At 33.6% G+C, this 144179-nt stretch overlaps 1 protein-coding gene and 1 long non-coding RNA gene across 2 annotated transcripts; both read left to right on the plus strand.

Moving 5' to 3' along the window:
- Positions 1-12016: 12016 nt before the first annotated feature.
- LOC126761689 (uncharacterized) lies at positions 12017-12357 on the plus strand. The gene is made up of 2 exons (XR_007667386.1): positions 12017-12182; positions 12226-12357. It is a non-coding gene; the product is annotated as an uncharacterized LOC126761689 (long non-coding RNA).
- Positions 12358-38101: 25744 nt separating this feature from the next.
- On the plus strand, positions 38102-116186 carry LOC126761666 (protein embryonic gonad). The gene is made up of 3 exons (XM_050478021.1): positions 38102-38331; positions 93480-93557; positions 114449-116186. The coding sequence occupies exons 2-3, from the start codon at positions 93480-93482 to the stop codon at positions 115802-115804; spliced, it is 1434 nt and encodes a 477-aa protein (XP_050333978.1). The 5' UTR covers positions 38102-38331; the 3' UTR covers positions 115805-116186.
- The last annotated feature ends 27993 nt before the right edge of the window (positions 116187-144179 follow it).

Genomic DNA, 144179 nt, shown 5'->3' on the forward strand with positions numbered 1-144179 from the left:
TATGAAAAGATTTTGACCAAAAAAGTCAGTATCATATCTCGAAAAAAATAGTTACGGAACAGTGAATCATAACCAACATATTTAAAGTGACTTGAGTATTTGCCTATGTATTTTCTGCATATCTTTTTTCTAAGATGAAAAAAAGCATGGCTGTTCAATGTTTTTTTCTAGAAATATTACCAATTGAGTCTTACGATTTCAAAACTATTCCCGATGAGATATTAATCTCATTTCGTATCAACGAATTCCGCAACATGGGCTTCATTTCATTGAATTTCTAAAATATGGCAGCATACGAAAAAAGCACATGTTGTAAAAAGTTCCTATGGATTAGCTTTTATTATCCTTCAAAAAACATTTTCAAAATCTTTTTGTTGTATACTTAAATAAGTTTAACTTTGTTATACTCTTAGCATCTATTTTAAGCATCATTTTACGAAAAAGCTTTTCAAAAGCTTCCGAGGTCGAAATTTTTTTCTAAGGAATTCATACATGAACATGGACTACCATAACTTGACAAAGCCTAAAGTTTTAGTGGTCAATGTTATGTCTGGTGACAAATTTTTAACTTCTAGCAACTTTTGAAGGATTTTAAAAGCTTTCCAGCTTTAGACAGTGCTTTATATTTTGAACTTTCAGCTTATTAAAAGCTTTTTTAATCTTTATATTCGAATAATGTAACTAGCAAAGCTTTTGTTAAGCTTTAAGCCTTTTATTTAAATAGGCCATCATTTAAAAAATAGGAGTTTTGAAATCTTCTGCTTTATATTATTGCATTGGAAGAGAGCTTACTGATTAAAATTGTAAGCTTTCTTAAGTTCTGATAAAGCTTTTAAGTTTAGGTAAGGTATAGTATCTTGATTTTAACTTCATAAGCTTGAACCAAGCATAAAGAATTCAATAAAAGCTTGCGAATAACCATGTGTAGCTGCATACCACACAAGCTTTATAAAGCTTTATGCTTTTGATTTATTGCGCATTTTAAGGTTTTTGTTATAATATTTAACTTATAAGGTAATCAACTATTACATAAATTTAATTTTTGAAACTAAGATATGCTTTCAGCGTATACCACAAACGCTTGAAGAAGCTTTGAGCTTTTACTTTAAATTTATTCCGTCACAGCTTTTAACGTTTGTGGTATAACATTACACTAAAAGAGTAAAGCTCATATAAATCAAACTTTTGAAGCTTTGAAAAAGCTATATGTAGTAGCGTACCACAAAAGCTCTATAAAGCTTTTAGCTTTTGATTTTATTTCGTGCCTTAACGTTTCTGCTATATATAGTTTAGTTAACTATTATATAAATTACGTTTCTAATTCACTGATATGCTTTAGACGCTTACCTTAAAAGCTTGAAAAAGCTTTGAGCTTTTATTTTCGGTTCCTAAGTTTTTTCCGTCACATCTTTTAACGTTTCTTTTATAACGTTTCACTTAAAGAGTTATACTTATTTAAATCAATATTTTAAAGCTTTAATAAAGCAGTCATTACAGAATTTATATTATAACTCATTAAAGGCATTTGACAGCTTTTGTTAACAATTAAAATAAAGTTGCGATTAACGTAAAAAATTCCAATCGGGTACTTGAATTACAAACCTTTCTCACACGCCTTTTGATAACGATCACCGCCGCAACTTAACGCTGTGAGGCAAGCACACCTTCCCAGTAAATAAAAGCTCACACCCGACTGAGTGAGCGAATGAGTGAGTGATGCTATCAGCGTGAGCGAAAGCTATGCGAACTTAAAGCAGACTGCCACAACACACTGCTGCTGCCTTAATCGCTGACGGCAATGTTGTCAGGGTAAAATTATTGCGGCAATTTTCCAGCAGCGGCAATTATTATTGATATTGGCCGCATGTTGGCAGTAACAATTGCCAACAATTGTTGTCGCATTAAGTCGCAACAGCTTAAACAACCACAACGTTGACAATCAAAAGATGATCACGATTAACAGCGCGATCAGTGAAGCATGCCGAGAATTGTGGCAGCAATAGCGCCACTGATGCATGCAACAAATGTCAAATTTGACAGCGAGTAATGTGAGCATGTCGCTGGCAAGCAGCAGAATAATATTAATGAGAAATGGAAAAGAAAAAGTTGAAGAATAATTGCGACGATTAGACAAATATATACGAGAAAATCGAACAATTACACTGCGCTTGCAAAGTTAAACGCCACCAAGTGCTGAGGGAGCGCAGTGGCAGCTTTGTATCGCTGCTGTGCAACATGTCAGCAATAAAAGTTCATCAATTCGTCAGCTAGCCAGGTGGGGCAGTGTGACGCTGCAACACGCACACTTGGTGCACTGTGCACTCACTTCACGCTACCGTACAGTTAGCCAGCTAGTCGGTCAGTCAGTCATTCATCAATGGCAGCGCAAACAAATGGCAAATGACAAAACTATTTCAAATATGAAATTGTTGCAGTCCAATGTTGCTGGTTTGCAACTATGCGCGCGCCGCTGTTGCACTTGTCAAATGATGCTATTTTTGTTGTTGTTGCTGCTGCATAATTTGCAATTTTGAAATAATAAATAAATTCATTAAACATTTTTCCAGTCGCAAGTCGGCATAACTTTCTTTGACACAACTGCCATTGGATTGTTTATGTTGCGGCAACTTTACTGCCGTTTTGAGTTTTATTGCTCTTTTCGGTTTTATTTGTTTTATGCTTCGTTTTTATTCGCCACAACTGCCATTCATCAACATCAATTTGTTATTCTCTGCAAATGATGCAAAGACTTGACTACGACCTGGCAGCGATAACATTATGCTTACTTCACGCACATCAATATGTTGCTGGGCGTTTGTTGCTAAAGAAAAAATGCCAATAAACTCACTGAAGCGTAACTGTTTGACAAAATTTTGTTAGAATTTATTTAAGTTTATTTTATTACTATGTTTTCCACTTTGAAGGCTTAACCCTTCCTAAAAAATAAGTGCATATACTGTGTTTAGCCTATTTGAATAAAATGACGAGTTTTTAATACAAATCTGAAAACGAAAATGATGCTTAAAACAACTAGTAATAGCCACAGTAGTCGATGAATGGTTGCATATGTTTTGGACTGAGAATTTTCGATACAGAAAAATCTTAAAGTTAGACAAACAGTCTTGCTGTTTCCAATACAAATTTTTCTGAAAAGACCTAACAGCTCTCCCTAAATTATGTAACTCTCTAATAGTAATAACAAAAATTAACACAGATAACAGCTCTACCTAGATAAATATTAATCTAAAATATCTCAAAATACGTCTTCCAAAAAGATAGACTTAAGGATATACAGAAAGTAAAAAGAGGCGATAGACAATCGCTCTCATACTCTGAGAGCAGCAAAATAGAGAGCAGTTAGAGTAAGACCACATAATCGACGAGTAAGAAAAGTGATACAGGTATAGGAAAGAGAGAAACGGTGGAGACCACATGCATAAATATAGAACATATTACAAGATATGTAATCTTGTAATAGTGAGATGATGTTAAACATGTTACTATTAAATAAAATAATTCATCATGTCGATTGGAATACAGATATATCATTTCATCAAGATATACCATTGAATACAAAAAAAAAAAAAAAAACAACAAATACAAAATAGCCATGCAATTGCATTGTATCGGAATTAATTACGTGTCTTTATTCTATGCTGAACCCGGTTTTAAATAATCCAATTCCTCTGGTATAATTCTTTTTCATACTAATAAAACAAAATGTTCCAGGAAGTGACCATAAAACGAAAACCTTATCTCTGATTTTTATATAATTCATGTTTAGTCGTTACAATGACTAACAATCCTTTTGAAATATCAAGACAAAGAATGAGAGGGCAATAATTGTCTATTAGGTGGATATAAATAATATATACAGGGTTTGTAAGGAAAGTAATATGACTAATTTTCTTCCGCCGCGACTTCGGATGCGCGCACCGACTGTATTCGGATTTGGTAGAGGGCGTACCTAGCTTACGAACGAGCGGTTACTCTGTTTCTGTGAATGGTGCAAGCCGAAAATGCAGCATTCGTTAGACCAGAGGTGCGCGAATAAATTATGTGTGAAACTCGGTGAATCCATTTTTGAATTTTTGAATAACGTAATCACAGGTGATGAGTCATGGATCTTTGAGTATGATCCCGAGACAAAGAGGCAATCTTCCGAGTGGCACACGCCAGCGTCTCATCGCCCAAAAAGAATAAGCAAAACCAAAATGAAAACGATACTCCTTGACTTTTTGGTTATCAAAGGTATCGTCCACCATAAATTTGTTCCTCCTGGACAAACCACAAGACATCGCAGCCGATCGGAAGTTGCACTACGACAACGCCCCGGCTCATACCTCCTTTCTTGTGAACAGTTACCTAACCAAGGACAGCATCCCAACGCTTCCGCAGCCGCCTATATATGTGGCCCCCGTACTTTTTTTGTTTCCTTGCCTGAAAAGGCCGATGAAAGGCAAGCATTTTGAGACGACAGAGGGGATCCAAGCAGCATTCAGCGTTGCATCGACGCAGAAGGAGCATGTATTGAAAGTTTTTAAAGAATTGTAACGATTGGTTCAATATTTTTTTTTTTAAATCGACTCAGTCCTATTACTTTCCGGACGAACCCTGTAAGTAAGCAACTAAGTAATGCCAGGTTCCGACCGACATTTCATCATCAGACTTAGGCTGTTGAGTAGATTATTTCGCTAATCTATCAGATTGAATTTCAAAGAGAATTAATTCCGGATAATAGTATATCTGTATATAAAAAATGGGTTGAATCGGATCAATACTTCCCTTAGCCCTCATATACCTAATATACAGATAAATAATTGGAGAAATACCTCAAATCACAACCTGATCGATTTCGAGAAGGGTTTTGGGCTTGCATCCGTATAAAATTGTTTTCACTCACGAACTGAAGCAATTGGACCACCTACACGTGAATTTGCTGATCTTGTCTCGGAAGAACTTGAAAACGAAAACGATTTTTAAGAAAATCATTTTCTCGGTTGAGGCCTACTTTCAGATTAGTGGTGTGGTAAATAAGTAAAAGTGTCGATTCTGTTGCGATATTCATGAAGATCCTTACTTTCAACTAAATTGACAGTCTGGTGTGATTTTGGGTTTGGTGAAATCATCGGTCGTACTTCTTTCGAAATGAAGCTGGTGGCACCGTTACTATCAATGGAGAGATATATAAATCGATGATAACCTCATTTTTATAGCTGCAATTGGAAAATGTTGATCTTGACAATATCTAGTTTCAACAAGATGGGACTACGTGCCACACAGCACATGTAACAAACGATTTATTGCGAGAAAAGTTTGGAGATGCAATTATTTCAAGAAATTGTGGCATTGAATAGTCACCCAGAAGTTGTGATTTAGCAGAATTAGATGACTTCTTGTGAGGTTGTCAGTGGCCTTTAGCAACAAACCAGTCTCTCTTCTAGTTTAAGAAGTCAATGTTGAACGTTCTACTTATGATATACGACTTGATTTAGTAGAAAATACTTGAAAATTGGGTTCATCGAACTCGTTCTTTCAAAAGAAGTCGTGTAAGTAATTTAAATGGTGTTATATTCAGAACTTAATTGGTATCGATTATATATAAAATAATAAAATTTGAATTTCTTTAACAATGAGTGCTTTTTTTGTTTTCAAAATAAATCATATTGTTCACATTTCCTTCTTTCTCCGAAAAATTGATCGGTTGCAATATTGTCCAAGGCAAAACTGCAATCTGCAAAGAAGTCGTTCAGTGCGGAGTACTATATCGGAATCAAATTCTCTGAAGAAATCATGTATATTCTAGTTTTGTTGTAATCACTATTTACGTGTCTTTGCTTGTCTTCATTTTGTAATTTGTATACCCTACTTTTATATTTTGAAACATTTGCCTAATCAAATATTTTCTAGCGCTTCAAAATTCATACAGCTCAGCGCATTCATGGAATTTGAGAAGCCCATACCTAAAAATAACAAAATAAACAAAAACACTTTATTTAAGAGAAATTCCAAAAAAAAAAACTCGCGCATAAAAAATCCAACTAATTTGACACAAATCACTTGGGCATATCTGTGCTCACCCATCAACCAAAAGTTGCCACACCATATACATAATTGCTCTAATTTGTCATTTTGCCGTGATGCCGACCGAAAGCGTTGCCGCTATAATTCGCATTTCGCTCGCATTCAAGGTGGAACACTTGAAAGCGTCTTATGTGTAAACGCTAAGCGCATTTGATTGTATTCACTTAAATTTAATTTAATTTTTCGCGACGTCGCTGCGTGCGGCAAACATCACAGAGAGTTCGGGGCAAAGAAATATGTACAAATGAAATTTCGGAGCGAACCCAGTTCAACGGGTCTCGCGCATGCCGCCGCAGCAGATGCCGCGTACAAGTATGGAGGAGCGTGTGTTTGCGTGTGTGCGGTCGGTCGGCGCACAGGTGACGCAGGTGGGGTCCACAGCGCCATACATGCAAAGAGATAATTCAATTCAAGGAATCCACCAACGACAACGGCAGTGATGACATCACAGCGCAACAATGCTGCACAGGCTGCGCATTTGTTTGTGTGCCGCGCGCTTATGCTTGCTGTTGTTGCGCTGCCAAAAGAGAGTGCAAGAAATATGCGCCAAGTGGGTTTGTCAGGCCACCAAAGGTTTAAGCAGCTACAACAACGGAATCACAGCTAAGCTGCCTCGCGCGAAGCAAGTGAAGCCTGCGGAAGGCAGGGCAGTGCCGCGCATACTCGCAGTTATGTGCAAAGCAGCGGCACGCATGCGCGCGTGTCATTTTGGCGGCACGTACAAGGCGACGCATGGGCGCGACGTGCACAAACGAGCCGACGCTGGCGATGACGGCCAACACAACATCGTATATACATATGTATGCAGAGCGCAAAGGCATAAGCCGCCTGAAATAACTGGAGCGCCTGCGCATGCGCGCGCATTTACGGAAATAGCTGAGAATGTGCAACAATTTGAGGGAAAATTTTAAATAAAGTAAGAGTAAAATTTAGCAGCAAATTGAAATTTAAGTGCATTGTGTTGCACAGCGCATTTTGCTTGCTGCAAATATACTTACTTGGCTTTGCCATAGCCGCATGCAGCATATGCATTGACCTTTGTCTAATGTGACCACATGAATTATGTGTGTTTTGACAGGTTTTCATTTTCACTTGCGGAATTTTCACACCCGCCATGTTGCAAATGGAAAGTGTAGTTTTTAACGCTATTCACTTCTTTCTTAACACATGGTTACTCCTTCTTCGTGCGTCTTTGTGTGGTATATGTACTCTCGCTTCGCCAACATTTTTAGCTTGAAAGCTAACAAGCTAGTTGCGGATCACCGACACCCTCGCTATGTTTCAACATTGTCACATATATTTCGCACTTTTTCCACAGACTCTTCACCAAAGTGTAAAAATGCTTAATTATTCATACTTTGTGGACACTAATTGGGTCTTAAATACCTTCTGTATTGATTGAGGTAAAATAAAATTCATTGTTGTTCTTAAAAATGTCAAACTCACGCTTTAAAAATTATGTGGAATTTCTGATTGTTCTCTAAATAACTAAACTATCACTGTAGCTGAATTAACTATACTTTCCTTAGTACTACTTAGATGCAAATTATAATTGAAGTCAGTAACTTTACGCTCATTATTTACAGTGAATTCCTACACTATCAAAGACGAACTCTAATAAAAATATAAAATGGAAGCAGAAACAAATTTAATGCCAACTCCAGTTCTACTCGCAGCAAAACCAGTACTCAGAGCACTTATTCCGAGAATTTTCAAACAATAAAATACAAAGATTACTTCCTGTAAAATATACTAAAAATCACACGAAGCCAAATTTGGTGAACACGGTGGTTTATCGATGGTGTTCATTGCATTTTTGGCTTTTAACTTGGTCGCAATCGTGGCTCGATGCAATGGTGCTCTATCATCGTATAAAATCTATGAATTGTTCTTCCACAATTCTGGCAGTTTTTAGCGGGTGTTAAAACGGAACGGTCCTTATTGATCGTCTATCCTTCTGGAACAAATTCCTGATGCACAAAATCAAGAATACCGAAAAAAACAATGAGCATCACCTTGCTTTTTGAGCGGCTTTGGCGTAGTTTTTTGGTTTTCGGATCGTTTTTTTCCCTCCATTCCGATGATTGGTGACTTGTTTGCATATCAAACTCATGTCTCATCGACAGTTATAATGTTCTCCATGACTGTGGATCGGATTAACTATCCTTTTTGAACAAAATTTCTTATCGGGACGAGTCGAGTAAAACTCGTTTCATTCTCAAAATATACAACAAAACTATTCAAACGGGCTCATGAGATATGAAGTCGATAATTTCCAAGCACCATAACCGTCATTTTTCGAATTTTTTCATCAGTGAGCGGTCAAAATCGTCCATGACACTTGTCGAAGACTTGTATTTTTGAAAAAACTGAATCGCCATAAGCCTTTTCCAACATTCTGATTTCAAAAATATAAAATGGAAGCACCGAAACAAGCAAACTTAAGCAATTGAAGATGTATGTATGTCCAATCTTCTTTTCCAGCTTTTACGGCTCGCAGCGATAAAACCAGTACGAAGTGTATCAAACAGCAATTTATTCCGACAAAATTTATTATCAACTGAAAACAATAAAATGCAAAGATTACTTGCTGCAAAAATACTAAAAATCACACTAAGCCAAATTTGGTTGTCAAATTGAACACGGTGATTCGAAGATGAGGCCAACTGCTTATCCGCCTAAAATGGCGGAAATTGTGGAAAACCTTGAAAATCGATGGTATTGACGCGACCATTGCATTGTTGGCTTTAATTTCTGTTGCAATTGTGGCTGGATGCGATGGTGCTCTATCATCGTATAAAATCTATGAATTGTTCTTCCACAATTCTGGCTGTTTTTAGCGGATGTTAAAACGGAACGGTCCTTTTTTGAACAAGGTTATCAACTTCTGGAACGAAATTTCTCCCTATCCAAACAAAATCACTTGAATACCGAAAAAAACAATGAGCATCACCTTGCTTTTTGAGCGACTCTGGCGTGCAATTTTTTTTTGTTTTCGGCTCGTTTTTTTCATGACTTGTTTTGCATATCAAACTGTATCCATTCAGGACAGGGTAGGTATTCTGGAACATAACACATATCTCATCGGCAGTTATATTTGTTAATGGTACAGAAAAAAATTAAGAAAAAAATTAGTTTCACAAACCAAAAAAGAAACGATTATTAATCTAGAATAATTTTGGATCACTGGAAAAATCTGACTATTTTTTCTGGCTTTTTTTTAAAAATAATAAAAATAAAAATTTGGGGATGGGGCTAGTTCCAACCATAGACAAGCCTATAAAGAAGACTCTATAAAAATTTCAAGTAAATCGGTCCAGTAGAACCTGAGAAATCATGGGTATCGTTCCGAAAAAGTCAGTTTTCAGAAAAAGGCGTTTAAAGTTTCGCGTAAAGTCTTTTGTTCAATTTGTTCCGGCAGAACAAGTTTGGATGCCGGGTCAGAAAAATGCCTATATCTCCGAAAATTATTTGAATTCTTCACCAGTGATCACATTAACATCGTTATTTGCAGATTCGAAATTCATTATCGGTAACATGACTCAGAGCTCGATTCAGATCATTTGTAGTGTAAATACAGTTCACTCCCGTTTTTTTCTAAATCCATTGGTAACTGTAAAAAATATATAAATTTCTTGTGCCTCCATTCCGTACCAAATTGTAGCAACAATACATAAACATGGCTAAATAAAGATTTGAACGCCTGAAATGCTCAACGTCAGCAGCAATTTTCCATATCCGACTGTGTGAATGGCACTTTGACATTCGTCAACCGCAACCTAATGCCTGCCTTTGGTAGCTCCGTGTAGTACCAGCTACCAAACAAATCGAACTTTTTATAGCAAAAAACGCCTTGCTGATGTTTTCATAGCTTTTGTAGTTGTTGTTATTGTTATAGATGCCGGTTTGCCAATGCGATTGAGACAATTGTCACTGTGGCTGCCACTCCTACGGCAACGCGAAACGCTGACATTGTTACCAAATCTGACTAAATTCCGGCATTGCTGCTTGACATTGCCGCCGCCACCGCCGCCGCCGCACCATTGGCAACCAGCCCCTCCGCCACCCTTGGTGCTCGAATCGAACGCATAGTAATCGCGCATATCAGCCGCAGTGCCCATAAAACATTCAACGTATCGCTGTCAAATCGATCTGCGATACTTTAAATCACAATTTCATCGCTGCCACAAGCTAATCTGTAAGCATGCTGCTTCTTCTTCTTCCTTTTGCTATTTTTCTGTTGCGTTTGATTCCGCATTTGCTTCAGTGCTCCATTTTGCAAGCGCTTGCATAATCGCGCAGCGTTGGCAGTCAAGCGTAAAAGTGGCTCGGCAATGCCGACAACAGCAACAATAACAACAAGAAACAAACACTGCACCAACAACAACAACAAACACAATCACTACACCAACAACAACAACAAACAATCACTACACTAACAACAACAACAAAACAAAATCTTAATGCCACCGCGCACATGTCAGCGCAGCAACGGTGGCAACAGCGATTACAACAACAACATGCGCCTGCAACAGCAACAACGACAATCACAACAAATTTTATTGCCACCGCGCATATGTCAGTGCAGCACAACGTCAACAAGAACAACAATTACCCGCATGCGTGCTACTCTGCAACAACAATAACCACAACAACAGCGTTGTAGTTGTGCTGCCGCTCGCCAACTGCGATCACCGTTCACCGATTGCGCTGATCATCGCCGGCGCGCGCATTTATTTCAATTTCAATTGATTGTCGTACAATCGCATGAATAATTCAATTTCGTACGCAGCGGCAATGCCAGCCACGCAGCACCACACAGCAACAATAACAACTGTAATCACAAAACACTGGCAACGGCAATTGTTGCAGCCGCAGCGGCGATTGCTTGTTACAAGTCAGCGATTTGTAAACGCTGCAACACAGGTGCGCATTGGGCGGGGCGCGTGCAACATAGCTGCATTGTTGTTGTGTTTGCTATAGCATTTTGCTCCTTTTCTGCTGCTGCTAATGCGGAGACTTTTTTGTGGCAGTCTCGCGTTGCATGTGATTTTCTAGCAATTTTCCATTGCATGCATAAGACATCAGCGTCGAAGCGGCAGTCCGAGCAAATAAAATTTATGAGACTGTGCTGGTGGCATGAAAAGAAAAATTGCTCTGGAATTGACTGCATAATTTTTTTGCAGAATTGGCATAAGTTAAGTAAATAAATGCGTCGACTGGCGGATTAGAATTTCTTTTGTTTGCTTTGCCGATTGATTTTCGATATGAAGCGCTTATTTATTATTTTATTATATAAGCTTATGTTGAAAGCCTGTTGCTAAGTACTTTATTTAAATATTTGAGATAAATAGAAGCTGTTACGCTATCCTGGGTGTGTCATAGATATTTAGTTCTGAAGGAAGTGTTTACAGTGAACTCAAAATAATATTTTTCTGACGGCAATATAATTTTTTTTTTCATTTAAGTTGTTCAAAAAGATGGCAATCCTAGCAAAAGTATTTTCTCTTTACTCAATTACTAACAATTGAATTTTTCATTTATTTTATTAACTTAACGAAGTAAACAAAAATGATTGATGTGGCAACCATGCACAAAACAAATATATAGAATTTAAGAACTAGTAAATTTGTTTTTATAATTGATGAATTATTATCTAAAAAAAAGTTATTGGATGGCATCTCTTCCCCAAAATTTCAAAAGGATTTTTTTAAATTTATTATCCTTACTAAAATAAAGAGTTTAATTTATTAGATTAATTAATATAATAGGTTGTCAAAAAGTCTTGCGGTATTTTCGCTAGTTGGCGCTGAAAGCGCATAGTTCTAGTTTTATTCGTCGCATCGGGTCATGCTATAACTTTTTGGAAAGCTCATTTCACGCGCTAACACGTGTTTGATTGATTGTCGTTTCTTTTAAGTCGTTCGTAAGTTATAGCGTCGCAAACATGGAGCAAAATAAAGAGAAAATGCGGCATATTTTACAGTACTACTACGATAAAGGCAAAAATGCATCTCAAGCCGCCAATAAAATTTGTGCAGTTTATGGACCCGATACAATTTCCATTTCCACCGCACAACGATGGTTTCAACGTTTTCGTTCTGGTGTAGAGGTGGCCGAAGATGCGCCACGCTCCGGAAGGCCTGTCGTCGAAAATTGCGATAAAATCGCTGAATTGGTCGAAAGAGACCGGCATAGTAGCAGCCGTAGCATCGGTCAAGAGCTGGGCATGAGTCATCAAAAATTCATTTCAATTTCAATAAAAAAAAAATTCAATAAAAATACCGCAAGACTTTTTGACAAACCATTATGACAACCTCACTTAAAAAATGCTCCTCTGTAAGCTTTCTTAAAACTCTTTCATTTGAAACGCTTATTGCTATAATTCCTCTGTCGTATCTGTTGCAATGTAAGGGAAGAACCACGTTCATCCGAGCATTTTATATTCTTACAACATGTTGTTACAGAGTATAATAGGTTTGTTCACCTAACGTACTTTGTAAGTATCAGCTAAAACTAAACGAAATAGATATATGTATGAAAGCAGTAACTTGAGTAAAAACTGAAATATCTTAATGAAATTTGGCACACGCTTTATCACAAAAAATAAATTACGAGTTCGTAGATGGTCGTAATCGGACCACTGCCACACTCACATTACGCCATTAACCAAAGACCTATAAAGTGCCATAATCAAGCATTACATTAAAATATAAGACTTTAATTTGGCACACGGCGGCAGCAAGGGAAACCTGTAGGCAAAACATTTTGAAAAAGTGGCGCGGCCGCGCCCTCTAATATGTTTAATGCACATATCTCTTTAACTACTAAAGATACAACAACAAAATTTACTTAGTATAAATATAATAAGAACTCCTATCGATAGTGTGAAAATGTATGAAATCGGAAGATAACCCCGCTCACTCTACATATAACGGTACTATCAAAAACTACTAAAGCGCAATAAATCAATAACTAAATACGACGGAGACATTAAATTTTACCTCCAAGAGCATGGCACCTCGTACTTTTTGGAGAAATCCCATGTATCGACAGACCGATTTCGACTAAATTTAAGACGTAGAATTCTTCTCTTATGAATATGTCACAGTGTTGAAACCGGACTACAACCACGCATACTTACCATATAACACAATTTTAAATTCCATTTGATTCTTTCACTTTTCAGCGCGGAAATCAAGACCTTATGACCAAATTGTTCAAGCCCCCAGGTAACGCATATGTCTATATTTAGTTGACTTTTGACCGAAAATATTTTTCAATGTGTGAGTTGCGTATACAATTGAAATTCAGACAGAAGCCTTTCCTGACAGTAGTAACTCTGTGTACCAAAAATGTGTTGAAACTGGTCAATAATTTCCTGAGCCCCCATATACCTAATATAAAGATTTTCGAACTTTCAGGTGACTTTATACTGGATATATCGGCCAATAAGTGAGTTATCTTAATTAAACTTTCAAAGCGTGTTTTACCCATTCTATTATGTTATATTATGTTTGTTCTTATAATACTAATGTGATCAAATTGAAAGGTGAATTTCTCATTTCATCTCCTTCAAAGTAATCCTCTACAGCTGCAATACACTTATGCCAACGAGTTTTCCAGTCATCATAGCACTTGGAAAAATCCTCCGTCGTGATGGCCATCAGAACCTTCTTCCACTCAACTTTTATATCCTTAATTGAGTCAAAACGGTTTCCACGAAGTGCTCATGTGAATTTGCTGAATGAAAATGTGACGAAACGATCACGAATAACCACTGCAGTGTGAGATGGTGCATTAGCGCACTTCTTTGTTCAATAAATTCAGACAGTAAAAATTGTTCGATTCACATTTATAGCCTCACAAAACGACGCGTATCTCAAATGCTAATGAATATTTTGACGTGAAATTTAGCACAGTTATCACTAATAGTACTACCAACTTACAGAAAAAAACCCGATTTGAAAAACACGCGTAGTATATAATTTAAAAATTTGCCTTCAATTCGATCACAATAGTAGATAAAATTGGGTGAAAACTTGACCTACTAACCATATAACTAATATCAGGATTTTCGTATATTTGCCTAGGGTTGCAGAAAAAACATCAATGCATAGGAAACATCGATGTTTGCTATCCGATGCATCGAATATTACCGATGATTTGAATCTTCCGATATGTCGAGTTATTGAATATATATATAGTCAATTCAAGCTAGAATTTTAAAAGAGATGTACCACCCTCCTGTTTTCGTGTATGGCTATCAAGGGTTTGTATAATTGTGTGATATATTCGCAAAAGGTATTTATCTAACCAGAACCTGTTCCCACTCCCAACTACTGTTTTTATACTCTCGCAACAAAGTTGCTAAGGAGAGTATTATAGTTTTGTTCACATAACGGTTGTTTGTAAGTCCTAAAACTAAAAGAGTCAGATATAGGGTTATATATACCAAAGTGATCAGGGTGACGAGTAGAGTTGAAATCCGGATGTCTATCTGTCCGTCCGTCTGTCTGTCCATCCGTCCGTCCGTGCAAGCTGTAACTTGAGTAAAAATTGAGATATCATGATGAAACTTGGCACATGTATTTCTTGGCTCCATAAGAAGGTTAGGTTCGAAGATGGGCAAAATCGGCCAACTGCCACGCCCTCAAAATGGCGGAAACCGAAAACCTATAAAGTGTCATAACTAAGCCATAAATAAAGATATTAAAGTTTAGCACAAAGGATCGCATTAGGGAGGGGCATATTTGGACGTAATTATTTTGGAAAAGTGGGCGTGGCCCCGCCCCCTACTAAGTTTTTTGTACATATCTCGGAAACTACTATAGCTATGTCAACCAAATTCTACAGAGTCGTTTCCTTCAGGCATTTCCATATACAGTTCAAAAATGGAAGAAATCGGATAATAACCACGCCCACCTCCCATACAAAGGTTATGTTGAAAATCACTAAAAGTGCGTTGACCGACTAACAAAAAACGTCGGAAACACTAAGTTTTACGGAAGGAATGGCAGAAGGAAGCTGCACCCAGGCTTTTTTTAGAAATTGTAAATGGGCGTCGCCTCGCCCACTTATGGACCAAAAACCATATCTCAGGAACTACTAGACCGATTTCGATGAAATTCGGTATATAATATTTTCTTAACACCCTGATGACATGTACGAAATATGGGTGAAATCGGTTCACAACCACGCCTTCTTTCAATATAACGCTATTTTGAATTCCATCTGATGCCTTCTCTGTATAATATATAGTACATTAGGAACCAATGATGATAGCGGAATAAAACTTTACACAAATACGGTATTTGAAAAATATGTAAATGACTGATAATGAAATCTCGATTATCACTTTATCGTGCGAGAGTATAAAATGTTTGGTGACACCCGAACTTAACCCTTCCTTACTTGTTAACATTCGAATAATGCCTGCGAGTTTCATAGAAAGCCAGATATACAAATAACGTACATCCATGTCTTTAAGGATTGAAAAATATTTCTCATTAAAGCCTCTTCTTTCAGAAACTGCAAACAAATCTTCACATATTTGCATCAATCTGCCATTACTTACTTCACTTAAACGTACAGCTTTACAAGCACATATACAAATGAAAAAAAGTACTGAATATGTGTATAGCTGAAAAGCTGCACAAACAAGTCCTTGACACGAATTCGTCACGTCTCCGACATATTTCATCAACGCGCTCAATGGCACGAAAGGTGTTAAAGATGCGAGCAGATTAAGCCCGAACGTGAGTATCCCATGAAAAGTCAGTTAAATGGCACACAAAGAAGCGTGCGAGCGCAGGAAGAACAACAACAAGGAACGAAGCATGCGCGTAGATAGGGAGACAAACGCATTTGAAGCACTTAAACTAGTTCTCGAGTGTGCTTAAGTGTTGAATGTTTGATGGCATAACAAATTGTTTTGTCATTTTACGAGATCGACATGTAGAAGAACAACAAAAACAACAACAACTATAATGAAGTAGTGGAAACAAAGCGAAGATAAATTGAAGTTGCGTCAAAGTAAGCAGCAGCGCGGCGTACAATCATTAAGCGCGACGGAAATATCTGTGGCACAAAGGGTTGTTGCATGCGACAGATAAAATTTTATATCTGTGTGTGTGCGTGTGCGCGAAATATGCAAATTTGACATCTTTAAAAGGGTAACACATGTTTGTTGCAGGTATGCTTATGTGTGCGTGAGTTGATGATAAATGAGTTCAGCAAGCGGTCGGACAGCCAGTTGCGCGTTGATCCTTTGCGCATGCGCGCCTCAATGTCCTGCATGCTAAATTCGAAATCCTGTCGGCTGTGTTGGCGCATAAAAATTGACGCAAATTAAATTAACAACACTTTGTTGCACAATGGCACAATAACGGCGAGCGCAACAAATGATAAGTTTATGCAAATTTCACTCGAGTTCGAGTGTGAGGAGCAAAAATCGTAATAAATCGACTGCTGACGATTTTTATGATGTCGCCGTAGAGCATTTGGTGAGTTCATTAATTTTTGTAGTTGTTGAGATTTGCTGCCGTTTTTTGTTTAATTTTTAATAAATGGCATGCGATAACGATGCTCGAGTGTAAATTTGAAATTTTGAAAGCAACGTGGTGTGCTGAGAGCTGCTCTGGTAGAATTGCAGGGAGCAACACTTAAGGTCCCCTATTCTAGAGTACTACGGAGGACATTTGTTTCACTTCTTTTTATATGACAGCTGTTTTGCTATTGTTGTTTTTTTACTTTTTCTGTTTTCGCCTTTGTCACTTATGCATAATAAACTCATTTATTAAGTGTTGATCTTGTTTGCATTGGCGCCGCGTCAAAGTGGCATACATACCTGTGTGATAGTTACAAACTGATGAGGAGTAGGAGAGAGCAGAAGAGTAAAGAGGATAACGAAGAAGGAAAACAGATACCGAAGATGAGTTTTAATAATAATTAATCTTAAAATTGCTACTATAACTGCCGCTTATTGTTGTCATTATTTATTTTTTGTATTTTATGAATTCAACCCAAGGAAAGTACTTAGTACCCCCTCTCATGTGACATTTTACCACTTTTTAGGAAATTTTTTTTTATGCGACAACAAAGTTCAATCTTTTTAATTTTTTAATATATTTTTGTTTGTATTTTGAAACGTACAAACAAAAATTGTTTTTTTTTTTTTTTTTTTTACATTTTTAATATTTTTTTTAAATCAAAGTAGTTCCCAACAAAAAAAAGTAGTTCACTGGTCATGGTGATAGCGGCTGTTCATGTTGTCTGAAATAAAAAAAATTGAATGGATTATTATTCAGTAGTTCTGCGGCTATCGTCCCTACCAAATATAATCAATTTCATTAAAAAAAATGCCGAAAAAAGTCACGAAAGTCTTGTTTTTTTCCTTAAAAATCGTTTAAAAAATATGAAAATATTTTCGAAAATAAACAATTCTGGTAGGGACGATAACTATAAATGAGTAGAAGAACATATGTAAATTTTAAAGCAATCGGTTGAATACTTTTTTTAGGACCATGACAGTTTTAGAAAATGATGATTCCAGAAAAATGCGTCTAGAAACGTGCTGCAGACTTGTCATGGCGCCTGGTAGACAGTCGCTTACGACACGTCGGCGACTATGAGCTGTAACTTATCAAATACTATGAATTTCGGTCTGAATTTTTCACAGCATATTTTCAATAGGTTTTACTGTATCAAAATATAAAAAAAAATCGATTTTTCGAATTGATTACATGAGAATACCCCCCTAAGCATTATATATAACATTATCAAGAACCTACTTTCAAGTTGATCACACAAACTACTTATCAAAATTGACTTAAATTGACAGCATGCAAGCAACTTGATAATCAACAATAATTTCAAGTTGCCGTCGTCATGGAAACCAATTAAAATCCTTCAAAGATTTGCACGAAATTAATAACATAATGGGAAGTTGGTATGGGAGGAAAGAGCGGAGTTGGTAAAGGCAATATTTTTGTACGAAACCATTTAGAGAGTATATTCTTTTTTCAACTAATAACTAGAAAAGTGTGAATCTATTGTTACTTGAAATAAATTTCTTGTTCGTATGAAGCATAACACCAGGAAATGGTTGACCCGATTCCCCAATAGATGACCATGGAGCAGACATTCCATTGCCAGACCATAAAGAAGTTCAAATTGCAATTACCCGTCTGAAGAACAGCAAAGCGGCGCGAGCCGATGGATTGCCGGCCGAGCTATTCAAATACGGTGGCGAAGAGCTGATACGTAACTTATATCAGCATGTTTGTAGAATATGTTCGGTCAAAAGCATGCCCGGCGATTGAAAGTTAAGTATGCTCAGCCCAATCCATAAAAGTAAAAAAAGTGTTTAAAAAAAAAAAACTTTGAAATTCATAAAAAATAAAAAAAAAAAAAAAATTTAAAAATTAAAAAAATAAATTTAAACAGCACAATCTGCGCCAACTACCGTGGGTTAAGCCTTCTCGACATCTCGTTTAAGTTTCTATCGAACGTATTATGTGAAATATTAAATCCCATTCTCAACAAACTGATTAGACTTTATCAGTTTGGCTTTAGACCTGGAAAATCGACAACTAATATTCTGATATTCATTATTCGCCAAAGACCTGTGGAAATAATACCGAAACACACACCACCTCTTCGTCGATTTCAAAGCTGCTTTTGACAGCACGAAAAAGAGCTGCCTTTATGCCGTTATATCTCAATTTGGTATCCCAAAAGCTCTGACAGGATCGGTAGGGACCTCTTCTAGCCTTTCCATATCAAATGTGGTCTCAAACAAGGTAATTTCTTCAATCCACTTTTGGAGAAAATAATTCCAGCTGCAGAACTAAATATAGAAGATACCATCTTCTGTAGGAGTGTAAAACTGGTGGCGCACGAAGATGAAAACGATATCATTGGCCATAACAACCTCGCCGTTAGTTTTGCTTTCTCCAGATTGGGCAAAAATGCAAAGCAAATGGGTTTAGTGATGAACAAGAGCAAGACGAAAGATATTCTGTCATCAAACAAACAGTCATCGTACTGGCAACTTTACTCCCACGACAATCTGGTCAGTCATGACTTCAAAATCGTAAATAATTTCTACCGCAGAGTAGCGCTTGTCAACAGGTGCTACTTCTTACTGAATAGGCAATTGAGAATATTGAAAAGTAAAGTCCACTCTCGACGAACAAAGTCCAAACTCTAGAAGTCTCTCATTATTCCCTTCCTGCTATACGGTGCAGAGGCATGGATGATGACAATGATGATTTATGATACTTGGTGCATTGGTAACGGCAATGATGCAATAGCGGCAATACCGTAGCCGATGGAACGATGAGATGATAATTGACATTGTTCAGCGAATTAAAAGACAGCGGCTGGGTCATGTCGTACGAATGGATGAAAACACTTCAGTTTTCAAAGTATTCGACTCAGTACCCTCCGGGAAAGCAGACGAAGAGGAAGATCTCCACGCCGTTAGAGAGACGTATTAAAGAAGAACCTGCCTAAACTTGGAGTCTCTAATTGGCGGCAAACAGAAAGAATTAATATCTACTGGTGCGCTGTTGTAAACTCGATTATAAGCAGTGTTTACGCCAATAAAGAAGAAGAAGGAGAAGAAAAAGAAAAAGTAACATCCGGGTTAGATAAATGTCCGTATAGAGCTGGCAGTTTTCAAGAAAATTTATCTAAAACTAAGACTGTCTAATTTAGAAAGGTTTCAAAATTTATCTGGAGGCTATGCATAAAGAAAAAAAATAAGTATAAAAGCCTTTTGGACTCAGAAGAATAAAAACTTTTAAGGACGCTTTCACTTAAAGTGTTCTGAGAGTAAAATTACCTGCGGTCGAATAAATAATCGAAGAAAATATTTCAGTTATTTCTTCTATCAATTTAATTTAAAATGGTTATATCCGCTTGTAAGTTCGAAAAAATGTGTTTTTTGTTAATTTTTTATGAAAAGGCTTTTTTTGAATATATACATACAATATATGAACATTTAGCGAATTTAACGTATTCTAAGAATTCATATTTTATTAATAAAAATATTGGGTTCCTTTGTTCCTGTAGAAGATTTCCTGAAAGTCCTGCACAAAAAGGTCCAAAATATCTGAAATAAAAAAATCAAAAGGATTACTTTTATGAAAGATAAATACAGATAATGATCAATGCACGATAATTTACACTTTAAAGTGACTTAAAAAGTTGAAATTTTTATCAGAAACTTTACTGCTTCGATCATTACCTGACAAAAGTATATAAGAAGATCCTGTGAAAATTTCAAGTCAAACAGTCAAGCCTTTTCGGAGAAATATTCTTCGCCAACTTTGAAAACATCGTTTCCAGAAAAACGCATTTAAAGCGCAGCTGCTACTCCGAGTTACGGTTCCACCTACTTTCAAACGCTCGGAGACGTCTTTACAAATACGTTCATTACTCCAAAACTATTTATGTAAAAAACTACTTCTATTCCATCAAAAGCCTGGGAAATTGTATTTTTTATTTGAAGTGTGTAAACGATATTTGGCCATGTAAGCTGTGTTCTCCTTTCTAGTTGAAATCTAAGAAGTTTTAAAGGTTTAAGTTTTCTGTTGATTTTATTTTTATTAAAATTGGTAAAAATTTGTTTAGATTTATCACTAAATTATAAAATGTATGTGAAAAGTTTACTCTAAAAGTTCCTATTAGAGTCATACCAGGTCAATCAAATACATAATTAAATATAAAAAATAAATTCTAATATTTTTATAGTACTACTTATGTATGTATTTTTTAATTTTTCGAGTAAGTAACTTGAATATATTTATGTATGTAGAGGTATTTAAAAATCCAGATCCTCAGCTGCCCAATTTTGATGTAATTTTAACGATTTGATTTTGTTATCCATACTGAGTAAAGTTATTACACTTTCGTCTTATCTAACTTTTAATTAGAATTTAATTTTCCTACGCCGAAAAGTGGTTCAAATATCGCCGTGCACACAACCGCAGAGCTGGGCTGCGTTACTAAAGACTTAAGCGGCAAACCTGAAATGAGATGGCGTGGATATGAATTAAGTGCCAAATGAATAATAATATGTTAAGAAAAAAATTAAAACGCAAATTAGAATTATTAATTGACTTTTGTTGAGAAAATTGTGATAAGATGATTTTCGTGATAAAATTTGAGTATTTTATTGCAGCTAAGTCTAAACGAAAAATTTATTATATTTACAGCATCCCTACATATTTGACATCGTAAATATAAGGTTGCTTAGAAGAAACTTTTTCCATAGGCCCGAACATTATAAAACAGTAAAGATAGCGCTACACTTGCCGAGAAAAATTTACAAACAGATGCGCTAAGCTGTAACGATAATCAGAAAGTTACTATATAAAATAGTTAAGCATAAATCTGAGTGCGGATCAAATGAAAGTAATAACAATATAAGCAAAACTGCTCGAAAAATTATAGCATATTCATTTTTTTATTTATATTTTATTTATTTATTTTTTTTTTTTGTTTTTATTATTTTTTTTTGGTTTTTTTGTTTTTGTTATTATGTTTTTTGATTTTTATGCTTTTACATAATTTTAAACTTTATATATATTAAGTTGCAAATTTGTAACTCTCAGTAAGAAACATATTTTGTCTGCCCCTTAGTTTAAAAGAAAATTTTAATATTTTTCATACATTATTTATTTTGAAAAAACCCAAATGTACGTTCAAAGTAAATTTTTTACATTGCGTGTACAAACATCCAAAATAATTTCTTCTTAAGTTAAATATTTCCAACGAAAACAAAACACAAGGTACTCATTTATCGAATTAGTCAATGTTAATCACCTATAGCATATAGCATGCATAGAAACTGGACGATCAAAATTAGGACCTTATATGGAAAACTCTTTCATTTGGCAGCATCATGAGTATATCATCTGTAGGAGTGGAAACCTCTTTCATTTGGCAACATATCAACAAAAATTTAGTATTGATTATTGTCTAAGGCCTCGGTGCACTCTCCGGGCGAATTGTGCAGATCTCACCACTATAACATATAAATGACATACAAACTGAGCGAAAGCTAAATGTAGATAAAAGTGCTTACCATTTGTGATATCAGAAATTCCCATGTGAAACGTATTATAGAGTCGGTGCAGCCGAAGTTCAGAATACCATTTTTTTTTTTTAATTTAAATTTATTTTATATCAAAATTTTTGCAAAATTTAATTTTGCTTTTACTTTAATTATTTTTTTACTTTATTTCAGTTTTATATTTATTTTTTTTGTCATATTTTTTTATTTTATTCGTTTAATTTACTCTATTTTTTTAATTTGAATTTATTTTAGTTTAATGTTAATTTATTTCATGTTATTTTATTTTATTTTATTTTGTTTTATTTTATTTTATTTTATTTTATTTTATTTTATTTTATTTTATTTTATTTTATTTTATTTTATTTTATTTTATTTTATTTTATTTTTTTTTATTTTATTTTATTTTTTTATTTTATTTTATTTTATTTTATTTTATTTTATTTTATTTTATTTTATTTTATTTTATTTTATTTTATTTTATTTTATTTTATTTTATTTTATTTTATTTTATTTTATTTTATTTTATTTTATTTTATTTTATTTTATTTTATTTTATTTTATTTTATTTTATTTTATTTTTTTTTATTTTTTACTAAATTTAATTAAATGTTTTTCCTTTTTTTCTCAATTTATTAAAAAAAAAATATTTAACACAAAAATATAATTACTATTTGCGCTATTCCTAAAGCACAGCAAATTATCACAATATTAGAAACAGGAAAATAATATATTTCTGCTTAAACTCGCAGAACCAGCAGCATTAGTGCGTCACTTGGCTATTCGCTGTAATACCGTGCGCGCCTCTTCTGCATAACTTGCATGCATAAAGTGTAAGAAATTAATAAAATAAAGCACTCGACATTTAACCACACACACACGCACACGTACACAAATCTACAGTGGTGAGTTTAGAGATTTAACGCTTCCAGCTAAGCGGAATACGCAACTAAAGCTAAAAATGCGCTTGAAGATGATGATTTCATTTTAATAACACCCTGTCTGCATGCCACTGACGATCCGCAGACAAACACACACGCACGCATGTTCACGATACGAACTACTACTGCGCCGACGAGTAATAGGGAAGCGCAAAAAGTCGAAATGATCTGCCATATATCAGTTGGCTGCATGCTGCACTTGCCGCGCTGCCGCTTCTATTAAAGTATTATATTTGAATGTCTAAGCAACTGTCCGCTGGCTGTCACTTGTTGTTATAGTTATTATTTTTTTATTATTCATTCTGCTTTTGCTTCCAAGCAAGCCTTTTTTCAGCATTTGCATTTCGCATTTTTTCGTTATGATTTTAATTAAGTTTATGAGTTATGCCACATCTGTGTGATTTAATTCCTTCATATGCCTATCATAGATGCTTGCAGTCATCGCTATAAAAAAATGTGCAGATTTTTCTATTTTTGTACTCACACATATACACAATTACGATGTATGCGTGTGCATTAGCGCATTTGCCTTCATTTCATTTCGCTTGAAATCGCACAAATCGCACAAAAATAGTTGAACCAGTTTGATAATACGCATGCATTTGTGGCATTTTTTGTTATTAATGCCGTCTGTCGAGATTCAGCGCTGACGGTCACACTGCGACGACTGCTCCGGCTGCCGCTCTGGCTGCTGAAACATTCGTCTATGTCAGCTTGACTTGAGCTAGTCAAATCAGCCAGTCAGGTGGACGACCCAGCCTAGCGCTGGCTAACTGTCAGGCATGTAAAGAGTATATATCTAACTCTATATATATAATACATCTAAGCTTACACATATACACCCATATTCAGATGCGCGCGTGTGTGCGTTTATTTCAAACGAAAATCTTAGCCAAGTTAGCAGTTAAGCGGTGATGAGTTGCCGCATTAGCGTTGATGTAGCTCATAAAATCAAGTGTAGCAACAACAACCAGCATACTATTCTAACAACTCTTGCGCATTTACTTGTACTCTGTTCTGCTTTAAATCTCCACAAATGCCATTGTGTGTATGTATGTGTGACGCAAATAGCTGAGCACTGAATTTATTTCTTGTAAAATATGCAAATCCATTCGTTTGAAGGTTAATTTTAGCTTGACGCTTACAGAGGTTGACAAAGTGACAAATGTGGAATGCTATGAAAAAAAATATGACTAAGAAATTTTTTCGAAAAAAATATGATTTTTGAAATGGAAGGCGATGTATGGGTATTATTATATTGAGTAACATTGCAGCTGATAGAACTAAAAAAATCGAAAAGCTTCGAAGTTTATTTCAGTTCATCTATCATTGAATTGTTTGATCAAATAATTTTCATACTGATGAAATACAAACTTCATGGAAATAAGGTTCAAACTACTTACATACATTCAAAATAGTCCAACAGAATCTCCAGGCTACCTCTGTGATGCCGCCTAGGCGGTGAACAACACAACAGCAGAATGTGATAAGGAAATGATTAATTTTATTTAAGCGGGGGTTGGGGTTTTAAGGTAAAAAAATACTTTTTTGTGAATTTATTTCCTAAATATAGATTGAGTAATTTTATTCGGACATTATTGAGTGTTCTTTTCAAGATGTTCTGGGGGAAACTCTGTTACCGGCTTATGCTTCAATATTTCTGCAAGAAAAAATTACCTTCTATTGCCAAAAGTGTGCTCAATAATGTAAAAAACGTCCGAATAAAATTACCTAATCCATATATAAGAAATAAATTCGCAAAAATAAATTTTTTTTTACCATGAAACCCTAACCCCTCCCTTAATCCGAATCAAGTAGTAATGTTCTATCTGCACTAAACTACTAAATATGTAGCATAGCTGATGAATTTACCCTCCAATTGAAAAGATATAGTAGAATAAGGAACCACTCTGGCCCCTACTGTCAAAGTCAGTAATGCTTTCGATGCTTACACGACTGCTTCATATACAATCATCGGCCTTATAATCATAGTATACATTCACCTGCTGAGTTCTGACATACAGCCGCAGGATTTGCATAACGTAAATGCTTTTTTAACTTCAACCAGAGTTCATACTACATCCTCACTCCAACAAAGGGTGGCATCCAGTGTGAGGCTCAGGTATTTGACCTAGCTTATCATAACAATGGAATCCTTAAGAAACCTGGTATTTAAGCCGGCAGGAACCTTCTTCAAATAAAAGGTCGTTTTAGACGCGTTGATATTTAATCTAACCTTAAAGGCATGGTGCACTTTGCTAATCCTTAACCCCCTTTGGACAATGTCGCAGAGAGTAGTCTCATCGCTTGAGATGACCTATCGATATAACTAGATATAAGCTTACGCTTATAATGGTCTCAGCTATCCAAGTACGAACTTAGACTTCTTTCTATATATCTACATACTGCGGCTGCACGCTCCTCTTTCCTAGTGCAAGTAATAAACTTGCACGAGAAGCGTTACTTCTTCAATGACTAAGAAACTATAGATTATCATCTCTCTTTTATTAAGCGAACTTTTGGTTTCCGAGAATAACTGGAACAGAGCAGTATCAGCGCCTTCGAATATAAAGCAAGTGAGTCTAAGCAAACTAAATGATTTTGTCAGTGAATAGTCCTTCGGTCCTACTTTAGGTATGAAGATTACGCTGAAAATTCTCCACGATATACGCCAGCAAAAGGTTATGATACCAAGACCTACCTGCCCTGTTGCAAAAATGCTGAAAAGATATCATCCGGAGACTTGTATTTCTTGAAAGCAGCGCCAGGTTGATTGATTTTGTAGTGAATTAATGATTTTCAACTACTCAATCTGAGCGATCTGGCTACATGACTAACCATGAAGTTTCATCGTCTATCGTTCATGATTTCAAGAAGTGTGAAAGCAAGAGTTGCCTTACTGTGTTTGTTTTAATTTCTAACTAGTGAAGAACAGTCTCACCGCATTCGGAGTTGAGAAGACAATGTCACTAATACCGATGTGTGCGATATAGAAAAGAATGCTAGGACCAGACTATTAGGCATATATGTACATACTTCCCGTATATTTTAAATTTAATCTTAAAATTCTATAAGAAAACTGAAAGCGAGAGCTGTCGATAATGTACGCTGCGCGGCTACCACACTTTCAATTAGACATTTCATAGGTCCTAGTGTTAATCTGCCGTGTCTAAAGCCGTGTTGTCTAACGGAAAGTCTTCCAGCTTCATTGATAGAAGCTTGGAGTCTGGATTTAAGTACTCTTTCATAGAGCTTTCCTGCTGTGGGAAGTACGAATACGACAGTATGCTGACGGCAAGTTGGGATCTCTTTTTCCCTTACTGATTAGCATCAGCCGTTGCTTTTTCCCGGGTTCAGGGAATATTATGGCTTCGAAGCAGGCCTTGTACATATTCAATTGTACTGCCGGTCGCTCTGCAGCGATAATTTTCAGTATTTCTGCTGGGATTCCGTCCGGGTAGCGTGAATAGTTAGCCTTTAGCTTAGCAGTGGCTAGTTGCTTCTCTTCGAGGATGAGCTTAGGGATTTTCGGCTCTGGCTCCTCTTTATTTGTCAAAGATCTAGAGGGAGCAAAAAGATAAGTTGATGGTATCATAAACTTAACATAAGTTAGACGGTAGGTAAAGTTCTTTAGTGTCTCTATCTGAGGGAAGAATTCAGCAGATTTTATTACAAGACAAATTACAAAGCTAGTCTTCAAACATTTTTCTCACGCAAACTCGCTCACAATTCAACTGAATACCAGATGCTTCCATAGGGTTTTATCCAAAATATATAAAATTTAATTAATGAGCTCAAATATAAACATAATACGGTTTTCAAAAAGATATAAAAAGTGGAATTTTTAACGCTAACCGTCTCTTAAAGCTCCATTTTGGCAAAAATTAAGTGTTCAAGCATTTATCGATGGATAAACTAATAATTATGACTCACGCGACAGCTAAAAAATCACCTCAAATCGCTTAACCCAAAAAGCTTCGTCCAAATGGCAGCTTTAGTCGAAAATTTGCTGCCTTGAAATACACCTGCGAGGGAATCAATCACGCCAATCTGCGTAAATTGGGATCATATGTAAATAATTTTACAGTTTTTATGTATTTATAAAAGTGTGTGTGTCTGTATGTAACGTGAGCTCATCACATACTAATTAATCATAGCGCTTGTTCAAGCCACCAACGCGCTGAATGGAGCGACGACGCAAAAACTTTTGACAGCTATGAGTGGGCCTAGCGGTAAAAAACTTACAACAAACATACGATTGTAAATACAAAAACAAAACTGCAAACAAATACACTAGTCATAAATATTTAGTAGGCAGATGCACAACTGCTTCGAGGAATGATTGATTTTAAACGCAAATCTGCTAGTCATTATTCAGTTTGCTTGTTGTTTTTGCTTGTTTTATTTATTTTTTCATTTCTTTTTTTTTTGATGTCTGTCGAGGGTGTTGCCCGACATGGAGTGACCTAAAGCGAAAATATTATATAAAGCATTACCTGAAGCGCAAATTAATATAAATTTCAATAAGTATGAACGTTTGTAAGTCATTAGAAGCTTTTAGGTTCATAAAAAAATAGCGGAATCACTTTTTCATTCGAATTTGTTCGGGAATTACCCAGAGTTGCATGTGATTGGGGTGTGTCTATTGCGGGAATTTAAAGCAATTAATTATATATTTACATATTATATATGTATGTATTTATGAGGTGATTAAATATGATGAGCAAAATGTAATGAATGGACTTTTTAGCGAAAAATTAATATTTAAGTAATCAAAATTACAAAAATAATAAAAAAAAATTATTGACAAAAAAATTAATAAAAAAATAATAAAATATATTAATATAAAATATGACATATTAAAGTGTGATGAGGAAATTCTAGTTAATCGAATTTCAAAAAAAAAATAAACCAGAATCTAAAATAAACTTAAAGATAAACTACCAAGCCAAATACAAAAGTGTTTAGCAAAATAAATAAAATAAAAATTATAATAAAAAAATAACTTAAACTATTAAAAACGAATAAAATCAAAATTCAATGCTAAAAATTAAATACAAGTGAGACATAAGTTAATATAAACATCTGCGGAAATTTCAAATTAAATGAAAACAAATTTGGTTTAACTATAAAATTAAAAGAAAAAAATATTGTTCATAAAAAATAACATATATATTGCAAATTTAAATTTAATAATAAATTAAAATTTACAAATTTTTCAATAATAATACTTTTTAGTTAGAAACTAAAAATATATAATAATATACAAATTTAATTTTTTACTTTTTTTAATATTTAAAATAATTTGAGCAGCTAAATAAATTAATAAAATAAAATTGCATAATAATTTTTATTTGAATATTCAATCAATTTCAGTTTAATATAAGCATAAATGTATTAGCATGAGAAAACAACATATCACCTTTAAGTGACATTTAACACCGGCCGACAAGCGCTTTGTGATGTTGATGATGTTGATTCTGTTGATAGCGCACATTAATATGATAATTTCTCACTCGTAGGCCTATTAGCATACAAACGAAGGCGCACGTGTTTATACAATTGTAAATATGTATATATAAATATATATTAATGTATATGCTTATATGAACAATAATACAACCATTCATTCAGCGCCGCGGCGTCACTCTTTTGGGTGAGGCGCACCGCTGTCTGGAATGTTGATGCCGCCATTGATAGTGAAGAAACTAGATCAACCTTTGAGACAAAAAGACGGAAAAATATGATAATTTATTTTAGTAAATAAACTAGATTTTGTAAGCGGTAACTACTGAGACAGGTTAAGAATAAATGTTAACAGAGCAAAAAGAATTTGAATTCACAAATATTTTAAGTTTCTTCAAAGGCACTCCCTTTGATCTTTATTGGACTTCCACTGGATTTAGAATTTAAAAATTTAAGAGCTTTTATTAAGTTTTCTGCTAACGGATCGCATTCTTATAATTACATCAACAAGGTACTATTCATTGATATGTACAAAGAGCGTTCCAAAGTAAACAGGACTTAAAAAAAAAAACAACGGAACAAATCGTTTTTTCGGCAAAATCAATTTATTTTATTCAAAATAGTCTGCTTCTGCTTCAATACAGCTTTTTGAACTCTCCAAAAGCATGCCGAGCGAGTGTTTTAACTCGTTGGCCGGTATGGCCGCCAGTATGCCGGTGCAAGCCTTTTGAATGGCCTCTACGTCTGCATAACGCTTTCCTTTCATGGGCAAATGCATTTTTCCGAAAAGGAAGAAGAATACGGTGAATGATTAATGGTTAAAATATGATTTTTGGTCAAATAATCGTCCTTCGAATGTTGGATTCGGAGCAATTTTTGGTCGTCAGTGAATTTGTGCGAAACCTATCGTGCACACACCTTTCGTAAACCCAAATGTTCGGTCAAACTGCGATAAATCGATGTTTTGGAGATGTTCAATTCCATTTCCATGAATTTTAATGATGATTTCGGCTGATTTTGGATGAATTCACGCACAGTTTCGATGGAATGTCCGGTGATGACGGATTTTGATTGGCCCACATGTTGATCGTCATTTATGTCCTCACGACCACTTTGAAAACATTGAAACCACTAGTGCACTTTGCTACGAGATAGGCAATCATCGCCATAAACTTGTTTCATCAATTGAAACGTTTCGGTAAAAGTTTTACCAATTTTAAAACAAAATTTAATGTTGGCTCTTTGTTCGAAGCTCATTTTCGCACCGATAACGCAAACATACTGATACTTAAAACGCAATAACTTCACTTCCAATTAATAAAATGTCATGAAATTCTCACTGGATAATCGATAAAAACAGCAGATTCTAACGCATCAGTCGACATATAGATGGCGCCACCAGGGGGCGCTAGTTTCAAAAAGTCCTGTTTACTTTGGAATGCACCTTGTATGTATATTAAATTTTATTTTCAATGTAATAAAAACTATAATTTTCCTTAAACTTAATTGTCAAAATATGTATCTGTTAGTTTTTTGTTAAATTAAATTTTAGTTTAATGTTAAATAAATACTCAAAATATAACATTTCTCATTTTTAAAAAAGTTGATAGCGCTGCTTAAATACAAATTTGCTTGACTCAAAATTTCACAAACAAAATTTCCTTAAAAATTTTGGCGTAGTGTGCTCCCAAACTTTAAACAGGTTTTTCGTGAAACGCTGTTGTCATTGACGGTGAGAAAATTGCTCCGATCGGCTTGAGATTTTCTTCAACCTTCTAAGACACATACATACATTTGTTAGCTATTTATTGAGTGTATGAGACTATTCGATTTTAAAGCCACTCTGAGTAATAAGTTTTTCATAAATTACATGATATTTGACAAAACGATGGTTTCCCAAAAAATCTCGTCATTTTTGGTAAAAAAAATTGATTTTTGGGAAGCCACCATTTCGTCAAAAACTGAAACTCTGACTAGTCCTTCAATCTATCTGTATTCATCTGTAGTACTTTAATTATTATCTACATACAAGTATATTTATCTACAATGATAACAAATCTTTTTAAGTTTTTGATTTAAAAATTTTTTGCACAGAGCCAGACACCTGTTTTCGGAGGTCCTCTAAGGAGATCGGCTACTGGATCAGGAGTATCCGATGTTTTCCTAAATAAATAATCAATTTTTGAATAAATTCGAAACCCTTTATTGCTCATTAGAACATTTACACATATAGGAAACTCTCTTGCTTACAATATATGTACTCCTTTCGTAGCAATTATAAGAGTCCCATATAGCACATTGTAAAAAGCAAGCTTGGGTTCATTTTGAAATTAGTGCCGAACTAATTTATTAAATGCTTAAAAGCATAAAGCTTTAAATAGTTGATTAAGTGTTGACAAAAAGTTTGCCGTCAATCTTGTGCTTCGGAAAAAAATCATAAATTTTGTAATAGATGGTTTCAAGTATCTTTTTTTTTATTTTTTTTTTGTTTTTGTCTAGCACAGTTTACAAAAAATATTCAAACACACACAGAATAAGCACCAAACAGAAGCCGAGCTCAATAAATACAGCCAAGGACGCACAAATAACACACTTGGTCATCTAAAAAAAAAAAAATTATTTATTCCTTAAGTTTATCACTTTCCGATTTAAAGAGGCATTCGTTTTGTTTTAAAAATTAGTTAGTTTCATATTATTAAAAAGCTAAAGCAAAAAAACGAAAACATCGCTATCCTATATGGCAGCACAATCTGAAAAGGTTTTACAAAAAGACACAAAAATTTATGCAAATGTTTAAAAAAAGGAATAAAATTAGTATTTTGAGCTATATCCACCATTTTTAATCACCCCTTCACATCTTCGCTGCATGCTGTTCGCCAGTCTTTGACATCGTTCCTTTGGATTAAATACCAAGTCTCCTCAATTCCAGCCCATAAATCATCAACATTTTTGAATTTTTTGCGTGCTATTTTGGCCTTGACATCATTCCATAAATTTTCTATTGGATTCAGAGCCAGGCTTTGTGCAATCTAATATTATGATTCTTCCATTGTCGAGCTAATGCTTTACTAACTTTGCGGTGTGCTTCAGATCATTGTCTTACATAAATGTTCAGTTTATGGGCATGCATTCAAATACAAATAGCTCCATTTTATTTTTCTGTGTATGCTAACACTGAAAGCCGTAAATTTTTTCATTTATTCGAACTATAGGCCCAACGCCAGCCATGAAAACGCGCCCCAGACCATGCCACTTTGACCGCCGTACTTAATCTTTTTTTTTTTTGGTATACCTAGGGTTAAGAGCTTGACCTTGTGGACGACGTGCAATTGTTTTTCCATCTGAAGCCATCCTATTTATCTTGGTTTCATCGCTGCAAAGCACGTTTCTCCGAAATTTCGCTGGTTTGTCAAACTTGGAAACATTTCTTCTGTCAAATATTATACTTAGTAAGGAGTTAGAACTTCAAATAAACAAATTTTTTCATACTTGTACAAGTATAAACATCCTTCAAAAGTTTGCTACCTCACTACCCTCTGAAATATTCAGTTAGTAACCCCTGAATAGTTGCATGGAGGTTAAACTAGAAATTAAACTAAAAATAAATTAATTGAAATTTTCTTTTAAAATTTTTTCAAGTTATACTTTAAAAAAATTAATTAAAAAATAACATTCTAAGTTTGTTTATAAATGGATTTAGTCAAATAGTACTTGAGTTTTTATTAAAATACGAGTTTTTATTAATAATAGCGCAAATAGTTTCTTTTGAAGTTTTTTTTTGTCGTTTGTTATCCTATTAAACTAGCAAATATTTTCCGGTTCCAAAATAATACACTAACTTTAACTAAATTCCTAAAAAAAAAGTAATTATTTAAAATTGAATACTGAGTATTTAGCAAAGAAAAGATAAAATTTTTGGCAAGCAACAAGAACTAAATCACAAATAAATTAAAATTTATTTTAGAAAAAAAAATATTAAAAAACTATAAGTTTTCTTTATTTAAAAATAAATTAAACAATGTTTTTTTATAAAATTTAATTTTTAAATTAATGTAAAAATACAAGTATAATAACTCAAAAAAATTAATAATTTCACTTTCTTTTAATAATTATTCATATAGTTAATAATTTAATTTTGTTTAATTATAAATAATACTATTCGTAATTATAGTATGTTGACATAAAATTGTTTATAATAATTGATAAAGTAATTTTTTTATAGTTTCTTTATGGATACACACCCACATACTGAATATTTAACGCCACCAGCACAACAACAAATGCAATAAAAGTACCCAGCGCCTTCCAGACAATAACGAAAATCAACGAAAACTTCATAAAAACACAATATACTCTACACACTTTTATTTAAATCAAAGAAAAGGCAACAACAAATATATCCAGCGAAAACACTTCGCCACCTGTGAACAAAAGACTTAAGCGACAAACTCGCTGGCGCATTTGGGCAAAACTCAAAAAGCAAAAGTGACAACAACAAAGGCACAAAAAAACAACGAAATATACACTCATGTTTGTTGTGATTTCGCATTGCGTTTTCGCCTTCATTTAAGCGCATTTTCATTAATTTTAAGTACCTCCCCTCGAACACACAAAACACCGAAACAGCAGACAGTGAATGGACAACGGGTTCAGCCAGCCGCCAGCCAGCCATTGTGGTGGAGCGGTAAGGCAATACGTATACACACATGCAGCTAACGCTACAGTAAATAAATAACAGTACTGTGTGTAGACGTACGAGAAAATAAAAACACAAACAACAAAAGCAACAACCGCAATGAAAATGAGGCAACAAGAGCAAGAGCCATGCGCTCAGCCAGCCGATCAGGCGAGCCAGCCAACCAACGCTGAGCAGACCCAGTGGCGAACAACAACAATAGCAATAACAACAAAACAGTAAAACAACAACAATAGCGAGCAAGTCAACGAAGCATACAAAGACAATGAACGAGTGAAAAATGCAGAAATAATAGCAGCGAGAGTAAAAAGGAGGCAACAAAAATAGCAAATGAAATAGAAACAACAACACAACGGTTACAATAACAACAAAAACGCTGGTGTTGCATAGTTACTATAAAATCCGCTAGAGTTGCAGAAATCACCACCACCAGCAACGGCATTAGTTGTGTGACAGCAAATAATAACAACAACAAAGTAATGCAACAAATATACAACAAAAAACATATAAAAGTAAAAAAAGTAATTTATGCGGCAGAAAACCACCACCTTAACTGTTGTTACAATGTGCGCTCTCCAGTTGGCTGTTCGATCGCCGTAACACTGGCAACATGTTGCGCGCAACACTGACGTTGTATAATGTTGCAGGTACTAACATGTTGCAGTTTGATGTTAGCTTGATCTAAAGTTGTGTCTGAAGCTACTGTTGGTGCAGCGCAACAGTAATCTTCATTGATCTAACAAGCAAAGTGAAGCAGCGAGAATTCTGTGGATCTTTTTGTATAAAATCTAAATTTTTCAAAACTTGTCTGGCTCCTTTCTTGAAAAGTGCAGCTTGGAAATTGTTGAAAAGTTACATATTCAAGTCTCAAAGTAGTTACTAGGCATATCAAAGTTGGCTCGAGTTATTCTCTTCTCAGGCGTGGAAGAATGTAAATCGTTTAGATATTGTGGTCTAGGTTCGCTCAGATTCTGCAGTACAGGTTAACAGATTCATTATCAGCGAGGAGTTTTTGTTACAGTATAAATATCGACTTGTGAACACTAAACAATTTTTTTACATCGAATTTACATATTTTAGAGAATATTCTCTGAAAATATATAGTTTAACCAGCAAATAGGTTCAAGGATATTCCCAAAAGCTGGACCGATTAAGTTTATAACTATACTTCGATATAGTGCATTTGTCAGGCAATAGTCGTAGGTATCAGATTTTTAATAATAATTTCGATTTTTTTGAAACCGTCTAGAATGTAAATTTTTCTCAATAAACCTAATTTTTTTGAAGCATATTTTTTGTCAAAAATCAAGTCCTTAGATAAGTATCATCTAAAGCAATTCTAATATTATTTTTTATGGATTTAGCATAATTTTTAGAAAAACAAATCATTCTCACAGTTGGACATCTCTTTCCAGAGTTCCTAAAAGTGATTGGCTACAGTATTATTAAAGTGCATTAAATTCTGTAAAAAAATTATAATTTTTATATTAATTTGTTAAATAAAATGTCTCTTCAAAAAATTTAATAAAAATATTTTATAAATTATTTTTTAATAAAACAGTTAAAACCGATAAACAAAAACTATATTTTTAAAGTAATAGTTCATTATATGTAATATGACATTTGTAGAATAATTTTTTAAATTTTCAAGCAGAAATATTATTAAAAAACAACTACAATGATAGCAATTACTCTGAAGCGTTTCAGAAACAAGTGAACACCGCAGCTAATAACTTGGTGCTGTATAATGAGAAAGCAAAAGTTTATGGAATAATAAAAGTAAAATATAAACTCCACCCTTAAAAGATCTTTTAACGATACCCAGATATTTAAAATATTAGAAAATGCTATACACTCACAGTTGGAAGTTGAGTGGTACCAAAGTCTTCCGTAAAACGACTAAGAATCCCATAAGTATCGAGGGAGGCCTGCGCGCAACTAAGGTTATCATGTCTTTCTTCTTCTTCTTAATTGGCGTTGACACCACTTACGCGATTATAGCCGAGTTAACAACAGCGCGCCGGTCGTTTCTTCTTTTCGCTACGTGGCGCCAATTGGATATTCCAAGCGAAGCCAGGTCCTTCTAAACTCGGTTCTTCTAATGGAGTGGAGGTCTTCCTCTTCCTCTACTTCCCCTGGCGGGTACTGCGTCGAAGCTACTTTCAGAGCTGGAGTGTTTTCGTCCGTCTGGACAACATGACCTAGCCAGCGTAGTCGCTGTCTTTTAATTCGCTGAACTATGTCAATGTCGTCGTATATTTCATTCAGCTCATCGTTCTATCGACTGCAGTACTCCTCTGCACTATATAGCAGGACGGGAATTGTGAGCGACTTATAGAGTTTGGCTTTTTCGACGAGAGAGGACTTTATTTTTCAATTGCCTACTCAGTTCGACCTACTCATCAACCCTTTGGTGGCTTGAGTAACAGAGAAAACTTCGTAGCGCATTATATACCTCTACACTAACCAGCTTAGAACGTGTACTAAAAATTCGAGAATGGAAAAAGAAATTGAACGAATAGAGTGGTAGAAAGATAGAGAGTGAAAGAGAAAGGGAGTAAGACGCAGAAAAAACGGAACAGAAAATAGGATGTAAAGCTTTACAATGATTTCTGAAACTCAATAATTTGGAACTCATCGTGTGAAAAAGTTCTACCATTCCTATCAGCAACTTTACTTTCCCAAAACATGTTGCTTGAACTTTCGCTAAGATGCTCGAATATCCACCAAAGGAGAAGCAGTAGTTCCAAGCTCAAAGCAGCAAAACTCGTAGTGTTGCCTGGTATAGTTGGATAATGTGGTTATATAGGTTCAATTACAAAATCGCAAAACCTGTCGAGCATTTATCTGTCAAAAATTAGTCCTTAAAAGATCAAACACAAAATTTGTACACCTTTCGAGGCTAATCATGCTACCAACAAGTTAGCAGTTCCTTAATGTGCTAAATATTACTAAAGTAAAAAAATAAATATTGAAAATCCATACAAAAATAATAAGATAGTCCTTTTAAAACTGTTGGCTTACTCGCGCCTTGTGTTTTTCATTTGTGATTTAATTTTTTTAATAATCTCAAGAACTATTAGAATTCCTCTAACTGCAAAAATAGTTCACTTGTTGACCCCTCAAACCAAACCCTTAATTTTGAGCTGACTAAAGTGCTTACCAGCCGTTATAACAGTCGCACTCCAGCTACTGTTAGCGCACTGTTATCACCGACAAACGTTAGCAGCCAGCAATGCCAGCCAAATTTTCACCTTCGAAACCAACAAAGTCAATCAGCACCTTTAGTCGCACACAAACCGCTCACAATTTAAGATCGACACGTGCTGCCCGGTCTCGGCTGCTCCTATTAGCCAGTCAATATACCCAGCAAGCAAGCAGCAAACAAAAGCGAACCACCCCAGCATGCCAGCAACGAACAGCTGCTACTGTTTGGCTGCCACAAGCGTACTCGTCGCAACGATCGTTGGTCGTTGGCGCCCTGCACATACACGACCACCAACCGCCGAGCCGTGTGTTTTCATTCGTCGCGTGTTGGCTTCTGCCGCCGCGACTGCCACCACAGCTGCTCGCTGCTTTCGCTAACTCGGTTAGCTGTTCGCCGGTTGTGCCAACTGTTTTTCTTGTTATCGGCCCGTACGGCACACAGCGCATGCGCGACGCCACCTCATCAGCATTAACGCCAACAACAACAATAATAACAGCAACAGTGACGGCAAGCGAAAGAGCACTTCGTTGGCATAGAGTACGTACGCTGGTTGCTCGTTTGGCGGCGCGTTGACGCGTTCACTGTTTGTTCGCGCTTGTGCTCGCGTGCTCGTGCGAATCCACCGTGTACGCTGGCGAATGTTTAACGCGTTGCGCATACATTTTCGTCGCTCGCTCGTTCATCAACTAAGCGCAAATCACAGCCAATGCCGTCGCTGTTTTCTGCGTTCGATTTTATTGCAGTTTCGGTACGTCTGCGCCCCATACAATTGATTAATTGCTTGTGACTGTGTAGTATTTACCGTTCGGCCGGGTGAAAGTGAAATTCTAAATGTCATTTGCGCATGAATTCAGCGCAAAAGCTCGGCGCTCGCGGTAGTGTGTGTGACGTGCGCATATTCTGGCGCAAAGTGTTGGAGAATATATGTGCAATTAGAAGCATTGTGTACTTAAGAAATTAAGTTTAATTAAAAAAAAAATATTTAATGTAAAGAAATATTAAAAAAATATTTTTGCAAAATAAATAGTGAACTAAATATTTTACATATTTTAGAAAATAAACAAAAATAGCAAACGTGAATATTGAAAATAATTTTTTAAAACCAAAAACCGTTAAGAATAAAGATTGTATTTGTTATTTTGTGAAAAAAAAATATTTCTTATACTAAAGGAAAATAAAAAAATAAAAATAAAACAATATCGAAAAGAGTTTAAAACGCTCGAAAGGCACGCCATAAGTAAATTTAGTATAATTTTTAACAAAAACAAATATATTTGTAACAACAAAAGTGTTTGATAGCATGTGTATAATGTAATATAATGAAGCACTTAACTAAAACTTAATTAAATCTCAATTAGAAATTCAACAATATAAAATTTAGCACAGCCAGCGTCCCAACAAAGGAATTTTAAAGTTTCCTTAACAATCTTTCAAATATACAATTAATTACATATATTAAAAAAAATACTGAAATTTATTTTAAACTAAGTTGTAAACGTTGGAGGCTATCCTATGAAACATACAAATATGTATATAACAAAATTCTGTGACTTCAACCTTATTGAAAGAAATATGCTGTTAAGCCAATAAAAATTAAAATTAAAAAATAAATTAAAAATATAAATAAATTGTTTCACTTTAGTTTATTTAAAAACAAAATATTATTATAATATAATACATTAATACAGTTATTGATACAAAAAAAATAATAAGCTTGTTTCAAATTCGCGAACATTTCCACAAGTTTCTGAAGCGTATTGTGTTTTTGTTTTTCAAAAAAGTTTTGCTGAAATCTTTCATCATTTATGCGGCAGCCGTCAAGCAGCTTTAGTCAGTTCACAACAAAGAAAAGGTTAGTATAAATTAAATTTTTAAATTGAGCACTTGAGCAAAGACATTATTGCGAACCACGCAATCCAACAGAAAATTGTTTTATGGGTTAAGTATAATTTTTATTGTATTGGAAAGCAAAAGCAAACAATGAAATCATTTAAAATAATAAAATATAGCTTTCTTTAAGGGTGCTTTCTGCTTTTTCTGAGCCAGGATTATAACTTTTTTTCAGCTGAGCTTGAGAAAACTGACTTCCGCAACATCATTGTGACGTCACGGCAATGAGCTGTGCGATTTGCAAGTAACTAATAAACTCTCCCCTAGAAAACATTTTGTAATTGTCTAATTAGATGCATTAAATTTATGCTGATTTTGACCTCTTCATAGTCGATATACTATCTACTACTAATATCTTATAAACTATTACATCTGTGTTTACAAAACTTGGCGTATGTATTATTTAGTACTCTGAGGGGTTTGATGCCGCGGATGAACACAATCGAACTATTGTCGCAACCAAAAATACCCCTAATCATAAAACTCACAAAAAAAGCGTTCAAACAGACCTCACCGAAGCTAAGATACCCTTCACAGGCTCAAGTTTTCTTACAATAATTTTATTTTCACCGTTCAGCTTGTAAGACAGTTACATGCTATAGGTGCCCGATTTGAAATATTTCTTCAGATATTATACTGTTGCTTTGGATAATAATCCATAACAAATCTTGTGAAGCTGCTTTGACAAATAAAAAAGTTTTCAATACAAGAACTTGCGCTTGATCGGTCGGTTGTATGACAGCTATATACTTGTGATTCGCCATTGTCGTCGATTATAATTCTCTTGAAGATATCTCTCAAATGAAAAAGTTGTAACAAGCACCTCAGTTTTATTAGTAAGTTTATATGACAGCTATATGATTTAGTGGTCTGATACCTTGTTTAATAAAACAAGTTTTCCTTGTTAAATAATAAAGCTTTCTATATAATAACTTGATTTTAATTGCTCGGTTAATATAGCAGCTACAAGCTAGTTATAGTGGTCTGATATCGGCGGTTTCGCCAAATAAGCAGCTTCTTTGAATGAAAAAGATGTGTGCAATACTTTGGAACGATAATTCAAAAGCTGTGAGACTACTTCTCGTATACACAAATAGACGAACTCAGAGAAGGTCATGGCTTAATCAAATCAGCTCGACAGGCTGGTCACTCACATATACATTTTATAGGGTTTGTGACGTTTTCTGCCGCGTGTTGCAAATTTCGTGACAATACTTATACCTAGTTTAGGATGCAAAAAGTGCTATAGTTAGACAAAAGCTACGCTATGAAACTGCAATTTGATACAAAAGAAAGACTGGCAAGTTTAGTTCAAAAATATTTAAAAAGTGGTTACAGCCCTGTAGGTAAAAGCTCATGTCTCAACTATACGACCAATTTGACCCAAATTGATTAAATAACGTTCGCTTCACAGCCTTTCCTAGCGATTTGCATTTGTACGAAATCGAAGTATTACTGCAGCTTTTATAGATGTTGCCACTGAACTTTAAAGAATAGTCGAAATTATATCATTAATTTTCAAAACCTTTGATTTCGAATATGTTAGTGTATTTGTAAGGTGACTGCTACTGTCCTTAGGCACCTAATAGAGAATCTAAAAAGTTTCTAACTTTATACAGTATCATTTAATAAGTAAGATATTTTAACAAAACTTGATTTAAGTATTTTCTGGAGTTTCCTCTCCTCGAAAATGGGTAAAATCGGTATATGATTCCCCAGAGTCATATAATTCGGAAAATACATAAATATTCCCCGCTTATGACTTTTGCAAGTTAACAGAAAATATATTCATCGTATGCCGCGTTTTTCTTACTTTTTGTAAATAATTTTTTAATTAGAAATTAACTGAAACTTTTTTATTTGAAAAAAAAAATAACGTTAAATAAATATATTTGATGCTTTTTAATAAATTGTTTATCACAATTTATTCACCATAAAACTAAGGTTTATTTCTTTTTCAACTTGAAAGAAATAAAATTTTTAAGCCGTAGCTGAATTGCGCTTTGAAATTAATTTTGATTTTAAAATCTCTAAGAAAACTATTTTTTTGTGAAAACTCAATCTTATATATGCACACCCTTTCGAAAAACTTCTCTTTTATATTAAAAAATTCAAACTGTACAGCCAAAATTATAAAAGAATTAATGATATTTTTTAAAATTTTAACTTTAGATTTTTTTATGTTATATTTGAAAAGAATTTACATTAAAAAGTTTTTACAAATGTCTCTTAAAAATTTTTTTATAAAATATAATTTATAAAATGTTTAAAATTTTTTGATTTTGAAAATTTTTGAAGATCATTAAAAGATCTTTCTTTCACTAAAAAAAAATGATTTCTTGAAATATCAAACTATTTAAAATTATGATTTGTTATCAGCAAAATTACTAGTTACCTAAATTAAATTTTTTATTTAAAATAAACCAAAAACAATAGGATTTTATTATGTTTAATTGTTTAAATAGTTTTCAAAGACCTGTGTTTTGACATTTGAAAAAATTAAAATTTTTATGTTAATTAAAAAATAATTAAATTCAATTTAACTTGTTTTAATTTTTTAATTAGTTTTTCAAAAATATGAGCTCTGACAATAGAAAAGAGCAATTCAACTTACCATATTAATTAAAAAATAAATTAACTTAATTCAATTGCTTAATTTGTTTTTCAAAAAATGTTCATGTTAATTGAAATAAATTTAATTTAATTTAATTTTTAATTATTATTAAATTTAATTTACTTAGTTTTGGTTTTTCGAAAACCACAGTCCAGATATTGAAAAAAGAATAAATTTCTCATATTAATTAAAATTAAGTTAAATTTAATTTTTAATTATTATGAAATTTAATTTTTTTTTTAATTAATTTTTCGAAAACCACGGCCTAAATATTTGAAAAAAAATAAAACTTTCATATTAATTAAAATTAAGTTAAATTTAATTTAATTTTTAATTATTATTAAATTTAATTTTTTATTTTTGAATTAATTTTTCGAAAACCTCAGTCCAAATATTTGAAAAAAATATAACTTTCATATTAATTAAAATTAAGTTAAATTTAATTTTTAATTATTATGAAATTTAATTTTTTATTTTTGAATTAATTTTTCGAAAACCTCAGTCTAAATATTTGAACAAAAATAAATAATTCATATTAAATAAAATTAAGTGAAGTTTAATTTTTAAATATTATTAAATTTAATTTACTTATTTTTAAATTTTTTTCGAAAACCTCAGTCCAAATATTTGAAAAAAATATAACTTTCATATTAATTCAAAAAATAGTAATATATGCGTTTAAACACTACAACAAAAACTTTTATTTATTTTCAACTTTTATTATTTTCAAAATTTGAAGCTAAAATAATCAACAGCAATTTATTTATTAAATAAAAGCTTCTAAATGAATTAAACATAGACAGACAACAGAGGAACTAATGTTTTTTTCTACAATTTAATTGAATTCTATAAAATAATTGCTTTTATTTAAATTATTATTTTTAAAAATTTTTAATTTGATATAAATTTTTTTTATTGATAATATATTCCAAGCAAAAAATTAATATTTTGAAATAAATAATTTTTTTTTTAAATACCAAAATAATTGCTTCTATTTAAATTATTATTTTTAAAAATATTTATTTTGATATTAATGTTTTCATTGATAATTTATTCCAAAAAAAAAGAATTAATATTTTGAAATAAACACATTTTTTTAAATACCAAAATTTTTGAAATAAATGAAATTTTTTTGTTTAAAAATTTTCTAGCTAATTTTTTGCTTCTATTTATAGTACTATTTTTATATGTATATTTATTATGATTTTAATTTGTTTTACTAAATTATATTTAAAAGAATTTAAATATTTTGCAATAAATTAAATTTTTTCAGTTTAAAAATTTTCCAAATAACACATTATAAAAAATTTAAATAATTAAAAAAATTTATTTCACTATCTTTGTTTGGTAATTTTGAAATATTTTTGGTGGTTTTACATCAAAAGTAAATGTTTGTTTTAGTGAAGCTCTGCGTACCTATGCTGTTTAGTAATTCTAACGTAATAATGACTTATGGCATATCACAGAAAATGTTCCAGCTCAGCACAACAGTTCGTTAAATCCCTTGCTAGTATAGACTTCTGTTTAAAGTTACCAACCGAAGCAAAACAGAAAATCCACAAGCATATCTGCTTAACGCTTCTAATGTCCGCATGTGTCATCAGCCGCCCCACAACATTAATATTTATGCATATTGCTAGCAATAAAATTTGGTTGCAAGTACCTGCCCACGATATTGACTACAGCAGCGGCTTAAGGCGACCAAGGGAGCCACACCAGCAGACAACAACTACTCACGTCTTAAGTAGCAAGCTCGTACTATGGGAAATTATTAAAACCCGCTCCCTTGTAATGCCCCTCATGGGGGCTTAATGCAGCAATTGCCTAGTAGAAAGCACATATTGCAACAAAGCAAGTGCATAGAAATACACGACGCGTCGAAGACATTTCCTTGTACACACAACGAATTGTAGGCGCACAGCGCATTGTTCTCCAGCCATCCGGTAGCAGACACAGTCATTTCCGTTACACACTGTTGCGGCACTAAAATTCTTCAGCTGAAAAGCAGAAATGCGCTCGATTTGCATGCCGCGCACGTCAACGCACTTCAGTCAAACCAACAAAATTACAACAACAGAACGAAAATAAAATATTAATTGTCAACGAAAAATAAATAAATAAAATGCACGCGCACAATTGCATTATTTTGTTGCAACAACAAGTGGTCAATGGTTGCTCTTGCCTTCGCCACTTTTACTGCTTGTCTTTTTGCGCCACTTTACCGTACTTTTGTGGTGCTTTTGCTGCAGCTTACAGACCCTTTTGTTGTCAGTGGCTTGGCAGCACTTCTGTGTGGCAATAAAAATGCAGAAATGTAAATTAGCCGACCGCTGGCTGTTGGCTGCTGCGGGTGCGCGCCTATTGTGGCAGGCATTTTTACGCGTTTATTGTTGTTATTGTCTGAGGAAAGAGGTTGTTTTATTTTTCATTGGCTATTTGAAAATATGCAACTTCTGCTTCTCTTAGTGTTGCGTGGTTCATTTGACTCCCTTATTTACTAGAAAACTGTTGTTGAAATCTTCGGAGACAGTTGTGAGATCGGCGATTTCTCTATTGAATGCTTCAGGTGGTGAATAAATGAAGCCGAATTGTCAGCAGTCATCAACCGATCAGTCTATACATGTCATTATAAAATACCAGCTGAACACTCTTTTAAACGAGCGCTGAAAGAATACTTGCTAAATTAAGCAACTTAATTAAAGCCAACAACAAAACTCGACTATTTTTTCGAATGTAACGACCTTGATTAATAAATAAGCGCGTTCTAAAAACATTTTGTTTACAATTTTGTTTTGAAGCTGTCTTTGCGCTATCAAAATACGAACAAAATCCAAATTTGTGGTCTTTATTTGGTTGCTTCGTTTGACAACTGAAGTGCGACCAGAGTTTCTACATTGATAATATAACCAATTTGCGCTTTATTTAGTCACTCGGATAAAAATTACAGATCTACCGTATACAGTTATACCGGTTGCTGTATAGCATTGGACAAACATTTATTGAGAATACTATTTCAGTCTTAAAATCCATTTTAATATCCAGCTAAAGAAAAAATTTGACAGTAGCACATTTATTAATTAAGAATCTCTGATCTTTCATTGAGCTTTATTAAAACTATTCACGCCCAAAATATTTTCGTATATAATCTTGCTTTGTGTGGAATCTAAAAGTTATAAAGAGAATATTATAACAGATATGTGTACCATATGAAGGCATACATTCTACAATAGAAATTGCAGGCATAGTCTGAGAAAATCACGAATTCTCCCCGAAAGAAATTGCAATTGGAATGTTGAAATACTAGCAACAACAACTGGTTCGAGATTTAAGAGCTGGTGAGATTATATTCTATTTGGTTTATTATACACATAACTTAAATAATTTTAAGGGAGTATGCTGGTTTAGAAATTCGAAAAAATCGATTGTTTTTATTTTGCATATTTTGATAGTATAACCCTTCAAGAAAATGTCCCTAAGAGGATTTTTCGAAATTCAAATTACTTTCCGAGTTACAGCTCATTTTGTGACTCTGACTCCGACTGCGCGCGACTAGTTTTAAAACTTTAAACTCGTTTTTCTCATAACTACTTTTCTAGAAACGGTGTGCATGATATCTCTAGTTCTACTCAACCGATTCACATGAAATTTTACACAGAGCTTTCTTATACATTATAGTATCGCACTACGAAGAGCTTTCGAAAGATTTTTTTTTTTTATTTTTAAACAATTCCGAACCACAAAAAAACAGGGAAAATACGAAACTTTTTTTTCAAACCTCCACCATTTTGTAAAAAAATTTTTTTTTTTCAAAAACGTTTCGTAGTGCGATAACTACACTTTTACTCTTTACGGATTTCGCATAAATTTTCATTTTAGGTCACGAAAAGGATTTATATCCTGCACACCAGGACAAGCCATTGTTTCATCAGTCTCTACTTCGCCGACCTGCAGTTTTTTTTAATTTAATTTTTTTTCTTATATTATTTATGTTTTGTATTCTTAGAATATCAATAAAAGCATGTCAAAAAATGGATGGTCAAAGTAAATTTTGATTTTTTTTTATCGCGTCAAAAAAAATATCTAAAATTCGGGCTTCTAAACCAGAATACCCCTTAAGCCACAATAACCACATTCGCTCATGACAAATTTCTTTAGCACTGCTACTGTAGAAATGGCTGAAATCAGAAGATAACCCGGTTCACCTATACAAAAGTACCGTTAAAAACTACCTTAGGTGCCAAATCAATAAATAAATATGCCAGAGCCATACCTACAATTTTACAACCAGCAGACTTTATGGGAGCCGAGAAAAAACTTGGACGTTGGGCGTGGCACAGTCCACTTTAAGGTGAAATCTCATATCTCAGGACATACCCGCCCACAACAATTTGAAACAATTTGGTCAGCAGCATTCTTCTTACATTCCTATTTCGCAGTGCGAAAATGGGCGAAATCGGACCACAACCACGCCTACCTCCCATATATAGAAATTTTAAATTCTAGTTAATTACTTCACTTTCCGGTACACAAAATTGCGCGGAAACTTTACTTAGCCCCCATATAACTAATAATATATAATGATTTTCAAACATCCGCCTGACTTTACTCCATATGAATGGTGATTGTAAGTGAGGTACCTTAATGAAAGCCAGAGAATATTTTATTAGTACATGCCATGTAATGAGTAGGTAATATTGACAAAACTAAATAAAATTGGGTCGTTACAACCCCAACTCACATATACTCATACCAGTTGACAGTTTGTACTTTTGATTGTTGTTTTACAGGCTGAAAAACTTCTTCAAAGTAGAATAAATCGTATCAACAGACTCCAGAAAGAGATCCTCTTACTGATCTCAAGATCAGTTAAGTCCAATTCCAATTGTGGAGTTAATTTTCAGTTAAGGAACTCCAGCAGAACTCAAAATAATAGATTCTGAGGTAATTTAATGAGTTTTTTGGGAGAACATATTTCAATATAATAATCTAAATCAATTTTTTTTTTAATTTTCGATGAACCTTTTCTAACAGCATAATATCAAAAAATGTTTAACCAAATTTAGAAAACGTTTCATAAATACATATGTACAAGTATATGTGCACAATCAAGAAGATGGAATGAACAGATCAGATACCAGGCTCATTGTTGCTAGTTTAGGCAGTTCCAATAATTTCTGTTTTAATTAGCGGTTCGAGGTTTCTTTACCTTAATGTACTAAAAATCAGTCTTTAAGAAAGTTAATTGCTCAATAGGTTCTGCATTATTCTTTTACTTATGCCTTATAGCTTGATTATTACAATTTTTTTTCATCTAATTTCTAAGAATTTGCTAACTTTGTGCTTGGAATTAGAACTTTCCCATATCCAATGAAAAAATACTAAAAAGAAGCCACAAAAAAGAGATAAACCTTCGTTTTAACAGAACAGATACATATATTTTTTCATACTTAGTTCACCCGGATGAGGGGTGGAAAATCGTCACAGCAGCGGTATGTGCCACTTGCAGGTCACTAAAAATCCCCCTCTAAGGAACAGTCGCCCACCCTGGGACCGCATTTGCACTACTTCAGGGTGGCGTTCCATTTTTCTCATTGAGAAATTTACATCTGCCATCTGCGCACCTGCGTCCAGGTCCCGCTTTTGCTGCGAAGCAAGATTGCTGCGAATTCCTTGATGATCTGCCAGTTTGCTTCACTCTCCAACATGACGCTGATTAAATTGTTCACGTTTATTGGGCCAACCAGGTTTTCTACGGCGGTGCGTTCTCGTTGCCAACGCACACATTCAAAGAATGTGTGTTCAGCGTCGTCTTCTGTCGCGTCGTTATATAGGCATGACGGCTCTTCGACTTTTCCCATTCTGTAGAGGTACTTTTTGACGTATCAGTGACCGGATAATAGCTGGGTTGTATAAAAACCGACTTCTCCGAATAGACGGCTTGTCCATAAGTCTAGGTCTTTTATTAGCCTGGTCGTCCATCTGCAGCGACTTCCATTCTCTCATCTTTGTTGCCATGTTGTTATTATTATTGTATCTTTCCTTATTTGTTGTATTGCGCTCTTGTTATTATCGGATGATTTTTTTAGCTCCCACAGTTTCTTTTCCTTTCAGATGCTAGCAGGTCAATTGGGGCATTACCGCTTATAACACTCTGTTTATAGAGCTGGAACTTAAATCATATATCAAAGTCTACAAAGCCTGACAACAATTCTGTGATACAATCTATATTTTCTTTAAGGAAATGATGGAACGATTCCAATCACATTTTAAAACTCTTCAATTCCTTGACTTTAAGTGCTTTCTCCGAACATAATCATTGGTTATCTTACTTTTGTTCTTGAAACAAATCATTTAGTTCTCAATATAAAACACACAAACACAGTATTATAACCTTCCACAATTGGAATTATTCGATTATACCAACAACTATACAGTTGTTGCGCTTAGCAGCGGCTGCTTAACAAATTAGTTTGTCGTTTTATTAATTCTCGCAATTTGTAATGTGAAAAACCAGTTCAATTTGTAACTCAATTCCATGAATTGGAGCGAACAATACATGTATGTGTATAAGAAGAAATTAATCTCGACAATTCGAAGCTTTGTATATTGTTGCTGTTGTTGTTTTTTAGTGTTATTAAAAAGCCGAGACATATAAAGTAAGTTTAAATACAACAACTTCTAGGACGGGATGCGCTATTTGCATATCAATTCTATTATTTCCAACACACCTATACACAAATGGTTGCTCACATATGGGTGTGTGTATGTAAACACGTGTCATGGCGCGATTATTAATGCACTACAAGTTAATAGCAAAATGATCGCATTTTTATAAATACATTGTGGCGGCTAAAAAGGTACCGGCTGTATGCATGTATAGAGACTATAGAAGACTATTGAGTATACATACACAAATATACAGACGTCAATTATTAGTTTTGAAAAAATTATCTAGAAGTTCGCTTATTATACCCTGAGATGGGTTTATTAAGTTTGTTATGAAGTTAAAAACACCCAAAAGGAAACAGCCGATACCTTATAAAATAAGGTCCGTATATCATGATATATGTGAACTAGTCCCTCAGTTTTTGAGATATCGATCTAAAATTCTGCTGTTCTTTTTTTCCAAGTAGCTGCTTATTTGTCGGAATTACTGATATTGAGACACTGAAGGATATAGCTGCCGTACAAAATGGCCTACCATAATCAAGCGCCAAAAATATTTTATTGGACGAGATATATTCACGACATTTAGCACGTATTATTATCCAGTCTCTGGCTATATTTTCTGCATATATTGTTCAGGTCAGACCACTATAAAATATAACTGCCGCACAAACGTACGGACCAAAATGAAGTTCTTGTATGGAAAACTCTTTTATTTGAAGAGATGTCTCCACGAAATATGGCAAGCATTATTTTTTTTCCAAATTCACAATCTCTCAAGAAATTTTTCCAATCAGAACACAATAGCATATAGCTGTCATAGAAGAAGTTTGGTCAAAATCAAGTCTTTGTGTGGAAATCTTTTTTAATTTGACAAATTATCTCCATTATTGTCCAATCTCATGCTCAATATATCGTTCAGACGAAACCATTATAGCATATCTATATGTGTTCAGATTTAGTTAAACATATATTTGCTATAAGAAATGCACATGTGAAGGGTATTACAGCTTCAGTGCAGACGTTGTTAAAGTAAAGTTACCAGGTCATTTAAAACAACTGTGTATGTGTGTTTTTCTGTTTAGGTATTTGTGTGCATAGGATTAACCGTAATAGCATGTAAAACAAGCTTTGATAAATGTGCACCATTTGAATATAGATTTTTTTTGATAACATAATAAATCAGCTTTAGCAGCATAGCATTATGTCTTTTGCTTTGTATCGCAGAAAAAAATGAGAAAAAATTGTATTTCTTTCGGTTTGGTGACAAAAACCAGCGGCTGGTTAGCTGCGCATGCGTCTGCGAACCGGTTTAATTAAAAATCTTTTGTTTCGCCCGGCGCTGCTGAAATTATATGAAATATATGTGTTAATGTTTCTACAAATTGTTTATCTCATTTTCCATTTTAACACCTAATTCTCAATTTTTCCAGGCCGTTAGGAGCAATGTTAGCACATTGGCATTGATTTATTTACGAATTTTTAAGTCTTATTTATTCAATAAAACTTAATATTTTTTATTTTGTGTTTTAAGGTCAATTTATTTTGGGTAAACATTTTTTGGTTTTTAATTTTGAAGTTTTATTTTCAATTTTTAACTCTACTTTTATATTATTTATTTATATTTTTAGGTTAGGTTATTTTAGGTGAAATTTTTAATTTTTCAATTTTAAAAATATTATTACTTTTTTTTAATTATTTGTTGTGATTTTATATTATTTATTCTATATTATTTTCTATGGCTTCATACATATAAGTATTAATGCGCTCACAATCAAATTTCTTTCAGAACAGTTCATTTACAGACCGCGTTTAAACCGAATCAGTAAAATAAATATTTAGAATATATTATATACATATAATAATTTTCACATTTTCTAAATAAAAACTCCAGAAAGAGATCCTCTTACTGATCTCAAAATCAATTACGTTAGGTCCAATTCCAATTGTGGAGTTAATTTTCAGTTAAAGAACTCCAGCAGAACACAAAATAATAGATTCTGAGGTAACTTAATGAGTTTTTTGGAAGAACATATTTCAATATAATATAATCTAAATCAATTTTTTTTTTAATTTTCGATGAACCTTTTCTAGTCATGAGAGGATAATAACTATAAAAAAATGTTGAGCCAAATTCACAAAATGTTTTATAAGTACATATGTACATGTATATGTGCACAAACAGGAAGATGGAATGAATAGATCAGATACCAGACTCATTGTTTGTAAGATAGGCTTTTCCTATATTTTTTTTTTTAATTAGCGGTTCGATGTTTCTTGACCTTAATCCAAACACCATATGTACTAAAAATCAGTCTTTATAAAGTTAACACACACAATCAAATTTCTTTCAGAATAGTTCATTTATAGACCGCGTTTAAACCGAATCAATCAAATAAATATTTCGAATATACTATATACATATTAAAAATTTAACATTTTCAAAAAAAAAATATTTTTAATTCTATAAGTTTCAAATTATTACAATATTTACAACCGAAAAGTTTTGTTGTTATTCCACATATTTTTTTTTTTTTGTGTATTTACGTAATTTATGCATTATTTCCTGACATTTATTATACAAGTATTGACAATATCAGCAGTTGGTGTTGTGAGCAGCTAAGTAACGGTATAAACACGTCTACGGAAGTGTATACGCACACATGCATATCAAATGAGTTTATAAACATGTTCTAGCAAAAATAATAAAAATAAAGCAAAAAAGTTGTAACTGTTGACTTACTCGCTGTTCTATACACGAATTCCGCAGCGCATTAAAAACGATATATTTTTAAATAAACTTTACAGCGTCTTCCTCAAAAAAAAAAAAATAAACAGAAATCGCGTTTGATTGAATAGCAGAAAAAAACATAGAGTGAAAATAAATTCACATGTGCTTTTATAGGCTTTAGTACGTTTTCGTGACAAATACTTTGCAATTATTTTCCGACTTAACGAAAGTTTCTATCAGACCGATTGGTGGCCAGTTCCTTTAAGAAAGTTTTTTTGATTGCAAATGTATATGTTTCCCACTTTTGAACTCTTTTACATACCATGAAACATTTATATTTATTATGTTTTTATATAAATACAACCATCATACCCTAAGCAGTTCTGAACACGGCTTAAAAAAAAAAAAAAATCTGAGCTAAATTTTTTGGTGGTGATATTTACATTGAGAAAGTCGATACTGCCGATGAACTCTCCTTCAATACAGCTACTCACAATCACATATCGAATATTCCTTGCTTTTAGTCTACCTCTAGTCTATTATTTTTGCAACACTTTGGTCAACAGTTTTTGAAGGTACTGAAGTTCATTTTTTTCTAATCTAGTGTGTTAAAATTTTTTGCATCAGAAGAAACCCTGTACAAAAAAAATTATTTTATTATCATATAATTTTGTAAAGGATAATGAAGCTTCTGCTATCATAAGTTTTTTAATTTTGCTTTTTCACATCATTTTTAACAGAACTAAATTTCAAGCAAATACCATAATGTGGGAAAATGTGGAGGTGTTGGTTTATAACGCGATCGATGCTGATGAAATAATATCGCCCATAAATCATATCATATATAGAAAATTTTAAGACCATAAATACATTTAAAAATGGCTTAAGGGGGTTACATGCAGTTGCAAGTCAGCAAAAGGTGGCTTATTGTGAATGTTTTTTGAAGAGGCATTTTAAATAACTAAAAAATTAAAAAGAGTGTATTTACGAAATCTAATGTTATTTAACAATTCGCAATTAATTTGTAAAAACTTTGGATTACTCTGTTCACATAGCCAACTTCCTCTAAGGAAATATGTATGTATATTTGGTAGTGATTAAGATCTTTCCTCTCAAAATTATTTCAACTCCACAATACGAAAAAAATACTATTTTATTGCTACTATTATTATTATAAATGAATATCTTTAATGATCGAAGTAGTTATCCAATTTTTTCAAATTTTTATTCTTCACAAACAGCAGATTTCACAAAATAGTTGTTTTGTGAATTAAAAAATCAAGCTTATGGTCAAAATCTTACTTCTTCTATCATGTGAAGATGAATGAATTTAGATTCCAGACTAAATGCAGGAAAAGGAATCAAAACTCATTTCTAAAACCAAACCTAATTCCAAAAGCTGACAAGTCCAAATATCCGATATTTACTAAAAGCGTTAGCGAATTAGAATATTATTGAAGAAGATGTTCTTTCTTGTTCAGATAAAGTTGAAATATCACACAAATTTCCATTTAACGTAATTTAAAAAAAATTAGTTCTTTTGAGGAATTGATATCAAAACATAAGCAACACTTAAGGAAATACTTACTTTTTTTAATTTTTTTTTTGGAAGGATTCCTTAACACTGCTTTTTTCTTGAATTGATAGCCGCAATTTTCAACATCCATTTTAAAGAGAAGACTTTTGAAACCTTTAAAATTCAACCAAAAACTCTAAAACACAATCAAACTCAGCTAAAAAGTTTACCTAAGAACCTTCAAGGCTGACGATTTTATAAGATAATTCGCTAATAAGATAAAATATTACCTCGGTAGACAACCAATACGGCAATTTACAGCGTAATTACATACTATGAATACCAAAAAATAGGGAAACCGCACTATCCGTTAATTCTCAGTTTAAGTATACAATTAGATCTATTTTAATCACAAACTTCCCTAACGATTTTTGATCTTATTAGAATGCCGATCTAATCATATGGCGCTGCAATCATAAGTGTTCGGATAAACAAAGACCCTAAATTTTTATTAGAAGGCCCTAAATTTAATGTTTCATTTCAGCTAGCTGAAATCTTATTAGTTACTTTTTTTTATATATGTATATCGGCATGAAAGCCATACAAAATCGAAACCTGTCAAGTGTTTGCAGTGTTCAAATTACAACCCACTAAATAAGCCGCCACTGTGTCTAGTAGAAATAATCAAATCTATCTTTTAAGTAAATGTAATATTTGCAGTAATTTTGCTAACCTCCAAAGGCAATCATTTCTACTATCTTTCCAACCAACTTCTTTAATGGTCTCATTACCGCCTTTGATCTCCACCTCAACTCCGCTGAGATGAGCTCAAGGTCACCACCAAAACAGCCATTGTCATCATTATTTCTCACAACATAAATGCTTCTTTCGAATTTTGCACACAACAACAACAAACCGCATGTATACATTCAACAACATCACAACTTGTCACCCAATCAAAGGGTAATTCAATAAAGCATAACAAAAAGCAGAACAATAAGTAGTAGCAAGGGAGGCAATAGCATTAAAACTGGAGTGCACTCGAACTGTCAGCTGACAAAATGCTACAAAACAATAAAGCAATTGTTTAAGTGTGTGCACAAAGTACTTCAGCGTGTTATACTTGTAGCAGTTCAACTACTTTTTTTGTGGAGGAACAAAGCATAAGCGCTCTGAAGTACACCAATTATTATGCAAATTTCTTTTCACGCAATTTATGCTCCAGTTTATTGAAAAAATAGTTGCTTTGCAAAAGTAAAAGCTTATTTTTTATATGAAGGTATGTACCATGTGTGCATATGTATACATATGTTCTTTTTTACCTAAAAGATTAGAGACAAGTTTAATATGGAAATGAGTGGTTGGAAAGTCCTTAAAAATGTTTACAATAGCTATGAATATAATATTAAATAATTTTCCAAAATAAATGCACTTTTTAATTTAAATTATAATTTCTTGTTTTTATTTGCTTTTGATTGATATTCGTTTTGCCTATATCTCCGGTAAAAATATTGCTAGTACCAAAGGCCCAAATAAATTCAAGAAAGTATTGAGGTATCCGGTAAAACTTATACACTTACTATTTTATTTTAAAAATATTAACAAAAAAGTGGTTATAATGAAAATTAAAAAAATCACAAGAAAAAAGTATCATTATATATAAATGTTTCTAAACAATATTTAATAAAAAAATATTAAAATTAATAAAAAAGAAAAAAAAATAACAAAAACGAAAAAAATCCTTAAATTGAAAGAAATATTTCGTAAAGAAAATAACTAAAAAATGTAATATAAAAACTATTATTCATAAAAATAAAAAAAGATATTTAAAAAATATCAAAAATAAGTAACAAATATTTAAAAAAATATATATTTAATTTAATATTAAAGACCTTCTATTTTTATTGAGAAGAAACCCATTTTTCTTGAAATCGAGTTCGTTGCTTAAGTCTTTCTCTATTTAAATTCTATTATCAAGCCATAGCACAAGTCATTGCCATTTCCACTGATATGCCAATACAACTTATTGCATTCGAAGATCAGCGACTAAAGAAGCAAAATCACACACTTATTTTTATTGTTTTTGTAATTGTTATGCGCATTGTTGCTTCATTTTGTCTGCGCCAAAAAAGTACAAAGAAGCATATGCTAAAGCTTAAACTTCGGCACACAACACAGGCAGCGTCGCCAGTGCACATTTATTCCCTCTTTGTATAGCTGCGTGCATATGTAAATGTGTGTTTCATAGTTGCTTTTATTTCTGCCACTTCAACCACTGCCAGCTCCACTTGATTGCCAGCCCAGCATCCTTTGTTGCCGTGCATTGTGCGCCTTTGTTTTTGTTATTGTTGTTTTGAACTTCTGGTCTTGGATTTTCCCAATGCTGCTTATTGTTATGCCTTTACTGTAATTTCTTCTCAGTACCGCTTTTGTTGTTCTTGCGTCGGCTGATTGCAGGCACTTTGGCATTTATTTTATACGCTTCTGTTGTACCCTTTTGTAGGTCGTTGCCGTGTATTTGTTGTTGCTGCTGCTGCCGCGTTTGGCAGTGATTTCACGCCACACGCTGCAAATGCCAGCGACTTTCTACCACTTTATTTAGTTGTTTGTTTTTTTAAGTCGCCGATTCTCAGCTGCTTCACATTGGTGCTTCTTTTAATATATTTGGTTGTTGTTATTGTTGTTGTACGCTCCTTGGCTGCCGTAAAACGGTAATTTGGCATTAAATTTGGAGCACTTATTGTCCGCTTGCAGGCGCTTGGTCGTGCTGTTTGTTGTTGTTGTGGCAACAGTAAGTTGTTATCATTTTATTTTTTTAACCACTTTTTGATTGTTTTTTTTTTTACTTTACATTGTTTCTGTATAATTTCCTGCATGCATTTATTGTTTTTGCAGCTCGCATTTGCCGCGAATTTGTAACAGGAATGCGCGTTGTTGAAATAAAGTTATAAAAATTGAGAAAAACGTGCCAATGCAAGCAAATAACGGCAACCAAATTGGGTTTCAAGTTATTGCTGTTGTTGTTGTATGTTTTTCTTGTTATTAATATTACTTGCTCGTGAGTAGTGTAGTGTAGAGGGTGTATTTGCCCACACATATTGCACCATATGACACACATTTCCGCGCTTTAAATGTTTCCATTTAATTATTCAAGCTCAGTGTGTGACAAAAGACTTAAGCAGCGAACTTGCTCACTTTTTTCGGAGAAATGATGAGTTAATAGGTAAATTAATCATATAAGACGCGTTTGTTGGTAATAGAGTTGTGTGTATGTAGTGAGCGCTATAAATTTACATTTGAAAAGTACACTATGCAACATTTTTTTTTATTTATATATATTTTTATTTGCCAATTTTTTAACGGTTTAATCTATTATCTGATATTTGCCTTATATCGCAATTTTTGATCGAATTCACTATGTATTCGGACTCGATTAGAAATTTTAAAATAATTAAAATAGCACAAAACTGCAATATTTTTTTTTATTCGAGTGCGTTGCACAAATTCAATATTTTTATGTAAATGAACTTACAGGTACATCAGCCTTAAGCAATGAAATTGAGTTTTAAGCAATTAATGAAAATATTTTTGTGTTTACAATTTATTATTTTCATACAAATTTAAAAACTGCTACAATTTTTTTAATTACACTGGGCAACAAATTAGACAGCTATAAAAAGGCAAACCCAGCATATTCGATATATTAATTGTTACTAAAATTGTATACAAGCATATATAAACAATTTCTAAAAAAAAATTAATTACACTGTGCAACAATTTTTTTTTTTTGTTAAATAATTTTTTTTATGAACAAACGCTGGATGCAAGTGCTTTGTGATTCTTAACGAATTGATAAAATTAAAAATAAAATTATTTTTTTTAAACGTCATTTCGTACTTTATTTTCACCATAAGCGTGTTCGAAAATAAAAATAAACTAGCTTAGCGCCGTCAAAGTGGAAGTTAACACTTCATTCGAATAAATGTACATACATACATGTTAATATAAATAGTAAAACAAATATTCAAAAGGCTTACGCAACGAACTCGAACGATAAATTAGTAATTGAAGTGCTAATACTCACTCCAGTAATTGTTATTATTATTTAATATGTATATAAAAAATTTATACAAGTATATAGACATTTCAAATTAAAAGTGTTGACATTTAAAATTTACACTCTGCAACAATTTTTTTTTTAATTTTTTGATTTAGAGTAAAAACGCTTATTGTTTGCATAAGCTATTTAAAGCTATGCTAATTAAATCGATTTCGGTCAACTGGTTACTGAGTTGAAAATACGATTTCAATTCAGCATAAAAACTTATATTTTTTAGGCCTTAAGGAGTTAGGTGGGTTTAAAATTTTCAAAAAATCGATTTCTTTTTTTTTTGTTTTATTATCGATCTGAGTAAAGTTCTAAGATATAGACCCTGCGCAAGTTCTGCCCATCAGTTCACGTCGGTGTAGCGCTTAAAACTTTAAATGCGTTTTTCTCAAAACTCCATTTTTGAAGTCGGTGAACACGATTTATCGAAAAGTTATGAACCGATTTAGTTCGAATTGTGTACACATCTTTAAACAAACTTTATCTACTTACTGAATGAAGGATTTTTTTTATTAGAACTAAGTTTTTTAAGTCAAAAAATAACGAAAATTATACCAAAAAATTAGGTTTTTTATTCAAAGTTTGAGAAAAAATTAAAATTTTATTTTATTTTTTCCTTAAAATTTTATTTTATTTTTTCTTCGTTCAAACACGAGACTTATATAGTATATGTATGTACTAACGGAATATTCTTGGCTTTTTAGTTTTGCTTGAAGTTATTCCATCCACTGCGTGAGCAATTTTTTGTGAGACACCCAGGAAGATAAGTTCGCTACGGCTGAATTTTGAAAATTTTTATATAAAATTTCAGGAGACATTGTTCAAATATGTACCTTTGATATGCCATTTTATATTTTTGAAATATAAGACTGTTAACATTATTATAAAAAAAATTAGAAAAATACCTGTTTTTTGTACCTCTGAAACCCACTTTACCCCTTAAATAAAATTTTATAATTTCTATAAGCACTCAATTTTATGTTCTAGAAACTTCCAGTTCAAAATACAACCCACACTTTTGCAAAAAATAAATTTGCTTAAACAAAATTTACAAGAATTAGTATTGCCAATATTTGAACAAATATGTGTAAACAGTATTTTTGTGTTATATTTAGAGTTGCGTTTTGATATTCGAAAATTAAAAAGTTCAAAATTTTAATTATATATACTATTTTTCTTTTTTAATTACAATATTTGTAAATTTAAATCAATTTTTTATGAATTTAAGCCTCACTCTTCTCACTCCTTCTAACCATTTTTTCATTTCCCTTCCGTATTTCACGCTAAATTAAAAACATTGCTTTCTGCTTTGCCAACATACTGCCGCTGCTTGTGTGGTTGTGTATGCCATATTTTACCTGCCCACCTTTGCTTGCCTCTGCTGGCATACCTTTTGATTTGTTACACTGCCTACATGACAGTTATTAATAATTGTTATTAATTTGGTTTGCCTTTATTTAGTTAGCTTTGCTTATGACCTGATTTCAGTTGGTGGCACATTGAAGATTTCAGTTCTTATATACATAAAATTTTGTATGTAAATATGCATGAATTTTTTTCTACATTTAGTTATGGTGCACGCCTCTAAAAATAAAAAAAAATTAAAAAGCATAAACAAGTAAGAAAATAAAATTGAAAATATATTCCATTTTTTTATAAAAACTAAAATTTGTTTCTATTTTTTCGCCACTAAAACCCCATTTTCTTTTTCTGTTTTGTTTTTGCCTGCATTGCTTAACTTTTCTTCAAACAAATATCCACTTTTACTGACGTTTACTCTAATCTTTTTCTTTTTTCGTATTACTTTGTATACCAAATTTACCGTTACAATTCTTATTTCAAAATTTATTAACATTTTCTAATCACTTTTGAACAATCATTTTCATATTCATATTTTTGTCTCCACGTTGAATAGGTTTGTCTGACGTGCAGCCTCATGTCGTTAACAATATGAGTTAAACAGAAATTATACAGCAGCAACATTAATACTTCATAAACTTATCATAACAAAGAAACCAACTCCAAATATGTTCATTTCTGCACATGAAAGAAAGGAACGTTCTCCTTAAGCACTCATTACCTTTAGAAAAGGCATCACTAATAAAAAGATAATATTTTTGACAGAATTAACAAAGAACGATTTTCTAATACATAGATACTAATTTATAACAAAAACGAAATCTGCAACTCTATTCTCAGAACAATAACTTAGTTAAAACGGCAGATTAGATGAAATATTCAAATTTTGAAAAATGTAAATTTCAATTCCTACTTACTAAATGCCACACCTGTTGCTTTACTTTGGCAAAAACTATACTTCTAACACCTCAATCGAAAGCTTGCTCTCTACATATTGTTTCTAAACTAGTTTGGAACGAAGAGTTCTTATACAAAAACTTAATTAAGTATTAATAATATATTTAATTGACAAGTGAAATGGTATATGTGAAAAGTTTACATAATAAGTCAGCAATTGCTACAGGAAACTGAATAACTCCAATGGATTTTCAGACAGAATATATTATCAAATTTTTTTCTTGCCCGCCATTGAAATCATTTTAAGTTATCCCAACAGGTTGAGATTGAAAGTCCTACTGATTAAAGTTGCTTGCAAAATTTTTCTGCTAAAATAATTTCTGCGCCTGAAGATTATTAAAAAATATTAGTCCCAAGATAATAATTACATTATTACGTATTTGAGTATTTTGAATTATTTCGTTTTGAGGCAATGTTTTACATAAAGTTATCTGTGTAAGCGCTTATTTTCAATATTTTGCGTCAGATTTTTCTTCTTTAAAGGTTTATATATATTTCTGGCCTAATAATGTAAATATCATATTTATCAACGAAAAGTTTTTTTATTTTTATTTTATTTTTTTTTAAAGAACTTTTTTTTTTGTCGATGCTTTTATGTTTCGGGCTCATACGCATAGATACAAGAACAAATAAACGACTTATAAACGTCTTTTAAGTTCCCATCATTTCACATTTCTTTACAACATAAAATACAACACACGAGCCTTTTTTTTAGCGAACAAACTCCATCCAAAGAACAAACCTTTTTACTCGACACACAAATCGAATGTATGCTGGTGGGAGAAATTTTGCCTCTATTGAAATTAATTTACATGACGGTCTTGAATAAAAAAATTTATACGGCATCGATGTTTTTGTACAAATAATTTTTTGGATTACCAATTACCGAGAAGAAAATTAAAAATATTTTTTTATCCTTAACAAACAGATAAAAAGAAACTATAATTTTTCTCTTAAATACCGCATTGGAAATTACTAAAAATTACATTATTACGTTTTTGAGATGAATTTTGAATTAAATAAAACAACGATTTTACATAAACGTTTTGTTATCTATGCTAAAAAATGTCAAACTTATTTTCAATGGAAATTATTGCACCTGGCAACACTTTTTCTTCTTTAATAGCAAAAATAATAAAAAAATAAAAACTAGGTTTTAAAATAAAATTAAAGAATTAAAATTAAAAAAAAAATAAATTTTAAAATTCTTAAAATTTTTTAATTTTTTTTTAAATTTTTTTTACTTAATAAAATTTGATTTAAAACTTTTTAGTAAAAATCTAGAAAAGTAATTAAAAAATTTGAATTTTTTAACAAAATTAAGAAAATTAAAATTTTAATTAAATAATAATATTAAATAATTAATTTAATTTAAATTGTTTTTATTTTCATATTTTTAATTTTGTTTTCGATTTTAAGAATTTAGTTTTTAATTGAAAAGTCGGTATTAAAATTTTTAATTTTCATTTTCAATCTAACAACATTTAATAAAAAAAATTGTAATACCGCTCAGCAGTTGAGAAAATATACTTTTCACGGAAACATGCAGAGTTATATGGAGATCATATTGTAAATGATATAATTTCAGTTAAGATATTAGCCTTCTTCCATATCATTGCCTTGAAAAATTTAGTTAATTTCGCGTTGAACTTTTTTTATAGAAACAAGAAGAAACATAAGCCAAAAAATCTCGAAATGTAAATATCTTCCACAAGGACTCAAATTGGGGCAACATTATCTGAAGCTTTAGACTACTTTTAACCAGCACTATTATAACAATTTATAGATTTTAAAATAATAAATATATGCTCTTTATAACTGTTTACAAACTTTTTTTTTGTGCAAATCCTCGTTGCAAATTGTATTAAAAATATTAGAATTGATCTTTTTTTGGATTAAAAAAAGTTTACTTATACTCAAAGTAATTTTTCTTGATTTTTGTGCCAAATCTAAAGATCTCAATTACAAAATAGTGATTTCGACGCCAAAGATTTTGAGAATGTGTTTTTTTTTACTCTATAAGCCGATTTATAACAGAGAACTCGCATGCAGCCAATCCGAGAGTAATCGAAATACATATATAAAGGTGTTAAATATATGAACTGTTTCATATATAATTTTTTAAAAAAATAATTTTGCAAAAAATAATTTTGCAAAAAATAATATTCAACAAAAAAATTATTGGTCTCAACACACAAATTCCAAAATCCCTACATGAAACAGGTATTATTTATATTTAAAATATAATTAATTATAATTTTGAGGTTAAATTTATTTATTGCAAATTTTCTTAATATAAAGAAAATTTAGTATCTCTTACCCAATAGTGCCGTTTTCAACAATTTTATCTAGCTTTGTATTAGTGAAAATCCACCTTATAAGCCACGCCTCCACAGCACATTCATGTATTATAAATCACAAGTAATGCAATGACAAATAGCTCTCCTTGTGCGCCCACGTTGACCAACCATAGTGCGACACTTAGCAGCGCATTAAACGCGCCTGTATGTATTAGTGTTTGCTGGCTCTCTATGAATATGCAATTAAAAGCATGAACGCATCACAGGCGCTGGTCAGCGCGGCAGTGCAATTGGTTATGCAAATATGCGCCCATTTACATAAATATTGATGTCTATGAGAACATGACGTGATACTAAAACAACAAATGCCATTCTATTAGCGCTAAGCAAACAGCGCTTTGGCGGGCGCATCACTGCTCATTGCACAACTATGTAAATTGTTGATTTGAAAATGCAAAATACTGCTGTTAGTACATAAATATTTGTGGTTAATTAATTGCGAATTGGCGTAGAGGGCAGCAAAAGGTGCAGGTGATAATGAACAGTAGAGGAGAAGAAAGAAATCTTTGGGTATAAGGCACTGAACGCTCTGTCTTATAAAACCGGATTAATCTGAGCAATGGGTTAATTTTATGTCAAATATTTAGATAGAATGGATTTATTATTATAGACCTTCGATTTTTTTTAAATGTAAATTGTAGAAAATATATTTGGCTCTCATTTCATAAGTAGTTTTGACTGAATATTGGAGGGAATATAAGTAGAGCGAAGTGATGTGAAATAGAAATCGCTTGCTACTGCTTCAATGTTCCAGTTGTTCTTTAGTATTTGATGAAAAGTAATTGCAGTATTGAGCTTTCTAATACTCAGCGCTCTCTTTGCTACACAGCAGTTTCAATCATTTTCGATATTTCAGACCTTTAAGAGTTCTTGAAATAAATTTAAATTAAATAAAGTTATTGGTAGTGAAGCAAAAAAAGTTTTACGGCGTTTAGCGCTTAGGACTTCACATTTCGATTTGCAGAATTCTTGCATCTTGGCAATATTTGCTAAAACTAAAGCTTTTTCACAACAATTTGTTAAGCACTTAGATGATATCATATGATATTCTTGATGAGTCTCAAGTGATAGAAAATTTTAGTACTCAAAATCATAATCAGGACACCACAAATACCCCACAGACCTCTTAGTACATCAATCAAATATTTCTTCCTTCAGATTTGTTGAGTAGTGTGATCAGAGCTACAAATAATCTCACTTGGACAGCTAGAAACGCCAGTCCGTTGTGATGCCCACAACGTCTACGTATGCATCAAACAGACCGTCGCAATCGACAAAACACCATGAGCATGTCACAGATTTATTAAGGCGCCTATGAACAATCTGGACAACCTCTCCTGGTTCACCGAAAATTTGTCTATCATTTCAATCACAGATTGTGGAAGAAAAAGTCTCTATTTGTTTAAAGTTCCACTGTGTCAGAGGGTTTTCATGCCATTCATGTACTTGGTTGCTGATCACCTATTGCTGTGATCGAGCGAGCTCTTTAGGTTCAGCGTCATAACGCAAAACCACCTCATTCACATCCTGATTTGATATGTGCAAAGGTGTCACTTCCTGCAAATTTAGAGGCTTTACAATGATTCCTCTGTGACCAGGTGCCCAAATAAGTCTAATATGGCTTAATGGCACTGCTAATAACGTCGTGCATTCCTTGACTGACGGCGTGCAAGCATACCTCCCTGAAGGTAGCAGAACTTCGGAGCAGTATGTATGCTGCTGACTTGATAATATAAGTACTGATCTTGATTTTCAAATTGCATCACCTCCTGAAGGCACCTACTATCTCAACTTGAGATCTTAATGATTTGTGGATTTACACTTGTCTAAACAACAAGGAGAATTAGCATGGTCTTATTGAAAAACACTAAAACTTTTTTGGTCTTTCGAAGAGAGTTAGCTTTTTTCACAAGATAATGATTTGATAGCCCCGGACAGTAGATTTCCCTCCAACCTTCTCCTAAAGCTTCGTTTCTTCTAACATGAAAACACTATCTTCTTCTCCAACAACCCCACTTTTTTTATGACAACTTGGGTACACAAAAGTACATACCTGTATACCTAGGAAGAACCATTACGTGAAGAAAAATGTGTACATAGGTAAAAAAGAACATTCTCCATTAGTACAACCAAGATAATATATTTCAAGCATCATGATGCAGTGGTCCATGAAAAACTTTGTACTGAGAATTAAGGAATGCTCTTTGAAAAATTCCCTTAATCATACACGATTTTTGTAGGTCCTCAAATCAGGCAGGAATCATTTATAAAAATTACTGAAAATTTTCTTGGAAATCACCGGTCAAATGACTATAAAACTATTGTTGAGGAATCAGATATGCTGCAATATGTGGTTAAAAATGAATTTTTTTTATGTAAGCATCGGAACTTTTTTCACCCTATTCGTTAGTGATGAACAACATTTCCACCTCATTTTCACTCTTATAAAAACGATAATATTTTCAGTTGTATGAGCCAAACTTTGGCTAAAATGTGAGTTTTCTGAGAAATAGAAAAATGTCTGGGGTTGTTAACATTGTATTATATTTAATTTTTGAAACATGAATATTTTTACAATAAAAGAATATTATTAAAATTTTCTTACTAGTTCTTGAAGGCCCATTATTTGAATAAAGTTGTCACCAAAATTTTTCTTTTACACAGTTTCATTTGGATCAGTGTTGTCATACCGTTTTTGTTTTTTGTTTTAGTTTTTGAGAAGAAATCAAATATATAATACATTCTTCAGAAATGATTTCTCAATGAACTGGAGCTAAATATGGATAGGTCTTTCTGTTAAGTCTTAAACTTTAATGAAACATATCATATGCAGGTATTTATTTTTGACAGTCTTTTTTAGCAAAATATTAATTTCTTCGAAAAATAGAAAAATAATCTAGATATTACAAAAGTCCAGTCTAAAGGGAGTAAATCGCACATCGGTCTTTTCAATGTTGTTCCGCCTGAACTTAATTTAATTTTTAATTAATCAGCTCTGTGATTGACTGCTGTTTCAACTCCAAGTTTCATCTGCTATCTATCTAAAAATATTGTATTTAGAATATATAATTATATGGTAACATATATGGGAGAGTATATAATAATATGTTAACATATACAATATAATTATATATGCACTTTTATAATTAGAATTATCAAAGCTCACTACAAGCGCTGATGTTCCGGCTACATAAAAAAGTTCTTATTTAAATTATAAATTTATCTCAAGACTCATAGATGGGAATTCCGAAAACTGATTTTGTGCCGTGTCATATAATTAAATACCCGTTTGAATAATTCCACTCAACCGAAAGGCGCACAGACGTCAGAGCGTGAGTCATTTTTTGTTGTTTGCGCCATGTTTGGGAATATGGAGTAATGTTTTAACAGTTAGTTGATGCGCTCATATTCCATATTTGTTGTTTTATTGCTTTTTAAATGTATTTTAATGCTAATGTTGTTGCATCATTTAGCGAACAAGCATATTTGGCAGCTCGTTGCTGACTGGTTTGGTGAAAAGAATTGCAAAATAAATTAGAAAATAAGTGAGTGAGATGAAAGTGTGAGATTAAGAACAATGAGAAGAAGATTTATTGTAAGGAAAATTTTTGGAAGAACTGAATTTTATATTTCTATTATCTTTCATTCATTTTATTTGAAGTTAGGTTATTTATGTGCACTAAGTTACTTCATAAACCTTTCCGACTAGATTTCTTTTTCATTGTCAATAAAATAAGAGCAAATCGTAAAAAAAGCTACGAAAATTCGGAGCAAAGTCTTCAAAAATATATAAAAAAATAAATTAATACAAAAAAAAATAAATTAATCAAAAAGAAATTATTTTTTTTCGCTCCAAAGTAATTAGTTTAAATATTTTAATATATTGATTTGCAATTGACAATATTATTGTTTATTAAATTTGCTGGAAATTTACTCTGCCTAGTTCCTTTTCCCCTTGCCGTTGTATCACAAAGCGCTAAACTGGATCATTTGTAGATTACTTGTAATAATTTGACTCTGGCACTTTCCTAGAGGCTCATAAGTATATTTTAGTTTCTCTCACTCAGCTTTAACTCCAATATAATCCGTACTTATCATAAATACATTGCTGGTAACAGTTTGACTCCACCGGGACTTGATGGGAATGTTCTTTATGAGTAGAGTTCCTCTTCCCTTTTATGTATATTCTTTGTATATAAGAACCATCGAAGCTTTAAATACGATAACACTGGCAGATTCCTTTTCTTTGTCGAAGAATCTCAAAAATCCAACAAATATTATTTGCAGACAAAAATGCTGGTAATGAAACTCTGGTCCCACCTAGTCTTGAATTTCGACAATAAACTTTTTCTTCGACCTAGATAAATATCGTATTTTTCTGAGCTAGAACCATTAATACGACTTTTGGTAACTATTCAATTACAGCGCCACCTAGCGAGAATATTTGAAATGAATATAGCTCCCTTATCTTTTTATCTGGAATATATTTCTTTAATATATAAACCTTATTGTGTGGGTAAACGTCGCTTGATTATAATTTAACTGACTGACTTCTATATGAGCTAAGGTGGAACTCTAATAATCGCCACCTAGTGAAAAAATTTTAATGTATTCTTATTTTACTTCATGAATATATGAATAATAAGAAATTTTGGTTATTAAGGGATTACATGGGTTTACGGATTTCAAAAAATCGAAAGTAGAATAATAAGGAATTTTGTTATTAAGGGGAATGGGTTTACGGATTTTATTTATTGTCTTATTAAATCCTACAACACTTATAGAATATTGTTCTAAACTTTCTAGTTGATCTGAGTAATATTTTCGGCGATACAGCCTTGAGAACTTGTGCGCTCGCGGCTGCTAGGCTAAATGCGCCGCCTTTAAATGAGTTTTTCTCGAAACTATGTTTTTGTAGATAATTGCAAGATTTCTCGAGAACTACTCAACCGATCTTCATGAAATTTTACACAGGTCTTTTAGTCATAATTCTTAAAGACTTGAACGAAGGATTTTTTTCAATTACAACTATTTGAGAAAAAAAAGTCGCGAAATTTTCATTTTTTTTGTAAAAATGTCTGCCAAAAATCCAATTTTCAGTTTTTTTTCCTTCGTCCAAGTTCTAAGTTAAGGTTTTAACTAAACTACGTATTTTTTCAAATTTATGATCCTGTATGGAATTATTCTGGCAACGCGGCGCATCTTTTTTCCGATAGATCACAGGAAATGGCGTGGCAATGCCCAAACTTAAAATATTTTGCTTTTCCAAAATTTCAAAATTTCTTTGTAAATAGTGTATGTTTGTAACAATAAAAAATTCGAACAAAATATTTATTTGTTTTATGAAATTTTGAAAAAGGGCTGTTTCTTACACGAGGAAACCCATGTAACCCCTTAACTCAAGCATGGTGGCAACTAGCTTGAATATTTCTCACGAGTCGAGTTGCGCTTCCATCGCAGAATATACCTTAAGATCTGAGTATTCTCATTTCACTTACCGTCATATTTCAAACATGTCCTAATATGACCTATATATCAGATGTTTGTTATAATATGACTCTGACATCATTTCTCGGAACAATTTTTCAATTATTGTTTATCAGAACTTTACGATATGAATAACAAATTGATAGTATTTTGACTATAACGTCATCTGTTGGTAATCTGCACCCTGAACAATGAATTTGGGTTTGCCACGATATTGTGACCAGAAAGAAACACCGAGAGACCTTGTAATATATATGTATATTACAAATATTACAAATAAGTAAACGAACTTTAAAGCTGAGTTGATTCCCGTCTGTCCATATGTACAAGTATTTATGTGTACACATGAACTTATCCCTCAGTATTGTTAATATTGATTTGAAATTTTTCCTCCCCAAGAAGCTTTTCATTTGTTAGTACCGCGGATATCGGAGATATCGGACCACTGTACCATAAAGTTGCCATACAAACAAACTCAAGTCCTTGTATGAAAAACTTTTGCATTTGACAAGATATCTTCACGAACTTTGTGAAAGATTATTCTTTATGGCAGCGCTATAATATCTGAAAAAAGTTTGCAGATCGGACTACTATAGCACATAGCTGTCATACAAACTGAACAATCAAAATAAAGTGCTTGTATGGAAGCATCGATTTTACTTCTTTTTGCTTTTTACTTTCATATTGTTTCAGGAGTAATACCACAATTTCTTATTCAAAGTTTAGACCTATTCGAATCAATATATAATAAGTTTTGGGAACAAAACTCAGTAAACAACCTTTGAAATTGTTTGTGCTTGAATATAAAACAGCAAAAGGCACTACCACAACGCCACAGTTCCGTTTCGCCACCTTGTATAATTTTTCAAACACCCGCTTCAACACTAAATTTATCATAACATCACGCTGATCGACACGACTAAGCGTCCAGTGGCGAGTAGCCAGCACGTTTTGGCAATTTTCGACGTCATTAACCTCGCTAAGGTGCACCAAAATGCTGATGCCTCACAAATACATACATACAAACTTATATATGTGTGTGTGTAGAACAAAAGTAGGAAGCAATAAAAGCGCGAAATACTCAGAAATAGCAGAATAAGCAGAATAAGCATGGCTGTAAGGGCCACAAAGCGACAACAACATTTGCACTAACCAAATCGCACAACAACAGTAAATGCCATTAAGTTGCTGGACAAAGGTTGCAACAGCGGCAGCAACAGCTAATGCATCTTCTGCCACCACAAGCAGACGCTATTTTCTAATGCATCACGCTATTAACTTAACAATAAGTGCCTGCGACACACACACACACTCTCACCGAAATGTAGAAAGGTTACTACAACAACACCTGCCACCCAAAAGCCGCAAAACCTTCAATGGTTGCACTCATTTTGGCTAAGTTTTGCTTTGTATGCCACACACCCACCACAGCCAACGCCTCAGCTGCCGCAAAGGCATGTTACAGGTACTGCTATTGCATAGTGCAACATTCGCTTTGCGGTTATTTTATTGTGCCGCAGCGTTTTTGGTCGTGAAGTTGATGGAAAAATTGTCACGGTTCGCCCAAACTCATTGTCAGCGCAAGAATAAAGCAGTTGCCACAAATAAATAAAGTAATGCAGCAACCACATGCTAGTCGTGTTGGTTGCAGCAACTTATTGCTACTCTTTAACACTTCGCGTTGCAGCCACCGTATAGGCTGCAACATTTATTTAAATTTTTATTTCAATTTTCCCTTGCGCCTTCTGTGGCACGCTGAGGGCTAAACGCAGCTCTTTCTTGGCAGGCGCGCTATAGTTTGCACCACCGCTCTTGTTGTTGCTGCTGTCAATTTAGTCAAACACTTGCTGTCACCTTTGGTGTCCATTAGCGCGCCCGTTTATATGCAAAGTGTAAGCACGACGAGAACATTATCGTTGCCACAGCATCATGCAACGCAGCAGCAGCAGCAGCGGTGGCAGGAAATGCACGGCAGCGAGCAGTCAGTCAGCGTGCCACACAGCAGCTATATTAGATCACTAAGTGATTGCAAAGATCATGATTGTGTTGTTGTCGTTGTCGTTGTTATTATTGTGTTGCTCCACTGAAGGTGTTGGTGTTGTTAATGGCGTCGGCGATGGTGGTCGCCCTCTTTCAAATGCTCGACTTTAGGCACAGAGCGGCAGCGGTTGGCACATAATGACTGCATTTGCAAGCGCAAAACTCTAGCTGCCACTATTTTTCTTTGTGTATGTGTCTGCCACCTGCTGTGGTGTTAAGCACTTTGCCAATTGCAACGTGCGCTGTACAACGCCCTTCGTGGTGTGGCAGAGCGTTGCTCTAATCTCCTAACTAACTGTTGTTCTACGGTTTGTGGAAACTGGGGTCAGTTTAGATGGCATAGAGAAGGAAGTCCAAATGTAAGTGACTTTGTTTATTTACAGTCAATACATACATATATATATAACAGAAGGCAGAAAAATTTAGCCATTCTTATAAGGAAAGGAAGCCGGAGAGAGGATAGCAAAAATAATAGGTTTCTTAAGTTTCTATGCTTTTTGAAAAAGTAAAGATATGAAAAATTTGCTATTTGGAAAAATTATGCTTTGGTTTGAACAAGCTCGAAATAAGTGATTTATAAACTTTCTGCGGTGATATCGAAATCTGTTATAATTTAGAGAAGGAAGTGAAAAAATAAGCTCTTAGTTTCAATTCAAAATTGCATACTTCAATCATGAAAACTAAAGTCAAACAGAAATTAGTATAGTAAAATATATCCAAAATAATTTATTTTTATTGATAAAAAATATTTGAATTTTACTGCACTAGCATGGGTTCTCCTTACTAACTATTTTAGCAAGTATGCAAACCTTTTCTCATAAAAAACATGTTTGACTAGCAAACACACAAACCATTTACAAGAAATGAGTTGGCTGATGATCAAGCAAATGACATTTTTCAAGTAATCAAAGGGTTGGATATCGAACCTTTTCTGATTGATTCTGATCGATTCTGCTGATTGTTTAGATTGTTTCTGAAAGACATCAATACTCTTTATTAGAACTACTTAGAACTTTTTTATTAAAAACAGTGACAAGTAACTCAATGTTACAACATAAGACTTAAAATTTCACTCAAACTAAAATACTTATTGAATTTTCTATAGCAAAGACTCAAACCAATAGCCAATCAACCTAAAGAACCAGTATTTGTTAACCAAATCCATTTGCTCACCATCTAAATTTGCACAGCTAATTTAAATGAAGTTTTAATTTTTGGTATATCACTTTCGCGGCACTGTAAAATCATGACTTTTAACAAATGAGAAAAGTTCAGATAAACATTTTTCTAAAGTGTAATTTGTAAATACCAAAGCTCACTAGAAAGAATGATATTTCAAATTGCAAACAATAAAATATTCTACATTTTACACTTTCTATTTTCTTAAGTATTATATAATTTTGAGTTATTCATAAATATTTGAAAACAAGTAAGGAAGGGCTAAGTTTAAGTGTAACCGAACTTTTTGTACTCTTGCAACTTGCAACAATCAAAGCCAGGGAAATACTTTATGGTGTAAAACGTCAACCTGAAAATCGAAATCCAAGAAATTTTATGTATAAATATACTATATATAGCGCTTATATCGACAGGCATATAGGTTTTGGTAAAAAAACGAAAACCAATATATAGTAGTATGGCAGTTGAGGCATTATCGACCAGATTATATCTATTTTTCACAATACCGTATACTATTAACATGTCACATACTAAAAAAACGAATCATATAGAGTGAAGTCAGCCAGATGTTCGAAAAGCCTGATATTACTTACATAAGGGCTATGCCCAGTTTTTGCTAAATTTTATTTATTTTAAGCACGAAGATACATTCTTATGAATAAAATACGGTATCTTTCTTTTTTATTGAGATAACTCACATTTTGGTCGATATATGCGGTACAAAGTCGCCAATAGTTTGAAAATCTTCAAACTAAGGATATGATGACTAAGGGAAGTATAAACCCGATTCAACCCATTTTTGTCATACGGACATATCATTGTCAAAGAAGGATTATACCTGATTTTCAATTATATATCTCACACATTGACCGACATTTTAGATCAAAAGTCAATTATTGGTACCGTGGATAAAATATTCGGTACCTAGAGGCTTGAGCAGTTTTTGTTAAATTTAAAACAATTTTTGGTCATAAGGTGGCACACACTAAAGGTTTGATCTTGTCATATTAATTGCTTCTTCAGCCATTCATTCCATCCTCATGGGATGGAAATATCAGTGCCCACGGCGACTGCTACCTTGGAAGATTTTCCAAGCTCTTTCGAATATGATGCTGTACCTGAACTCGAAGAGCAAGTCAAGTTTTGAATTGGAAAATGACCCTATGGTGTCTACATTCATTCTCCCAGAGCGAGCTAAATGCTTTAACGAGAGACTTAAATGTTCCAAACATGCAGAAGAGTTGTTTGGATCAAGGCTCAAAAGCGGAAATTCCTTTGCTTTTTGTGTTTATGGGTTAGTAGAGACCCGGCCAATCACTGGACAAAACGTGTTGACCTCAAAACCAGCTTAAAGTTGTCGAAAAAATGTCGTAATGAAACTTGGGTGCAACCTCAGAAGAATTTACTACCACCGCTTTACGCAAAACTGGGATTGATGAAACATTTTGCAAAGTCACTTCCAAGTGATGGAAATTGGTTCAAATACTTATTGCCAAACTCTCTAGGTCTATTAGCGCCTAAGTTGAAGAAAGGTGTCTTCATTAGTCCTGATTTCCGATAGCGATCCACAGTTGATCGCAAGTTGACGGATCTTCAAAGAGAAGAGTGACTTGCCTTCAAAAGGGTCATAGAAAATTTTTTAGGCAAAAACAAGGAAAACTAACTGCTGTTAAATCGTCAAGGACATGCTAAAATCCTCTCAAGTTTGAGGTTGCCTAATGAGTTTAAAACTACTTTGAAGATGAGGCATTTCAATGATGGTAGACTATTTTTGAAGGCAGAACAAAAGCCTCCTATATGCTTCCGACAAGCGAAAAAGACCAAAATCAGTTTAACTGGTTAAGGGATCGTCTCAGTGTGAAATTTTCGAGAAATCGATTTTTTTTTGTTGAATTGTCGGATAGTATACACTATAATAAATATACAATAATAAACATTCGTCCAAATTTTGAAATCAAAATTCAAATTATTACGGTCGCTACAGCATTTCTTGTAGAAAGGGAATAGAGTGCGGAACATAGCGAATAGCGTTTTTCTCAGAATGTTGTTTTTCAAAACGGTTTCCACTCTCAAAGGAAAAGTTTTGAAGATATCAATTTGGAGAGAACATTTTTAACGTCATTCGCAATAGCGCTATAGAAGCTTTTTTTTTTTTTTAATCTTCCTATTTTTTCCACGAAAACTGTCGAAAAAAAGGGCAAAACTCGATGCTTTTTGTTTAAACCGCCGCCATTTCGTCAAATTTCAAAAAAAAAAACAAAAAAAAATTCTATAGTACAATAGCGCAACAGCGACATTCCTACAGATTATTAATCTTTTTGAAATATTTACTTTAGACCAAAATTGCGGCCGCAATCGTGGACATCGTACAGTACCTTTTTCTTACGTGTCATTTCAACAATTTATTTAACTATTGTATACCCAATATATAAATATAAAAAAAGTCATTCAGCATTTGTCATGAATGTATTTATTTATAAAAAAAAAAACAAAACTCGCACCGATTAGTTAATTCCAACATTACAAAAAAATCACGAAAATCAGTCGCACTGAGACGATCCCTTAAGGAGGTATACCAGTGTGACGAATGAAAAATAAGGCGATTTTCGTGAAGTTTTTTAAGAGAAAGTACGCGATTGAATATTTTGAACTTCTTCTTAATAAGGTATATTTTCAGCTATATTTTAAGATTTTTCTTTTACAAAAATGTTGAAAAATAACGGAGTTATGGGCTATCATCGGAGGTGCTAAAAAAAGTGCCCCAACTGCTGTCATGATTCCTGCCGAATGAGTAACTGAAACAAAAAAATTTGAAAAATTTTTAAAGTTTGGAAAATATCAAACATTGACAAAATGGCGTAATTCTGAAAAAAAAAATCGTTTTTTTTTACGTAAACAAAGGTCGTTTTTTAATTCCAAATTGACAATTTTCAACCAATCAAAAAGATTGTAGGTCATTGTATAGTAAATATATTCAAAAATACTCAGTTTTAATTTGAAGCCGATCGGTCAATTGCTCGTTGAGTTATGACGCCAGCAATTTTGAAAAATTTTCGAGAAAAACGCGTTTAAAATTTTACTTATATATGTTTGCACCTCCGAGCGGTCTCTCTTTAGAATGCTTTTTTTTAAAGTATCACACTGGTTAAGGGGCTATATGAGATAATAGATAAGATATAGAGAAATGTGTTTAGTACTTACTAAAGAATATATTTTAGGTATAAAAATAACTTTTGTTGCGCAATTATAAAAAAAAACAATTTTTTTAGTTTTTTTATATTTTAATTTAAGATGAAAACTTGTTCAAAGTAGATACCTACATTGTCAGCAAACGTGTTGCTCTATGAAAGATTGAAAGTCATTTGCGGTTTCAGCACATCTAAGACCAAAGGCATTAAGCAAAAAAAATTTAACAGTTCTTAATTTTTTCAGATTTGTGTTATTATTGCTATTGACTATTGTTTACTAGATGAATAAAGACAATAAAATATTTTTACCCAACAAAAAATATTACTGGTGCGAATATTGTCGTAAATGCAATAAACTTTAAAAGTATAGGGAAAAAATTAAGCGCCACTGTGCAACACAGTCGCAACACAGTAGACCACCCACACGCCACCACAAGCGTGGCAGACGCCATTTTCGCAGTGTTTTTGTTATTTTTGCAGCCGCATTTGCATAGCCAAACACTTGAGTATGACAAATAGAAAGGCAAAATAACGCAAATGAAAATATTCATACAACACGTACGCATGCAACACGCTGCATGGACACTTGGAATGCGCGCAAAACTGAAAAGAAGAAATAAAAACTAAAATGAAAAAAACCTTAGCATGAAAACTGAAAGCAATAAGCAATACGTAAACGAAGTAATGAAATTATAGAAAAAGGAAAAAATTATAAAAATATTATATGCAAAACTAAGAATACCCTGGCAGAGGCAAAAGTACTTACAAATGTTTTTGTTGTTATTAATTTCTGTGTTTAATTTTTTTGTGTGAAAAACTGGCTATATAACGCTATTGACCCACCATTACGCCACACACGCAAATTACTCGCTTTTAATAATTTGTTTTTTAAGCTTTGCGTCCATGTGTGTGCGAGTTGGGTACTCTCTTAGCTAATCTAGCAGCGCAGCGACTGGTCGCACGTTGTATATATGAGCATATAGTCTCATTTCGGTATCGCATAGCGCACTCAAAACGTGCTAATAATTATAATGGCAATAGCACAAGCGTTTAACAACAACAAGCAACAATTACAACCAGCTCATTGCACGAGTAGCTACATAGGCACATATAAATAGTTATTTTTTCTAGCCAACGAGTTTGTCAAACAAGCGCATAGTTTTTGCCGCCATGACAGTTGCGGCTACGCAGGCGCCATTTAAGCGCTGACCAATAAGCGTTAAGGAGCTTGTAATCGTAATACAGTTATACATCTACATAAACTATCATATGACTGTGTGACAGTTATAAATTTAGTTTCATTAACTTTGTTATTAAATTTACTCTTTGAAATAAGTTTTATAAAACGTTCCCAAGCAAGTTCGTTGCTTAAGTCTTTCGTTTATAGTTTCTAAACACCTCGGAACTGGATTCAAGGTATTGCATTCATGTTTTATTAATATTTATGGTTGATTTCATTGTATTTAGCGCATTGTTTAAAGATAAATTATCATTCAATTAACATTTCTCAATAAATTATTGACATTTTCCCATCAAACTGGTATAAAATACAGCAATATAAAATAGCAGCTAATATTTTATTAAAAACAAGAAAAAACGTTTACTTCGGCTGCACCGAAACTAATATACCCTTCACAAGTGCATTTCATTTAGTAACCATGTGTTCAGTTTGTATGGAAGCTATATGCTATAGTAATCCGATTTGAACAATTTTTTTCGGAGATTACATTGTTGCCTTAGAAAATAATTTCGTGAATATATCTTGTCAAATGCGAATTTCCATACAAGAACTTTTTACCGAATATATCTTATCAAATGCCCATCTGAAAGATATTACATTATTTCAACAATACAAAAATTTCGTGGATCAAATAGAAGATCCTTCGATCATTCAGTTTGTATGGCAGCTATATGCTATAGTTAACCGATCTGAACAATTTCTTCGCATATTACATTGTTGTCTTAGAAAATAATCTGTGCCAAATTTTGTGAATATATCTTGTCAAATGTAAAAGTTTTCCATACAAGAACTTGATTCCGATCGTTCGGTTTGTATGGCAGCTATAGTGGTTCGATATCGGAAGTTCCGACAAATGAGCAGCTTCTTGAAGAGACAATGGCGCTGGCAAAATTTCAAAACGATATCTTAAAAACTGAGGACTAGTTCGTATATACAGACAGACGGACGGACAGACATACAGACAGACAGACGGACATGGCTAAATCGACTCAGTTCGACATACTGATAATTTATATATACTATATGTTTTGTAGGGGTCAGAGACTTTCTTCTGGGTGTTACAAACTTCGTGACAAACTTAATATATCCTGTTCAGGGTATAAAAATGAGGAACAATTTACAGCTATATTTACTAATTGTTAGTTTTATAATTTAAAACAAGCTCAACTATGCTATAAGTTCACTTTTAGATGAGCTCAGTACAACTAGTGTATATTGACTGTGAATCATGTATCAAGTATCCTAATTTTATTGTAATGTTCTACTGTGATCAAATTGAAAAGCGATTTTTTAATTTATACTTCGTGTGTTTTTCAAATCAATAAATTTTTTTCTTTAAATTGTTACTACTGTTAGTGACATCTATGCTAATATTCATTAGTATTTGAAATACGTATCGTTTTGTGAGGCTCTAAAAGTGAATTCTTCGATTTTTACTGTCTGAATTGATTGAACAAAGAAGTGCGACAATGCGTTATCTTACACTGCATTGGTTATTCGTCATAATTTCGCCACATTTTCAACTAATATCGTGCTGCAACCACCGCATTTGACTGATTTACCTTTGTGTTACTTCTGGCTATTCAGCAAATTCACATGACCACTCCGAACACACCGTTTTGACTCAATTGAGGATATGAAAGCTCAATCGAAGTAGGCTCTGATGGCCACCACGACGAAGGCTTTTTCCAAGTGCTATAATGACTGGAAAATTCGTTGGCATAAGTGTATTGGACAAAATTCACCTTTCAATTTGATCACAGTAGTAACCTGTTTTTCTGAAAGCTTAATAAATGTTCTCATTTAAAAAAAAATGGATTCCTTCGATGCCGTAGCCGATCTTCAGGAGCACCTTACAAAAAAAAAAGTCAAACTTTCAGGCTTTTATCTCTCTTTTCTCTAATTTCACAAGTTTTTCCACCACTCTTTCTTTCATTCAATTTTTGTACAGTAGAATCGCGCAAAAGTTAACTCAGCTAAGTTGAACGACTTAAGTTAACTTTTTTGGTTATCTATTTTTTCAAACCCAGCCGTTTGCTTGGCAAGAAAAACAACTGCTATGTATTCCACGAATTTCTATGTAAAAAATTATTGTCGGTTTCGCGATGTATATGCATTGTTTGTCGTGGGCGTTTGAATTTGTGATTTTATCCGCATCCCCCGTTGCTTATAGTTTAAAACCCATTGGTCTAAATCACAAAGCATAAAGAATCATTACAAATCAGATTAAATTTACAGAAAGACGGCATGGCCGAAAAGTAGCTAAGGATAAAATCACATATTATGTTGTGTGCGAGCGCAGATGGTTCGCTTAAGTTGAAATCATTGCTAATTGGTAAATCCGCATCCCCCGTTACTTCAAATAGTTTGAAAACCCATTGGAATATGCTAAATCACAAAAGTTTTTGATGAATTCAGACGACTTCGGGAGGTACAATCGTTATTGTCCAAGGCGGGTGCAAGTGACAACGAAAATTGGAACGACGATCAAAATACGGAAAATGACGCAGATTTCGAAGTGTCTGACAATGAAGTTGAAGAACCAGTTATCAAGGAGAATATGCAATAAAAGAAAGTGAATTTTTCGGAAGCAATTAAATGCATCAATACCTTGATAAAGTCGTATGAAAACAATAATGATGCAAATCAGATATCACATCCTATTAATATCCTCACGAAAATTGTCAGGAGCTATTGCACAAAAGAAAAGCAACAAACATGTCTCAACTGCTTCTTTAAAGCAGCCCTTAAAAATTAATATGTACATGTGTATGTATAATGAAAAAAAAGTGCAAACTAAAGCTAAGTTTCTGTTTCGTTACGAGTAAAAGTGAATCCTGCAAATAAACTGAACATATTATATCACCAAAATTACGTTTATTTCCGAGTTTTTTTCAAATTCGAAAACCGTATATATGTGACCTGGTCTACGAAAAGGGTGCTAACGTGCGAAAACTAGTTTTCTGGGAAAAGCTGTTAAAAATAATCGTCAGTTTCTCGTTATCTCATTAATTGTTCTCTTTTTTTTGACACTTTTCGTAGACTAGGTCACATTTATAATAGACATAGTACTATCTTTTTTCTCACTTTCTCCCTCTTTCTCTCTTTTTTCCTCCTACTCTCTATTTATATCTCTTCAAGGAAAGTATTTTACGAATTTTATGCTATTTCTGAAGTTGTTATAGATTTAAAGGTCAAAATTATTATTATTACAAACAGTAGTATTAAAAAGACGATAAATGATACTCGAAAATGGGAAGTGGATCTTTTTCGACTCTGCTTGTATTATCATACAAAAACATTCCCTTACCAATCGAGCCTTCAATAGACTCCTTAACTCTACGGCGCTCTCTCGGTCGGCTTCGGAAGGACTAGTGGTTATAATACCTCATGAGAGAAGATGAGAAGAGAAGAGAAGAGAAGAGAAGAGAAGAGAAGAGAAGAGAAGAGAAGAGAAGAGAAGAGAAGAGAAGAGAAGAGAAGAGAAGAGAAGAGAAGAGAAGAGAAGAGAAGAGAAGAGAAGAGAAGAGAAGAGAAGAGAAGAGAAGAGAAGAGAAGAGAGAAGAGAAGAGAAGAGAAGAGAAGAGAAGAGAAGAGAAGAGAAGAGAAGAGAAGAGAAGAGAAGAGAAGAGAAGAGAAGAGAAGAGAAGAGAAGAGAAGAGAAGAGAAGAGAAGAGAAGAGAAGAGAAGAGAAGAGAAGAGAAGAGAAGAGAAGAGAAGAGAAGAGAAGAGAAGAGAAGAGAAGAGAAGAGAAGAGAAGAGAAGAGAAGAGAAGAGAAGAGAAGAGAAGAGAAGAGAAGAGAAGAGAAGAGAAGAGAAGAGAAGAGAAGAGAGAAAAGAGAGTTAACTCAAGAAATTAAGTTATAAAGATTGCGAAAAGAACGTCTAAAGTAAATTTCTAATTTAAAGTCTAGCATTATTTAAATGTGGAATACACAGCAAAACACTTCAGGATGTAAGAACGTTATACAATCCTCCAACAAAAATAACAGCAACCACTACTGCCATTATCACTACGATATATTGTTTTTGCAATTCTGCTCATTACTAAAGAAATTTCCTCTGCCGAATATGATGACTGCTAAGCATTATCCTAACATTCTTTGACTCTTCTCACTTTACTCCAATTAAGATAACTGCACATTTATGCTTTTCTCTTATTTGACTTTGTTTATTAACCTTCGCGGTCAGCTTGCCACAGCCACTGTCAGCTCATACAACCAATTTGAAGATTTATGAAATATTTCCCATATAAAAAATAAAAAGCAACAAAAAAAACAAAAGAAGAAACTCCACAACAAGTTGTTGCAGCACAGCAGTATACAGACAATAGCGAAAATTGACAAAAAATTAAAAACAAAAATTTGAAAAAAGCAAAAATAGCAAAAACAATACATACCGCATATACAATTGCAGTGCAACATTGCAATGACATCAATTTCCAATCAACGGCATCATCATTCACATCATCGACCTCATCAACACTTCTTCACGAACCAATTCCATTAAAAAATCTCACGATTTTCTTGTGTTTTGTGTGCGCCGCGCTGCCAACGCCGCACAGCCACCTGAGCGATTGTGGCCAAAGTAAGGTTAGACTGTTGGTGACTGTTGTTGCCATGGCACAGCCTGCGGCATTTTTGCCGCGCAACTGCAACAAACAAACAATCAAGCAGCCAAACGTTGTAGCTCATTTTTTCCAACAATTTTGTGTTGTTGTTGTACGTTTTTCTCCTTTTTTAAATATATTTTTTCAACTTTTTGCTTCGCTGCGGCGCATAATCGCAATCGTTGCCCATTTATTTCACTTTACCGAAATGCCCACTGAATGTGCAGCGCGCAACGAAAAGCTAAAACAAAATCAAAACGAAAACAAAAACAAAAACTGTGGAAAAAGTCCGGAACACAACAAACAACAACAAAATTAACAGCTACAAACATTAGCTGCAACTGAACAAAAGTTAAAAAAGCTAAGTGGTGCACTGAACGCAAACAAAAACTAAAAATAAAAACCAAAAAACAACTAATAAAAAAATATGAAAACATAAAAAAAAATTACGTGAAAAAAATAAAGAAAAGTATTGCAAAAGTATAACAATGTTAAGCCTGGGAATTTTCATCCTTCAGCGCTTTAATGGCTGCGTTGCTGTTTGTTGCTGCGCCTGCCTGCCAGCCTTTGTTGCCTTCTCATTCTCGTCTACATGCCTTACCTGCTGCTCCGTATTGCTGTTGCTGTTGCATCTGCTTAGCAATAATAATTCAAATGATTGTCAATTTAAAGTTGGCAGCCGTGCAACCAGCAATTCCAAACAGCGAAGCTGACTCACAGCAAAACGTTCGCTGGCCCAGCGAAAAACTGCCAATCAGCCGGTGAGTTAGTTTATTATGATGCCTTCTGATACTCTGGCTTTGTTGCTGTTACCGCAGCAAGTACTTAATAAGGTGGCCAGACAGTTTAATTCTGTTTTGCTGAAAAATAAGATTCTCCATATAAAGTCATGGTAAAAAGTGGACGACCCTTTTCATTTGTCGAAATTTCATCAAAAATAAACATAAGTTTTTCTTAAGTAATATTAACTAGAAATTAAATATAATAGTGGCCCAACATTTTTTTTTTTTTTTATGAGAAAAATTGTTTTCCTTCCTTCAATTGCGTCCCTGAAAACTTGTACGACTGCGCTACAGAAGCTCCTGACGGCTGTTTCGCTGTTCACATACTGAAGCGCGATATGTGGACGGGAAGAAGTTGCTGGGAACTATGGGTCGAAACTAGCGGGGAGTCTACTGTAAGAAGCTCTCCGCAAAGCTTATCTTTAGGTTACTACTGTAGTGTTTCTTATGCAGAAATTGTTACTATTAAAGTAGCAGTAGACTTAAGGCTGAAGTGTATCCGCTTGTAAGCGTTTAGCCAGACAGAGAGAGCATATTTGTCGCGCTCACATCGAAGTGGGAATCACTGGAGTCTCCGCTGTTATACTTTATGTGAACCAGCTTCTGTGTGATTCAGAAGATCTACTAAATTATCTGTCCTTGGTAGAGTTCATCTTGAGAAATCGTAAGGGTTCTTACTGCACATTGTTCATCAGCATCCAGGCACTTTCTCCTCCATTTGTCAGCTTTTATAAGACTGGGATTGTAACATCTCGGTAGTTATATTTTCGGCGTACCAAGAAATATAGCCAAAACTGACAGTAGACAATTTGTAATCGACTGAAAGCGCTTCGTCGATTTATGAGGGTCTTTATGTTGAGTGCTTCAGCAGTTTTAGCTGCTACATCGAAAAAGCTATCAGCTGTTCAAGTAAGACTCCTCGTAAGATGGACCTTTAGCCTAACCTTACATCTCTGCTTTATAGTAGTTTCTCGTTTCAACTCAGAACTTGGACAAAACTTATCCTAACAGGTTGCACTACCCAAAAGTATAATTGGTTGGAACGGAGAATTTAGAAAATGTAAGATATGTATACCCATTAGTGCCTTACAAATTATCTTACTAACCAGAGTATATTTGGTACATATTCCGTCTTTATCGACTAAAGTCAGGACCTTCACATTCTACGTTACTTACTTTCTGAAGAGTACATCTCAATTAAAATGATTTTTAGTTACCGCTACTTTGTTACTCACATTTCATTTTCCTATAAGAAGAAGAAGATATTTAGCCTTCACACTATCCTAAACGAATTTTATAGTAAAATCTGTTATAAGGTTGTGCTAAAACCCGGATTATTTCTATATTATTCATTGGTTCAAGCAGACTTGCGGGCAGCAGAACGATGTTGGGCTGATTAATGGGAAAAACTATTGATTGTCTCAATTTATGCTTATGTGTGGTTCTTTTCAATACACCCCTTACGCGTTACTACCTGCACTGGCTACTTGTCATCATATATGTGGGATCGTAGACTTCATTTTGGTGCAATGAATTCGGACAGTAGTAGTCCAAATTCAAAGGAATAGGGAAAGCCGCAGCATTTCTTTAACCAGTGTAACCAAAGCAGAAGGTACGAACGCTTCCTCAATTTTGAATATTATAATGGCAAATCATGAGCAACTGGTCACCTCAAAGCTTCAAACCCAAATTAAATATCACTCATTCAGCAGTCAAAGTGAGCAGACCAAAGCCTCTACAACTAGAGTCCCTTTAATCTGGATCAGAAGCTAAGCATTGAAAAAGCACAACAACAACAAATACGTTGCACTATACACTAAATAGACGTTACCAATACAAAGCAGCTTGAAAACGTAAAAAGTTCGCAACAATATACAAAATATATTTTATTTTTTCTGTTATCTTTTTCTTTACTGACATTGTGTGGAGAATATAAGAGTGACAACAGCAGAAGTGATATCATCAGAAAAAATGGCGAATCAGTCCAAGTATATATATTTCTGTATGCCTGTGATGGTGGTGTGAATGTGAAAATTTAAATATGCTCAACAAATTTGGTAACTAAAAAACAAAAATATTAAAATTAACTCATATTTAAATTATATTTTCAGTGTTTCAAATTTTATACAAAAATTAAATTTTTTTCACTTTTATAGATATTTTTGAACAAACGCTTTTTAGTCTAAATATTTTCAGTCAGTTTTTTAATTTAATTACCTTTTTAATTTATTATTAATTTAAATTTTATTTGAAGGAAATTAAATTAAAAAAACTGACTGAAAATAAAATTTTAATTTTAATTTTAATTTTAATTACCTTAATTAAAATTTTAATTAAAAATTGAAAATTTCATTATCATTATTTTTTTTTAAATTCCCAATTGTAACTTAACCCAAAAAACAGAACTCGAGAAATGCTCAACCGCTCAATCGCGGTGGCCAATGCGCAAAGGACCATAAAACTTCCGCAGAACCTTTCTCACGAAAACTCGTAACGCCGACTCATCAGATGTTGTCATCGTCCATGCCTCTGCAGCATATAGCAAGACATGAGAGGACTTTACTTCTCAATTGCCTACTCAGGCTGAAGTACCACCTGCGACAAGAATTATCCTGCTTTAGATTTCGATGCTGGCGTTGTTGTTGGCGTTATGAATGTCAACAGTGACTTGGGAGCTTAGACGCGATTGCGACGACTGTTTGTTTGATGACAGCAGATATTTCGTTCCCAACCAGATCCAATTGCACGGCCTCCTTTTCTAGTGTGGAGAAAGAAAAACTAACGGCGCGTTGTTGCGGCCAATTACATCGATGGAAGAGGTCACACGACAGGAAATATCCTTGTCTGAAATCTCGATTTGTATCGAACGACTCGGAAAGGTCATTTCCGATCATGACTTAGCTTTGGTGTTTCTTAACGTGTTAGCTTTGCGAGAATACCAAGTTCAGACATAGCTGCAGAGTTGTAGTTTCTTTCCGTGACGTCAAAGGTGGCTTTGAAATCGACGAGGAGTTGGTATTTTTTGATCTTCCTTACGCGGATTTTTTCTAAAATATGACAAATGCTGAAAATCTGGTCGATAGTAGATAGTAGATTTTCCAGGTCTAAAACCACACTGATAAGGCCCAATCCATGTGTTGACGGTGGGTTCGATAGGACCTTATATGCGGTGTTGAAGAGTCTCCCTCAACAGTAATTAAATAAAAATTATGACGAAGATAATCTTCCTTTCGCTCAAAAATTAAGTGAAGATATTCTTTAAAACCCAAATGTGTTGAGATAAAATAAGGGTCTCTCTTTAATATTCAAAAATTAATGAAGATTTTTTAAGCGAAAAAAAACTTTTTTTAATATTGTTAATTTTTTTAAAATCTTTCTAATCTTCAATATATCTGTTTTATAATAAAGTAGCAATTATTATTTTATTCAATTTTTATATATTTTTGGTAATTTCTTCTACTTTTAAAATACACTCAAAATTCCTTAGATTTGCTAAAAAAAAACTATTTTCATACTTATTGAGTTTTTTTTTTGTCAAAAATCTGCGAGCCTTACCCACCCCTCACTCCTTGCTTTGCTTTTCATTGTTTGGTCATGAAGTCATAAATCAAGATTACCCGCGCATGATATGCTGTAACGGCTGCTGGATGCCTACCAACGCCGCTGCCGTTGTTGTTGTTGTTGTTGTTGTCGAGACTCGGGCTGTCATGCCATGGCAGCAATTGCTCGCATTGTTAGGCAACCCGAAATTCACACCAAACTGACAGTGAGGCATAGCAACAAGTATAACTATAACAGAAACGATAACGAATAACAAGAAGAGCAATAACAGCAAAAGCTATGCAACAAAAATGTTGCACGTAAAGTATATGCAACACAAAAGCGTGGCATTCAATTGCTGGGCAAAGGTAAAGGCAGAAAAATTGATTGGTTGGTATTTTGCATAAATAGCAGCAGCGCTTGCAATAATAACAAAAACAAAATAAAACAATATTGCAACTTGCAATAACAACAACAACACTGCCACTCAAGCAGCGAAATTCCAGCATTTCCTCTGCATTCATGCAACACTTTTTTCCGCCGCTCATTTCGCGACACTTTGACGTGCCACATATCCGTCACTGCGCCGCGTCAACCGTTTGACGTTTGATCGATTTCAGTGCACAATGGCCAAAGGATGCAGCAGGCTGCGGCCAACCAAACAATGCCCACACAATGCCAGAGGTGTGAAATAATCGTTGCATGCGCCTGACAGCCGGGACACCAACTCGTCCACCGTTCAACGCCGTAGCGCTGTCGATGACTCGGCCGCTAGGCAAATGCTCGGCTGCAGCATCACTCAGTGCACTCAAACTGTGTCCGTTTGGTGGCCGTGCCACAATGTCTGACAATAACGGCGTGCTTAAGTCAAGTTGCTTGGCTGGCTGCCTACCAGGCTGACCATGCAAATTCAGCGGCGGACGGACATTTGAGCTGATAGTTTGTGGATTTTTTTTGTTTACTTTTTCCTCCTTTTATCAATTTTTTGCTTTCTGAATCATTGTTGGCCAGGTCATGAGAAAAATTGCGCACAAGATGAGATGCAGGCAGCGAGAAATCACTTAGCGCACAGCCGCAAAACAATGCTGCTGGAAAATAATTTACCAAAACGTTATTGAGCAAGTCGGCGCTGGCGCAAAGCGCGCGGCCGTTACGTGCATCGCCCGGAGCTGCTTACTTAGTGGATGAGTAAATAAATGCTGTAAAATGTTTGTGCCAGTTTTGTAAATAGAAATAAATTATTTTTGATTGTAAATTCCAGCGAAATGATAGAAAAGCGGAGAGCGTGGCAATGAGTGATGATTATAAGCATTTTTTTGTAGTTTTTTGAAGTAAGTCAATCAAAATTTAGTGGCAATTATAACTTGTATTAAAAAGCGAGAAATATGATGGCATATATTTATACCCTTAGAACTTTAGAAAGAGAACAGCTAACAAATTATTTAAATATCTTCATTATTTTACAAAGATTGGAATTAAAATATATTCGATTATCAATGGATCATACAATAGACTACTTATTTTTACGTAGTTCTCTCAACCGATCTCTACTTACACTGCAAAGAACTTATATAAGACGGAAGCTACAACTTCAGAACCAGTTTTTTCGAAGGATTATTTTGTATTCGTCCAGTAGAAGATTTAACTGTGAACTTCTCAAAGGTTCGATCCTTATTAGAAAGTAATACAGTGTCAAGAAATATGAAGTAGATATCAATAGATAGAGAGAGAAAAGACAGTGCATAACCCGTTCTTGTGGAGCGAGAGCATACTCATAAGTACTCTTGCAACCAGTTGCTACAGAGTGTTAGAGGAGAGGAAATGAGGTGACTCTTGCAAGGAGTTGGACAGGAGAGGAGAGGAGAGGGAGAGGGAGAGGAGAGGAGAGAACACGATAAGATAAGACAAGACCAGATAAGAGGGACAAGACAACACTAGCTAAAAAAAAAGAAAAATGGCTACATGAGCAGGAGGGACCCTAGACGAGACAAGTCAAGAAAATATACAAGATGAGACGAAATGAAATGATACGAGACGAAACAAAACTCGCGACACAAAATATTCAAGAAAAGAATGAGAAAACACAAGACGAAATTAAATGCAGCAGAGAAAGAAAGAAAACATGAAGTAAAGTAAAGAGAGAGAAGAGAGACACGGCAATACGATAGGAGGAAGATACAAGAAGGACAAGTGGAAACAAACTGAGAAGAGAAGAGAATAAAAAAGACAAACTGAGAAGAGAAATGAAGAGAAAATGGAAAAATATTAGCATCATGTAGCTAAAAAAAATTTTTACAAAACTGCAATGATCTGAGTTGAACCTGATGACATGCTAGGCACCCTTGGTTATATGTGTATGATTTATAATCTTTAGAGTTTTAAATATCTAAGAATTTTTTTTCGAAAAATATTGATTTATCACAAACGAAATATAATCAAAGGCGATAAAATCAAATCACAGTTTGCTGCAAAAGGTGCTGACAACAAGTGAGCAACAGGCACAAAAAATTAAATTTGAAAAAAGTTGAAAACGGTTAGAGGCAATCAACGTGGAAGGCATGACCACGACCGTGGCATTGGCAAACAGTTCATAAGTCAAAGCAGCGTAAAATAGAAAAAACAATAACAATAACAACAAAAGCGTGCATGAAAAGTGGGAGCGCGCACAGCAACCATTACAGCATTTATAAGCGCACACATGTCTATACATAAGCTATGTGCAACATGGGCACACACATGCAACCGCCAAGCCATTGAGTTAACAATGCATGAAAATATGCAGCAATTCAACAGCAATTCATAGCGAAATTACCATATATGCCGGCGATATGCTGAAGATGACTGTGACGACGGCGACGACTGTGTGATGCACCTTACCGGCCGCATTGTGGCATAAGAAATGAGAATTGTATAAAAGTGATAAAAGCAAAAATCGCTAACAAAAAAGTCAACAGCAAATGGCATAAAAATGAAAAACAACAACAATAACAAGAGGGATGTTGCAAACAAACGAATCGAGTGCCATAGAAAAAATTATCATTTCATTAAAAATGCAAAAGCATATTGAAGAGCGTGCAGCAGCAGCAATGCTATGTTATTTTTGTTGCTGCTGCATGCCACAGGCATACAATGTGGCAGCGAAATGTTGCGAAATTCTTTTCACTTGCTTTACGAGTATAGGCGACCCACTGACTGCCAGGCGCTGTCGCTGGTGGTGTTCGATGGGACTGTTGGTGATGGTGTTGGTGGATGGTGCATGGTGGTGGTTGTGGTGGCTGCTCTGGGAAGATGCGCCGTCTTTCACCACTTTATTGCGCCGCTTTCGAGGTGTTCTCAAGCTTTTACGCGCGCGCTGCTAACTTATTATTTCGTTGACCTAAACTTTATGAGCAGCAGGCGTTGCTTGTTTGGCAATATTTTTTCACTTTGACTCAAATAAGTTTTTGCACACTTTTTCTCGTGCGCACAAACGATTTATAATGTGTTCGAATGTTTGTGTGTATGTGTGTAAAATTGGGTGCAGCACTTTGCAGCAGAAACAATAAAATTCAAAATAATATAGCAGAATCATATGCCGGTTACAACCGAGATAGTTCGGAAAGGCTTTATAGAAGCCGGTATCAAAATTAGAAAATAGCCCACATTTTGCTGCAATTCTGAGTCTTAGGAAGTAAGCGACCAATTTCAGCCGAATTCGTTGTATGACATTATTTCAATATTTATGTGTTAAGCTGTGAAAATGGATGAAATGGAAGCACACCTACTTCTCATATACCAAAACTAAATCTCTATATGAATCATACACATCAGAATATTTTATAAACCAAGCACTAATATTGTAATGGAAAACCTTGGGCAAATGGTGTTTCTGAGGTATGCCATCTAAGGTTGAAAAATAGTCGCAATCGGTCCATAGCTTTTTAAGTCACCAGACAGCAACCATTTGGACACCAGCACCTAAAGATGACTGTGTCTTGAAAATATCGGTAAAGCTTTGAGATACATATGTATATAATAGAAGTTCAGAGGAAATAGTTTCCTGACATTAAATTTGTTTTAATACTTACAAGTACAAATTGCGAAAGTGTAAAATGTTCGGGTACACTTGCACTTCGACCTTCCTTACTTGTTTGAATAAATATACTCAAATATTAAAATTTCAATTTAAAATTTAATTTTACTTAAAATTATAATTTGTTTTTTTTCAACACTTGTTTTGATTTTTCTCTTTTTTTATTAAATTTATGTGTTTTTTTGTTAACTTTAATTTTTCATATTTTTTTATAAATCTAATAAAAAATTTTAATCTCGTCAATATTTGCTTTAGAATTTCTTCAATATTTTTTTTTTATTTTTGTCTATGTGTATTTTTATTTGTTTTCAGATTTTTTTTTTAATTCATATACTTTTATGATTTTTAATATTAGTTTTGATTATGCTTTTATTTTTGGTTTTTTTAATTTTTATGTATAATTTTTATAATTTTTTCAATATTCAGCATAAAAATTTCTTAATTTTTTTTATTTTTCCTACTTTTATTTTAATATTATTATAAATATGAGTTCAGAAAAAAAGCTGGAAAAAGTTTTATAAAAAAATCAATAAATAATACAGAAATAAGATTTCTTATTTCATAAACTTTTATAGTCTTTAATTTTTTCTAAAAATTATTAATTTGTTTGATTTTTTTTAATTCAAATATTTATGATGGAATTTGTTTATATTGTTTTGGTATAATTTTCCCTAGCTTTTTGTTTTGAATTCATATTTATAATATTTTGTTTTTCTATTTTTTAATTTTTATTTATAATTTTTTTAATATTTTCAATACTAATTCCAGACTTTACTTTATTTTTTTTTTAATAAATTGCATGTGTATTTTTATTAACTTCCAAAGTTTGCTGCTTCCGTTTATAGTACTTCCATAATGATTAAATTTTTTCATACTTTTTTAGTATTATTATAATTATTATTCTTTGTCGTTTTATATGTTTACTTATTTGGTCATTCTGTTGACCTTTTACTACTTAATTTATTTTCTAATATTTATTTTTACTAAATTTGACTAAAAATGTCATTCAAATTCATAATCAAAAAAAAATTTTTTCTGAATTTTTATTCTTAATATTGTATTAATATACTTTTTATTATTTTTATTTTATTCAAAAAAAAATGCCATTCCAAATTCATAAATTTAAAAAAATAAATTAAAAAAAATGCATTCTTATTTTTTTATTATTTTATTTTATTAAAAAAAAAAAATTATTCACTTACTTCTTTACAAACTTAAATTAAATTTTTTCCAAATTTTATTAGGATTAGTAAAAAAATATATATAAAAAATATTGAGCGTACAAAAAACATTACATCCATTTTTTTAATAAGTATTTGTTCATTTAAGTCTTATTACAACTGTTTGCAATTTAAACCTTAAGCGGTTGTTGTGTAATTTTCTCATATTTTAATTTGTTTAGTTCTATTATAAATTCTTAATTAATAATTTATTGATTTTTTTGCTTTTTTATATTTTTTAAATAAAAACATTTTTTTGACTCTGCAACAAGTACATTATTTTAAAATAAAAATTTATTTGTTATTATTATTTTATTTTTATTTGAGACTTTAATAAATGATTGTATAATATATTTTCAAATATTTTATTTTTTATTATCTCATTATAGTTTTTTCAAATAAAATATGTATATATATTTAATCTCATATTTTAGAGCATAATTAATAGTTTAAACAAAATAATTTGTAAAATTTATTTAATTAAAATTTCCAAACTTTTTAATGAGTAATAATTTCTTTGTATAAATACATTAAAATATTTTTTCCAACTTGGTTTTATTTAAGTCAACAACTTTTTAATTGTTCTATACTTTTTTTTTTTGACTTTTTACACTTGCTAATGTCTCTTAGTGTGTCACATGTCATGCTGCTAACTAGGCGATTATAGAAATGATTTCTATATTTCATTTGAAGAACTTTCTTTTATTTTTTTTTTCCGAAAAATTTGTATTTGCTTTTCCCATTTTATATACTTTCTTTATTTTTGAATTTTAGTGTTTTGCTAATTTGATTTTTTGCAATTTCCTGGTTTTTTGTTGTTGATTTAGCAAGTTAATTATTTTTATACATTTTTATATAATTTTATTTTATGTTATTTTTAACTTTTTCAAAATATTTAAAATTAATTTTATATTTTAAATTTATATTTACGTTAATTATTTACTATTGTTTACGAGTATATACTTAAAATTTATTTAATTTTCTTTTTTCGTTACTATCACTAAATATATTCCCTTTAATCCCTGCACCTCATTACACCAATAGTTGCCGCGTTGTTGCATGTATCATTGCTGCTGGCGATATGGCTAAAACGAACTCCCATTGCGCCTGCTGCACGCTCCGCACCCACGCAAACATCAACAAGACTGCCAAAGCACACTGCACCACTACACTCCTCCACCACCGCTGGCGGCACCTTCTGTTTCGTGTACCTTTATTGCAATTCTTCTGCTTTTTTTGAGCAAAACGACCTGCCACCTACACAACACTCAAGGCAGCGGCGTGATGTTCGTTCCCCAGAAAGGCACAAAAGACAAAGAAGTGGGAAAGCAGCAGCAACAAAAACAACAATATTGCCTGAGTTCAATATTGAACCAGACCGGGAAGGTAACCAAGCAGCAATAAGCAGAAACAAAACCAAAGTCAAAGGCAATGCCAACAGCCAAACGAGCGGCGACTGCGGCAGCGGCAGCAGTGGCAACACAAAAAATTTTCACAGGCGTGCACACAACAACAACAAGGCGTACCGAAATTACAATGCCAAAAAGTCTGCTGTACAAAAAATCGCTTGTAAACAGCGGCAATGAAGAAGCAACACTCGTCGCGCCGGCAATCGATGGCGCGCAGCAGCAACATTTTTCAATGTGAAGTTTAACTTAAACGCCGCAACAAGCTACACTTTTGTTGTTATTGCTAATCTGCTCTATGCTGCATGTTGCATGCATTTTTATCGTATTTTTTATTATGATTGTGTTGCTTTGTGAGTTTTTGTTATTTTTTTTTTCTGCCTTGCTGCTTTTGTTGCTTGCTTTCGTTTCTTTCGCGCTCGCCTCAGGCATATCTCACCAGCAGCGCTGCAGCCGCTTAAGTCTGGCACGGCCTGGCCGGCCTGTGAACATGTTTGACCTACTGAATGCCGCAAGGAAATTATGCCATTTGCCGCATTTATTTAGTAGGTGAACAAGAAAAATTGGTGTCCACCAAAAGCAACAAAAAGAAAGAGTGAAACTAAAAAAACGAGGCGAAAAGCGGAAATTTACTGGATAGGGAGAAATAGTGTAATTGCAAATAAGAAAAGGAAAATTCGGCAGAAAAATTACACTGTAAAGGTATGCGGTATGTACATGACGCCACTGTGGAAGCTTGGAAGCTACGGTGTACGCAAAACCTTATTAAGAAAGTGGGGATGACGCTCAACTATGTTGGGGAAAAGACAGGAGTGAAAAATAATTTAAAGATATTTAGACATAGTTCTCACCATTTCCTCGTTTCAATAAATATCTTACATTTTAGGTTAGATTATTTTAAAAGAAAGGCAAATTTTTAGGAAAACTATACTCTTGGTTGTATACTAGTTTCTTTGTTTTCTCAAATTAGTATACGGTTTTAAGATATTCTAATTCCAGTTATATAAAATAGACCAGGGAAAATTATTTTTGAAAGCAGAAGGAAATTGAAACGAAAAACGAATTAACAAACATGAAAGAAAATAAAATTTACGGGCAATCTGAGTTTCAATTTTTAAGGGTTAAAAATGCTTTACCTTGATTTCTGACAAAAACTACAACACCTACAGAGAAAATAACTCAAATCTGTAGTTCGGATTGACATAAGCTACTTTTCTTAAATCAAATATGAACTCTAAAACCACACTCTAAACATTTCAAATTTCTAATTCTAGGAAATAAAAAAGCAATCAATCGGGCAGAAAAAGTATTCACTTAATATAATATATATGTGAATATTATGATGATTACTAGAAAGACATATTCCAGTATGTCGTTGATGTTATTGTAATATGAAAAATTTATAAAATGGTATGGTAAAAAAACTAAAAGAAAATTAATCGTAAATCTTAGTAATTACTTAATTGCATTGAATAAAAATAGACTCGTAAAAATGCTTACTAATACATTCTGATTGGTAATTACTTACAAGTAATCATTACTTGTAATCGATATTTTGCAATACAGTACTAATTGTTTATATGTTAATTACTGGTAATTAGTTTTTAGTTACTTTTAAAAGTAATCATTACTTATAATGATTTTGCAACACAGTGCTAATTAAATAAGTCTGGTAAAATGCTTATAATCATTAATTAATCATTTAATTATAAACGATATTTTCAATAAACGATGCTAAATTACTAGTATATAATGTTTTCTAATTAGTTTTTGCTTGCCTTGTAATCATTACTATTATTTAATTAAATAATCCAGCAATAAACGATTAAATTACGATTTGTAATCGTTTTAAATATAATTGTAATTAAATTAATTTTTTACAAAAGAAATTATTATTTCTAATGAATGCATGGCAGTACTAATTCTTTAAAACAATCTCGCCAATAATGAATACTAAGAGCTTCTGCACGGTAATCATATACAAGTAATCTTTACTTATAATCGGTCTTTTGCAATGCAGTACTTATTAACAACTGGTAGTTAGTTTTGAATATTTGGTAATGTTGTAAAATAGTCTCGCCAATTATGCATACTACGAGATTCTGCTTGGTAATTAGTTACAAGTAATTATCACTTATAATCGGTGTTTTGCATTGCAGTACTTATTAATAGCTGGTAATTAGTTTTGAATATTTTGGTAATATTGTAAAATAGTCTCGTAAAAAATGCATATTAATAGATTCTGCATTGTAATTATTTACAAGTAATCGGTACTTTGCTATACAGTACTAATTAACTAGAAATTAATTAGTTTTTTTTGCCGCTTTGTAATCATTAATTAGAACTGAGTAATAAACATTAATTTTTATTAAATAATTAAATTACTAATTTATGTGTGACGGCTTCTTAAAGTAATTGCTTAAAAGTAATCATTACTTTCGCTTAGTAATTAGCTAATAGGTGTTGCCTACTTTGTAATCACTAATTATAACCAAGTAATTAAAAGTAATTATTTACAAATACCAAATTACTAATCCTTAATGGCAATGTAATAATTCAAATATTTTGCTGGTAAATAGCTTTTGTCGCCTAATTATTCATGAGTAATTAGAATAATGTATAAACAGTTACTTAAATTAGTATAATGTAAAGATAGCTAAGTAATATTAATTTAACTACTGGTAATTTGTTTGCTTCGTTGTCAATGATTACAACTGTGTTATTAAATATAATTGTCTGTAATTATTTAAATAGCAAATTTATAACTGTTAAAAAGTAATAGAATTTTTACATTGGTAATTAGGTCAGAAACCGTTGCTATAATTACCATTCAGTATTGAACCGTCTCATTTATTTGGATTAATAAACTGTATAATGATAGCTGAGTAATTTCTATTTAACTGCTGATAATTTCTACTGCTGCATAATTATTGATTACCTGGTAATGATTATTAATCTGGTATTTGCATATTTCATTTTTTAAACTAAGAACTTATAATGCTAAACTGAGTAATGACAAGTAATTGTCTGTAAGTAATTAAATTAATATTCAGTAATTGTTAATTACTTCATAAATATACCAAAAAGAAACACTAAAAATTAATTTTATCCATTTTAAAATCAATATTGAAGCTCAAATGTGTGTTCAATTACCAACAGTACTTTAACTATTCGCATTAGTTTTTTTTCCAACAACTCTGCTGCAGTAGCTCAAGCAACAAGCTACCGCACATAAACAAAAGACTTAAGACACAAACCCAACGTCAATATTTTGCATGCACTTTCTCTAATGAAACCGCTCACAGCACCGGCCAACAGTTGTGCCGGCATTTTCTCACACTTTACACAATGCCCATGAGCGGCAACAACAATAACAACGTGGCTGTCGGTAGAATGAAACCGCCATGGGCGCAGGCAAAATCTAATCTATTCGGACAAGTGCAACGCACTCACATTTTGCGGTTAACGAATTTACGCCTGTGTAAGTGTGTGTTGACAAATATACAACACTCTTCAGCTCCCTGCATGCTTGGGTATTTATGTGCACGTAGAACGGTAGTTTGTGTACCGCTGCTGGGCATACAAAAGCGTTTGCTGTCAACAACTTTAAATGCTCATACGTAATATTTACGCTACGGAGTTCATAATTTGCTCTTTGTTTTGTGTTGGGTGGCCAAGGCTGGCAACCACAAACAATTGCCGCTGACCTGCGCAATATTTCATTTTTATGCGAAAATAAATTGAAATATATTGCAAATAAATATGTAACATCAATATTACTTAAGCTTTTGTTTGTGGCAGCCAGGATATTGGCAATTATTTGTTGTTTTTATGGAGAGTTTTATGGTTTGGTTATTGGATTTGTGTTTTTTATTAATTAAAACAAGCAAGCTACAAGCTGCAAGTGTCTCCATTGGACTCCATGCTCAAGTTCGATACAAGAAGCTCTATAATTTTTATAAAGTTTAGAAAGTTTCAATTAAATTGCGATTTAACATAAAAATATTAACAATTGGTTGTCATTTTTTGTTTACAGATGAACCAGCTGTGCAAAGTGTGCGGTGAGCCGGCGGCTGGATTTCATTTTGGCGCATTCACATGTGAAGGTTGCAAGGTAAGAATTATTACGTGCACTTTTGCCGGAATTTAATCACTCCATTTAAGATTAAGTTCTGAGTGTATTTATATTGACTTATACTAACTATTCCTGAATATCCTACTATTTGGCATTTTTAATAATACTGCTGTACTTATAAGTTGATTGTGCAGATGACACCGCAGCCTGCAGTGACCTGTGTAAAACTGTATAAGCTGCCACAATTTGTATCTGGTAAGAGCGACTAATTTCTTGAACTAATTTGTTTTGAAGTGTCACAGAAACAGCCTCGCGTTCCAAAGTCTATATTTTTGCTACCAGTGACGTTTTTCACTGACCATTTTCTTTTTCTGTAGCTCCTCTCGTGTGGGTCCCACAGTTCCGGTGCTATCGGAATGTTTGCCGCAGCTTCTTTCGCCAGGAGATCGGTTTGTTCATTTCCATTAATGACTCTATGTTCAGAGGTACTGGCTAATATGATATTGCTCTCAATGCCAACCCTGTTAACCGTTTTTGTATACTCTACTACCATTGGTGATTTGATTTCAATAGACGAAATTTTCTAAAATACCGCTTAACTATCACTAAGAATAATAGTTCGTTCCCTTTGATAGTCCTTCTCTAGAATAATCCCTGCATATCTATTAAAGGCATAGACCTCAATTTAAAACTGCTTGAAAACCTGCCTATGAGCACTAACAGTGATTCCACTCTAAAAATTCCATTTCCAACGGCCGTATGTACACCATTGCATTGTTCTCCTACGAAAGTATTTCTCAGAGATAAAGTCCTCCAATTCATCAGCACAATTAGAGTTTGAGTTCTTTATCAAAGTAAGTTTTTTTGAAAGGAATGATACGTTTTTGATAGTTTTACGCACCATTCTTTTGTTAGAGTAAGTGCTCTTTGAGTTATCTTACACAAGTTGTTCTTAAACTTACATCTTGTTATAATGACAATGTCTCAAGGAAAGTCTTCTAAATGGATGCCATTTGAAGTTAAGAGATCCAGAAGCTCATTCACAAATAGGCATTGCAGCAAAGGTGACAGCACTCTTCTCTGGGACATCTTTTTGTCTTTCCCAGTTGGATGCTACTTAAGCTTACAGTGGTTTCGGTGAATTTCGTTCTGAGAACCGTCTGGCGTCATGAATTAACTTGCCTCCTTTATAGTGCTCGGGAAGCACTAGACTGGAAGAAGTTTTCAAAAGCTTCTATATTCTATATCAAGAAAAACGCATAGTACCACCTCTTCGTTTACAAAAGCATCCTCAATGTCGGTAACCAGACTTACAGAGCAGTGTCCAAAGGCTTATTAGTTGATTTTGTTCCAGAGCAGTTGTAATTATTAGTATGGCTGATCGCCTGTAGGATTTGGTCAGAGAGTAAAAGTTGCTGATATATGGTAGGTCGGAATTTTATTTGAACCAATAAACCGCAGAGAAACATAAAAATTTCGTTAAGGTAGAATGCCAAATTTTTATATGTAAGCTATAAGCTATAAGTACTAATCTACTCCTTACAAACTTTTCTTAGAAAATATTTTAAAGTTGCAAACTTCTTCAAAAGCCTCTTATTTTCTCACTCTTTTTTTAAACGTCCGAAATTAAATTGTGTTGCTCGTCACGATTATGACGTAAGCAGTGCCTTCATATTGAGGACTGAAACGTTTTGAATATTTTATTGGAAAGTAACTAACTAACTAAGCTAAGCGGATTATATAGAAAAGCTATCATAGTAAAATAAATTAAAATTTTTTAGAGAAAAGTTCCCACTTGTTAACATATTTTTAATAAAAAAGTTTAATTTAAATCTGAAGAAGATATATTTTTTAGCTTTTACTTAAAAATGGTAACGAAATTTTTTTTTTAAAGTTTTCATACCAAAATTTATTTTCCAGAAAAGCTTTCACTTATTGACAAATTTTTATTAAAAAAAATGAAAAGCTTAAGTCTGAAGAAAATATATTTTTTAGCTGTCGCTACTTCTTTAAAAAATAAAAAATTAAAACTTATATGGTAACACAATTTTTTTAAAAGTTTTCAAGTCAAAATATTACTTACAGCGTGATGCCACCTTTTCGAAAAATGTTTGCATTTTGAAAGATAATCGAATTATACAACAAATATTCAAAGTGAAAGCAATTTTCCTCGGCTTATGATACTGTAACTCTTTCATATAAAAGTTGCCACCTGTTTACATAAAAACCACATATTTTTTGAGTAAATTATTAAAAAACTTAAATTTTATAATATTTCGACTGGTCTCAAACACATATCTCTTGAAGATATATATCAAAGGTGTTGCCAATTATTTAAAAATTTATTTATTTGAATTTTATTTTAAAATTCTCTTAAAAGTTTTCAACTAAAACAATTTTTTATGGTACGTTAACACCTGTTTAGATATTTAATAAATTAAGTAAATTATACAAATTATGCAGTAAAAAATTATTAAATTTATTATAAGAAAGATATTTAACGAAGCTCTGCAAATATTTCAAAGTTGCCACCTGTTTCTTGAAAAATATTTTTTATGAAATAAATTATTAAAAAATTTAAATATTGCAATTGGTCAAAAAAATCAAGAAATCATACGCAAATATTTTTTTAAAATATTGCCACTTATTTAAAAATTCAAATAATTACAATATTCGAATACAAATGTAATTAACATTTTCAAAGTAAAATAAATTACATAAGCGTTTGATATATAAGTTCAAAATTATGCAGAGCAATGTTGCCACCTGTTAACATATTAAAAATAAACTATTAAAAAATTTATATAGCAAATTTAATACTTTTTTAAAGAACAAGTATTTAGTTGGGCATGCAATTTATTGCAATATTTTAAAGCAATATTTAAAGCACGTAGAGACAAATTATAACAATATGGATATACATACAAATATCTGGTACAAATTTATAGTACAATATTGATACCCAATGAAAAGAATTTGAAATACTAATGATTTATATAAAATCTATGTCACAGGAATTAGCATTTATTTAAGGCACGGCAGTCATCTCATACTTATCACTCTTAGCATAATAATCAAGTGAGTAATATAAATTGTAAAACCGAAAAATTATTAATTATTTTATACTTAAACGTTCTAAACATGTATTGAGTATTAATTTTGGGATTCAAAACGTTAAGCTTCTGTATTCCTTTCACTCATAAATATATTTTAAAGAAAATGTCAATATACTTTTTCAAGGCAGCACCCGCGATAAAGCATTAAATCCAAAAACTCTAGAAAAATAAAATAAATTCGTAAATGTCTCTTTTAGCCTTGAAACCATAATTCAATATCTTTATATAGTCACATATAAAGAGGTTAGTAAATAATGCTTAAAAAATTAATTTAATTCTTAAAAAATTAATTTAATTAAAATTTAAATTATTAAAAATTTTAATAATTTTTTTTAATTAAATCAATATTTAAATTTATTTTTTTCCTTTATTTTGCACATTTAAACAGAGTTGCAAATAATGCATAAAAATTAATTAATTTGAAATTTTTTTTTAATTTTATTAAAATTTAAATTAATTTTTTTTATTTTAGTTTGCACACTTAAACATTAAAATTAAATAATTTGAAATTTTTTTTTAATTTAATTATAATTTAAATAATTTTTTTTTTTATTTTAGTTTGCACACTTAAACATTAAATTAGTTTTATTTTTCCTTTATTTTTCAAAACCGAAAATATTTTTTTTTAATTTATTTTCAAATTTATAATCCCAAATGCCTGTAATTTGGATTAAAATAAAAAACTTAAACTTTTAATTTAAATTTTCAGTTAAAGAAATTGCAACACAGTTTATAATAAAATTTTCAGAATCCAGTCTTGCCAATTTTCGTAAATTATTTACTTTGTATTGCATTTTATTTGAAATCAGAGCTATTTTCTTCTCTGCAGTATGGAAAGTAACCGCAAACAGCTCTTCATACTGCCTTCCTCCTTCTTCTTCTTCTTCTTCTTCTTCTTCTTCTACTTTGAATGTACGCTCTCTTTTATGCAAAATCATCTAATACGCATGTAATGTCGATTTGATTGACTGCATTTTGCACGCACAACCACCATCAACTGAATCAATAACACAAACCGAATAAAAATGAAATCAATAAACGATTTGCTTGCCACCGAGCAGAGAAGTCAAGCGATTCGGAGTGAAGCGATTTAAGCGGCCACAACGGCGACGATTACTCCAGTTGCATAGTTCAATTGCTTGGCGTACTCGACTCATTGCCATTTTACATAAGCACACAAACACATATACACACACATATGTATGTGTATAACTACACGTGTTTGCAATATTTGCGCGCAACAACAACAAAGTGATTGACAGCCGGTTTGCATGCTCTGCATTCATTACGATTCATTCATTGCCGCAATGCTGACTTTAAGTGCCTCTCTGTGTGTGTGTGTACATGCGTAGCTGAATTCAAAAATTTACTTTTGTTGCTGTTTTAGATATTCGTTTGACAGCTATTGGCTTCTGCATTTACCTATCTACTTTTTTTTCAATTTTTAAATGCAAAATAAATATTTTCCCACAATTTGCTTCGCTCGCTGGCTACTTAACCACTCATTGCTCCAAATTATGCTCGGTAAACGCTTCAAACTTTTCATTTCTTTTGCAATTTTATGCTTTTATTAGCAGCATTTGCAGCGTTATGGCTTTCTTTTATGATCTATTTCGCCCATTTCGTGTTCGGCTTAATGCGTTCGCTCATAAAAGCATAAATGTTTTACTTTTCGCATTCGTTAATCTTGTATTTTTTATAGTTTTGTTGTTGTTCTTCCATCAGAGCGACTGGGACGTAGCAATAGGCTGTAAAAGCTTAAACATGTCATTTAGCAAAGTTTTGAACCAACTTACATAAACGTCATTTGTTGGAATTTAGCCAAGTCGCAAACCCAACATTTTTATTAATTTGCATGATATCATGAAAGAAATCTTTACTGAAGCTTTACCAGCTTTGAGAGTAAACTCAAAGGCTCTATGCCTTGATATATATTCTTCTGAATATTTATATATAGGGTTTTATAGCCTCCCTGTTTGATATAAACAACGTTCATGTCGAATTCAGTTTACCACAGGAAAAAATGTTTATTTTGATTTGGATCGGTCACCTTATATGGCAGTGCTATGCTATATAGTGCAATCTGAACAATTTATGCAAAGATTGTAGCGTTGCCTTGAACAATAAGCCATGCCAAATTTCGTGAAAATATATTTTTAAACAAAAAAGTTCCATATTTAAAACTTGATTTAGATCAGTTAGTTTGCATAATAACTATATGGCATATTGGTCCAACATCAGCGGTTCCGACAAATGAGTAGCCGGATTAAAAATCTTCTATAATTCAGATCCTTTATTAAGTAACATTGATAAAAATCCCACATTAAGCTAGAGCTGGATGTCTTCGAAGCGTTTGTGACAATCATTGTCAGCCTGCCAAAAGTGAAAAATTTTCATTACAAAGTTTCTAATGAAATATCAAAAAGTTTCAAAAATATATAATCGAGAACACCAGTTTAATATATCAGGAAACATTTTTGACTTAGTTTCAGTCAGACTAGTTTGCTATAATAGTCCTGAGAAGCAATATTGAGTTCAGTGTCTTAGAACTTTCTGCTTCTTTGATGATAAAGTCTCAATTAATTATCTTCGAAATCAGTACGTTTGGCCACCAATTATAGAAAAGCCGTTATCTACTAAACCTTTGATCAGAAATAGACAACTTCCTGCTTTTACTAAACCAAAAATCTTCAAGTCTACACCTCTATGCCCCGCTTTAATCAAATTCCAACAATATCGCCTTCACAGTGGGTCACAGCTCTCAATTGCATAAGTAAATTACGCGCACAGCAAGCCGTGCGCTTGCATCCGCATCATTAAAGTGTTATTAGTGCAGCGAAACACACACTTACATTAGTAAAGCGACCAGTGCGTATTAAACTAAAGATTTAAGACACAAACTTGTTGGCGCTTGGCCAGACATTATGTATATGCGTATTGCTCTATATGATTTCCTGTTTAATTTAGCGGCTTGAAATATTTGTTTAATAAATTACTGTTATGTGGTAAACACACACATACATATGGTGAGTTATTGTTGTTTTTGTTATGCGCATTAATGGCCATCAATTTGGTTACACTTAATCAACTTTGGCGCACTAATTTCCAATTTGTTGTTGTTAGTGGACGTCATCAGCAACACTAGGCGCTATAATTTTCATTATAGAATAAGTATTTGTTGTTTTTGCTTTTTTCGATTTTTTGTTGCTTTAGCAACGTTTTGGTTTCACCTTGCAGCGCAGCGTTCGCGTATCATCATTAATTTCTTACGGTGCAATGCATCAATTACGATTAAAATTGTACAATTCATATATGTATGTGTGTGTGTGTGCGGAGAAATATGCGGAACCAAATGTGCGGTGTGTAGCCACATGATCATTAGCCAGCTGAGCTGATACTGTTTTAATTTGTTATTAAAATCAGATTTTTATGGCATTGAGGATTTCCATTACATAGCAATTAATAAGCAAGCGTGTTGCACAAGTGGAATATACATGGTGGTATATACATATATACATACATATATAGATATATGATTCGCAGTAACTGATTTGTCACAATCCCGCGCTGGTAGATATGGATAATTGGGGAGGCTTCGCTTGTGTCAGGTCGAGTTTTAATTTAGAAAGCGCGAAGTTGTTGCGGAATCTCTGGAACTCGTTAATTTAAATACTTTGAAAGAAAGTTGGCACCTAATTAATATAAATCACTAGAATTAATTCGTGTTGTTTAGCAGATATTAGCAGGAATTTATTCGAAAACTTTAGCGACAATTCAAAATAATGTTGCCCATAGAAATATTATAAATAAATAAAAAATGTAGAATACGGAATATATATAATGGAGAAAATTTGTTAGGACGAGTTCAATTTTGAAAATGAATTTGAATGCTGTTGTCATTTTGAAATATTTTCTGAAATGTTTAGCCAATATCACGCCAGAAAATATTCACGAATGTTTTGGATTAATTTTGGTAAATAATGAAAGAATTGTTGCAATATATTCAAAACATTTTAAAATATTTTCCGAAACTTCCTCTAAATATAACGTTGAAAAATACTCGCAAAGGTTTTAACCTTAAGTTGGCAAGGAATTGCTTCAAAAATGAAAAAAAAAAACCTTAAAACCGCAAACAAAATTAAAAATATTTAGCAGAAAGAATGCTGATTGAAAATATGTATATTATATTACATATTTATAATATCTTATTCTACTCGTACGTAGGTTGATATATATATATTTCTGGCCTAATAATGTAAATAGGCATATTTATCAACGAAAATGTTTTTTTTTTTTGTCGATTGCTGTTTTGTTTCGGGCTCATACGCATAGATCCATGATTCGTCACCTGTGACGATCTTATAAACGTCTTTTGAAGCACCGCGATCGTATTTTTTCAGCATTTCTTTACACCAATCCACACGAGCCTTTTTTTGAGCGATTGTAAAATTGTGCGGGATCCAACGAGAACAAACCTTTTTTACGGCCAGGTGTTCATGCAATATCGAATGTATGCTGGTGGGAGAAATGCATAGGCATGCCTCTATCTGAAGGTATGTTACATGACGGTCTTACATTATCAGTTCACGTACGGCATCGATGTTTTCTGACACAACGGCTGTTCTTGGACGACCTTCACGGAATTCGTCTTTGAGCGAGCGTCGGCCACGATTGAATTCGTTGTACCAGGTTTTCACAGTGCTGTAGGATGATGCTTTATAGCCATACAAAGATTTTAGTTCATCGATGCACTCTTGTCGTGATAATCCACGTCGAAATTTGTGAAAAATGATCGCACGAAAATGTTCGCGAGTTAATTCCATTTTTTGGCCGAAATGAATTTTTTAATTCCCTGTAAATAAAACAATTCACGATTAAATGACAAAACGTTCTGAGTGATGTTATGCTAAAAATGTCAAACTTTCCAATGGAAATGTCAGATTGCACCTGGCAACACTTAGTGTTGCCCTAGGCCAGTATATATATAGCAGCCCTCGTATTAATACACATTGTTGCCATCTTGGAAATGAAATTCAAGCTTTCTTTTCGAAAATATCTCAAAATGTTTATTAAATATAATAGAATATTGAATAATACGTGTGAATTTTTTGTTTGAGCCATATTTGGGAATGGCGCTGCCACCTGTTGAGAAAATTAAAATTATAAATATAAAATAATATTAAAACAAAACTGCCAATAATGCCGTATAGTATTAATAAACTTTTTCATAAAGTCATATTTTAATACAATGTTGCCACCTAAAAATAGAAGTTAAACGAAAAGTGATAAAATTTTTTTAAACAAGAAAAAACATTAACTTATTTGCGCCGAAGCTAGAATACCCTTCAAATATACAAAAAAAACGCTATAAAAAAATTGTGTTATGATCGCCCAGTTTAGATGAACGCTTTATGCTACAGTGGTCCGATCATAAATATTTATTTGGAGTTTCTAGTTTTGGCTTAGAAGATACAATACTAAATTTCTTGAAGACATCTTCTCAAATATATTAGATTTCCATACAAGGATTTGATTGAATTGTTCAGTTTGCATCACAGCTATATTGTATAGTGATACCGGTTCCAACAACTGAGCCGCATATCAGAGAAAAACGGTATGTATGTGTGGGGAACGTAATACACCAAATATATTAGAAACAAAGAAAAACATCATTTTGGGTTTCCAGCCAAAACTTGCCGCAAAAATAAGAACTGTGTCAGCAAAAATGATGGACTTTCGCCGTACCTGTTCTTATTGATATATCGATAGTCAGGATTATGACAAACAGCTATGGTGACCTGTATTGATGAAGCAATAAGAGTTTATCAAAATCTCGAAGTTGAAGTAGAGTTGACGCAGAGATAAAATATCACTTCACTCTTTCATTGAATATTAGGCTTTAAATGCTACCACTGGAACCGTGTCTACCCTGCAATAGCCGGTTATGTGCACTGTCATTCTAGGAATTTAGATAAACTTGCTTCCAGCAAAACGCAAAAATTCCAGCTTTCCAAAACTTATTTCATTAAATAAATCGATTTTTGTCATTTTATTAAATGTAAGTTTCTACTAAATGAGCTTAACTTAAATCTTTATCATAAATGTAGACTTAAACGCATTCGTTAGTCACCTGCCAAGCACATGAAACGCAATGCAATTAAGCTTGTCACCACAAGTGGTCCACCGATTGAGCCCACATCTGCGTCGCATAATACTTTCGCCATTCGCATAGGCAGCTGCTCCCTCCCACTTCACCAACACAGCTTTATAGTTCCACTAGTGAATTTATTTCTTTAATTCAAATCTCTCACGCACATGCATGTAAAAAATCAAGTCAACTTTTATTGCCGCCCATTTCGCTGTGTCTTGTAGCAATTTGTTAAATGTCACCAGGCTTTGTCGGCTGCGCATACCATAAAAATATATTTAATTTAATTAGTTGGCTTGCTGTGTTAACAGTGTGCTTGCGCATGCGCTTTAACGGTGCGCTCACTCTCTCTCTCTCTCACATATCCTTTTTTTAATGCGCCGCGCTTTTTTGCTTTGCTCTTGTACGATTTTTAAGTTTAGTGCGCTTTTAATAGGGCGCCAATTCATAAAAATCCACTTTAATTCGCCCAACAGCTGGACGCATGTTGCAACAAGCGACGCCAACTGCTGCGCCATTTTTATGCGCACTCAATCAGGCTGCAAAGCAGTGCAGTGCAGCAACAAACAGCCAATTGCTTGTTAATCTGGAAGATCATTGACAGCGCATTAACTTTCCACCGAAACACTTAAATTCGCATCTACAGCTCGTGAACGGCAATGTGTCGCGCTGTTTTACGAGCCTTGCAGCGGAAAACACTTGTTTATAGGTTTCCGAAAAAGGAATTAAATGGAAACTGTCAATAAATAAGCGCATTAAATGTAAAATAAGACAATAATATAAATTATTATTTGATTTTTTACATTTATTGCTTGTAATTACCAAACGCTGCTTGCTAACCAATATTTATTGTTGCTTTTTATGGCTGCAAAGTTGGCACAGTTATTCACTTTTGTAGAGACCATACACTTTGCTCTCTTAACTCACACGTTTGTCTGCCTTTTATTATTATAATTTTATTTTTTTAAGTAGGAAGAAGCTTCAACAGCAGGAGTGCGGAACTTCAATACGCTAAGCCTATCTTACGCCCAACTCCAGACTCTCCCACCGAACCACCTAATTAAGTATAACTTCGTGGGAGGGATAAGACATTTAAGTCTCCTTTTTGGCACGCACTGACTCGTTTTGTCTCAGTTTTGTCATGATTGTGGCTGCCGCTTCGCAAACAGCTTTCCAGTTCTCAGTGGACTGACACATGAGTGCCGTCACATTTTCCAACGTAAAGCTATCACCTAGTGCAACTTTAAGTTTTTCTCTTGTACATACATACAAGAATTCATGCTTAGCGTCTTCAAAGCACTCTGAACACGCCGTGCTGGATTCTGTACAGGTAACTTCTAAAGCACCCATATTCACTTAGTATTTGGGTTAGGTGGAAATACAGGTCCCTATGTTGTCTGTCTATCCACGAGTGGATGTTCGGTAACAGTCTGTGAGTCCACCATGCTTTGAGTGAGGTTTGCCACCGCTGTTGCCATATTAATAAACTGTTCACCCTTTCGTCTCTTTTGGCTATTATAGACGGGTCCGATAACTTGACGTATTCATCATCCTGGATGCCAATGTGCATCATAATGCCTAGATCCATCTTAAACCCGCATATAATACAACCGATCTCATTACTTTTCCGACTAAAAATCGCTGGCTGAAATACACGCAGCCTTTATTTGCCACCAATCTTGATAAGGAGTTTAGAATTGTATTCGCTTTACCTGCAGTGCATTCTTGGTGATCGTTAAATTTGAGCCTTAAATTTAACAATTGTGTCAAGCATGCACAGAAAGTTTATCTGGTTAGGAGTTGGCGTATATAGGGGATATCTAAGAAAACAGACATCTCTCCACTAGGTATTGGCTAAAAGCTCTATCTTTGCCACTTCAAATGATGATAATTCAAAATCCAAGCATTGAAGATGTCACGGAAGGCATTCTCCGGAATAGCCTTGAGAGCCGAGGTGCATGCAGCTTGGATTCCTTCTGTCATCGCAAAATGCTTACCTTTTAACGGCCTTTTCAGACGAGAAAACAAACAAGTCCGGGGAGGCCACATCTGGGCTGTAGGGCGGCTGCGGTAGCGTTGGGATGCCGACCTTGGTTAGGTAGCTCTTCACAAGAAAGGCGGTGTGAGCCGTATTTGCACAGGGGATCAAAGTAGTAAGAGGCACCTGTGGACGTTAATCGGACAACAAACACGTCTACTTCCCATACAGCACAATTTTAAATTCCACTTGATTCGTTCAGTTTCCAGTACACAAATCAAGAAGCAATTAATATGACGGAATAAAACTTTGCACAAATAATATCTTTAGTGCGTGTCACCTTAATACTTGTACAATAGAAACTGTTGATGCCCTTACGTACCGAATATTTAGACCTCGGTACCTATAGTTGACTTTTGATCGAGAATGTCGGTCAATGTGTGATATATATATAACTGAAGTTAAGGTCTGTATTTTAGCCCCCATATACTTATTATAAAGATTTTCGAATAATAGTACGTTTGATTAACGCGACGCTGCTTTTCGAAAACATTTATTGATTTTGAAATCTATCGTTCTTTTACTTTTCTTAGGCTTGAATGATCTTTCAAAATGGATTTTACTGATTCTTCAGATATTCGAACTATGCCAGTAAGATCTCTGGCTATTAATCGACGATTCTCAAGCACCAATTCCTGTTTTTTATTGGCGTGTCGATGATCGTCCTGGACATGGTTCGTCGTCAACGCGTACTCGACTCTCTTTGAATAGTTTGTCTCAATCAAAAACACTTGGTCGCAACAAAAAATTATCACCGAAGGCCTTTTCCAACATACTGACTTATTCCACACTCGAAATTTAATGAAATTCTTTGTTGAATAAGTGTGCTCTTCATAAAAATCTACGAATGAATTTTACACACTTCAGAAAGACAAACTGTACTAAACTCGCATGGTTATTTTGATGTTACACATGGCACAGACAGCACTGGCAGCCATACCAATATAAAATAAATTATTTCGACGAATGGGGTTTTGCGCGAAATTTAAATTAAAAAGTCTTACTATTTTTTGCCCACAGTAGTACTTCAACGACTTTCCTTTATACTAATGCTTCAGTCAAAATATGAGAAATCCGACTAATATAAAATTAATTTATTATGAAATTTTTCGTTGTCTTCTTCTGCCCCGCACAAGACGTATCCAATAACCTACAACATTCATTTCAGATAATAATATCTCACGAAAAAAAATATTTTGCACTCCTACTATATAAAAAAAACCTTAATAATAATAATCACTTTGATCTCAGAAATAACACACATCCCTCACCTCTTGCTTTATAGCTAACATTTGAACTCTGACCAAGTCACAATTTATTTCTGCTTCATTGCGAACGCCTCATTATTTAATGCAAGCATACGTGAATAAATGTGAGCAAATGTGCATGTGTAATAAGTTTGCATGTTTAATGAAAATTAATGATTTCTAATGCCATAATAATATCGTCGAACAAAACAAATACCAAAGCAGCATCATCAAGTCAGCGCTGCTACAATAGCAACACCTTTTTGATTGCTTTTTTTTATTTTTTTGTGGTGTGTTCTCTTAATGCTGCTGACGTTGCTTTTAATACAACCTTTGTTTGATGTGCTGGCATCTGCATAATAATGTTGCCAACAGTAATAACAATAAAAACAAAAAGAACAACAATGCAGCAAAGGCATCGACAATAAGAACAACACCAGCAACAAATAATAGCAATACAAAGCAGCAGAAGTTTTTTTGCTCGCCGTTGCGCGCACCACACGAGCGGATGCTCCGCCGTTGTTGTTGTTGCCGACTGTCGTTTTGTGTCATTAAAGCGCGCTGCTTTGCTGCTTGCTTGTGGTGGCTTATTTGTTTCTGCAGCGACCTTGACTTTTTCGCCAAACACCAGCTGCTCAGCTGCTCAATTGCTCATCATGCTGTGTTGCGGCAACACACCTTTGTTTGCCTGATTAGTGATGCTTAGTAGATTTTCAGTTGGTTTTTGTTGTATTTTTAAGTTCAAAGCTTCTTCGTTATAATATTCTTGTTGTGTTGCTTTTGTTTTTGCTCACTTTAATGTACATCGTGCCTTTGCCACCGGCTTTGCTGCACTGTTCACCACTTTGAAGCTGCGCTTCGCGTTTGCAACCGCTTGTTGTTGTTGCTGCTGCACTAATCTTGGCACTGACTGCTAGTTTTGATTTTTTAAGCTTTTTCTGTGTGTGCGTGCTTTAATGCGACTGTATTCGTGTGTGTTAATTGTCTTCCTACAGCACAGTAGCTTAATTTGGTATATTTTGCAGCTTCGGCAAAGCCGTTATTAAAATGTCATAATAGTGACATTTGCATTCTAAATTAATTTTGGAGATTACGAATTTCGATATTATTATTTTTGGCCGAAAATAAATTTATCTTTGTGGTGAGATTAAAGCAGCTGTGTATAGTTTGGAGAGAATAAGTAAATGTCTAGCTTTGATGACACGCGAAGAAAATTACATAATTTTTTTCTAACGAAAAATTTTAATTTTTTTATTATTTATTATAAATTAAAATATTGAAAACATAATTAAATATTACAAAAAATTTAAATCACTTGCAAAAAATATAAATTAGCAGAAATAAATTTAGAAAATAAATTAATTAAGCATAAAAAATAAAATAATTAAATAATTACAAAAATGTTTTTATACTATAAATAAAATAAAAATCCAAAGAAATTTTGTTTAAGATTCAAACCAAAAAAAATAATAAATATTAAAAAGATTGAAATAATGCAAAATCAACAACAAAAATTAAAAAAATAAGAAAACTTTAAACAGAATATAAAAACTTTAAGAATTGAAAAAAAATAAAATAAATATATTAATTAATATTGACATAAAAAATTTAAAAATACTTGAAATAATTAAAATTTGAAATATAAAAATATCTGAAGAAAACAGAAAAAAATTAGACAATTAAAAACAAAACTCAAAAAATTTAAATATTATGAATAAAACTAAATAAAATAATAAAAATTAAGAAGATTTAAATAATTTAAGAAACAACAACAAAAATTAATAAAAAAATTAAAATAAAAACAAAAACAAACTTTTAAAAAATACATGGTGCCACAAATATTTTTTTTTTAATTTTGTTTTTGTTTTTATTTTAATTTTTATATTTAATCTTTAACATTTAATAATTGAAAAAAAAAGTAAACAAATAATTAATATTATTATTACAAAATTGAACAATACAAATCATTGAAATATTAAAAAAAATCATCAAATAGTTAAGCAAAATAAAATAACAATAAAATAGATAACTAAATCAACAAAAAAAATTTAAAATTATTACATTATTAGAAAACATAGATTAAAAAAAAATTAAATATAATAATTAGAAAAAATATAATATTAACAAAGAAGAAGATTTAAATAATTCTGATAACATTTTAAAGTAATTAACAAAAACTTAAATAATAAAAAGAAGAAAAATTATTATAACTGCAAAAATGTTAGAAATTAATTACAGATTAAAAACTTTTGAATAACTGAAAAAGACAAATAATTAAAAAAATAATAATTAAGAAATTTAATAAATTGAAAATTAACAGCACAAAAAGGCATTCAGTTATCAAACAATAAAGCTAAAAAAAAATATATATAAAATAAAAATAAAAAAAAAAATAATAGATTAAAATTTAAAAAAATTAGTAGGTTGAAAGAAATTTGAAAATATTAAAATGATATTAAAATAAGTTATTGATAAAATAAAAATAAAAAAATGTATTATAACAAAAAATGTAAATTACTGGAATTAAATCAATAACAAAAATTAAAAAAATAATAATAATAAATAATTTAATAAATTTAAAAGAGTTATTTAAAATTGCAAGTAAAATTAATTCAAAATAAAATTATTGGAAATTAAAAAACTTAAAAAAATTTAGATAAACACAAATTAAACGCAAATACTTAAAAAGAATCACAACAATTTCAAATAATAAAAGCATAAAAACTAAAAATTAAAGAAATAAAAATATATAAAAAATTGTATTAACTGAAAATAAATATAAAAATATATTGATAAAAATTAAAAAATAAGAGCAACAAATTAATATCATTTTGGTAAACAATTATTACGTTTTAAGCTATGACGTTGTTTAGTTAACCCTTTCATGTCAGAATAAAAGTGGGCGTAGTTAAAAATATTTTGAGGGCACAAGGTTATTAGTTGAGCCTTGAATATAAACAATCAATCAATAACAATTTCAAATTGCTATTTCTGCTGGTTTTAGGGTTATAAAATATTGCTTATAAGCAACATTGCGCAGTGGTAGCACCTTTTTAAAACACAGTTTAATATTGATTTTCTTTATTAATTTTCAATATGCTATATTTCAGGTGTGATATGAAAAAAAAAACAATTTTTTTGGAGGTTCCAACATAAGTGTTGCTTACATTTTGAGCATTTGGATTTCGGTATGCCGGTTTGATGAGGTCTGCTCCTTCCTTTTTCTCCCCATTCTACCCAATGATCGTTTCAATCGAGGTGCATGGATTTTGGCGGGTCAGAAATATACGAACGCTTTGATGATGACTTTGATGAAACGTCTGTCACTGAAGTTGATGCTGGTAATACTGAAGACGCTCTTTTGTGTAATATTAGACGAGTGTAGGAGCTCGTTTGCAATATTCAATTGGGAATCTAAGAGCGACATATGCTCTGTATTTCCGTTTTGGCCTGCAGTGTCGTCTATGCAAGAGCCAACTACTCACTACTGCTGTTCATTGGAAGATATTGTTTTAGACTGTTGCTCCCTTTATTTTTAATCATTTGTTAATCAATGCTTTGATATTCTTCCTGGTCTATTTTGTTGCATTTCTCCAACATTTTATTCAGCAATGGACGTTTTTTATAAAGTTTGTCGCAATTATTTGATCGACGTTCAGTTTGTTGAGTATTATGATTTATATGAAAAGCCACTTTGATTTTCTGAAAGCAAATTATTGATAAAGAATCTGCAATAGCAGATAATCTAAAGTTTGGTGAGCAAACCAACCACATATTTGGAACTTCAAAATAAAATTCAAACTGTCTAAATAACTTTTTTTTCAAAATCCGCCGTCGCGATATTTCATTTTCCCACTCATTTTAAATTTTCTCATTTTCAACTCTATTACGTCCAATTTATCTTTCAATTAAGGGGTCAGTAAGGTAATTTAATAAATTTTTTTTTTTTGCATTTTCTGTTCCCTTATACCCTTAGAATTAATGTAGAAACCCACTTTACCATTGGAAGGTTTCGAAAAAGGCCCAAAACTAATAATACCGCTTGACGTTACGAGCGCTCGGAGTGCACACCACTTTAAACGCGTTTTTCTCAAAACACACTTCTTTAAACTGGCGTACATGATTCCGGTCGAACTACTCAACCGATTTGCTTAATTTTTTTTTTTTAAACTAGATTCATATTTTTTTTTATTTATTGGCAATGTTATGACAAAATTTATGTAAAAAAACATGGGGAAAAATTAAAAAAAAAAGTTAATTACTTTTTTCTTATCAACATTTATTCATGATTATAGTAGGAACGATAACCATTCACGTACTTTTTGAGAATAAATTGGGTTTTTGTGTTTGTGTGATCCAAACATGAGAAATCGTGTCTGTCAGTGAAAAAATACTCTCATTCACCCAGCCATTTCTCCGACAGATGTCATCAAAAAATTCCGAAAAAGATTGTTTACACACTCCACGATATACCTCGTGATATGTGAAGAAAGTTCTATTGTAGAATAAAAATTTCTATGTATGAAAAAAAATTTAAAAAAAGCAGGCCAGATTACTCTACTAACCCCTTAAATTTATTTCCAGGTTTTCTCCCCTCTTCTTTAAGAAATCAATCGATTCCTCAATGACTGAATTCAAATTAACTTCCTCTTTTTTCTCAGCTTCTTCTGCAATATCATTCCAATCGATCTCAAGTATAAACTTTATTTCAGCTTTTCTGAGACCTTTTGGTTCCATTGCTAAAGAAACAGAAAATATTACTACTGTGGACATTTGTTACTTATAAGCAACATTATGTTTACGATATTGCTGACACAAAACTAAAAATTATTTTTATTTTTTAAAAATCTTTCTTCATTTTAGTACCTTTTGTTTATAATAAAATTCACTTTTAATAAAAGAGTTATTATTTATTTACTTTTAACATAACTACTTTTTTTTAATTTTTTTACACACTTCTGAACTCGGCTACGCTCAGCAGCCAATAAACCTATAAACATATATTTAACATATAACGGTTGCTTTAACACATGTTTAACAATAAAAAGAACACCGTTATCAAAAGTAACAAATATAGAACTATAACGCAGAATACGAGTATGCCATGTTGCTTATAGACAACAAATGACATGCAAGGGTTAAAGTTTTGTATTTTTCTTATTGACTACCATCATCTTTCTCTGGTTCAAATTTTTCCTCAAAATGTTGAACTGCTAGCAGAAATACGGCTAACAAAGCTGAAAAAAATAAAAAATTCAATGTTTCGAAGTCAAGAAGATGAACTCACCTTCTTAGAGATAGATTAACTCTCTCCTCTTTTTTTCTTAAGAAACTACCATTTTGTTGAAAATCAGTATCTCAATAATCACTTCGATAATTTCGGATTAGAAATAATTTTTTGAAGAAAATTTTCCTAACCGCCAGGTAACCTTTTTCGGAGGTGGTCTGGAGATCAGCTAAGAGAACAACTGTATCCAAAACTTTTCAAAATAAATCATTTTTATTTCTTTTTTCTTCACAAATAATAAAATAAAATGCTAAGATTTCTCCAAAAATCCTATTTTTCTTTCCTTGCAAATAGATATACTTACATAACTAATTACTTCGACTTAACTTTTACATATTTTGTTTAGTGATTTTTATTTTTTTGTATTTTATTTTGCTTTATTTTTTATGTTATTTCATTATTTCTTTTTTATTTTTTTAAATTTATTTTGTGTTACATTGTTTTTTTATGATAGTTTTTATTTTATTTTATTTTAATTTATTCTATTTTCTTAATTCAATTTGGTTTAATTTTTATATATTTTTTTTTTCATTTTATTCTATAATATTGGTCTACAAATTTGCTTCCGCCGTTTTCCCATAGATGTCTCTAGGGTCAAGCACTGGTCGATTAAATCGTTTTATATCGATCTTGGACATTTGTGTCAACATTAACCCAACAAAATATTTGTAGAGATCTGTTTGCATCCCAAACTTATTGTCAACTGAAGATGCCACTTTTTGAGCCGAATTCTCGACATTGCGGGAAATTTTGCTTTTCTTTTTTAATTCCAAGAAAAGTGCGGTTGAGGCTCATCGAATGCTTTCGGATACGTACGGTGAGGCTGTCCTAAGTGAAAGAACATGTCGCGAATGGTTTCAACGTTTTAAGAATGGTGATTTTTACATCGCATTGTAACTGGCGACGAAAAATGGGTCCACTACGATAATCCTAAGCGAAGAAAGTCATGGGGAAAGCCTGGACATGCCTCCACGTCGACGACAAAACCGAACATTCACGGCGCCAATGTCATGCTCTGCATTTGGTGGGACCAGCTGGGCGTTATATATTATGAGCTGCTAAAGCCAAGTGAAACCATCACAGGAGATCGATACCGAACGCAATTGATGCGTTTGAGCCGAGCACTAAAAGAAAAACGGCCACAGTACGAGGAAAGACACGATAAAGTCATTCTCCAGCATGACAATGCTCGGCCTCACGTCGCAAAGGTGTTCAAAAAATATTTGGAGACGCTGAAATGGGAGATCTTACTCCACACGCCTCCAGACGTTGCTCCATATGACCACCACTTGTTCCAGTCGATGGCACACAGTCTAGTTATGAATATTATAGAAAGATTAAGTTTTTTTTTTAATTTTATTTTATATAATTTTTTTTTCTAATTTTCAATTTAATTTAATTTTATTTTACCGTTTTTAATATTTTATTTATTATGTAGTATTTTATCTCCAATCACAATATTTCCTTGTTGCGCAATAATAATTTTCCTTTTTTCTCAAATTTTTCTTTTTAATTATAATAACCGTTACTTCACACATAATTGGCACAGCATTAAGCGCAATATAAATAATATACATACTCATACACATATGTACATATATATATACATATACATATATACAAACAAGTATATCTGCTCAACTGTGCATTTACAAATGTGTGTAATTAGTTCAGCGGCAAACAAAAGCCACACTTAAAAGTCCATCAGCCCGGCTGACCAAATGAACCAGAAAGGAATATCCCCTGCCATTACACAAATACCACATTTACTACTAATGTGCAACATTAGCTTGCATAACAACAAAAAAGTGAAGAAAACAAAAGTATCGCGCACATAACAGTAATTGTGGCTTATACACTTGCCACCATTATTACGCTCATATTTAAAATACAAGTAAATGTTTTGTTGGTATGTGCTCTGCAGCAGCCTTGGCGTGGCTTTGAAAATCAACACTGTGCTTTAGATAAAGAAATAACTGTACGTATGTGTTTCAGTGTGCCCCGTTTTCGCAGCACAAGCCGGCTATTTTACACTATTTGAGTGAAAATTAATAGTTGCTTAGAAATAGCTCAGAAGGTTTGTCCACATACACATATTAATACACACACAAACGCACCGGCATCTGCAAGTGTGTAATTTTCTTGTCAACTCGGCGCTGAAAGGTGTTAATTAATTCGCCATTAATGTAAAAGCTTTGAAAGATATGCACGTTATTTGCTACTGGCTTTGCTGTTTGCTGTGCGTTTCGTTGGAATGAGATTTGTGTCAAGTTTGTTGCTAAAGTCTTTTGTTTGTCGCTACTAGCAAATGTGTTGGCAGTGAAGCTTGAATTTTAGAATAGCATTGTGTAAGGTTGAATTAAACGAAATGGAATTCAAGCTGGATGCCAGTACGATCTCTGACGGTTAATCGTCGATTCTCAAACACCAATTCCTTTATTTTATTGACGTGTTGATCATCGGTCATATTGATTGCCGTCCTGGACGAGGTTCATCGTCAACGCGTTCCCGATCCTTCTATAGTAAAAAGAAAATAAATATGACAAATTCATTCAAACGACAACTCATATAATAAATAAAGGTGCTTTAACCTGAAATTCTTCTTAATCCAAATTTTTGATCTTCAGAGAATTTTTGAATTCTAATCATAACCTCTTCTTAGAGCCGTGCCGGCTATCCCCAACCTAATCGTTTGGCTTAAAAGCAGTGTTACGATTTGAAAAAGCTTAGTACCTGAAGTGGGTATAATAAAGGTTCATGACTGATCGAAATCTTCTGCAGAGGCCTTCCACCAATTTCAACTCTCCAATCTACTCAGCTCCACCTGGAAGACGTTCATACATACAGTGTTCAGGCTGTCACATAAATTTTCTTTTTAGTAAGAATATTTTTCAGAATTCATTTTCTAATTAGCTTCCCTCTGTAAAAACACTGTATTGACTCTAAATATTACACCGAAGCCGACGCGTTAAGGAAATTTATTCTAAAATGAATTCTCCTCCGACATATTAACTAAAAAATATATATAATTTCTAACACTTCCATGATCTTTTTGAATAAAATTAAAATATTATTGTTCTCCCTCTTGTTTCAGTCCTTCTTCGGCCGCACCTACAACAACATATCCGCCATTGCCGGCTGCAAAAACAATGGCGATTGCGTCATCAACAAAAAGAATCGCACGGCCTGCAAAGCGTGTCGCCTACGCAAGTGCCTACTGGTAGGCATGTCGAAGAGCGGTTCCCGCTACGGCCGACGTTCGAATTGGTTTAAAATACACTGTTTGCTGCAAGAGCAACAAAGTGTGCCAGGCAATGGACCAGGCGGCGGCGGTGGTCCCGGTGGCGGTGGCAGCATAAGTGACAATAATGCCAATAGAGCAAGCTTCGAACAATTGGCGCGTTTACATCAGCTGCAAGCGCGTCAAACCTATCAAGACAAGACGAATCCCTGCATCAAATCGGCCAGCATGTCACCAACAGCTTTGGCGCTGAGCGCTGCGGCAGCAGCTGCCGTCGCCGCCAATAGCAGAGGCTCGCCACAACCGCCGCCAGCGCAACACAATCTACTCAGCTCGGCGGCGAAATTTCTTAATGGCGTTGCTGATAGTGGCAGGCACCACCACGCGCATCAACAGCATCAGCTACAACAGCAGCAACAACAGGTGACGCAACAGCAGCTACAACATAGCGCGCAACAACACCAGCATCTGCATCATTTACCCGCATTCGGCTATGGCGGCAAGGCGGAGACGCGCCTCAGCGAAACACCCAGCGATTCAGGCGCGTCGTCTGCCGGCGATGCAGCGGACGATGCGCGCAGCAGCGTTTCGGGCCGTCAGGAGCGCAATTGTAATTCAGCGCAACATCTTGCTGCATTGACGTATGACGATTTAGAAGAGGCCGAAGCGCGTGAGCGTCGTCACCAACAACTGTTGCAAATTTATCGCTCACACTCAGAACCGCTGCGCAGTCCTTTCGCGCATTTTGCGCTACCGCCGCACATATCACCGCTAGCCGCACCACCGGGCACACTACTCTCCGCCACTAATATTGCTGTTAGTCCACCTGCTCACCTCATGCCTGCTGCTTTGAAGGAAGAAATTAAGCGCCTAAGCGAGGCGGCATCTGCTGCCGCGGCAGCAGCAGCATCAGCGGCCTCTGTAGCAGTAGCTGATGGCACGTCTAACAATGATGCGCAAGAGGAGCCCATAGACTTGTCATTTAAGGGACGCGAAATCGAACGACACTGGGCGGCAGCGCGCTCCAGCTATGAGCGGCAACTGGCGCATGGCGAAGGAAATTCGCTCACGTCCACAACACCACCGCCCTCGTCCGCATCACCTACAGCGTTGAGTACGGCGGCGCATGCAGCGCTCACGCATGCTGTGATACACAAGCCAACTCCACTAGACTTGACATCGGTGCGCTCGCAGACGCTAACGGGTTAGATTATTCATGTTGTTGAAATTCGTTTATTTTTCTTGTTATATCTTACTAAAACGCATTTAGAAAATATTAAAAGCTCGATACACTAATTGAAACGTTAAAATATGTGTCTGTGCTGCACTAGTTGCTTAGCCGTGTTTTTGTCTAGGCATACTTTTAGGCAGTATACTATTTGTTTACAGTATTTCGTTCATTTTAGCCTAAAAATGTTTGTACTTCTCAAAGGGTTAATGTAAATTGACGAAATCTGCAAATATGATAACAAAAAAATAGTGCAGAAAAAATTAAAAACGCATATTTTCAAATTTTAAATTATTTTTTGTTCATTTGTCAAGCTTTGACCGTAGTTTGGTATATGTAAGTAACTAATATTACAAAATTAAATTTTGCACGTTATATTTTTAAAAATTATTTTTTTTTAATATGTTTTTATTATTTTTTATTATTTTTTTATTATTATTACTATTATTTTTATTTTATTTATTATTATTTTTTTAATAATTTTTTTATATTTTCAAATTTCAGTTCAAAAAATTATTTAATATATTTTTTTATTGTTTCTCTTTTTATTGATTTTTTTCTTTTAATTATTGTTTTTTATTAATTTTTTCTTTATATTGTGTATAAATATTTTTACTGTACAATAATTTACTTCAACTCAATATTGTAAATATTCAAATGGCCAAGTCAGTCCTGAGAATTCCCTTGTGCCATAGTAAAAAAGAACAAAACTAGTGAAATACAAACGGAAAATTTGGTGCCAACTTATGTACAAAAATCAATAAAAAAATAATATGAAATAAATAGTTAAATATTGAATCACTTTGCACATCAGATAATAAATGCAGAAATATAAAAATGTATAAATAAATAACAATTATCATTTCCTTCAACCTTCAGTTGTTCAAAAAGTTTACATAAAGGTCTGGCGGACCTTATTGTCATTACAGAGGGTTAAACAAAAATAAATTTTTAAAATTTTTTATACGAAATTGTACTTACTATAAGTCGCTAATTAATCACAGTATACAGAGTCACTTCTAAATCTTAAATGTATATATAATAGTGAAATTATATTAAAAAGTATGAGTTAAAATCCCAATTTATAGAAAAAAAATAAAATATTTTATAAATAAGTATTAATAGTTATAGAAAATATGTAAAAAATATTTTAGTTCATTTTGTTGTGTATTCTCAAGTTTATATATAACATAATATAAATCACTTAATTCAGAAAATTAGCTTAATTAATGCAACATTGTTTCTAGCGTAATTTAGTTTTAAAAACATCATAATTTTATTTTATTTTTAATTTACAATAATGCTGTTATTTTTTACTGAGTCTCCAGTGAGTTTTTTATATTGAATATTTTTGACTATTGAATTAAGTAAATAAATTTATTTGCATAAATAACTTATGAATTAATAACTTATAATTAATAATTTTATTTATTTTCTTATACGCAAATGGCAGTTAGAAAAAAATGAATTGAAAATTAAAAAAAAAAAAATTAAAGCAATAAATATTAGTTGCATAAATAAATATATACAAATATTTGATATAAAATTGATTTTTATTGTTTTAACTTCAAAACGCTTAAACCATGAGTAAGATCAAAGCCTCAATACAGGCACCTAAAACTAAAGTGTGTGAGATTAGATTGTATCACATTCAGATCTTCCAGTAACCGTCTCCCCAAAATTCATTATTACCTAAATTTTCCTTTTTCGCGCACAATTTGAGGTATATTAATTTATAAGATATTTGTATGACCGAGGTCCAAACATAACAAAGAGCCAACATTAAATTTTGTTTTAAAATTGGTAAATCTTTTACCGAAACGTTTCAATTGATGAAACAAGTTTATGGCGATGATTACCTATCCCGTAGTAGAGTACACAGTGATTTCAACGTTTTCAAAGTGGTCGTGAATACATAAATGACGATCAACATGTGGGCCAATCAAAACCCGTGACCACCGGAAATTTCTTCGAAACTGTGCGTGAATTCATTAAAAATAAGACGAAATCATCACTGAAGTTCATGGAAATGGAATTGAACATCTCCAAAATATCGATTTATCGCATTTTGACCGAACATTTGGGCTTACAAAAGGTGTGTGCACGGTTTGTTCCGCACAAATTGACTGACGACCAAAAATTGCTCAAAATCCAACATTCGTAGGACGATTATTTGACTAAAAATCACATTTTAACCATTAACCACTCCCTGTATTCACCTGATACGGCACCGTGCGACTTCTTCCTTTTCGAAAAAATGCATTTGCCCATGAAAGGAAAGCGTTATGCAGACCATGGCCTCTACATTCAGAAAGCTTGGACCGGCATACTGGCGTTTAAGTCCTGTTTACTTTGGAACACACTTTGTATATCCTTTACATTTGGTTCGCCTTCGAAAAACTGAATCCAAAGAATTTGTAAAAGGCTAAACTTTTTAAAGAAAAAACAGGAAAATTAAAATTTAATGGGAAATGTTTATTATCATTCAAAAAGTCTCACGGTGTAATATCACTTGATCTTGGTGGCCAATCGACCAGCTCAAAACTTGAAATGAACTGCTGACCGAAGTGTTCTCTCAATAAATCCATTGATTGATGTGATGTGTGTGAAGTGGCGCCGTCATGTTGAAACCAAATGTTGCCAAGATCCCGATTTTTAATTTCAGGCATCAAATAGTCGGTTACAATCAGTATACAAACCTCACAGTTTTTTTGTCTGTATGAAATCAAATCTGTATGATTTCAGGTTGCCGTACATCACAAATGTGACAATTTTGCTTCTTTACATACCCATTGAGCCAGAAATGAACCTCATCGCTAAACAAAATTTAGCTCGAAGACGTCAAATCTTCTTGGAACTTTTTAAAAGCTCATGGAGCGAGGCAATATTGCTTGGGGAGGTCAAGCGATTTGAGTTCTTGCAGAAGCTGTATTTTGTACGCTTTCCATACTTCAGTCCGAGTTGCTGCAAACGGCGCGGATCGACTCTCCACGGTCTTCGTGTACACTCTCTGCTACGGCTGCTACATTTTCTTCACTGCATGCTGGACGTGGTCTATTCGGTCGAATTTTATACAGTAATGAATGCTGGGTCTCAAATGGGTAATGGTGTGGCGAATAGAATGATAAGTATGCTGATTATGTTGATCATAAGTTGAGCGGAAAACACATACTTTACAGAGCGTCAATCAGAACGTCAATTTTCGTAATAAAGTTCAACGATTTGTAAATATGGGTCAAGAGTAAGTCCTTCCATGATGAAATGCCAAGCAATACTGAACAAAAATAAAATGACAGCTTGACACGACTCACGCGTGATCTGTCGGATAAAGGCTATTGAAAAAATTACCTCTACTTTGATAACCCGTTATAATGTTGACTGTGGCATAGGTGTATGGTAGCTACAAAACAAAAGCAGCGTTTAAGAATTGTTCTCAATGGGTCGAGAAAATATTAACAAGAAAGAGCGTGCTGGACGGCCGCGCATCAAGAAAAGACGATAACATTGATGAAGTGAAAAAAATAATATTGACAAATAGTCGAATCTCCATTAGAAAAATTGCTGAGGAACTAAAAATATCGATAGGCTCTTGCCGTTCGATTTTAACCAATGATTTTCATATGAGTCGGATCGCCGCGAATTTTGCACCAAAATTGCTCACTTTCGACGAAAAACAGCTTCGCATTGACATTGTTTAGGAGATGTTGCACTCATTCCGTGACAACCAAGACCTTTTTAGAGCGTCATAATAGGTGACAAAACGTAGGTATATGGTTATGATGTGGAAAGCAACCAAATAAATATTCATAAGTAAATAAACACTTTCTTAAGAAAAACAAAATGCTTTTTGAATAAACCTCGTATAAAACATATGCTTTTGACCTTAACTCATTATATTCCACACATTTTTAGATAACTCGGTAGATAATAACCTGCAATGTTATGAAAATTGCCTCTTGAAAATTCTCGTTGAATCACTTTCCTATCCTAACGATTTTGTCCTACTTCCTTACTTCTTTACACTTTTGCCAAACAAAGTTTGCGGAAACAGCGAAGAGTACTCAAAATCGATAAGCCCTAAGCAATAATATTTTTGGTGAATGTGATAAAAAAAATATTTAATAAAATAACTGACACAAGGAACTACCTCCACCCGTATGAAGCACTCTCTAAGTGCTTTGGAAAAATTTGGGTTCCAACACTATCCCTATCGACGATTGTTTCAAAATGACAGCGTTCTTTATTCAAACAAATTTCATGTTTTCCCAGCTTGCTGAAACCCTTGCTGAAGATTTATTATACTTACCACAGATTTCTAGCATAATAGGGGCATTTTAGGATAGTTTTTAGCTCTTCAAGATCGTTGTTTATTTACTAAAACTTTGAGCATGTGCTTGGATAGCTTTTAGTTGAGTGCGTCAACTTTGATGTTTCTGTGTTGAATACGTGACCTATAGATATTAGAGGACCTTAAAAATACATTAAAAATTATTGGAATTATTGGGTAATTTTAAAAGCAGGTCCCAGTGAAAAGACACTGAGTGCTGCGAAGCTTTTTTTGGTCATTGTTTCCGTTCATTAACTTGGAAGGCATTTGAAAATTAGTACAGACCGTGTTATAGAAATGCTTTATGAGGGTCCCTTAGCTTTCATAAAATAAAATATGTTAGTCTCGAAATTGGATTATAATATGCAAACCTACGCCTCTAACTGAAAGACCTCCAAAAGGTTAAAAAAATGCATTATTTTCGATCGAAAATGTGTTAAAAATTTGAAGAAGTGATCTTCAAAGAACACAAAGCAGCCGTTATCTGCGGCTAGCTTAGTTCGCAGCCAATAATTATAGTACATTATATATCAAAAGCGAAGAAGGCGATGGAGATTTGATTGAGGTTTCCGCTTTTACAGAAGTATTATTCTCACTACAGTTAGTGTACTAGAATGTTAAATAACTTTATCGGTGAAGGTACTTCGAAATGATTTAGAATAATCGATTAGTCCTACTTTAGTGCAGTGAAAGGAATATTAAAAAAACTTCACAGAAATTAGTATATAATTTTCAACAAACCGGACTTTAGAAGGTCCAACTTTATAATCACACCAATTATATTTAAGACCAAGCAGTTCAGATATGGTTCCAGATCCATCAAGTCCAACGGTTGAGGATATATTCTGGCATCCTCTCCTTCTTTATGGAATGAAAGAATTGTTAAAATGAGGTTATGCCGATCACGAGATCGTTGAAAGGGTTCCTTGTTTAAAATATGTTAATAAATATTGCAGTGCACTTAGGCCATCTACCAATCTACTCTTCGACTGTATCTTACGCGCTAGTGAATGCCGCAAATTTCAACGCAGGAGATTTATGGACACAAATTGTCAACCTAAATTATGTCAGCCTCATAAAATATATAGCACACGGCAAACAAATGAATATGCACAAAAAACTTAGTGCAGACTATTTAAGCGTAGAACTCAAGAGGGCTAGAGAAGAGCAGCTATTTTGAAGACACTGCCGCCATGGTCAAAGGTGCGCCAAGTGCACTCGCAAATCAAGTGAATTCCTTCGGCGGCCAGCAATGACACTCGGCAAATGGCATTGGCGGCTTTTGACAATGTTTACAGAAAGCCAAACCAAAACAAATAAGTAATGTTTTCTATGAAAAATGTCTTTTGGGCAAAAGTCATGGCGGCTACCGGCTAAGCAGCAATACCTGGCGGACTACCGTCCGGCCGGGCGGCGCGCTTAAGTAGCGGTGGCAAGTACATACATTAGCAATGGCCTGTGGCAGCAAATGAATAGCAGTCGTTAACAACAACAATAACAAACGCTGGCAGTGACAACAAAAATATGCAACAACAAAAAATACAACAACAATAAAAACTACAATAACAACAAAATTTACAACAACAACAAAAAAGTATGACAATAAAAATAATAATACAACAACAACAATAAGCATAGTCAACAAAGGAATAACAACAAAAACATTAAAAATTCGCTACAACAACAATAAAAATATGCTGCAACAGCAACAACAAAATACAAATGCTACAATAACAATGCACATAAAGAAGAACAACAACAACAAAAACAACAACAACAAAAATAAAAAGTCTGCAAAAACCACAAGGTAAGTTAACAGCAATATTGTAAATTTGATTGTGTGCGCACTGTTGTTGTTGTTATTATTATTTCTCCTATTGATATTGCCTACCTTATGTTGTTTTTTTTTTTGTTGCTTTCATTGTCTTGTTTGGCGTCGCTCCCCAAGTTGACAGCTAAAATGAGTAATGGACAGTTTGACTTTTTGGCGTTGACTTTTTCCAGCGTTGGGAGCGTGCGCGCGCACACTCGTGCTGCTTTTGGACCAAAATGCAATATATACTTAAGTACACATAAATACACATATATAGATAAATGTATATGGACTTTTGGCCACCGCCTCTCTGTCAGCAACTCGCTGGCGGTTTGAATTGATGGATTGTCATTGCTCTTGCTCCAGCCGCTACTGAGCCTGCTTCCACTGCGGCTGCAGCTACTATGCTATGTCGTGTCATGACAGCGGCAATATGCGTTGTCATCGTCCCTCAGTGGCAGGCAACAACAACACACAAGCATACGTAAGACATATGAGGCTCGAGAGGCTTCTGAGTGCAGCATATGAGCAATGAACTGCTTGGCTTCGGCACTAAGTCGAATATATTTCCTATATGTTTGGTGGCTACAAGCAAGGCTAATGTTGCAGCTTTCGCCGCTGTCATGTTGCCGACCGTGGTCAGCAATTGAACTACAGTCCTAGAGTGGCCGTTGCAATATTAACCGATTGATGCTACCCGGCGCTGACATGAGTTCATCGGTTTTGCGGCTGACGTTCTGGCATTATTGAGTTGTTTTGCGTCAAATGCCGGTGGTGGTTGAGAGAAATGTTATGAAAGGTAGACAGTTTTCAGAGCTTTTGCGTCTAAGTAAGTATGATTTGGTAGGTTTTAACATTTCGGTTTAGCAGCTGAATGCGCCGCTGTCAACTTTGTTCTTCTTCTTTTTTGGCGTAACCGCACATGCGGTTATAGCCGAGTTTCCAACTGCGCGCCCGTCGTTCTTCCTTTTCGCTTTTTGGCGCCAATTGGAGATTCCAGTGTAGCCATCCTTCTCCACCTGGTCTTTCTAATGCAGTGGAGGTCTTCATCCTTCTCTGCTTCCCCTGGCGGTTACTATGTCAAATACTCTCATAGCTCAAAGTTCGGTGGTAATGTTTTAGTTTTAGTTTGTTTAAGCTAAAGTGGTATATCGAATCTCATAATGGTTAAAGGTACAGATACTGAAAACAAATTTAAAGCCCGCAGCGCGAACAATGACCTTAAACACACAAGTCGAATTACAAAAGAATATTGTGACCATAGCACCTAACTTGGTCTACATAAAGCCCTGACTGGACCGATCCTCTCGTCGTAAACGTTCCAATTTTAATAGATTGAAGGACTCCTGAAAAAACATACCACAATCGCCTTTTCAGATCTTGGTAGACAGCATGCATCGACGTTTTTTAGCAGTAATTAACGCTAAAGGTGGCAACACCAAATACTGGAGTTTTACTTAAAAGGTAATCTAATATATATAGAGGTACATATAAATTTGTCATTGATAAATATATCTCTTTTTCATATGGTCGGGTATTTTGTAACAAGTAGTTCAAAAGTACAATCATTAAATTTAATATATACATATATACGTCGAGATCTTAAGTGGGTATTCTGGTCTAGGATATTGAAAAAATCGATTTTTTTTGCATATTTTGAAGTTTAGACTTTCAAAAATATGAAATTGGAAGGATTTTTCGACTTATTTTCGGAGATACAGCCGATTTTGTGGCGTGGCATCCGTGTTAACTAGAATTGTCTCCTAAACTCCTAAACTTTAAACGCGTTTTTCTCGAAACAACTTTTTTTGAGGTGGTTGACATGATACCTCAAGTTCTACTGAACCGCTTCCTTTTAAATTTGGTATATATCTTCTTTGTGCAGTGCTTTATCGTGTCTGCCTTGGATTTCCAAAAATTTTGATTTGAAGTATTTTTAAAAAATTCGAAATAGTCGAAAAAATCGGGCCAAGCAATTTTTTTTTTCAAGTCGACGCCATTTTGTTATTTTTTTTTTTTTTGAAAATGGTCAACCCGACAACGACAACCTTACTAATGAAGAATCTTCTTTTTTTGTGTTTTAGATCTCTACAAGGGTTGAAATCATGTCAATCAGGACGCACCGTTTTTTTTTTGAAGCCCCCACTCCGGCCCTATCACGAATTTTGGATTTTTTTCTTGCAATTTTTTTTATATTATTAAAATGTCAATAAAAAAAAACAAATAAAAAAGGTATAGTAAAAATGTTTTTAATTTTTTATCTTAGTTTAAAAATGCCTAAAATTTATGCGTCTATACCAGAATACCCCCTTAAATTGAAATCGTACAAAATACAGCTTGTGCAAGAACAGAAGCCGTTCGGCCCTTCCAAGTGACATCGCTTTGCTCTATGGGCTTTTCAAAAGTTCTAAGGCGATCCAATGTTTGTGAGCCAAAATTTGTTCAGCGGTGCGTCCCATTTCTGGCTAAATGGGTATGTAAACAAGCAAATTTGGCGCATTTGAGGCCAAAAGCACCATGAAGACATCAAGAGCCGCCATTTCATCCAAAAAAAAAAAACAACGGTTTGGTGTGGTTTGTTGGCCGCTGGAATCGTCGGTCCATATTTCTACCAAAATGATGTCGTTGAGAACGTAACCGTCAATGGCAACCGTTTTCGCGCCTTGATAACCGACTATTCGATACCTGAAATTGAAGCTCGTTATCGCGGCGACAATTGATTTTAACAAGACGGCGCCACTTCCCACACCTCACATCAACCAATGGATTCATTGAGAGAACACTTCGGTGAGTAGATAAATTCACGTTTTGGGGCGGTCGATTATCTATCAAAATCGTGTAATATCACACTGTTAAACTTTTTTCTGTGGGAATATGTAAAATCTAAAGTCTATGCGAACAATGCCGCTTCGATTTAGTTCTTTGGGCAAAACACCACGAGTGTCATTGGCCAGTTACCAGTCGAAAAGCTCGAACGACTATTCGAGCATAAGATGATTGGACCATCTGGTACGTAGCTGTGGCCAACGTTTGAAAGGGAAATATCAAATATGTGTTTTTTTCTTTAAAAATTAGGGGACCTGGAAATGGATCACCCTTTATTTGATAATTGTGGTTTTTTAAGTCAACCCAAAAATCATTTTTTTTATTTTGGGAACCCGTTTTCTTTACAATCATCTAAAAGTATTTTTTTTTTTTTTTGATTTTCCAATTTGAGATAATTTTAACAAGAAAATTGAGCCTCCATGCTGAAATTATTGTCGAAAACAGAAAATTACAAATCAAGTATTTACCGCTTTTTCAATTCTTGAATATATATCTACTCAACTGTTTTCAAAGCCCCTCAATAACAGCAAAAAACTGGTATTCTCTGTAGAAATTTAAAAATATTTATTACTTTCAATTCAAAATAAAATTAATCTAAAATTTGTAGCTAAAACCTTACTAATTTCTCTCATTCGTCTCGCGTCATTTGTTCACTGCATTTCCTCATTTGCTATTAATTTATTCAATAAACGACTAAATAATTGCAGTAGACATGTATGAATGTTTCAACCGCCAATTAAAACTATATTAAGTGTAGCACAAACTTTCTGCCGGGTTGCAAGCGTAAAGCGCGCAACTCTTTCAGCCAATATTGATGTGTGAAGAAAAAGTGTGAAATTTCTAACAAATTGCCCGACTGCGTATACACGACCAGCCGCGGCGTATCGACACTGTTTGTGCCATCAAAGCGTCGCGTCGCAACGCGTCTCGCCGATCTATGATTATATGTGCATATGTGTGTGTGTGTGTGGTGGCACTCGCGGAAACATATTCAGACACGGATTACTTGAATGCCCACAGCAACTGGGCATGAATAATTCCAAACATACATTTACACTTGCCAGACAGAACAAATCGGAAAGTGAGGGGAAGCAACAAAGATAAAGAAAGCAAGCAAACGGCATGTGGAGTAGGAAATATTGGATGTGAAAACACGGAAATAAATTACTTATCGAGTAGGAAATATATAGTGTCAATGGCAGGACTTAAAACGCTCACTAATCTCTTTATAAAGCATGAAATCAGGCATACTATTTCTATTGCTGAATTGTTCTATCTCTATTCGTAATATAGAGACAGTAATTCTGTTTTCAAATTTCAAGTTGGATGCTATAAACTAGATCCACATAAGCGGTCTTTACTTATGTAAAAGTCTAAAGTTAAACCATTGTGAGACTCGACTGACTCCAGAAGTTGGAGAAGTTACTGTGAAGGATGGTTAATGTTGTAGGTATATTCCTAGCACCAAAAGTATCGCAGGATACCACTTGGTATGCTGTAAAACCTAGCCCTTTGGGCTTTTTAGAACTCCAAATCCTCATAAATCAACGAAGCGTATTGAACTTTCCACAAAAGTGCCACTTTGCTGGAGTTGTCGAACTTGTATCTTACGAGATGTTTTATTCTTAGTCTACCAAAACCTGGTCCGTAGAGAAGAAAGTGTTTATATGATTCCTCGTTGCCTTGCTCCATTCCGCTTTGTCACAACGCAACCGACAAGATATTGAACTCCAAAACACGTGTGTTTATTCGACGGTCATAACTCATCAGTCCGCCCCAACTACAATTTTGGCGAGATATACTTTGTTAAGAGCAAGTAGTTGAGAGAACCACTTACATTCTACTCTTTGTCAGAAGTATCACGCAGCCGAAGAAGTTTTTGTTGTTGCATAGCGCTTGTTAAGCTTCGTGTGGAAGTACATATGGATGCTCTCTCTAGCAAGTTCAACAGCTTTGCAGTTTGCAACGATTCCGCTGGGACCACGGAACCAAACAAGGTGGATAACGAAGTAACTTGATGCTATAGATAGAAATGTCAGACAATATTTGACTAGTATTAATCGCACTGTCGAGCTGAAGGCCGGAATTGCTGCTCTGATCGAAGTGAATGTACACCTCTCTGAAGGAAGCTACATTTCGGAAAAGCACATTTACTGCTACCTTAATGGCACCGAATTACACTTGAGTCTTGCGGCATCTAGTTGATTGAAAGCTCCCTATAGCTAAATTCCAATTGCTCTAAGTTTGAATCTATCCGTGAGAAAGTTCGCAGTACTTTTTCTCCAGCGGCTTATCTCGCCTTTATATTCCACACATATACTATATGTGCGTCGACCAGAATCCATTTGAATCGAAGTAGGGGAGAATTTCAGCAATGTGACCTAAACTCTCAATGGCTGAAAATAAAAGTTTGCATGGCAGTCACTTTATCTTGGTTTAGAATACTACAGAACTAAAAATGGGAAAGTGTTATAGACACTGTATAAGACCCTAGTCAAAAATGGAATGGTTAATAAGATGTAGCAGACTCGCAGGTTTTTAAGTCGCCCAAGCTTCAAGAAAAGATAAAAGCATGTTCATTACAAGTAAAAACATTGACAAAAGGCTTGTCCAATCATCGAAACAAGTGAAAGCGTTACAAACTTCGAAAGCTTTCATAAGCTTTCATTGTAAAAATTTTCGATCCTTTCAAAAATATTGAGTGCACATCTAAAATGTTCCCAAAGAATATTACAAAGGCTTGTCCAATCATCGAAACAAGTGAAAGCGTTAAAAACTTCGAAAGCTTTCATAAGCTTTTTTATGAAAGCTTTCGATAGTGTTTCCATAAACGAAAGTTGCAAAATAAGTTGCTTTATAGCAGGCAGGCCAACAAAAAAACGATCTAGATTCACTAACAAGCTTCTGCGAAGGTGACACTAATTACAGCAGTTATAGGGAACAAAATAAGAGCAAGGAGAAAATCATATAAATTATATCTACATTTTTTCAACTGCCTTATTTCTCTATATTATGGTTGACTACTATTTCTTTTTATCAAAATTTCCGCAAAACTTTTTCCCAACCGGGTTGCGTAACTTAACGCTCATCTTTATTTGTCGCTTTTAACACTTTGGCACTTTGCTGAAAGCAAATAAATTACAAAATTTAATAAAACGAAAATGAGCGAACTGCAAAAGCAATATAACAAATTAAAAGCGCATAATAAAAAGCTTTGCAACTTATTCACACTCGTGCGCATGCAACGCACATGAACAGCGCAGCACATACACACACACATGTGCGCCGCGCGCTCGTAGATGAGGAGCATGTGCGCTAGCGAACAATTTTTACAAACACGCCCCTTGGGATGAGCGCTGGACGGCCAGCCAAGCGGCGCAATAGTCACGGCAACAACACTAGAGTACACAGCAACAACAACAACAGCTGTAGTCAGCGCATAGTTGTAACGGCAATTATTGCACGCGCAACGCGCGATGGCGGCAATAGAAAGCTTTTGCAATAATCACAAATGCAAAAACAACAAAATAGAAACAAAGCAATAACAAAAACAAAAGCAAAGCAGTTGGGCAACAACAGCAATTTGACATTTGTTAGCTTTGGCCGCCATTTATGGCGAAGCGCAAATGAAATGCATTTATGCGCAGTGAATGTGCTTGCGCGCTATGCGTTGTGAGGCGCATGACGCGGCGCGGCGCGGTGGGACAGATGCGAGATGCGCGCCGAGTTAGTAAAAGAAGATGCGCACACGCGCTACACAGACAACTGCTTGCTGGCTAGCGTTACTCTTATTCTTGTTGTTGTACTATTTATGCGCGCGCTGTGTTTCATAAATGTTTGTGCTGTTGTTGTGCAGATTGAGCAGCAATCGCGCGACGATTATCGTCGCCGCAGTTGTCGCCAGTCACCGCCACAGCAATGGCTGGCCACAACCTGAGGCACAGCGACCGCCATAACCTTAACCAACGCGCATGCGCCCAGCTCAGCCGCCGCCGTCGCCGTCGCCGTTGCCACCACCCTGAAGCCCGTTGTGTTGGCAATCATTTTATTGGTGTCGCTGATAATAATCTGCGAATCTGCTGAAATTTGTTGTTGACCAGTCAGCCAGCCGGCCCACCAACCGCCAGCCTCCAGCCGCCAGCTAGCACCGCTAGCCACAAGCCCGCAGCTGCGCGCTCATACAGCGTAACGAAAGCCAACTGCGCAAACGGCAAGTTGGAAGACGCGCAACAAAAAAATCTGCACAAACAGCGCGACTGCTTGCAACGCTGTTCCCAAAAGCAGTTGTTGTTGCTCATTTATTTTTTTTGTTTTTGTTTTCTCAATATGCTTACAACAGCTCCCCACTATTTGCCTCTCTTTACAGTTGCGTCGCTCGCTTTGGCATCAATTCGTTGTGGGAATTGTTTGCTTTTGTCCGCCGCCGGTTTGTAAGTGGACACTTGCGTTCAGCGGCAAGCTACCACCCAGCGCGCTGTGCCGACTAATACAATGTAGACATAGCTAATATTTGTTGTAGCTGCCGCGTTTGATTGCATGTTTTCGTTTTTCGTTTAGTGTTTCACATTTGACATGAGATTTCTATTTCGTCACATTATTGACAGTTGAAATTCATATGAACGTACAAACATACGTGTTGAGGGCTTTGGACTTAGTCAGACACTTTAGTAATTTCTTAAGACTTCAGCTGTCAGCAACACGCTTTTGAAATCAATAGTGATTCCAAAGCCAGTGGGGTGGTTTCAGGAGGAAATATGTAGGCGCAATAGGCAAGCATTGGCTAAAATTTTCAAATATGCACTTTGATATATAGAGAAGACGCCTTCCAACCTTTGTTGAATGAATGTTTGGTATTATTTGCTTTCGGCGAACCTGGCGCGGAGGCTGGGTTTGTGGTATGCCCAAAACGCTCCTTCAATCTATAATCTAAGGCTCTGAGATTTAAGAGGTTCACGAATCACAAAGGGTCAGCGTAGACATCTTTCCAAGTGAAATCTTGCGTTCTCTTTGGATAAAGATAAATCCTATAACGCAACCTAACCTATCAAACAAAGGGATAGATTTGCATCTAGGCGTAAGACAGGACCATATACTAACCTTCGGGGTACAAATCCAGCATGACGCAGAAAAGGCAGCGAAAATCACTTTCCAACTTATCAAATTAATGGTCAACATTAAATAGCCAAGAAAAGAGAAAGCTCTTAATGCTAGCGGCAAACAGCGTCCTATTATACAGAGCTGAAATCGGGATATATGTGCTTCAAAAGAAAGACTGGCGTAAGAGACGCACCGCAGCCCCCAGACCAGCGGTCAACCTACCGAACAGTGTCAGACGATGCAATATAATTTAGAGGCGGAAATAACAAGAGCGCAATACAAAAGGAATATGGCAATGAAGATGGGTGAATGAGAGTCGCGGCAGATGGACGGTCAGACTAATAAAAGACCTAAACTTATGGACAAGCCGTAAATTCGGGGAAGTCGACTTTTACACAACTCAGCTGTTATCCGATCATGGATACTTCAAAAAGTACATCCACAGAATTGAAAAAGTTCAAGAGCCGTCATACCTATACAACGTGGTGACAGAAGACGACGCTGAACACACACTCTTTGAATGTATGCGATGGCAAAAAGTTGTACCTTGTTGCAGGTGCGCAGACGTAAATGTCTCGATGAGCAAAATGGAACGCCACCCTCAAGTAATGCAAATGTGGTACCAGTGTGAGCGACGGTTCCTTAGAGGGGGACATTTAGTGACCTGCAGCTGACACAAACTGTTCATATAACGACAGCACTGATGTCGCGGTTTAATGGAGCTTTTTATTCAAAAATTAAACTGTTGTCTTTTTAAGTTTCAGAAATGAGTATTACCTCAATCGATCTCAAGGCTTTCGGCAGATCTATATTAGATCTTGAACCATTATCTCTGATACGATATCTTCTCTCACCTCCGCTGATCAACTTTTCATGCAGTCTAAAGGAGCTTTGTTGTTAGCCGGGGCCCATTATATCTCATATAATATTAAAACAGTGAAATGCATATAGAAAATCTCACTAAATTTCATGCACTATATGAAAATGGGCACCGACATACATACATATATAGTATCTTATAACGACTATGTTCCTAATTTCACAACTCACAAACTATTTTGATATATATCATTACCTTTTAATCTATATATAATAGTTCAAGTGAGCGAAGCCGGCTATAACCATGCCTACTTTCCATATAACACTATTTTAAGTTCCATCAGAATATGCCACCTTCAAATCCATAAGTTTAGCATCAATAAAAAAACGAAATATAACAAAGCGCAAATAATATCTCTAAAATGTTATAAGTGTCAACAAATGGGATTTGAAATCGAACTATATATTTTCAAGTTCTCATATATCGATTATGAGGACCTCGATGGATATGACTGATTTTTTTACCGAAAATGTCGGTCAGTCTGTGAAATACCTTAATGAATTACAGAGAGTATCTAAGAATAATGTGTTTTGCGCGGATCAATATTTTTTCTAGCTCCTTTTATAAAATTTACAAACTTTCGAACTTCAGGTTGACTCTATACCTCACATGTTTATTAATCAATTTGAAGATATCAAATGGAATCTAGCGAACATCTTTTAGTGATAATAATATATTGTGATGTTAAAAATGGATAAAATCGGGTCAATACTTCTCATAGCCTCCCATATAGAAATATTTTCGGACACCCGGTTAAATAAATCGTACACACAAACCTTTATATCGGTCAATCTGTGAGATATCTTAATGAAACTCAGAGAGCATATTTTCTGAGTAATTTCGTAATAATATGTCGTTAAGGGGTCATTAGGGTAATCTTTTCTTCAAAAAAATTTGTTTTTTGCATTTTCTGAGGGTATAATTTAATATAAAAACCCACTTTACCATTGGAAGGTTTCGAAAACGGCCCAAAAATAATAATACCGCTCGACGTTCGGAGCGCTCGGAGTGCACACCTCAAACTTTAAACGCGTTTTTCTCAAACACACAATTTTGTAAAAAACCGATTTGCTTAATTTTTTTTTAATATTCACAAAACGCCTGGTTATCGTGGTAATTTTTTATAATTTATTGACAATTTTATGGCAAAATTTATGTAAAAAAACATATGGAAAACTTAAAAAAAAAGTTAATTACTTTTCTATTTATCAGCGTTTCTTCATGATTCTAGTAGGAACGATAACCATTCACGTACTTTTTGAGAATAAATTGGGTTTTTGTGTTTCTGATGATCCAAACATGAGTAATCGTGTCCGCCAGTGAAAAAACGCTCTCATTCAACCAGCCATTTCTCCGACAAATGTCATCAAAAAATTCCGAAAAAATTTGTTTATACACTCCACGATATACCTCATGATATGTGAAAAAAGTTCTATTGTGGAATAAAAATTTCTAAAAAAAAAATTAAATAAAAACAGGACAGATTACCCTACTGACCCCTAAGTTAAAAATGTATAAAATTGGGTCAATAATACCGCTAAGCCACATATACCTCATTTAAATATTTTCAGACTTTCGAATGAAGGGAGCATCGTTTTTCTAATTATAATAAATTGTGATACCCAAACTGGGTATAATCGGACCAGTACTTTCTTCAACCTCTAATAGTACGTATTTGTAAGATAGAAATATGTGACCTGGTCTACGGAAAGGGGGCTTAGGTGTCAAAAAAAAGGAGAACAATTAATGAGATATCGAGAAACTGACGATTATTTTTAACAGCTTTTCCCAGAAAACTAGTTTTCGCACGTTAGCTCCCTTTTCGTAGACCAGGTCACATATATCGTTATGAAATAAAGCCAGAATTGCGAAGATATAAAATCTTCAATGCTGTGCGAACTTAGCCCTGCCTTACTTGTTCTATTTCCACAACATTTTCTTGCAAAGCTTCCAAATATTATGTGCACCAATAAATCTTTCAATCCTTCAGCTTACGTCGTCTTTTCATTTACAATGCGATTTGATATCATTTTTCTTCATTCTGTCACTGTAGGAAGTCGCCTTAGTCTTACAACTGCTAAACTGTTTCATTTTTTTTTTTGAACAGACAACAACAGTGTCGCCAAGCAGCCAAATACACAAAGCCTTGGTTGTATATATGTACATATACGTCTGTATGTATGTATGCATGTGCGCACGTATGTGTGTCAAATGTTTTGAACCTGAGACTCAAAGTCAAAGGCTTAGCTGCGCTTGAGCTTCTTGTTTTGCGGGCAAGCCTCAAATTATACAGCAAATACAAAAACAACAGCAACAACAACGCGTTCGACTATGGAGTAGTTCAGGAGATGAATTTGTACTTAAAATTCAATTGAATGTTAAATTATTGCATTGAATTTCATTGTTTGTAAATTTGTTTGTAACAAAATAAAAGCACTGCACAACAACAACAGCAACAACAATTACAACAAGAGAAATAACAATAAACATAAAGGCTAAAATTTAAGCCAACGCTGCAAGCGGAAGAAAAAGAGTATCTAGCCACAAGGCCTCCTCTTTCGTTGGTATGTAAGTATATATATACAGTTATATATGCATATAATATATACAAGACTTATATAATAAATCGCTGCGGTAGGTTTTCTTGTCGCAGTGGACAATGTCATATTGTAAGTTAATTTTTAATAAAATTATGTCAAAATAAAGTATTGAGTTTCCTTTTCATTGTGCGTGTGTGTGTGATTTTTTTTACTTTTCTAGAGCAAATGAATATAATTTTGAATTTTTATACATATATAACACATATGTGTGACACACATTTACATTGCCTTAAGCCCCAGATTACAGACGGAAGTCCAGATTCGCTGGCACAAAATAAATGGAGGCAAGACTGGGCAGAGCCGAGTGTTATTTTAAAGCGTTAAGGTATGCAAGTAAGTACCATTTGGCTCTAAAATTCAAAATCTGAAATTATAGACCTCAACTTGTTCCTATCGGTTGTGCCTTCGCAGGCTTTGATAACTCTCCGGATATATTCAATCACAAAAAAAGGCCCAACAGCTGCTCAAGAGTTTTCAAATTGTAAGGTGGAACAACCCACATAACCTATAAGCTAACAGAAGAACGAAATAGATAGTAATAAAAGCTCTACAAAAAAAGCTTTTGAAGTTGGAAGCAATATCCAAGTTTTCCTCCAAATAATAAGCATACAGATACACACGTAAGAGAGAAAGCTTCATTAAAGTAAAAAGATGTTTAAGTATTCTGTGAAAGTCTCCGCGAATAACTGTTCCTTAATTCTATTCAAAGATTTCTGCGATCAATAAAGAAAACATTGCTTTAGTTTATATCTTTTCAAACTGATAAGTGCGGCTTAGCTGAGATATCGAATTATATTGAGGCCTGCAAATAAAATCACTTTTAGAAGTTAAAAGCTTCAAAGCTTTGGTTCCAAAATCCTCAAATATTCTTTATTTGAGACTTTTGAACTTGATTTGAACACAAATGACAAAAAGCACTCTACAGATCATTTCTATACTTATGACTTCGATAAAGGCTTTGTGATCATTACAATACTAACAAAAAATCAGGAAAGATTCAAACAATTTTTCAGGATCAGTGGAGAGTCCATTTCCAAAAATGCATTTTTTATTTGTTTTTATGATACCATCAAGTCGCAAATCAAAAACAGTAAAAGCATAGAGCCAATATTTCTAAAAAGGGTTATGTCACAAAATTGTTTGTATATAAAAACTTTAAAAGCTCGACCAAATTCCAATGTACAGCTTGCTACCATAACGACTTTGGAGGGACTTTTGTCAACCGGCCTGCCGATTCTGAGAAAAGAAAACTTAAAAAAAAAATAAAAGTATGTGATCGAGTGAAAGCGATGAAAGCTTAAAGCTCTATAGCCTGAAGTGCGAAATAAAAATACCTTTTTTTGCAGGTGATGGGGTGGAAAATGCCTTCCGCATCATCAGAGCTGTCGTCACAGTCTGTATGTGCCACTTGCAGGTTACTAAAACGAGAGGAAGTTTTGGCATTTCAAGTTTTAGTATTCCGTCATAACTAATGTTCCACAGGTCTGGGCCTTGTGCCGCGCCTGGCGTAACTTATATTTCTCGTGATCCCTCTCTAGTCTGATACAGCAGTTTTCTGTTACTAAGATAGCTCCGTACCACAGCGTTTAGGTACTCTGGAGTTCTAAAATTACCAACCCAACTCGTGCTTTTGAAGGCATTTCGATCGTCGAAAGATCTCAACGTAACTATTCGCTTGTGTTTGGGGCATCTACATAGCGTAGCGACTTTCAATGACGCTTCGAATAGCGCCTTAGTTGATCTTCCGGGTTCAAAACCGTGCGGTCAGGGGAAGAGTCCGCCAGCTTCATTATTTTGAAATTTTTTTTGTTTTGAGCTTGCTGGTGAGTAGCAGTTCCACAAGGTTGAACTAGAGAATTTTCGAATGTTCAGGTTCACTGACTCTTTTTTCATACGTGGAAAAGAGTGCGTTAACGATGCCATCGATTTCGGCAGCGTTTAAGTCAGGTGGCTTTGCTCGAACACCGAGTTAATAGTCGTCGTCGTTTTTCTCAGTGCTAATACATTATATCTCATCTCTCTAGCTACTCATACTACATGGTTCAATTCTATATATTCGAAACTTCATTTTGTTGACAGGGTCACAGCAATGTCTGCCACAAAAACCTAAAATTAAGCGATTAACACACTAAGCTGTAAAAGTAATGCGATATGTGTACGTAGCCCGGAGCGTTTTCCGACTGCGTTCAATACATTGAACGTTGCTAAGCAATAAAAAGCAAAATGTTGAGGTTTTCAAATTATCTGTTGGTACATATGTACATATGTGTGAATGTCTGTACATCAATTGTCACTAAACCCGAAATTATAGACAACGCCGCGAAAAATATCAATTAACATTCCGCCAGAGAGGGAAGTAACACCTCAAATGAGCGCCAATGGAGGCGCTTACTTGACACACTTACATACATATGCGCATACAATAGCCAGGATGCTGGTAACTAGCGAAGAGGTCTCGAAATATGCCAGACAAATTTATGATGCTATAAAAATGAAATGCCTGCATGACTTAATATGCCCCAAAGTGGTGGGCAATTGTCACAGCCCACCTTATAAATCACGCACAGAATGAAGGCTGTGTCGAGAAGTAAAAAAAAATTAAGAAAAAATTGCAAAAAGAACTTGAGAAATTGTAAAGACAAAAACAAGCGGTACAAAAACAACAATTATCAATGAAGTTGAGTGAAGATGAATACACACACTTATATGCCAGAGAGCGCACGCACAAGTCAATAATGTAACTACAAAAAGACAAGAGTTTTTGTTACAAAAATAAAAGAAATGCTACAAATATTTTCAGCAAAAAATGAAGCGCCTGAAATAACTGTAAACATCATAAACATGTAGTAGGAGGATGCGTTGTGCCTTCAAAGCTACAAAGCGGCCGAAAAACGAGCGGAGCAAGTTCCCGTCTGAGCAAAATATAGAGCAAGCGTACTCCTTTACAGTTTTTGAATTTTTTTTTTGTTTTTATTTTTTTGCATTTTTTGCTCAGCTACGCCCTTTTACAGTTCAACGTGATTACAAGTGCAAATTATGTGCACAAAAGCCTCTATATGTACTATATGTATATATATGTATGTATTTTTTGTGTATATATACGGCACGACGTATCATATGAAGCGACGCTGCGTCTGCGCACAATGTGTTGAGTTGAAGTCGTGCGGTTGCGGTCAGTGCGCGTCACACATTTTACACGTAATTACTTAAATTGGCACGCAACGTTGGGCGCGCACGAGCTGGCTGTGTTCAAACCATATACATGACATGCTATAATATTCTCATCCACCTATGCCTATAGTCGTAAAATTCGTAAAAAAACGGCACGTGATGACACCCATAATGAACACGTAGGAAAATTAACACAAATTATTAATTAATCCAAAAATTTCCATGAAGCTTTCATATCAAGGCAGGCAAGCGGTTTGCGTCTTGGTTGCATAAAAATTATTCTGATCCAAGATAAATGGTTCAGAAACATGATAAATGGTTTGAACATCAACTTGGGACTTTTAACTGCATGATACCGTTACCATAATGACAATAGAAAATATTTAATATAAGACAAAATATATACAAAATATTTCAAGAAGCAAAAAAAAACAAATATACAAACTTGTGATAATAAGAAAATTCTGACTTTTGAGAGGCTATAGATATAAAAAATCGTTCCAGTCTTTTATGACAAGTTGTGCTTTAATCAATAATTATTACAGCACCTTAAGGTCAGTGACCCAGCCAATACAACCATGTCGCTATCCAGACTTATGGCAAACACCGGAGGCCCACTTGCAAGTAGAAGGAAATTGCTTATGGACACAACACAGTCAGTGCTTTTATACGGTAGCAAAATATGGGCTGATATATTAAATAAAGAACATAGATGGAATGTGCTGGCTAAAGTGCAGAGAACAACAGCCCTGAGAGTCGCCTCGGCGTGCCGCACTGTATCCGAACCCACAGTACTAGTGATAAGCGGCGTCATCCCAACAGACCTTCTTGCAAAGGAGAGAAGACAACTCTGGCTACGGAAGAAAGACGGAAAACAAATACGCATGCCCACAAGACAACAGGCAAGGAAGCAAACTTTTGAACTCTGGCAAGATCGGTGGACAAGGGAGAGCAAAGGAAGATAGACCGCCAAACTGATTAAAGAAATAGAGATGTGGCATAGTAGAAAACACGGCGCGGTAAATTACCACATTACACAGAAGCTGTCCGGTCACGGGTATTTCCGAAAATACATGTACAAGATGGGAAAAATAGAAAGCCCAGCATGTATTTACGGAGACGAACCACTAGATGATGCAAACCATACCTTTTTCAAGTGCCACCGATGGAAAGAAGCACGAAGAACTGTAGAAAACAAGCTCGGAGAACTAAGTACGGAAAATCCTTTAGAAAAAATGATAGCTAGCAGCGAAAACTGGGGAATAATTGCCTCGTACGTGGAACATGTTCTACGCACTAAAAAAGAGACATGGATGCGGACTCCCAATTGAAGATGAGCCAAATAGCTCCCTGGCATCCCTGGACGCAGGGAGAGTAGAAATTGACCTGTAATGCGTCCATCTTGGAAACCTTGCACTGAAGTAATGCGAAAGCGGTCCCGGGGTAGGGAAAAAATTCGTGATAGAAGGGAGGAGTGTTTTAGTGGGTACACCACTCACGTAGGATGACGATCCTTATACGGTGCGAAGGCATTTTAAACCCTCAACATGCATATTTCATAAAAGTAGGAAACTTATCCGAAAAGATCCGTTAAAGGATAGTAAGTTGAAATTCGATACTCATATCTTCTTCTTCTTTATAGCCGAGTTAACAGTAGCGCGCCTGTCGTTCTTCCTTTTCACTGTTTGACGCCAATTGGAGATTCCAAGTATGCCAGGTCCTTCCCCAAATACCTTCTCAATTGCCTACTCAGTCCAAAATAGCACTTGCTGGCAGAGTTATTACTCATTGGATTTTTAGGCAGGCATTGTTGTTGGTGTTAATACTAGTTCCAAGGCGAAATATCCCTCCGTAGGGTTGTAAGAAACACCCCCAGTAAAAAATAGATGCTCATATCCACCATTCTTTTGGTAGGTGTTGTAGATTTTGTATAAGAAATGAAATTGTATTATCTTTTGATATGAAAAGTATAAATATGAAATTTTACCAGTCAACTTTGACACTTAGCTCTGGAAATAAAATGTTTGGTTATGTTGTCGTAGCCGCAGTTTTTGCTGGGTTTTCTTGGCATGGTCTTTTGAATCTCATGCTTAACTTGTAGCCTCTCATATACACAAGCAACTCGAACAAAACTTAAAATTTGGTGAACCGCTCTTTTGCATAGCGGTTGAGATAAAAGGAAAAGTTTTACTCAAAAAAATATATTTCTGTTTTCAATTTGACAATAGAGCTGTGTTTTCCGGTAATGTGACAGAATGCAAATTAGAACTCTTCCGCATTCACTGCTGACTCAAATATTATATAGATAACGATCTAGATCATTACTGGTTACTTTATCTTAGATTATTCTAAAGAAGGTGGCAGCTCTCATCTCAGGAGAGGAAATCTGCAGTCATAAAGGTCTTGGAAAGTCTTGTAAATGCCTTCAGACTAATTTAGTCATACGAATATATTATAAAACTAGGACCACATTGATGAGCACAGCGAGCTGAAACATGATCGAGTAAGGCTACCATGATCAAACACATTATTAGTACCCCAGTTTTCCTTTCAGTAAAGAAAAGACAATCAAAATCTGGTGAAACATTCCCGAAAACAGACAACTCCGAAGAGTTGTGAATGTTATAAGTTCAGCCTCAAGTAGAAACATGAAATTTGCGATAATCTTGTGTTCTCGCATGGTAGAAATGCATTTTGAGCATTTTTCTTGGAAGAAACCTATGATCAACAGACTTAAGTAGAATTTTTTGCTATTAGTTGAGAGAAATAAGTCCTAGTCAACTAGTAATTAGTCCTAACCTTGATCAAAATTAAGTCAAGAATGACACAGTTTATGCATTTGCTATTGCCAAAGTTCCTACAGGGATCACATTGTAGCGATTTCTGCGCTTAAATTTTCGTACTAATGTACGCACATCATTCATACATACATACTACATACATTACATATTGCAAAAGATATTGAAACACATATCTGTTAGTGTGTAATTATGCCAGCCCTCACTCTGTCTCAATATAACAGTTCCACCTCATTTGCTGTCATTATTTTATGTTGTACAGGGCGCAACTAATTTCGCTGGCACATTGTTTTGAGCGCAATTTTCAAATACTTCTCAGATGTAGCGCCAAATATTTATGTGTGTGTGTGTGCAATTTTTTCTTGAAAAACTTTTGCCATACTTGTTAAGCTTTGATTTTTTCGCCATTTTTTACTTTCTGTCCTTAATTCAATTCTTTTTTTGTTTTGCTTGCAGAAATTGTTCACGCATTTCTTATCTAAAAACCTGCGGGATTTATAATTACAACTCCTTTCGAATAAAATTTAAAGCTACCACGTCAACTTTTTTGCTTCTTACACAGAACAGTTGATTTTGGAACGGTTTTGAATGTTTTCTTTGTATTTACCTTTTGGTTGGCAAATTGCCGATATCAAACAATTCGAGAGTTCGGCAACAGAAAGCTACCTTCTTAAACAATGCCTACATAGAGTTGCAAGTACTACTACAAAAAGTGAATTAATGAAAAAATATACTTTATTTTAAATAAATTTTTAAAAATATTAAAACAGTTTCCAATGGTTCATTTTACAAAAGTTTTGCATAGAGTTGCCATTAATTGCAAAATTATAATTTTTATTTTTTTAACATTTTTTATTAAATGTAATAAAATATTAAAAGACTTAAAAATATTTTTTTTTTAATTTTTACAGAGTTGCCATCCAATATGAATTTATTTCTTTTTTTAATTTTATTATATATTTTATTAAATATAATGAAATATTAAAATTATTTAAATAAATGTAATAAATTATTAAAACAGTTAAAAATATTTATTTTTTTTCATTTTCACAGAGTTGCCATCCAATATGAATTTACTTTTTCTTTTTAATTTTATTATATTTTTTATAAAATATAATGATATATTTAAATTATTAAAAAAAAAATAATTTTAAAAACATTTTTATAGAGTTGCCAACAAATGTAAAATTATTATTTTTATTTCACAACATTTATATTATAATTAAATTTTATAAAATAATAAAAAGTTTAAACATGCGAGATGTAAAATTTTTTGCCAGAGTTACCATTTATTGTAAAATTATTATTATTTTTTTTATTAAAATGTGTTATTAATTTTTTGGAAATATTACAAATGATTAATAGCTAAAAAAAATATATTATTTTATTTTGTTTTTATAATATATTTTAATAAATTTAATATTATATTTAAATAGTTCGAAAAAATTCAGACTAAATAAATTTTTGTGGAGTTGCCATCAATGTAGAACTATTTTTATAACACTTTTTATTAAATTTAATTCAATATTAGAACATTTTATATTTAAAATATCAAAATTAATCTTAAAAACGCTTTTAAAGAGTTGCCCACAAATGTCAAACTATTATTTATATTTCTATAAAATTTTCAATTTAATTTATTAAAGTATTAAAACGGTTTGAATAGTATTAAAACGATTTTCAATAAAAAATTAGCATAGAGTTGCCAACAATTGTAAATTCTTATTTTTATAAATGTTTTAATTATGATTTTTTAAAATTTTAATTAAAACAGTTAAAAATTGTAATCTTAAAAATACTTTGACTAGAGTTGCCATCGTGTGTATAATTTTTATAAATTTTTTTTAAAGAAATTGTATCAGAATAACAGCAAAGTTAAATGTTAAAATCTTTACAAAACTATAATTTCGAAAATTCGAATTGGAGTTGCCATCTGATGTAAAATTGTTTACATATTTATTTAATGAAATAATTTTCTATATCAGTGTCAACGTTAGAATGCTTTATTTGGTTTAAAATTTTAATGATAAAGAATTTATGATGATCTATTTTCAGAGTTACCACCTTGTTAATAATTCTGAGAATTTTAGCCATCTAAAATATTTTAATTTATTGACTTTTTGAGAGGCTTATGTCAAATGATTACAATTCTTAAAATTAAGGTACTCATTTAAAAATTTAGTTTTGTTTAAGTGTTGCCAATAGTTAATTTTATAAATAATGAATTTTTAAGGCATTTTGGAAATAAAAATTGATAACAACATAATGGGTATAATCGAAATTTAGTAATGAAACATGGATAGAAAATATTTTTTATTAATACGCCAATTTAAAAATTTAAAAAATAATAAAAAAAATACTAAGAAGATTAAATTTTATATATATAAATAGAAATGCCAACAATATATATATGTATGTACATATGTACATACATATGTATGTATATACAATATTAATTTTATGGCAATTATTCAATATTTATCAACAGAATTTATGTTAAAAGCATTAAAATCAAAGTACTACATATATATAGAGTTGCCATATAGGCGATACTTTGAAAACTTTGCAACAGATTTAAACAATATTTTTTAATGTTACTAATAAATTTCAACTAGAAAATATTTACCAAAAACATAAGATTTTCTTACCATATTTCAAAAAAAAATAGTGCTGCCATTTTTTTAGAAATTAATTTAAAGAACTCAAATATTAAAATAAATAAAGAAATATGTATAACTTAAACATAGAATTTGAAGTTGTAGTGTTGCCATCAATTTGAAATTTTTAATAATTATTAAGTTTCGGGGTTGCCATATATTCGAAACTTTTTATGATTGCAATTTGCATATAAATTATATTAAAAAATTTTAAAATGAAAAGACAATAAATATAAAATATTTAAACAAATAGAGTTGTTTGCTGCAGTGTTGCCATCAGTTTGGTTTTTTTAATAAAATATTATTAATGTGTCTATTTTGTGTGTTTAATATCTATTTATTTTTAGCGCGAAGACATCAATTATGATTAACTAAACTTTAATTTTCAATAATCTAAACAGAGTTGCCACATTGTTAAATATTATAATATTTGAGTATTTCAAGCTCAATGTTGAGTTATGAAGCAATTAAAAAGTATTACAACCAGCTTATTTTCAACCTCATTTAAACAACTCGAAGAGATAATGGCGCTTACGAATATCACTGCGGTATAAATTTGTAGATTGCTTTGGCTCAAAAATAACGGCATTTTACACTGTCCAAGTCTGTACACCACCAGTCGCTACACCAGCATCTTCAATGGAAAGTGAATTAATTGTGATTTTATTGGTGCGAACGTTATAATAACGGTACTCGTTGCAATTTTTATCACTTTCTTTCATTTTTCGATTATTTTATTTTCAATTTCCCTCATTTTTCGTTTATTATGCGAATCGCCGGCGCAGCCTAACTGCAAGGTATCGGCTGTGAATTGGGTCACACAACGCCTTCCAAGCGACAACCCGAAAATCTCATGAGCCTTTCAGCAGCAGCGGCGGCCCGCAGCTCCGCGCCTTTATCCTCTACCGGCTGACACGGCAACCTGCAACAAATTCGCTTACACCATTTCCACAGCGCACTGGGAGTTGTTAGCCGGTGAGTGAACGTTCTGCGGTGCTCCTAAGGCACCTGGCGTAGCACACTGGCTGGGACCTGTCTTTTTCTACTTGAACGTTTTAGTTTTTTGTTATTTTCTTGTTTTTTTTTTTTAGTTCGGTGAATCATAATCGATTTGCTCTCACTGCTGGCTCGTTTGTATGCATACGGCATTGCGCCTGTGTTGCAATAAAATTGCAATTAAGTTTTATTGACAAATATAACGAATTGCCACAACAACAGATGAAGAGAAGCAGGAGTATAAATAAATATAGTTTTCTGCTTACTTCGCGTTCTCTCATTGGTTGAGCGAGTTTGTGTCTTAAGTCTTTAAGTTCTGCTAATAAATGGATCAAATTTATACGCGATTAAAGAGTCAGGTCAAAACCAAAATAAATATTTTTTTTTTTGAAAATTGCCATGTTTTTATAACAAAAAAGTGTTGCCACCTTTCGTTAAATAACATGAATAAAGATACTAATTCTTTACTTACGGAATAATAATTTTCAACATATTTTGCAGCACACATAAAAAAGAGTTGCCATATTTCTAAAAATTAATAATTATTTTAATTAATTATGGAATTTAAAATTATATTAAAAATAACAGCAGCATTAGAAAACATCCTAAAAAACTAGCAATGATATTGAAAATGTTGATACTGCTACATGGAGTTGCCACGAATTTTAAAATTCAATGCCACCTTTCGTTAAATAACATGAATAAAGATACTAATTCTTTACTTACGGAATAATAATTTTCAACATATTTTGCAGCACACATAAAAAAGAGTTGCCATATTTCTAAAAATTAATAATTATTTTAATTAATTATGGAATTTAAAATTATATTAAAAATAACAGCAGCATTAGAAAACATCCTAAAAAACTAGCAATGATATTGAAAATGTTGATGCTGCTACATGGAGTTGCCACGAATTTTAAAATTCATTTTTTTAATATTTTTATTTAATATAAAATAGCAAACTATAATAAAAAAATTTGGCTTCGTCTATTGTAAACAGTTTTAACCCTATAATTTGTAATTTTTTTACAGAGTTGCCGTATAAAAAAAAAACAGTTTACTTTCCTCGCATTTCAAACCCTTTCGAAAACCCATAAAATTAGCAATGATATTGAAAATGTTTATACTTCAACATAGAGTTGCCACCAATTTTAAAATTCAATTTTTAAAATATTTCGATTTAATATA

Source organism: Bactrocera neohumeralis, chromosome 6 (assembly GCF_024586455.1).
Source record: "Bactrocera neohumeralis isolate Rockhampton chromosome 6, APGP_CSIRO_Bneo_wtdbg2-racon-allhic-juicebox.fasta_v2, whole genome shotgun sequence".
Classification (NCBI taxonomy): Eukaryota; Metazoa; Arthropoda; class Insecta; order Diptera; family Tephritidae; genus Bactrocera; species Bactrocera neohumeralis.

Coding starts and splice junctions, on each gene's coding strand:
- LOC126761666 (XM_050478021.1), top strand. CDS start 93,480: ATGAACCAGCTGTGCAAAGTGTGCGGTGAGCCGGCGGCTGGATTTCAT. Junction 93,558..114,448: donor TCACATGTGAAGGTTGCAAG/GTAAGAATTATT, acceptor CTCTTGTTTCAG/TCCTTCTTCGGCCGCACCTA.